We start from the raw sequence: 126,682 nt of genomic DNA, 5'->3' as shown, positions 1-126,682 counted from the left end.
GAATTCATTATTAGTGAACTATATATCCCACAATGCTGAATAAATCTAAAAAAATGTGATTGCTAAACCATTAATCAGTGATTTTTTTTTAGATCATAAGGAATGAAAATTTTGACATAGTACTCAATATATTAAGTCAAAGATAACTCACTATTTGACAAAACTGAGAAAATATCATTAGTAGTTTGACAGAAATTAGATTTAGAGCAATCTTCATACATCACAATAAATATATTAAGTGACCTAGATATTTTAAAATGTAATGTAAATATAATTTTAAATTTTAATTTTAAAATTTAATTTTAAAAAATTAGAGGAACTTTGAAGGAAGTCTCTTTCATAATTGTAAATAGAAAAGAGTTCTTAATCAAGGGACATTGATGATCACAGTAGATAAAAAGTACAAGTTTGATTGCATTAAATTTAATTTTTACACAAAATGCACATAAAATAGAAAAAGAAATGGTTGTCTTTGCTGCAAAATTCTCTGATAAAAGATCTGATATCTAAGATTTACAGGGAACTGATTCAAATATATAAGAACAAAAGTTATTAGATCTAATAGGTAGTTCTCAAAAGAAAAATAGCAATCAATAACCGTATGAAACAATGCTATATAGATCACTAAAAGAGAAATGCAAAGTTAAAAAATGCCGAGATTTTAACTCATATATATTAAATTAACAAAGATGACTAAGAAGAAAATAACAGATGGTAGAGCTATGAACTGGTCCAACTATTCCAGAAAGTAATTTTGAACTTAATGCCAAAAGTTGCTAAACCATACATAACTTTTAGCTTTGTAATACTACTACAAGACTACATCAATTTTTTTTTTTTTTTTTTTTTTTGTGATAGCCAGAGAAAGGCTAATTAACTGGGGAATAGTTGAACAAGTTAAGGCATATAAATGTAATGTAGTAGTATAGTACTACTACATGAGAGAGTACTGTGAAGACTTATATGAACTGATGCAGACTGAAGTGATCAGAACCAGAACAATTTATATAGTAACTACAAATAATTCCAAAGTCTCAGGAATTCTGATGAAAGAAATGACCAACCCTAATTCCAAAGAATTCATGATGAAACACTGCCCACATTTTACAAGGAAAGGGGAGGAGGGTAACAAAAGAAGGGAGATTTGGGAGTGCTAATTTGTGTTAGGGATAACAGCAATGCTAACAACAAAAGAATGGGAAGGGGAAAAAAATCAATGGGCATTTCAAGAAAATGCCCAGAAGAAATCACAAAGAGGGTTCAGAGGGTGACAGATAAATGACATGGCTTTGAAATTAACATGCTGAATGATTATATTCCTTTAAAAAATTTGAATAAAATTTTTGTTCTTATGTAATCCTTTTTTTTGCCTTATCTCTACATGGAAGTATTCATGTTTTGGTTTGTCAGGTATGCATTTATAAAACCTTATTTATGTTCAAGGCCCTGGAATTCAAAGGAAAAAAATAAAACAATCTCTGCTGTCTCTCATGGGGAGAAACAACAGGTATGTAAAGAAATATATGCAAAATAAATGCAATGGAAATTTGGGAGGTGGGAAAAACAGCATAAATATCTGGAGAGCCCAGGAAAGGCTTCATATAGAAAGTAATACTTGAGATGCCCCTGGTCGATGTAGCAGATTCTTTGTGAAAGAATTCGCAAACCCAAAATTTGTGGCAAAAGTGGGTTTTTAATACACTAATAAGACAGCTTTCTTAGTCGGCAAAATCCTGTTAGGAATATTTTTGCAAAAGTCTGGGCACATAGTGTTTGATTTTATGGGATTTCTTTGGTCCAAGGCAGGGGCCAATCTCCAGATGAATGAGGGACTAACCTTCAACTCAAAAGAGGACCTTGGCTATGCCTCAGGCTGAGATTTCCAATTGAATGAGATTACTTACCTGGGAGTTTCCCTATTAATGGGTGGGGTTCCTCCCAGAGGCCAGAAGGGTTTGAGATTCAAAGGAATACTCTTCTTCCAAAGATTAAAGGGGACACAGTTTACATCAAAACAATTTATGAAGCATGGCTTTGCTGCTGCCTTCCTTTGGGTCAGCCCACCATGGCACTCTTCCTTGTTAATCCCACCCCTACCCCCACATTTTGTTGTATCTCCTGTAACTCCATCCTGCTTTAACCCCACTTCTCTTCACAGCTAACTTTTAGGGTGCCAAGTTTCTTTTAAGATCTAGCCTTCCAGCTAAGGGCATTCCCCAGTCTCATAGAAGGCTCCTTATGCGATAATTGTGAATTCCATTGAGGAACTTATCTTTCATATGCTCTCCCATTCTATTTCACATACTAGAGACAGGCAGGTAAGGACCTGAAGAGATCTTTTCAAAAGGAGTTTTAGATTAGAAGTCTCTTATTGGTAACCCTCCACCCAATATCTATGGACTAATACTATGATAGGTTCAAATAGAAAGTGGCTTCCCAGACTTGACCCTACCAAAGTAGCCCCACTCTGGCAAATAGTTCTACCAAAGACCATCACAAACAGCCAATAAGATAAAATACATTTATCTGAGCAAAACAGCATGTGTAAATTGCAAATTCTACAGATTATAGTATAATGGAAAATAGACAAGAGTAAAGGGGCTCTTCAGCTGAAATTTTTAAAAAGATTTCAGCTCAAATCAGGAAATAGAATAATCTCACAGAGCGAAAGCCCAGGAGTTGGAGTCCAGTGTTCTAAGACTTTCTGGATTGCTTTCCTAGAGTTCTGTAGAATCTCCATAACCAACTAATTTGAGTCCTTTAAGCCAGTGTGAAGCACCTGGCTCTTTGCTCACCTAAAAAAGTCTCAGGCTAAAGTGCCCCAGGCTTGGGTGGAATCTGAGGTATACTGATCCAACACATGTTCTTAAATGTTATCCCCCATCTGTGGACTTGAACTAATCACTCTAAGTCATCCCGGGTTCAGCTCATCCATCAACTCTTCCTTTTTCCCATTCTCTCCTTACCAAATTGCTAGTAGTCTCTTCATCTTCAAAGAGTCTTGTTTATTCTTCCAAAAGAACATTCTTGCTTTTATTTTGTATCAATGAATCTAGAATAATGCCATTGTACCCAGTGGACATTTAATTAATGTCTGTTTAATTGAAGGGTATGAGGAAGACACTTCTACATTCTGTCCTAAAAAAGGGTATATTTATAGTAGGAAAGCTACAAAGGTAATCTTTGTGGTTCCCTAAAAGGATTCTACATTCACTTAGAGTAGATCTGATTCTGGGAGTCTTTCAATGGCTGATTTCCCTTCTTTTGATTTGTTATAACCACTGACTGATAATTTATGAAACTATAAAGTTATAAAATGGAGGTAGGCACATTTACTTTTTTGGGAACTTGCCAAGAAAGATCACAACTGGAAAAATGGGACAGCAAATATACTTAATAAGGCACAGAGATAAGGAGTGAAAAGTAGGAAGAGATACAGAAGGAATGGATGCTGAAGAGAGGCAGAATTGGGAAGAGGATAGGAAAGAAGGAAGGTAGAAAATAGCACTCACGATACCATAGATTAAAAACTGGGAGTACTGGACAATATGGATCAGATGGAAATGGAAGAGGATTGGGGAGAGGGGGAAAGAGGAATTTAAAGTCTCATTTTTTTATAAGGTTTTGAGAGAAAGATTAATTCTTGAGGTTCTTTTTAATATAGTCAAAGTTATCTGTAAAACTTCAAAGTCAACATGTCCATGTCATCTCAAAATTATCACCATCTTTTTGATGTTCTGCTGGTTTGGAGCTGTAGAGGTCTGGATTTTGTGTGTAATTTACATATCATAGAATCAGAATTCCTGATAGCAGTGCCTATATTGTTTTCCCTGATTTGGCACATATTACCAGACTTGGGGTAAATATATCTTAAAATTTGTAAATTATGCTCCTTTGATCTTTGAGTGGTTTGTGTGACTTCTGGGTTCCTCTTTTTTCTTTTTCTTTTGTTGTTAAAACTTTTTATTTTCAAAACAAATGCATAAATAATTTTCAACATTCACCCTTACAAAATCTTGTGTTCTAAATTTTTCCCTCCCTCCCCTAGGTAGCAAGTAATCCAATGTTTATTAAACATGTGCAATTCTTCTAGATATATTTCCACAATTAGCATGCTGCACAAGAAAAATCAGATCAAAAAGGAAAAAAATGAAAAAAAAAAGTGAAAAAACTATGTTGTGATCTACACTCGGTCCCCGCAGTTCTCTTTCTGGATGCAGATGGCTCTTTTCCTCAATACTGGGTTCCTCTTTTGTAACCTAATTTTCTGCTTAAATTTACTAGCTGATTAGGATAGTGGCTAGAGGAAGCAGAACAAGATGTAATTTTAATAGTCACCCAGATTAATCCAAGAAGCTTATCAAAAAACTTTAGGTACAAATTTGTCTCTAAAATATTCCACATGTTGGGGGCAGTGCCTTTCTGGCATTCAACATATAATCAATGGCCATAGCATTTGGCGTCCAAATGTGAGACAGACACGATCCTGATTTCAGTGGAAAAATCTCTCTGACCCAGAAATTGGGGTGAGTACATCAGAGCTAAAATAGAATTTCAGCTGAAATGAGACAGATGTTTAGAAAACAACCTTCTCTTCAAGGAAAATGTGTAGAGAGCATTGTCAAGGTTATGAAAAGCCAAGGTTTGATTATAATTTGGGAGCAGATCACTGAACTTTTAGAAACTATACAGTATATATCTCCTTGGTTCTCTATGGAAAAAGAACTGGATCTAGAGGAGTGGAAATTAGTAAGAAAGCAACTTTGTCAATCCTATAATGATAATGGACCTGACTCAATTTCCAAAGACACATTTAATACATATAATTTAATACAACTGGCTTTTAGAAATTATATAAGTACTAGAATAAGGAAAAAGAAGAAAGAACAAGAAGGGGATGTGCCAACTAAACTAGATGAAAAGGAGGAAGAATCAGATAAGAATTCACAGCAGGAGAAATTAGATCATTCCACATCTCATGACCCTCCCCCCTCAATTAACCCTTCATGGGTGGCGGGAGAAGGAGGAGGGGGAGAAGTAGAAACACATTCAGCACCACCTATGAAGCAGCCTGTGACAAGTTTAGAAAAGGCCTTGGTTAAGGCAAAAAATGAAGGACAGGATATATCTGATTTTATAAATACATACCCTGTGATTGAAGAGCTTGACTCTTCAGGTCAAAAAAAGAAGATACACTCCTTTTGATTTGGAAAAAATTAAGGATTTAAAAAAAGGTTGCACTCTTTATGGGGCTACATCATCTTATGTTAAGATGTTACTAGATAGTTTGGCTTATGACATCTTAACCCCAAGTGATTGGAAATCCATAGCAAGGACATGTTTATAACCTGGACAAAACTTGTTGTGGCTTTCAAAGTATCATGAATCATGTAGGATTCAAGCCAGATGCAATAGGCAAATAGGAGTTAATGTATAAATAACTTTTGACCAACTAGCAGGTAAAGGGCAGTATGGAGAGAATTCAGAACAAATTTATTATCCCATAGCAGTGTATGAGCAAATTTCTAAGGCTGCAATAACAGCTTGGAGTTCCCTCCTTGGACAGAAAGATGGAGACAAAAAGCCTTCACAAAAGTAGAGCAAGGTCCCAGTGAACCCTTTGCAGATTTTGTGGGATGTTTGTAAACAGCTGTCACAAGAACCACTGGAAAAAATACAGCTACAGAAATAATGACCAGACATCTGGCTAAGGAAAATGCCAATGAGGTTTGCAAAAGAATTATATGGGGACTATACAAAGATGCTCCTTTAGAGGAGATCATAAGATGCTGTGCCACAGTGGGCACAAGTGCTTATTATACCCAGACTATGATGAACATGGGAAGACAGGATCCCTCTTGGCAAGGGACTTCTAGAGAAACTCGTCAATGTTTTCAGTGTGGAAAAGTTGGACACTTGAGAGTCCATTGTAGATATGGAGATAGAGTGAAAAGAGAGGGTGAGAGAAAACCTAAAACTCCATGTCCAAAATGCCACAAGGGCTTCCACTGAGTTTCAGAATGTAGATTGACCCAGAGAAATGAGAGCCAGGGCCCAACTCCAAGATATCATACAAAAGACAAATGGGGCATAATGGCAGCTGAATTTATACCCAGAGATTCTGTAGAAGGTCAGGACTCTGATGTGATCAATCAGCCTAAAAGTAATCACAAGACAGAAAGGGATTCAATGATCAACCAACAGAAAAACAATCAGATGGCAGAAAGGGATTACAGTTGAGGAGAATACAGGCCTTTTAAACCAACAGGGCAGTATCCAGTGCAAACAGTTTCAATATAATTGCCAGGTAATTAGGAAACATCCCCAAAGTGTTAAACAGAAGGGAATTAGATAGTTAACTGCCTGGGAGAGAGGGTTTGCTTGAATTCCTACAGATGAAGAAGGAAACTGATGAGTGGCAAGGAACACCTGGAGAGTGACAGAAAAGGAGAAAAACCTCAAAACCAAGGATAAGATCTAAGAAACATATGACACTGAAAGAGCATGACTGATAATGAGACTGTTAAAGAACAAAAACTGCAGGAATCATTGGATTCCTAACATAAGATAAGACTGATGCAGGACTTGAAAAAAAGCAGGAATAACTGGATTCCCTGAGATGAAAAATTGTTGATAGAGACTGTTGCAGGACTTGAAAATCATCAGGAATCATTGGATTTCCTAACACAAGATGAGACTATTGAAGGACTTCAAAGCTTGCAGGAATTATTGGATTCCTGGCACATGAACTAATGGACAATGGATTCCTTTTGTACTATTTCTAGGACCTATGGACATGTATAATTCCTCACGTTGATTCATGTTATTTGTTACATCATTACTAGCCAGTGTTATGTCACTATGTGCTTATATAATTTATGTAATTATGTATAATACCTCTCATAATGATAGATTTATGTATAGCTGTTTCAAGTGAGCCCCTTCAGAAACCCACTAATCTGATTTGATTTCCCATTTCCTTTGGTGTTTTCATCTCCCTTCCTGAGAAGTCAGGGAGGGTGTGACTACCTCCTTTTTAATGGTGTTTTCACTCCTTTTGTGAGCAGTCAGGGAAGGCATGATCATCTTATTTTTTGGGGTTCTTACCTCCTTAAGAAGTCAGGGAGGTCATGACCACCTATGTTCTAAATCAAAAGAAAGCGGGAGATGTTAGGATTCTTACAAGGTGCTAAGTCACTGGAATTGATAGGCACTCTGGGAGATTCATAAGTCAGGATTCAGTCGGGAGATTCACAAGTCCGAGAGATTCATAAGTCCAGGAGATTCACAAGTTCAGTGGAGGAGATTCACAAGTCACAGCTCCCACAATCCCACTCTCAGAAGAGGAATCAACCTTTGAGTTCACACCTTTAAAAAATCATATATAAATGGCTCCCACAAGCCAACTAGAGACTTTTTGGGAGATTGAGAAGCCAGGATTCAGTTGGGCAGAACAAAGGATTCAGAGTTGAGCTAGAGGCTGAAGTTGGCAGAGGCAAAGGACAAGTGGCAAGAGCTCTTGGAACCAAAGAGAGAGGCCCCTAAGAAAGCTAATAGGGCTATTTTGGAAGAGACAATAAGGGACTGGACTTTAACTCCTGGCTGCATTTGAGGTGATTATAACTCTGAACTGAAACTAAGGCTGCCTCCAGAAGCTCCCCAAGAAACCTGCTCACAGAGAACAATATACTTTATTTTTTTTTAATTAATTAATTAATTTTTTATTTATTTAATAGCCTTTAATTAACAGGTTATATGCATGGGTAACTTTACAGCATTAACAATTGCCAAACCTCTTGGAGAACAATATACTTTAGAGAAGAGAACATTACAATGGCAAATCTCCTATTTCACTCCACACACACAAAAAGAAATCTCTTGTCTTTGCTAGAAAACTAGAATTCAGTATTTTGATGCCTAGGATATTTTAAAATCCTCCTCTAAGCAGAAAATTGAGAAATATTGTCCTTGAAGGCCTTGGGCTACATGCCCAAGTGATTCCTGTCCAAATGGCATGTTCACCTGCTGTGACACCTTTGCTGTTTTAGGTGTAGGGAATCATGAGGACGGAGTTGGGGAGAAGAGATTCTAGCCCCCAGTCCCTACCCTCACATATGTGGGAAGAGGGAAAAGGAAAGCAAATCCTCAAACTGAGGTATATTTTAAAGTATGGACTATCATGACATTTGTTTTTGATGTATCCATCACATATTTAACACATATCCATCACATATCCAACATATATTTAAGAAGGATTTTTTTTTGTTGTTTTTGTCCATTGTTGCTCAATGGGGGACAGTGAGGCAGAGTAAGAGGAAGAAATTATAAATATAAAAATGTTTTTTCCCAGTTGTAATCATCTACCTTTTCCTCTAAATCAATTTAAAATCTGGTTTCACAATCCTTTCCATTTGTTTCATCTCCCAACTTTTTCACTTACCTTTTTGTGGGTGAATAGCCAGCATATGTGTCTCAGATCTCTTCCTTTTCCCCACCTTGGCCCTGTTGATTAGATGCTAAATTCTGCCCCATGGTCTCAACCCCAGTTGGAAATAACCAAGCTGTCATTCCCAATCCTCAATTCTACTTCCTATTCCCCAGCAACCACTAGCTAAGGATATAGACATTGACACCAATTTGATGAGCTACAAACCTTTTGGTGGGATGGTGGAGCACAGGACCTTCCTTACTTTCTCTCCTGCCATTGCTCCCTAACATCTATCAGTACTTACCATCTGCCTGGCTAGCAGCCTATTGGGCACTGCCATCTGACCTGCGGCGGAATCCTTCCATTGATGAATTCAAGCTCTTTGACAGCCGGGCCTGCCTTTCAGTCCTAGTTGTACAATGAGCACTTAGCTATACTTGGTAAAGAGTAAGCACTTAATAAATGCTTTCCCATTTCACTTCTCTACAAATTTTATTGCTGAATCCTCTTTAATTATTTGAACCCACCCTTATCATTCAATCTTGTCTCAGAGAATCCAAAATTTTCACCTTCATATTGAGCTTGAATCCTTTCTCCTCTCTGACCCTTTCTCGCACAGTTCCCAACATAAGTTATTCTTCCTCCTGTGGTCACTGTCTTAGAAGAGAGTGGATTTTGGTAGGCATAGAAGGAGGAGTACATTCCCACTCCGCTGAGACAAATTTAAGAACTGAGTAAATGCCCTAAGCATCCAGGGTTTGGGACCATGAAGAGATCCCTTGGACTAGGCATTCTTTCTCATGGGCGACATTATCAGGCTGTCTGGAACAAGAGTGGCGGGCTTAAATTTGATCGCTAGGTTGTCCGACACCCTTTAACGGGGGCGACGGGATCTATGATGTGGGGCTCATCGCCAGATGAGGGTAGGCATCCAAAGTTGGGGTTCGCAAACTGAAAAGTTTTTGACCAAACAAAACTAATGCAGACAAGATTAGAAGGGAAGCAATAAACTGGGAAAATATTTTTACTGTCAAAGGTTCTGATAAAGGCCTCATTTCCAAAATATATAGAGAATTAACTCTAATTTATAAAAAATCAAGCCATTCTCCAATTGAAAAATGGTCAAAGGATATGAACAGACAATTCTCAGATGAAGAAATTGAAACTATTTCTAGTCATATGAAAAGATGCTCCAAGTCATTATTAATCAGAGAAATGCAAATTAAGACAACTCTAAGATACCACTACACACCTGTCAGATTGGCTAAGATGACAGGAAAAAATAATGATGATTGTTGGAGGGGATGTGGGAAAACTGGGACATTGATTCATTGTTGGTGGAGTTGTGAACGAATCCAACCATTTTGGAGAGTAGTTTGGAACTATGCTCAAAAAGTTATCAAACTGTGCATACCCTTTGATCCAGCAGTGTTACTACTGGGATTATATCCCAAAGAGATTATAAAGAAGGGAAAGGGACCTGTATGTGCACGAATGTTTGTGGCAGCCCTTTTTGTAGTGGCTAGAAACTGGAAACTGAATGGATGTCCATCAGTTGGAGAATGGCTGAATAAATTGTGGTATATGAAAATTATGGAATATTACTGTTCTGTAAGAAATGACCAACAGGATGATTTCAGAAAGGCCTGGAGAGACTTACACGAACTGATGCTGAGTGAAATGAGCAGGACCAGGAGATCATTATATACTTCAACAACAATACTATATGATGACCAGTTCTGATGGATCAGGCCATCCTCAGCAACGAGATCAACCAAATCATTTCTAATGGAGCAGTAATGAACTGAACTAGCTATACCCAGAAAAAGAACTCTGGGAGATGACTAAAAACCATTACATTGAATTCCCAATCCCTATATTTATGCACACCTGCATTTTTGATTTCCTTCACAAGCATTGTACAATAATTCAGAGTCTGATTCTTTTTGTACAGCAAAATAACGTTTTGGTCATGTGTACTTATTGTGTATCTAATTTATATTTTAATATATTTAACATCTACTGGTCATCCTGCCATCTAGGGGAAGGGGTGCAGGGGTAAGAGGTGAAAAATTGGAACAAGAGGTTTGGCAATTGTTAATGCTGTAAAGTTACCCATGTATATATCCTGTAAATAAAAGGCTATTAAATTAAAAAAAAAAAAACAAAGTTGGGGTTCGGTCAGTAAAGAATCCACGGTGGTGGACCGGGACATGGTTAACATGAATAGAGTTGGGGGAGCGCAGGAAGACAAGCTCCTCAGTGGAACTCACAATTACCCAGAAGAAAGCTGCCCTCCGCGAGGCTGGGCCACCCCCTTAGCTGGCAGGCTGACTCCGAAAGGCACTTAGCACCCTCAGAGAGCTGGCTGTCAGGAGTGGCGGTGGGAGGCGCGGGGGACGCCGCGGGGTGCTGGGGGAGGGGAAGGAGGAAGGCACCTGGCCAATAGCGCCCTGCTGGGTCGGCCCAGAGGCAGGCAGCGGCCGCGGGATGGCCCGTGATTAGATCGGACAGGGAAACTTTAACCTCAGGGACAAGCCTCGATTCCTGACAGGGCCTGGCAAGGCCGGATTCCTACGGAGGCGGTTCTCAGGGGTTTGGCGTAACTTGGGCCCCAAAGAGTGGGGCCGTGCGGTTAAACCGATTTCCATCAGGGCTTCGGCCAGCCCGGCCCAGGCCACTCATCACCCGTTAACACTGAGGACAATTGGACACCCGCTAATCACCGACTAAAGAAAATGCTAAGATCCCAAGCGGGAGAGGACCCGAGGGCCTCGCGGGGCATCCCCCACCGCGTGGGTGGGTCTCTGGGCCCCGGGCCCAGCGGGCTCCGGAGGTGCCGGGGCCCAAGACCAAGAGCGGCACCTTCGGCCCCAGCAGGGGGACTTGGGCTCGGGCCCGCCCACTATTACTCAGGATGTATCCCAGCGAGGAGGCTTCCTGCACTTCTCTCCCCAGCTCCCGCGAGGCCCCGGATGCCCGGGTGCCGTTCGGGCCGTCCCGGGCCTGGGTTCCCGCTGCCAGGGACTTTCTCTCCTCGGAAGGGAGAATGGTTGTTTTTAAACGGGACAGCCTTGGAATTCCATTTCCTCGTCTCTAAAATCCAACCGAACAAGCATTTAAGGGGCCGGTGGGGGCGGGAGCTGCAAGTGTATTCAATGTATTTATTTGGAAATCAGTACCTAGGAAAACACAGAGCGGAGAAGGGAGCGGAGCGGAGGAGGGGCTGGGACGGCGTGGCCCCGCCCTCAGGAGCAGGCTCACCTGCGGAACGCACCTCCCGGCCAGTCCCGGCGGAACTAACGCAGCCAGGAGGCGCCCTGAAGTGCCTGCCCGAACTCATCATGGCGGGCAAAACAGGAGTCGTTCCGCACAGAACTTCGGTCCCGGCAGATGAGCCAATGGAAAGGCCGGAGATGTGCCGCGGTCCCGCCCTCTTCCCGTACGATGTGTGGCGAGGAGGCTGGGCAGCCATCTTAGGTTCGGGCGGAAGTAGCCCTTGGAGTCCGAGGGCAGTGGAAGAGAGCCTCCGGAGATCCCTTTCCGGGCGAGGCCTGACTCAAAGTAATAGTCTCCGTTGGCCACAGTGGGGAGCAGAGAGAGACGGCGCCCGTCCTGAGCTGGGCGCCCCGTCCCAGGGCTACGGGGCGAGCACCGCTTTAGCGCGGTTCCGGGCGCAGCCGCCTCGCTGGGGGAGCCGGAGGCCGGCGTTCTGTCCCGTTTCCGGGGGCGTCTCTATGGTGTCGGCTGGACCGAACCCCAGTCAGTGGGCTCAGGGGCCGCAGCCTGGCGGGGCCGGCAGAAGGTCAGGGGTCATAGGTGTCTTCGGTGGCCAAGCGCGGACTGTCGGGAGCCGATACCCTCCGTCTCTCGGCGCTGTCGCCCCCGCAGGTGAGAGGGCCCGGTCTCCGCCGTCTGCCGAAGCCGGCGTCTGGGAGACCGCCCGGGCCGGAGTGGGAGCGGTGGGAGGGTCCCGCGGTCCGGGAGGGCGCGCGCGTCCCGGGGGCTCGAGGCTCACGTGACAAGCCGGAGGGGGTCGGGTTCGCGGCGCCCCCGCCCTCGCGGTAGGGAGCGCTGAGCGCGGACGCCCCCTCCCCAGGGCGGCCGCCGGCCGGGGGTCTCCGAGGCTTCTGGAAAGCCGCTGTGCCCGCCGCTTATCCCCAAGGAGACGCCGGGGGCGGCTGCGGCCCCACGCGCTTTGCGTGGCTTTCTGTCCGAACGCGGCTCATTTGGGAAGGAAAACGTGTCCCGGTCGGCCGGGGGCCGGGCCTGCGGACGCGGGGATGCAGGCCGACCTCGGGGCTCTGCGCCAGGCCCTGGCTCTCCCGGGGAAGGGAAGGGCCCGGAAGCCCGCGGGCGTCCGCGGGTCACCGAGCCTGACCCGGCCCCGCGGGCGCAGGAACCCGACAGTGCTGCGGGGCGCCCGCGGGCGGCGCCTGCCCGGCTTGTTTTGGAGACAGTCGGGGAAGCGGCTCCCCCTGAATCCCACTAAGTGGGAAGCCCCGGACCGAGCCCGCGCCGCTCGTGTGCGGACAACCGGCCCCGCGGAGCGTGTGCGTTCGGACCGGGCCTGTTTGCTTCCCCAGCCCGCACCATTGGAGCCCGCCTTTCTGGAGCGGGAGTCGGGAACTTGTGATTCAAGCGTTTGTGGGACACTGAGATTTTGCGCGGCGCTTCCCTGATGTCTCGCTTTGTCCTTACTCCGGAGGATCGTGGGACGTGGTTGTTATCCCCACCTTGTGGATGAGGACACTGAGGCCGGGGAAATAACAGACTCGGGATTCTGGTCTTTCCCACTCCTGGTCCGTCCTTAGGGTTCTAAGATTTTTCCCCTCGCGACTCCTTTATGCTTGAGGAAATTTTAGCGTGACCCGTTGGCATCCAGGCGTATGAAATAGGTGTACGCATCAAACAATTAATAGATCTTCATTCCACGAACCCCGCGCGGCGTCCGGAACCCCAGGTTAAGAAGCTGCGCGCGGTAGAACGCTAGAACTGTTGTCTGTTTTTGTTCTGAAGATAAATTTTCACTCGTTTTGGTTTTTTCATTGACTTTTTCTCTAGTATAACTAACTGCTTATCAGCTTTATAGCCATTTATTATTGAGGCCAAGAATGTAAATGAAAAAAGGGACATTTGAGGACCTAATTCTGTTTTCCTTTCTGGAGCAGTGAGAACTCTGTAGTTTCCATAGAAACTTCCATTGAAGTCCAAGTGGTTATGTCGACGTCATCTTGCCCTTTACCCTCTGACATGGTTAACCAAAATGCTGCACTTTCTCTCCACCGGGGTTATTAGTATGGAAAGCATGGCAATCGTTGTTTTTTGGGATTTGTGAATGACATCTTTTTTTTCAACTATGGTAACAGATATTTTTCTTTGACAATAGTAGAAGTGAAAGGTTCCTCAGCCAACAAGATCCATATGTGGTATTACATTTCTGCTTTCAAATAGGCAGTCCTAAGGGAGGGAATGTAGGTCGCTTAGTAGGGTCATTATTCTCCTCATCTAGATACTAGGAACAATCTGTCACAAAGTGTTTACTTTCTAATGGAGGATGGTGTGAGTGTAAAGAAAATAATAAAAAAGAAAAGGTTTGAGATACCGGGTATTAACAAATCAGGAAACCGAGAAGGTAGTGCTTGAGGTATTTGTTTAAGTAAGAGGAGAGATTCTTGGAAGCTGAGGTGGGGAGGGAGCTCATTCCAATTGGAGGATGACTTAAGTACAGAGGTCTGGGAAATGAGGAGGAGGAAAGGGCCAGTTTGACTGGATTACCAACTTGGAGAAGGAGTAGCATCCAACAAGGAGGAAAAGACCGGTTGGGTAAGGTTTGAAGGACTTTAAAAGGTGTTTATATGTGCTTCTAAAGGAAAGAGTTTATTGAGTGGGGCAGAGACACTGTCAGACCTGTACTTAAAAGAAAATCACCTGGGCAACATGTGGAGAGAATGGAAGCTAATAGTGAGGAGAGTCTGAACCCCTGAAGGGGCAGCATCACATTTAAGAGAGGAGAAAGAGACAGGTCTTACACATGATTGGAAAGGGGAGTTAGGGAGCTAGGATCATATGGAAACTGAGAGACTGAACAGTGACTGTACCTTTGACAGACTGGGAAGTTTGAAAAAGGGGTAGACTGGGGTAGAGATGTGGAGAAATTGGGTTTAGGATCTCTGGAGCACTGGGTGTGAAATGTTCAGTAGTTAGCTGATGGCATACTGCTGAAGTTCAGAGGAGTGCATTCATTTGCATGGACACAGAGAGGATAACTTTAAGGCCTCCTGAGGCCTCTCTTGATTTCTCTTCCCCTTCAGCTTTTCAGTGTATTAATCTTCCACACTGTTTTGCTTATAATGTATATTTATGTGTGAGCATGTTGTTTTCTCCAAGACAGTATCACATCTTGAGGGCAAGGATTGTTTGGTTTCTTTGTGTGCCCATGCTTCTATATATTAGATGTTTACAAATGTTAATGAGTATCAGGGGACTTGCCAGGATTTGAACTGAGGTTCTCAGATTTTAAATTCAGAATTCTTGACATGATAGTGAACTCAAAGTTTGTTTTTTACACAGAACTTTAGAAATGAGTTTAGTGGTAAGTTCCTGATGATTGTCTTTGGACAACCACTTTTTCCTGTGGTCACAGTACTTCCTCTATGCTTGTGTTCTTGAAAAGTCTGTTCTAAAATGTTTTTTTTTTTTTCTGTCACTTCAACTTAACTACCTCTTGACCCCTTAAACTTTTCCTTGACCCATGTTTATTTTAGGAAGGTACTCTTGTGTGCCTAAAAGGTATTCCCTTTTCCGGGAATGGAGGCAGCATATCTAAATGTATCAGGGCAGGAAGTAGTTTGACATTTATGAGGGGGGTGAAGTCAGTCCTGTCTTGGGACAGCAATCTGCCGCATCTTTTTAAGTCTGATGTGTTTTTCAGGTAAGCATAATTAAGCAGAAGTGTAATGAACTAATGCTGATCATGACACGGCAAGAGGAAAGTGTTGTTTATGAGGGTCTCACATAAGTTGTGGCAAAAAGAGAAGGGAAAATAGGTGATGCACATGACTAAAATATCAGGAGTCTTTTATAATAATTATTAAAATAAACTTTAGGTAAATTGCACACTCATTTTGCTGCATTACTAATTATACTTAGAACTAGGGGAATTTAAAATTTTTTAACATGTGATTAGCATATTTAGCACTTTGGTATGTAGTACTTACAAAATGCCAATTGATCTGCATATTTGTAGCATTTTAAATAAACGTGAATGGAAGAAAATGCTAAAATGATCCAAATAAATCTCATTCATAAAAACTTTTTAAATGCCATTCCATGCTTAGCACACATGGGGTCATTTAATAAATATTGAAGTTAGAGAATAATCTTTAATGATAAAAAATTTTTCTTGCCTGTGCTTTGGGAAATCAGGAAAGTTGGGTATATGATTTTAACTAGAAAAGCTTTATTTGAAATGTTTTAAGTACACTTGAGCTCAGCCTTTATTTTACTAGCATTCTTTTGCCCTCTTGTTTCTTATCTAGTGATTCTTACTTTGCATTGAAGGCTGCTGCGAATGTAAGCCACTTAATGAACTAATACTTAGTTCATTAGCCGGTTCTAAAAGTTCTCCAGGCAAAAAAATAAGTAAACAATTTAAGCGTTAGGTCCATTTGGGGAAATTATTGCATGTAATTTACTTGGGAATAAAGAATAATGAGAGCTTTTGTATAGTGCTTCAAGATTTACAAAGTACTTTCCATTTGATTTTCACAAATCTGGGAGATAGATGCACTTATTGTCCTTATTTCAAAGAGGAGAAAACTAGGCACATTGAGGTTAAATGGTCTTGTTCAAGGTCAAGCTAGTAAGTATCTGAGGTAATATTTGAACTCCAGATCCAGTGTTCTACCTAGTGTGCTTTTTGCCTGCATCACAAACCAATAGATGTAAAGTATTTTACCTTTCAAAAAAATCAGATATCAAATATTTTAAAACTACACTACTCTGCCTTTCAACTTTTGTTTATAAGTTAAAGTAACTTTTTACATTTCCCTCTCTCATATCTCATTAATTTGATTCTGAAATGTTTTTAATTCTGTCTTTGCCCCTATCATTTACATGAATCTCTTTCTGATCTATTTCTCACTCAGATAAAGACCCTCCTTGGTTCTTTATTTGGATGTAACAATAGCCTCCTAACAAGTTTGTCATTTCCATTCTCTCCCTTTTTGGATTGGCCTTCAATATTGCAGACATTACTGCCAAATAGTTCTTCCTCTTGGATACATATGGTCAGATCACTCTTCTCAAAAACCTAAAGTGAGACTCGCTATTGTCTACAAAAAAAGTTCATTCTTGTTTGGCATTCAGAAGCATTCTACAATCAGGTGCTACTCTGCCTTTTCAGTCTTATCTATTATAGCTCATTTTCACTTTACTTTTTACTCTGCCTGACTCAGTACCCTAACCCTTCAAACATACCCGGTACTTTCCTTTCTCTGAGTCTCTTCTCATGCTATTTTTTTATGTTTGGAATGCCTTGTTTATCTTTTTGTGTCTGTTAAATTCTAATCCATTCTTTTAAAAAGCACACTCAAATGCCCTACTTCTTTAGGAAATGATCTTTACTCTCAGTTCTTAATATCATATTAAAAAAAATATGTTACGACTCTATAATGCCCGTAAATCATTTATTATTTGGTATTGTGATTTTTATTACCTCATTTTGTTGCCTTTTGTTCTGTGGCTTTTTGTCATCAGGACATTTCTCAAGTTCCCATCCTTTTTGACCTTTGTACTATGGGACAGGTGACACTCTGTTTCTTTTGGTACTTTCTCCTCCCTGGGTCTTCATGATACATTAGTTCTGGTTCCGATTTGCAGAATCATAACTCACCTCTTGTCCCTGAAGTGGCTGTCCTGGCCCTCTATACTCGCCTCTCTCCTCCTCCTCTCCTAGCTTCCACGGGCTCACTTACCCCCAATGGGCGGGCAGGCAGGCCCAAGTGTTTCTCCTGAGTCCCTGTCCTGTGTCTCCATCTACTTGTCACCTAGATATTTTCACCATGACTACAACAGGACTTAGTAGTTTTCTTTCTGAACCATTTTCATTAATGGTACCTTTGGTTTACAAAATAGGAGTCGTTCTCAACTCTCCATTTTTATTATTCTGCCTGGCATTAAATCCTCTCAATTCTGCCTCCTCAAGGTTTCTTATAGCTATTTCCTTCTCTAAATCTTTATAATTTCTTGCCTGGATCTGTGCAGTAGATTCCTAATTAGTATTCCAGCATCCCGTCTCTCTTTCACAATCCATCGACAACACAGCAGCTAGATTGAAATTTCTGATTCATCTGCCTGACCACTTCCCTCCCTTGTTCCGGAAGCTTCAGTTCTTTGTTACTAGACTAATTGGTATTGAAAGCTCTTTTTACAATGTGGTTCCAGTCAGTCTTCCTATACATATTTTCTATTATTCCTTCTCAACTCTGTTCCACCAGACTAGCCCATTTGCTGTTCCCCATGTATGACAGTTCATTTCCTGCCCCTCTGCCTTTGCATAAGCTGCAAGTTTCTTGGGAATCTGTTACACCTCTTGGAGACCCCAGATCCCTTTTCAAGAATCCTTTCTGTATTCCCTTAGGTGTTCCCCTAGTTTGCCCCTTCACTGTATTTATTTTGTACATCTCCTATACATATCCATGAATATGTTATGTCCCCCCCAGGAGAATGTAAGGACTTTGAGGGTCTTATTTATAAATATCTCCAACACTTAGCATAGTGCTTGGCACATAGTAAGCACTTAATAAATGCTTTGTTGATGGATAAAATTATAAATCTGGAGGGTCTTGTGAAACTGGTGATCTTGTTTTAAAATTTGCTGAAATAAACGGGCTGGGAAGCACAAGCTCCCTTATTTCTCTGGGCCCTCCCACACAGGATTCCCTGGGGAGAGGTGCTGAAGATACTCCAAAGCCCTTAGTCTGGGATATTGGCTGATTGCTGAGCATTTATTCTTTAATGAGAACTGTCGGGAGGTTCAAAGGATTCTGAAAAGTCTAAGGGAGAGACTCTTTTTAAAAAGTTCAATTTTAGGAGTGAGTCTTCTGTTTTGTTGCTTAATGTATAGGTGGATTTAATGTTTTTGGAAATCTCTTTTAGGTCTGTGTTTCTGAGAAGAAACCCCACCTCAGCTTCACTGCTCACAAGGTATGGGATCTGAGAACAGTGCTTTAAAGAGCTACACCCTTCAAGAGCCGCCCTTCAGCCTCCCTGCTGGACTGGTTGTTTATCCAGCCGTGCTACAAGATGGCAAGCTTGCCTCGGTTTTTGTATACAAGAGAGAAAATGAAGACAAGGTTAATAAAGCTGCCAAGGTACTGTAGAGGAGATGACTTTACTTAATAATCAGCACCTGCTGCTATCTCCATTTATCATTTCCTATTAAAAAAAAAACAAAAAACAAACCCAAAACTTGAATCCAAGAAAGGACAGATTTCTTTCTGAAATAAATGAGATGAGAGGTTCCAGAGGTTTATTCATAGCTTCCTTTAAAAACTTAGCAGTTTTTGAGAATGTCTCCAACTGGTGGGACATTACCAAGTATAATCTCCAAATAAAACAGTTTTATAAAAATCAATGTGATTGATTTTGTCATTTACTTTTTTGAGGTTTTATATGAACTTTTTTTGTGAGGCTAATTTTACTATGCCCAGTTACAGTAACAGGTTGTTCTATCTTAGGGGAAATGTTAAAAGTATGTTTTGCAACTTAATTTATTGCTGCAAGTGTAAATGGAAACTATTTGCCCTGGGAACTTTGGGGCTTAAACTGCAAAGTGACGATTATCTATATTTTACTTTTGCTACTTCTGTTAAATTATTCAACAGTCTATCAGTATGTCATCCAAGGAACTTATCCTATATGGGGATGAAACTCCATAGTCAGTAAAATGGTTTTGAATGCCTTTGTATATTACAGTGAAGTTTTTCTAGAGAAAAACCAATCATCAACTCATATATCTCCAGATAGTTTTTAAAAATAAAGAACTGAGCCTCCCAAAAAATGATCCTCCCAAAAAAAGGTATTACTAAGCATTTAAAAAATGAGCAAGATTATTGTTACTAAATTTTTTTTTCTTTTTTTAAGCAAATATTGTTTTAGATAATTGCATTTTTAAATGTTACATATAATTTCAGATCTCTTGTATAATTATGTGTATTACATAGGACTTTGATTATAGTGCTATTGTTGATTTTAATAATTGAAGAAGTTTGTGGTTGTATCTTTGATTTTATTATTATATTTGTTCTATGATTCATTTGATGCTGAGTCTTTGATTAGGGACATAATCCCCTAATTAAAATATTTCTCTGGGAAATCACAGTCCAATTTATAACAATGCACTTTATGATATAGTTTCAAAGAAATAGTAAAATTGGGAAATACTTAATCTATATTAAAACTAAATAATTTTCTTTTTAGTGAAACCTTTACCTCTGTCCCACTCCAGATATTAATAATTTGGTAGAAATTGTGGAAAATGCATTGTCTATTGACAACCCTCCTCAGCGTAGGATGCCAGTATTTTCTGATAGAATACTTCTAGAGTGAAAACAAAAGACCATGGGTCTAGTCCTATCTAAGTCGCATTTGAACTTGATTCTATTTTCTTATCTTAAGTGAGAATAATATCTGTCCTGCCTCCCTCACAGGGTTGTTGTGAGGGCCAAATGAATATGTGAAAGTGCTTTGAGAAGTACTACACACCTATGACTTCAGAATTAATTAAATGAATAGGGCTCTTTTTGGACTAGGAATTATTTTATGTGTTATGACTTGTGTTTTTTAAAATCCATTCTAAAACTGTAATGTGTTTTTAAAGAATGCATCTGATTTAGAAATGTTCTTATTTTTTTCTAGACCACATGTGATTTGAGAGAAAGAGGAATGTGTCCTTGTTATGTGAAGTTTTTTTTTTAATACAGTAAATGTTTTTCTCTCTGAATTTGTACAAATGACTGTAGAAGAATTTGATATTTTTATCAAAGGTGGGAGCATTTTCCAAAATTAATGGTTTGCGACTTAATGAATACCTCTTGGACTAGACTACAGGGCAGTAAAAAAAAAAAAAAATTGGATGTTAAGTATTTTTATAATTTAGCTTTTATCTTATGTTATGGATGACCAAAATAATTGGCTTCAGTTTAAAGTCATTAGCAGAAATAACCATGAGATTTATAAAACTGCTTCCATATTGTCTAAGCATACAGAAAAGAACCAGAAATTCATATTTTCATGGTCCTTTCTTAGAAAGATATAATATGTAGCACAACTTGCCAAACTTTTGAATATGATGATTCCATTATCAGTAAAGACATTAAAAGTGAATGATGTGCTATTTATTGTATTATTGAAAGAAAGTGATTCCTTTTTATAATGTTACATATAAAACCTGTTTATGTGAAGAGGAATTATAAAGCTCTTTGGTTTGTTGCACGTAGTTAGAGCTGGAGTTTCCATATTACCATATATATTGCAACAAATGTAGAAGTGCTGTTTTAGGGAAGTGGAAACTTGAGGCCAATTTTTCATGAATAGTAACGTTTGGCCAAGCTTTTAAACATCAGCTGAGTTTTATATGCAAAGGCACTTATGGAAAACCCTAGTACAACACCAGTTCTGGCTTTCTTGAGTACCCAGTAGGGCTTGGTCTAACAATAAGTGCCAGGTATCTTTTGACAAGATTAGATCTATAATACCATCCAATGTTTATTATTACAGGTTTAGGCCAAAGTCTTTAGCAGCTGTGGCCAGAGTTAAATTCATGTGCAAAAGGAGAGGTTTGTTTTTAAAGCAACTCTTCAAATGCTTCCACACTGAACTATAGCAAAAGTATCAGATCTGAAACTTCAGTCTGAATAATCTGAAAAGGAACAATATGAAATTCTATCTAAATTATCTTTGGGCTAGTAATGAACACTTGAGAAATGTGGGATTTGGTGCATTTGGTTTCAGCGGTTTTACTGAGTCTGAACCACTGAACTACTTTTAGTTGAATTACTACTTTCTCTGAGAGTTTTGGTTTTTGATCTTGCTATCATTGATTTAAGCAGGATTGTTGTGAGGATCAAGTACAATAAAAGCTTGTCCTATGTGGTAGGCCCTACATCAGTATTCTATCGGCGACAGCATCTGCCTCTCTGTGCCTTAGTTTCTTATGTATAAAAATGAAAGGATTGGACTAGAAAACCTCCAAGGTTCCTTTTTTTTTTTTTAATACCTTTTTATTTACAAGATATATACATAGGTAATTTTTCAGCATTAACAGTTGCAAATCCTTTTGTTCCAACTTTTTCCTTCCTTCCTCCCACCCCTTCCCCCAGACGGCAGGTTGACCAGTACATGTTAAATATGTTAAAGTATAAGTTAAATACAATATATGTATACATGTCCATACAGTTATTTTGCTGTATAAAAAGAGTTGGACTTTGAAATAGTGTACAATTGGCCTGTGAAGGAAATCAGAAATGCAGGTGGACAAAAATAGAGAGATTGGTAATTCTGTGTAGTGGCAAGGTTCCTTCTAATCACAAAACATTGATCTTGTGATGTTACTTATACTTTAGTTTTTGCTTAGTATCTTCTGTGTTGATCCCTTGTTTTCCCTAGCCTAGCAGGTATTGTTGTTAGTAGTACTTTGTTCTGTGTTTGTTAGGAGTTGGGGGGAGTGTAGCTATCACAGCAGCTATTATTAGATATCTGAAATAATGGGCTGTGCTCTCTGATTATAGAACAATTGGGGATCTGCATCAATTATAGAACATCATTATAGAACAATTGGGGATCTTGGCAGTTTCAGGTAAGTAGTGAGATCAGAAGGCAGATTGAAGTGAGAGAAATTGGGGTAAAAGAGATTTGTTCTGGGACTTTGGTTGTGAAATGGAAAAGTGGAGGGAAATGGTTTCACAGGTCATAGTCAAGTGAAGGAATAGGGAAGACCTGGGTATGGACAGTGAGAAAAAAGCAGTAGATAGGGAGAGTGCAAAGAAAAGAGATCTTCATCATTGTATTTATAGGTTGAAAGGGCTTTTTACCATGTCATTCTACAAGACATTTAGAGTCAAGAGGGTCTTTGTCTCCCCTATGTGCTAAGTAAGAACTGTGCACATTTCCACCTGGGGATACAAAGAAAAGGGAAAAATAGTTCCTTTTCTTAAATATCTCACATCTATTGGGGGAGAGAACATGCACTACAGACAAGATAAATTGAGTATAATTGACAAGAGATTAGCAAGATGGGAGGCCAAGATATTCCTGCAAGAAAGATCTTTGTTTATCCTTTGTTCTCTAAGTGGACCTTGATGTCAGGTAGGTGATATCATGACTTGCAAATGAATTGGATTTCAGGGAGGGAGGGTTGCAAAAGTCATTTGAGGAGCTGGAGCTGGACTGGAGATGAAGGAGAGATGGGACTTGAAGGAAACCAGGACAATCAGGAAATGAGAAGGGAGAGAATTATGGGCATAAAGGGAAAGCCAGGGAAAATGCAGTGGTAAGAGATAGATTATCTTGTTTAAGGAGGAGCAAGTAGACAGACTGGTGTCCCTGGGTTGATATATGAGCAAAGATTAAGAAAACTCAAAAGGAGGGGAAGAGCTTTGAACACCAAACAAGTTTATACATTTGCCTGCAAGTAATAGAGAGCTGTTGGGATTTATTGAATAGGGAGATGATATGGTCAGATGGGGTGGACTGGAGTGAGGAAAGAAGATCCCTGAAGACTAAGGCTATGTTGTAATTTAGATGTGGGGCCATGAGGGCCTGTTCAGGGTAGTGAAGGTGTGAAGCTGGTAGGTAAGGAGAGTTTGAGTGATGCCCCCAAGGGCACGAGCCAGGGTACCTGGAGGATTGCAGTATCACAAGAGTAATAAGGTTTAGGGGGAAAGATAATGAGTTTAATTTTGGACATTCTGAGTTTTAAGGTGTCAGGCAGTTAGTAATGTGAGTGTGGAGGTTTGGAGAAAGGTTAGGGGTAGGTGAGAATCATCTACATAAAAATGAATCCGTGAGAGATCAAGCAACACAGTATAGAGGGAGGAAAGAGCCCCGAACAGAACCTTGGAGCTACTCACAGTTAGTGCGTATAACCTGGATAAAGGTTCAGCCAAAGAAACTGAGCAGTGCTCTAACAAATGGGAGGAGATTAGTGTCAGGAAAACCTAGTGGGAAGAGAGTGTCAGGGAGATGAGGTTGATCCATAGTGTCAGCATCTGCAGAAAGGCCAAGTACAGTTCAGAGATAAGACCGACTGAAATGAACAACAAATGGGCTTATCAAGAATGGTTAGATGTGTTGTATCAAGTCCAGACTGTTTACCATATTACCTCTAATAAATACATGTTACTACACTGCCATTTTGGAAGTTATTTCCTAAAATGCAAACATAAAGCTTGAAGAGACCAATTCTACTATATTGTCTTGGTCTATTCGGTTAATATGTATTAATATTTGTATTTTAAGAGGACAAAAATTAGAATGTGTGTGTATGTGTTTGGGCAGTTGCATGGGATGGGAATGGTCAAGGGGCTAGTTCTAAGGAAAGATGGGATTAAGGATATATGTAGAATGGTTGGCCTTGGTAAGGAAACACTTTTGCAGAAGCCAAAAAAAAAAAAACAAAAAACCAGAATGAAATTCTACCTTTGTTTGAAATAATTCTTAGGTGAGGGGGTAGAGGGAAGGCTGAAGGAAATTTAAATTAAAAATTTTTGAATTAAATTAAAATCCAGCTCATGGCCCACTTTCATGAAGCTTTCCTCTGGTTTATAAGAACAATTATTCTTCAACTTTCCAATATAATATCTTGCTGTCAGTTTTTTTAAAAAAAGTTACGTGTTTATAAAAGTAGCCGAGAAATGAAATTTACTAAGTTAATTGACATGCGTTAAAGAGGATATGATGTTTATTAATAATATAGTATTTTCTTTGGCCTATTTTGTTACTATAAAGCTGAACATCTGTGATTTGGATAATTTTAGCCCTTCCCCCCCAAAAAGAAAGTACAAGTCATTGACCTTGACTTCATTAGTAGCAAAAATCTTAAGAGTATATTATTGAAAGGATGGTGAATGAATATAAAAAAATGAAATGTCAGAGACAGCTTTGAACAAGCTTAGGTAATCCCAAACTAATCATTTTTCCTTTATTGACTGGTATAGCAAATGTATTAGTCTAATCAAAAGAATGCTATAGCTAATTTCCCTGGATTTCAGGAGAGCACTTGACAGAGTCTCATGATAATCTTGTGGAAAAGGTGCATTTAGAACTTAATGACTAACCCAGAGTAGTCATCCTTTGATAACTGGTTTCAAAGGAAGTTTCTAGTAGATTGTCTTAGAGATATATTCTTGGCTCAGTGCTAGTTAAACAGATGTTGAATTAGACAAAGAAGGCATGATTATCAAATTTGCAGATGACTCAAAACTAGGAAGAATGATGGTCAAGATTCAAAAAGATCTATAGCTTCGACTGGGTTGAGTGTAAGAAGATGAAATTTAACAGGGGAAAATGAAAGTCTTACACTTTGAAAAAACAGCCTACGAACAAATACAAAAAGGGAAGCATGGCTAGACATTAGTTTGAAAAAATAAGTTTTTATGTATGTATGTGTAAAATAAGGCCTTTCTATAGAATGACAGCTTGCCATGTGTCAGAAGTGATACGGCAGCCCAGAAAGCTAACGTGATCTGAGGGAAGCCTAGGGGGTGTCCAGGCCTAGGCAAGGTGATGATGGTCCTACTGTCCTCTACCCTGGTCAGATTGTACTTGATGCACTTCATTCAGTTCTGGGTACCACATTTTGGGAAATAAGTTGATAAACTTCTAGAGGAAGCAAGCTAGCAAGGCAAAGGTCTTCAAGAAAATGGTCTATGAGCTTTGGTTGAAACATTCCCAGATGCTTATCCTGGAGAAGAAAGAAGCTATTTATGCAAAATGAAATGCTTTGCCTTAAGTGGGTCCCATCTACTATACTTCTGGGCATGTTGTTGAAAGAGGATCCCTTTTCTTGGTATGGATTAGAATAGGTGTTCTTTAAGGTCTCTCCAGCTCTGAGATTCTGTGACATTATGATCACAGAAAAGTAGTGTTTTGGACAGATGCGTCTCTTAAATGTATGATTCCCAAACACAGTCCTGTTGTGATCTAGTTTTTAAATGGGAGAGAGGGGAGAAATTCATTGACCACTTGCTTCATGCTCATTGAAAACCAAGTAGTATACAGGAATAGATGGTGCACATGGTATTCCTTAAATGGTAAAACATATATCAGGTGACTTTCCTAGGTCACAAAGCAAGTAAGATAGAGCTAGGAATCAAATGAACCCCAAAACATGTGTTAAGTGTCTGTTGTATGCAAGGGGAGGAATTGTAATATATAATAGAAAGCTGGTCTCCAGCCAAGAATTGGATTTACACCCTAACTTTTGTACTTAGCTGGCTCTCTGCCTTGGAAAAGTGGCTTTGTTTTAGTATTTCAGGCAATTTCTAAGACTGTTTTGCAAATCAAATTCAGATCTACAGTGATGGAGAGAATTTCCTTACCAAGAGTTCGCTGTACCCATGAAATAACAGGCCTGGTATCTCCCTCCTCCATGTCTTCTCCTCATTCCCTCCACTCAGCTGTGAAAGTGCAGGGGATTTCAGAGATCAGTCCTCAGCCTCCCTGCCCTTAACGAGCTTCCATTCTAAGTGGCCTGAATTTTAATAGCAATAGAAGGAAAAGCACCACAAAAAATCAGATGAAATGTCAGACTGCCCCTGACATTACAAACCTAAAAGTACAATATAAATGTTCTGGAGTCAGCTCAGTGCCATGTAAAGAATGGTGAATTTGGAATCAAGGAGACCTGGGACTGAATCCCTTTTCAGGCCCTCTGACCTGGGTGGCCCTCAGACCCGACTTCTTGGGTTTCGGGTCCTCCGTGGGTATAATCTGTTTCGGAACTGCTGGGAGGATCATAGTGTGAAGTGCTTCCCAGAATTCCATATGATAGAAAGAGTGAACTGTTGTTCCTATAGCTACTTTTAAGCCAGTGCCAGCACCATGTGAAATAGAGTAACCCACCACCAATAGGGGCAGGACGCTGTGGGGTCCCCAATGAGAACTAGGGATTGCGAGTCAGTAGTCCTGACTAAATCCTGGCTTCTGACCTGTGACCCTCTCACCTCTTTGGGTCTCAGTTTCTTTAAATGTAAAATGACCTAGACTAGATGACCTCTTAGAACCTTTCCAGGCCTGCAAACTTATTGTGTAGGGCACATACATTTTTTGAACAATGCCTCATATCTATGTTGATTTCATGCTGTAATATAAAAAAGTAAACTTTTGGGGCAGAGAGATTTTTTTTAATGCTATGTATTTCCTTAAACAGTTTGTGAAGTCCCCTCTCTTAAAGATTTAAACAGTAATTAGCAACTGATAACTAGTCTATACCATAAATTTAACAAAAGTGCATGCTGCCTGGGTTAGCACACACTGGACAAAGAACAAGGGTAATAATAAAGTGAATTAGGGTATTGTGTTTGCTCCCATGCTTTTTAGCCTGATAATTTCAGCATGATGCCTTCAACAAGGATCAAAATTATCATTGAAGTCAGCTACTATATTGACAGTAAGTTATTTAACTTGAAAAGACTCTGAGCCAAAGTGAACGGACACTTGGTGTGTGACTTTTTGTTTGTAGATGATTATGCACTTGGTGCAGACTCAGTTCTCTGCTGCTTGTGCTAATTTTGGCCTACCGATTAACAGGAAAAGAGATACAGAGGAAAACAGAGCAGCGATATATGGAACTGTCTGTTACAGCAAGTGGAGAATTTTGAATGCTGTGGATGAGTTCATTTACCTTGGCAATTTTCAGGATGATGAGGTTGATGTACGCATTGCCAGAACTTAAGTGTTTGGAAGACTCCAAAGGAAATTGTGGGAGAAAGAAAGGCATGAGGCTGCTTGCCAAATTGAAGGTTTACAGAGCCTCTGTGCTGACCTTATTGTTATATGGCTGTGAAACCTGGACAGTATACCAGCCCCACGCCAGGAAAGTGAATTGTTTCCATTTGAATTGTCTTAGGAAGATTCTGAAGATCACCTGGCTGGATAAGATACCAGACACTGAGGTCCTCTCCCTTGAGCTGCACTGGGAAGCATGCAAACGCCATTGATGAGCTAGCCATGTTGTTTGAATGATATACTTGCCTAAAAAAGACTTTTATGGAAAAATCACCCAAGACAAGTGCTCACATCAAGTTCAGAAGTAATATAAGGACACTCTCAAAGTCTCTCTGAAGACCTCTGAAATCAGTTATGGGACATGGAAGATGCTGGCAGAGGACCATGCAGCATGGCATTCTTGCCTCAAAGAAGGTGAAAAACCAGAATTGTGGTAGCTCAAAAGAAATATGAGATCCACCAGATTTAGAGACATCTCAATCCCAATTGTTTGTGTGAACTATTTGTGCCTAACTGTGGTAGAGCCTTCTTAACTTGTATTGGTCTGATGGGCAACATTGTATCTTGACTCCAACATAGTGATTTCATTTTGGTCCTCTTCAAAGAACAAGGGACAACATCTGATCCAGCACTGCTACTTGTCATGAAATTAAATAGTGAATTGAAATAGTGAACATCAAACTAGAATTGAGAAAAGTAAATATCGTAGGATTGTAGATCTGGACTGGAAGGGACCTCAGAGAACATCTAGTACAACCCCTTTTAACAGGTAAGAAAACTGAGGCTGAGAGAAGTTGTGACTTGCTCAGGATCACACAGATAGTAAGCATTGGAGCAGGATTTAAACCCAGGCCTTTTGACTTTAGAGCCATGCTTTTTCCCTTGTCTCATTTCTTGAGGCTATGCAGCAGCACTATGATGGAGACCTATTATGGTTTGTTGTTCAGTTGAATCAGACCCTTTGTGACCTCCTTTGGGGATTTCTTGGCCATTTTCTTCTCTAGTTCATTTTATAGATGAGGAAACTGAGGCATATAGGGTGAAGGGGCTTGCCCAGTGCCACATAGCTAGTGAGTGAGGCCAGACTTAACCTCAGAAAGATGAGTCTTTGACTCCCGGCTCAGTGCTCTAAGTGCCCAATATGGACTAAAACTGTATATGGACTGTTAGAATCCAAGACTCTTGATTGATCGTTCTTAATTCCCCTGATCCCCTCTCTATCATCTGTGATGACATCTGTTAATAAGTTGAGTTTAAAGTTTATAATTATTTCTCTGCTGTCTTTCTCTGCCTCTTTCTCTTTTGTTTCTTAAAGCACTTGAAGACCCTGCGCCATCCCTGCTTGCTGCGGTTCCTGTCTTGCACTGTGGACACCAGTGGCATCCACCTGGTCACTGAAAGAGTGCAGCCCCTTGCTGTGGCTCTGGAAACACTGTCTGCCGCGGAGCTCTGTGCTGGCATCTATGATATATTACTGGCTCTCATTTTCCTTCATGACAGAGTGAGTATCAAAGCCCAAGCCTTTGGGGAATAAATGGTCCTATGGGTGGTATATGACATGCTATGATTAGAGCTCTCAGGATGCTATCTGGGTCAATGTTTTAGAATGACATTGTGCACTCTACAGAGAGAGAAGCTTTTATTTAAAACTACTTATAAGTGGGCATTATTGTCCAGATCGTGGACTTTTAAACATGGTAATCCTCAGAATGTTGAAGAGTGGAATGGCTCGCTATCAGGTATAGCTGGCAGAACTGGGTATTAGTCTCACCAAGCTGGTCGGAGTCCATAAGTCACAGTCTTGAGGGATGATCCCTTTAGAGTTGGAAAAGACTTTTAAGTCCTTTAATTGAATTCTGATTTTACAGATAAGAAAGGTGGCTCACTCCAAGCCCACACAGGTAGGTAGGGACTCAAACCTAGGCCCTTGAGCTCCAGCTCCAGAGCTCTTTGCAAGCCTCAGGATGCCTGGTTTTTATTTTCAGATGACTTAATGTTATACTTTTTTCACTGATGATCACCACTTAAAGGGACTCTGTAAAACTGCTTCTACTGTCGTTGAATGTATTGTTGGTTTTGGTTTGTTCTTAGGAGTCTTGGAACACAAGGTTCTTGACAATTCCTTGCAGTTTTAAACATTAGAGGAATTGTTTTGTTTAGAACTAGAACTAGGTCTTCGACACCATCTCATTTAGTTCCTTTGTTCTAGTTGCCATTGTGAAAACAGACCAAAGACCTTGGGTACCATGCGAGCAGTGTCCCAGGTCACAAAGGGCAGAAAGTAAATGAAGTAGACCTGCTTACATCAGACTCTTTGACACAAGCTCTAACTGGTTTTCCCAGCGGTCCTTGCTTTGCAGTAACACCATTGATGCATGCGTGGCCAGGTCCTTAGCTCAGTGGTAACATCCAGCTGAAATCAGCAGAAATGCATCCGGGCTGAGAGTGCTTCCCTCAGATAGTCTCTTTGGCCTTGAACCTTGCCCCAGGTAATTGGCCCCAAGCCAGCTGTCCCTGGTCCAGCTTTCTCTGCCACGTGTTGGAGCCAGGGCTTTCCTTATAATGTCACTTCAGGCTTGTGGCGCACAAGCGAATGTTCACTATGTGTTTTAAGAGTTTATGTAACAACTGGGGTTGTTAATGGTCCAGTGGGTGGAATATTTAAAGGGCTGTCATATCCACTTGAAAGCCACTAGATGGCACCGTAGTGTGCAGAGCACTGAGACTAGTCTGGGAACATCTTCTCTCTAAGGTCATGCCCTGGATTCAGGGTCTTCCTAGCTGAGCAGGTCCCTTCACACTGTGCCTCGGTTTCCTCATTTGTAAAGTAAGCTGGAGAAGGAAATGACCAACCATTTTAGTATCTTTGACAAGAAAACCATCAGTAGGGTCATGAGTTAGATACAACTGAAAACAATGGAATAACAACAAAAATGTGTCTCTTGGAGTAATTCTAGGTTTTAAAAATGAATCTGTCCTTGCAATAATATTCTTATGTCCCTTATCAGTCCGTTTGAGTTTGTTCTAACCCCAGCCCTTTAATCCAGTCTTTGTTAAACCCTTCTAGTAACTGTCATCTTTCCCGATGCTTTTGCTCTTTTTCCCCTCTCTGTTGGCCAGCTTCTGTGTTTAGGTGAGAAGGCACAAAAAAGAGAAAAAATCATGAAATGAAAAGTGTAACAGAATAACAAAAATTTTCTTTGAAAGCATTTAATAATATTGTCTGTGGTGGCATATAGATAAGCAATAAACCTACTCTTGGCTTTCCTGACAGTTATGTAAATTGGTACATGATAACTGACCATTTTTCCTTTTCTTCTTTACTTGGGCTATGCAGAGTTTTAGTTTTAACTTTCTTCAGACCACATCCTCATTGTAGATTAAGGGAAACTTAACTGCTTTTGAAAGTAATTTTTTTTTTTAGTGCAACTTTATTTTTGATTGGGTTCAGTATCATCACTAGTATAACCTTTATTAAATACAGTCATATGATTGACTTCTACCCATATACTAAGTTAAATGAAGAACAGGCTCATTTCAGAACTTATCAGCCTGCCAAAGTTCCTTTTGTGATTGGTTTTTCTTTACCATTTGGGTCACTCATTGTGAAATAGATGTTTCAGTCTTCCATCCTCATGTGCTTTCTTTTAGGGAAACCTAACGCACAACAATGTCTGTTTGTCATCTGTGTTTGTAAGTGAGGATGGGCACTGGAAGCTAGGAGGAATGGAAACAGTCTGTAAGGTCTCTGAAGCCACGCCAGAGGTAAGAGCCAAAGAAGAGACTGTGTTGTGTTGGACTGAGAAGAGTCGGCTTCTGGTTGTTGAAGGGCTGAGTACAATCTTGTTCTTAGTCACTCTGATGAGCTTTCGTGGTCCAGTTTCCATCCATTGTCTTTCCTTCGGAATCACCATACCTGTACCTTTAAGAGGCAGATTTTTTTTCTGACTTAGAAAAAAAGATTTTAAAGATTATTTGGTCCACTAGAGAGCCTGAGGGGGCTGTCCAATGACCTGCCCAAGGTCATGGAATTGAAACCCAGTTTTTGAGCTAGCATGCTTCCAGTAGAACATGTTATTTCATCTATGAAGAGCAACAGCTTTATTCTGGTTCCTGTAGCTATTTTAGTTCTGTGCCTTCAGTCTCTTCCCTTCTCATTCATTCTGCAGTGTTGCCAGACTAATTTTCCTAAAGCAGATTTCTCATGCCAGTTAGCTAATGGATTCTACTCTAGGATCTTTTAGAGTATCCATTCTAATTCCTGTGGAGCTTTCAGGCCCCTTATAAACAAGCTCCATTCCCCTGCCCAACCTCGTCACTATCTGACATTCATCCTGGCTTGTGCACAGTTCTGTTCATTTTCCCTGAATGGTCTCTGCATATTACTGTCTCTTCACTCTCTGCCATGCTCTCTTGTCCTTGTGCTTGCCTAACCTCACTCTCCAGAACTCCTTACAAACTGCTTCCTCCAGGACGGTGTGAGCCTGCACTGCACCCATCTTGTTCTTTTCAGAGCGCTCTTGCACTCCCATTACAACTGCATAGTCTCATGCTAAATCATTATGTAATTGTTTCATGTGTATAGTTGTTGCTCCCCAGGCAGTGAGTTTCAGGCGAGTATGCAGCCATGCCTTAAACTGATTAATACACTCTTACTGCACCTAGCTTGGTACTAGGAAATCTCAGGTACAGAGGAAATGATTAATTTATTAATGAAAGCTTATTGATAGCTTAGCTCTTATGCCATAATTTATCCTTTTACTGCCATGAGGTTGTAGGGTAAGGGGAGAGTGAAATGCAGAGAGGCTTCAGTAGCAAAAAAAGTTTCATCTGTGTCTTTGTCTTCCTAGCACCCGAAGTATCTGGCACAGGATAGACACCTAATAAATGCTTATCGAGTCATCTCTCAGTCTTGTTTTCTTTGATTTCAGAATTGCTATGTTTGATCACCTGTATGATACCAAAGGATAAGCAGCATAAGCACTTACTTTCTGTTGTGTCTTTAGTCAGTTTTAATTTGAGTAGCTATGGAAGTTGTTGAAGACCACTGGTCACCGTATCTAGTTTTTTAATTGCTTTACCTGTATTTCTTAGAAGCATGAGAAGCAGCTCACCTAGTGTATGTCCTTGAGGGATTAAAGTATTGACCCTGATCTTTTGGGTTTTTTTCCTCTCAGTTTCTGAGAAGCATTCAGTCATTAAGAGACCAAACATCTATCCCTCCTGAAGAAAAGGTATGTTGACTTATGTTAGAATTAATGGAGATCTATTTAGGTAAAAAGAACAATAGCAGCCAATAACTCTTCATACTTCTCACTTCACTCTAATTGGGTTGTTGCTGCCTTTTTTTCTCTTGCCCTAAAGTAGTTTCTGGGGCCAATTCTTAGGACTATAGATGTAGAGAAGGGAAAAAGGATTTCTTTCCTGGAGCCTATATTACATCTAAATGTAAAAGACTTTGGAGTAGACGGATTATTGGACCTAGTCTCACTGACAATATCTTACAAAAAAAGTCACAAATTAGGGAAATTTTCCAGATCACTTACTACTTAGCTTTCCCCAATCACTTTAGATAGCTAAAAGAGCTATTGCTTTCTCAGGGATCAATTGTAGATTTTTATATAAGTAACAATTGTCATGTTCCTCTATGGGAAACATTTACCTGTAAACTTTTTGCCAAACTCCTGGGTATAAGCTCCTTCATTGTGTTTGCCCAGTACTTAGGGCAGTCCTTGGCATAGTGTAGAGAAGTTTAATGAATACTTGCTGATTGATAGTAAGTTTAAAGCAAATGTAGTTTTTGTTCTGAATTCTTATAAAAATTTCTCTATGTAATGCCTATAGAACCTGTCAAGAACATATTCAAGAACATAATGTATAGGCAGCATAAACTCATCTCTAATTGAGTCTAGCTAGCTTTGAAATACATCATTTGGTTCTAACATAGAATTTAAATCAGTTTTCTTTTATAAGCAATAGTGAAGGTATAACATCAAAAATTTTGTGTTCTGATTCATACAAGCAGATATCCTGGTTTGAGAATCTCTAATACTTTTCAGTCTGCAGAATTTAGAACTTTGCAAAAGACAAATGGACACGCTCGGGATGCCTATTCATTTGGAATAATGGTGGAAAGTTTGCTCACAATCTTAAGTGAACAAGGTAAGTTGTAATTATACTATAGGTTCCATGAGATAAGTGGTGGCAATGTTGAGGTTTGGAAGTGTTGGACACCAAAAGCACATTAAGGTTGTGGGCCTGTGTCGTTAGGTGTCTCAAAAGAATTTGTAATCTTCAATCTTTTCCAAATCAAGATTTTATTGTACCTCAGCACGCTAAATCCATGGTTTTGTTTTTGTTTTGTTTTTTAGCAAGGATAAGAATAGGGTTTTTGTTTTTTTAATAAGGGAAAAATAACCTTGGCTTTCTGGTTGGATACAGTTCTTTGGGTATTAGGATGTTTTATCTAGAAAGAATTCAGCTGGGGTGGTGCTGTAATTAAGGTCCACTTAAAGAACAAAAGGTTTAGGTAATTGGTGCTCCTGGGCTGCGAAATCCTGGCAAAAATACCTAGCAAAAAAGTCGGGACTTTGGGTTTTTATCACCTGTTAGCCTTCATCTGTGGTAGGATTGCTCTATCAGCATAGGTCAGGGAGAAGGGAATGGAAACTAATTATGGCTTTGAATTTCAGTTTCAGCAGATAGTCTGTCAGGCTTTCAGCAGACCTTGAGTTCAATGCTCTTGAACCCTGATCCAGAGGGTCGGCCAGCACTCTGTACCTTACTGTCTCATGACTTCTTTAGGTGAGGAAACCTAATTCTATTTGTTGATTGCCTCCTTCCTTTAATAGTTTGTGATTGGCTTGGAGATTATTAAATGAACAAGACCAAAATATAATCCTCTCATTAGGAAGCAATAAAAGGGAAAATAGAGCTCCTAACCTAGTTCATTATATTAAATTAAGGGTATGGAGATTTTAGCTTTCTTTATCTTAACAGGTAATACTATACTGAGGGCTTAAACTTAAAAAAAACTACAGGCTGTTTCTCTGGGGTCTCAAATTATGAAGGTGCTTGGTTAGTCAATAGAATAAGTTAAAAAGGAGGGTCTGAAAAAAAGTTGCAAATGAAAAGAAATTAATGGATAAAACCTTGCATTTTTAAAGTGCCTTTCACATGTTTATCTATTCCTTTGTAACAACTCTGAGATAAGCAGAGCAGATGTTATGTTCATTACATTTTCCAAATAATAAAAGAGGTTCAGAGAAATTAAAGTCATTAACCTAAGGTCACAGTGGTAAAGAAGAGTTGGAACTTGAATCCAGAACGAAAGTCTGGCTTTTCAGTTTTCTTTGTGTTCTTTGGTAAGAATTTTCTTTAATTTCCTAAATCCTGAAGGCCTCCCAATCAATCTGTGCTGTGATATTACCTGAGAGGCAGATATTAAAACAGATCTTTGGTAGTTTCTTTTTGGTGTCCCCCTCCTCCAATATAACCTTTCGCTTTCTGCTATATAGAAATGATTTCCTAGAAGTTGTGAATTTCCTGAAGAGTTTAACATTAAAGAGTGAAGAAGAAAAAACTGAATTTTTCAAGTAAGTAGAAGGACTTAAAGATGTCAAAGTCCTTGAGTCACATAAAAATGTAATGCCGGAGAAACTGAGGCAAAATAGAGATTAGGGAGTTATAATATTTTATATTTAAGGGATAGATTGTGCTGGGGGGCATGATGCCCCCAGGGCTGATATCCAAAGCATCCAGCAATTAATGTGTGTTTCCCATGAAGTATATATACACACGTGGCTCCAAGTTGTCAGGGTTACAACAGACCAAGGCAGGGGCAGAATCAGAGCACTGAGAGCAGACTATCAATCTGCTTCTGACAGGATGAGGGGAGGCACTGAACATTTTGATAAGTAGGGAGTGTGAAGACCGAGTTAGCACCCTGGATGCCCTTAGAATCAGCTAGAGTTAGGATAAGCAAAAGTCTTTGGTCTTTATTTTTGGTCTTTAGGGGTAGAAGTGAAGGGGATGGATGCAGGATCTCCACGATCTCCCTCCTCCTCCTCTACTGCCAAAAGTGACCCTGGCTTGTTACTCCACTCCTTAATCCCTCCTACAATCCTCTGTATACACCAATTATTGAGCCAGCACAGAATAGTGGGAAGGGCCATTTTCCAAGCATATGCCCATAGAATATTTTCCAATCGGTAATTAGCCTTAAGTGCTCAGTTGTCTGATTCCAGTGCATCAGTTTCAGCCTTTTACAAGGGAGGGTCAGGGGTCATGTTGTCTAAGATAAAAAGATCTTTCTCCTTATCAAACATCCTGATGATTAAGAGGGAAGGGGGTGGTATTGCAGCCTGGGGATTGGGGCAGAATAACTGAGGTAGGACAATTCAAGGAGACTGTGGCATGACAAAACAAGGGATGAGATGTTCTGAAATTTGGGTTATGAACCAGCACATTAATTTTACTGTTTTCATATTGGACTTGTAAAAAAAAAAAAAAAAAAAGGTTATGTCCTAATTGGCCAATTAGGAACAAAACCCAATTATTTTTCTAGTTTCATTTCTGGACTTGAAGTGTTTACAGATGTTAATCTCATGTTTTGCCTCAAGCAGGCGCATATATATATATATATATATATATATATATACACATATATGTATGTATATATGTATATATATATATATTTTTTTTTTTTTTTTTGCATGAAGTCCTTGGGGACCCAACTGTTGATCTTCATAGATAAGTTTCACAGATGGCATCAGGTGGGATTAGGACATTTTTAGGTGAAAGCTTAAATGAGTAGATCAAATTCACCAACTATTTTATTTCTCAAGTATCTTTTTTTGGTTTGTAGATTTCTGCTTGATAGAGTGAGTGGTTTGTCCGAGGAACTGATAGCTTCCAGGTTGGTCCCTCTACTGCTTAACCAACTGGTATTTGCAGAACCAGTAGCTGTCAAGAGTTTTCTTCCTCACTTACTTGGCCCAAAGAAAGGTGAATATTTTAAGCATTCTTGAAAGCAACTAATTTGAGTGATTATAAATGTGTAGTTTGAGATTTTTACATGCCAGACAGTCTGGAATCACAAGTTGGAAATTGAATGTAATTAGTCCCAGTTCTTATGTTACATTTATTTAACGTCTCCTCTAAGTGCCTTAGTTTTCCCTGCCAGTGAAGATACTTGCTATAAATACTTTTTAATGTAGAGCATAATTTGGCACAAGACAATATTCTTTTTTTCTTTTAAGTAACTACATAAGTACCAAACAATTGTAGTCTAAGCCCCATTGATGATTGTTACTAAAAGTGGGATGCTTCTGATATTTCTACAAATTTTCCCCTCCTTCAGTATTCTGTCTTTATAGTACTCTATAACTTATTTATGTAAAACAAAAAGTCTCCTTGTAGATATAGCCTGTTTTGTTCAAATCCAAGTTAAAAATATTCCCGGAATATATCTTTTCTACATATACATCCATACCTCTAAAACACAAAATTTATCTCCTGTGTAATGCAATAGTAATATAATGAAAGATTTTAATCTGGAATTTTAATGCTTTTAATTTGGGGCTTAAACTCAACTACTTGTGTAATTTCTTAATAGATAAGGAATCTTGTCTGAAACCAAATTTCACTCTACATTAAAAATATTAGAAGTAAGTATGGAAGCATTAGCTTTTATATTGTTCACAAAAAAAAACTAAGGCATTAGAAGTGGTAATTTTTTCATCAATAATGGAAAAACTGGAACTAATTACCATGAATTTTCAATTTATAAGTTCAAGATAGTTCAATGTCATGCAATGTTCGGAGACCAGAACTACCATTGTAATTGGCAAACAGCAAAGAAATTTCAAAAATAAAAACTGGCAACATTTTAAAGCTGATTTCATAAGGTGCTAATGATAAAATTGTATTATCAGGATATTTTGACAATAGCTAAGACCATTCTCATTTTTTATGCAGTCTGGTAAAGGTAGACTCCAGTATATGGCAATTTTAGAATCCCAATTTTGTTTTCCCCATGTTATTCTCTGAAAATTGGATACTTGTGAAAATTACCAACAAGAAGGTGAAAGGGTTGGCCTTGCTAAAGAGAAAGGCCATCTTGCATCTTCATCAGAGATAAAAGGTAAATGGAGGATAACATCATAGGATTTTGAGAGAGGAAAGAAAAGGGTACTCATAGAAAACATTCATTGTATTGAGAGCTTTTCCCTTCTGGGGCATTCTGTGACAATCTAGACGTGAGTTATAGTATGAGAATTCCAGGGGAAACTCTTAAGTAGAGGCAAAAAATAAGTCACAGCATATGACTTGGGAAGCAGTTTCCAAAGCTGGAGAAGTCCAGAGCTTCGTGGTATAGCTTGTAAGCTATGTTTGTCCTGACTGTTGAAAACTGCTCTTGATCCTACTAGCAGCACACTGACCCTTCCTTCTCAAGAAACAAACCTTTGATGTCATCTTTCATTATCTTTTTATCTAAATTGATGAAGAATGATCCAACAAGAAGACCTTAGAGCAAATGCCCTGATTTGCTTTACCTTCAAATTCTGCTTGAGTGGGGGAGAAGTGGGAGCAGAGCTGCCAGGTATTAACAGCCATCATTTATTTCATAGTTAGAAAGAGCATGGACAGGCCAGCCTTAAAGGAAGATGGGGAGAAGCCTGCTAGTCCAACAGGGCCCACTGTTATGTGTATTCCAGGAAAGCCACTGTCCTCTTTAGTTTACTTTATTTGTATAGTTATACCAAGCTCAGTGGCTTTTTATTAAAATGAAATTTCGTTTCATTTTCCCATTTGTATCATTCACCATTTCTTAAAATAGATAAGCAGGGAGAAAAGCGGACAGGCTGTTTGCTTTCACCAGCTCTATTTCAAACCCGAGTGATCCCTGTGCTTCTAAAGCTGTTTGAAGTTCATGAAGAACATGTCCGGATGGTGCTTCTGTCTCACATAGATGCCTATGCAAAGTACTTCACTCAGGAGCAGCTGAAAAAAGTTATCTTGCCACAGGTCAGAATAAAATCTGTAAGACTAGTAGCAGTAGAAAATCTATGAATGCCATGGACTATTGTTTGAATTAAAGGGTAAATAAACATAGTTTGGAGTATCTTTAGATAAAGGAAAATAAACTGAGACTGGGCAGCAGAAGGTCTAAACCTCTGGTATCTAAACAAATTTAAGACAAATTTAAAAATCAGCAACTCAAAATTTTTATCTAAGAGAAATTGCAATTAAGTCCATACAAAGTTTTGTTTTTTTTTTTATTTAGATTAAACTAGAATTCTAGTAATTATACCTTTATAGTCATTCAGTTGGAAAAATTCTATTTTAACATTTTTAATAGAGTATTTTACAACCATTATTAGTATAGTAATCAACAGTATATAGGAGTATTTTTTTTAAATCAGTTTTTAATTTATTATATCACCATCTTATGACCATATTGTGACATATACAAAGGTATAATTGCTGTATTCTCCTAAGAAGGTTTTTTATCAAATCTGCTGCATAAGTTATGTAAAATGCAAAGTAGTTCAAGATATTAGTGTCAAGAACACTTTGCAAAACTATACAATTGGGGGCCTCTTGTACATTTAAGTTTTATCATGCAATACACTGTGGGCCAAGAAGTTGGCTTGAAATGCACTAAGGCAAAAGATAATGAAGTTTATTGGAGAATTTAGGTTGTAATTAAACCAAGACTCTTAAAGAGAAAAGGAAGTTCTTAGAAATAAATTCTGATGGTACAATTAGGAATGATACAGATGAAAGGGGGGTTGTGATTTAGTAGCCAAGGAGTTAATGATATTGGAATACAAGCATAAAGGATAGCTTTTTCTAGGAGTAGAGAGAAGGTAGTCCCTTTATTCTAGTTTTGTTTTCTTTCATGAAATACTATGTTCAATTCTGGGAATCACAAGAACTCCAAGCCCTGTGTATTGTCACAATTTTATAAGAGGATTGGTTTAAGGAACTGAGATGTTTACCCCAGAGAAAAGATTCAGGATTCAGTTAGCTGAAGGACCAACTGGTTTTCTAGGTTAAGACTTGTTTGGCCTCAGAGGGCAAAAAGAACTAAGCAAAAAGTGAAAACCTCAGGGAACAAATGTAGGCTTTAAAATAAAGATTGGGTAGCTTCATGAGATCAGAGGTTCTGTTTCTTTTATAGTTCTAGGGAAAAGCTAATATGAATAAAACTAGATTACTAATGTCCTTTGCGATTCTGTGATTCTTTGAAGAGGGAGGCATCAGAAGAAAGATCAGTGTAAATTCACCTATTTTCCAGATGGACTGGAAACAGTGGAATATAAGGACCAAAAATGAAAGGAGAAAACCACTGCAATCTTTTTCCTTCTTTGCTTACAAAAACACTTTTTACACACATTAACATTTGGATTCTGCCCTAGGTTTTGCTGGGCCTGCGTGATACCAATGATTCCATTGTAGCCATAACCCTTCACAGCCTGGCTGTGCTGGTTTCCCTACTAGGACCAGAGGTTGTTGTGGGAGGAGAAAGAACCAAGATATTCAAACGCACAGCACCAAGTTTCACCAAAACAGTTGATGTTTCTCCAGAAGGTAAATAAATACAAAAGGTCCATCCTACCCAAGTCTCTTTATGCTAAATGCTCTCCAAGAAAGATGCACTCTTGGTCTGGCTACCTTTGGCTTCTGGCAGAAAGGAGAAGAAATTTCTTTAGACCCATTCTAACACCTTGGTGATAAGTGAATACCCAATACTTTAAAGAACAACCCTTTCTTCTGCAGACAGGTTTTGGGATGGTGAGAAATATATGAACTGTCCCCTCCTACAGAGGGGAAAACATACCATTCTTTTCTGAATGTGGAAGTACATAGTTGTGGGGTGAGAACAGGGGGCAGCTCTGACCATTCCTGGTGACTGACCTTGGACAAATTATTTAACTTTTTGATGAACTCAGTTTTTCTCACCTGTAAAAGGGAAGTAAGATTGCTTGTGGATGTATTTCATTAGATTTGAGATTGTAGAAATGAGCAGAAAAGAAGTCTTAAACCCGATGATAAATGCCAGCTCTCATTTTCCTAGGATTCATTCCTTACTGAAGGAGCAAAGGAAAACACAGTTCTTTAGTTGATCAGAATTGCTTTTAGAGTCACATGTAAAAGATTTGTATATGTATAAACATTGGTATATAGATTTTGATTTCTGTTTGCTGTTATGATTTTATAAATCATACTGTTCCCTTAGAGAAGAAGCGCCAAAGGAGTTTTACTGAAAGACCTTGGTGTGTGGCTCACTGACTTCCCCCCCAGCATTCTGTGACTGGTGATAGGAAACTTCCAAGCTGGTTTGTAGGTTAAATTTTTTTTTTAATAGCTAAATAGCATCTAGAAGAGGAAAGGAGGAGATCCCAATTGCTGTTTTTCCCAAAAGTACTAAAAACCATTTCTTAGAACTTACAAGGAGACTAGTTCTGTATTACTTTGATAGGACACTCTTAGATTCGGTATTTTAATTTTGTGCTGTTTCACTAGAACACAGAATTTAGAACTGGAAGAGACCTTGGCAACTCTTTGCAATTATATTTAATGCTGTCTTTTCTTTTTTAAGCAGACTAACCTAAACAACTTCTAGCATTAGATATAAATTACTGGTACCTTCTTTTCCTTGTAAAGAAACCCTTGACACAATCTCATTTAAGCTCAAATCTGGGTTCCCTTTATATTTGTATTTCTCCCACAGGTGATGAGGCTCCTCAACCTATTCAGCTCTCCATGAATGGAGTTCCACCAATGAGAAGTGCTTCAGGAGATGGTACAAATTTTGCTTCAAATTCTAAAAAATCAGGAGAAGAATGGCCAGACTGGAGTGAGCCTGAGGAACCCAATGAGAACCAGATGGTCAGCATACAGGTATGGCCTGTAGAGTCATGTGACAATCCAAGGCCTCAATTTACCAATTTGACTGAAGAGGAAACTTGGGATGATTTTGAGCCTACTGATCCTAAAGCATCTCCAGGGAATGGTCTCAGTACTGCAAAAGAACAGAAGCAAGATCCTATTGTACTCCTTCCAGACAAAGAGACTGAGACTCTAAAAGTGAACCTACCCCTAAAAGCTGATCCCCCAGGAAGCTGGGATAATTTAAAACAAATGAAATTGCCACAAGAGAGGGCTCTTAAAGCTCCATCTGGGTTTGGTTTAGGAGAAGAATATACTATTCAAGTGAAAAAAAAACCAATGCAAGATCCTGAGTTGGACTGGTTTGCTGATATGATCCCAGAAATTAAGCCTTCAGAAGCTTTCCTAATTTTACCTGAACTGAGAACAGAGAGGAGAGTTCCCCAAGATGATGTCTTGCCTACTCTGCAGTTTTCATCAAAATTTGCTGCAACTGAAGCTACTGAGGTGAGGACTGTTTATTCTTAAACCACAGGACGCTGGAAGACAATTGATCTTGATATCATTTTAGTAAAACAAACTGTACTTGTTTTATTGGTCCAGGATTCTCATGCCAGATGTCCATAATGAAACCACTTTTGCTATTAGACAAAATCAGATTTGAGCCAAGTGGGTGGAAGTTTATTTTTTATATTAATTGAGAAAACAAATTGAACTTAGAAGATTGAGGCCTTAAAATGTGGATATTACAATCCAGCTATCAACCACAATGCCTGAAATTTCATTATGCACAATTTTTTAAAGGGTTTCTATAACTTTTTTCATTCATCACCTATATAGCAACTCAAACCAGTCTGCTTTGGTAATTATTTCCATGAAAAGATATTCATTTAATAGTAGGTTAAAAAGTTAACAGTTCAATTTTGATTTATCCTAGCCCAGGAACGTACTAAATAGATATGCTTTTGTCATCAGTGAATTTATAACTAGTGTTCATTCATCGTTGTGCGTGCGCTTTACATACCTTCTTAATGTTTCAGGTTATTTTTAACTTTGGAAAGTGGTTCAGAATTCCTGTTCTAGTTGTTAAGGGTTATCTGGTCCAAGTTATATTTTGGCTCCAAAAATAAAAGTGTGGCCCATTCAGTTCTTCTTAAAATACTTTTATTTCATGTGTTCTTGTTGCAGGGAGAAGCTGAAGGCTGGGGAGAAGAAGAGGAATTAAATTGGGAAGAAGATGATAGTAGCTGGTGATAACTAACATAATGTGGACTCTAGAAATATTTTCTATGTTGGTTTTACAAATTATTACCTCAACAGCAGGCACCTAACAGAGAGGTCACGATGACCCAAACAGAGCCTATTTTTCCTGTACCAGGAAGCTTCCGCCTCCCCCCCTCCCCCCAGTTTGTGCCATCTGCTGTGAGTAACTGAGACCTATGCTAAAAGCCATAGGTTGGAAATAAAGTTCACACCACTGGATTCTAGGAGAAAAGGACCTTTTGGATCTGAGGCCAGATTCCATGAAGAATATAAGTGGCTGTGGAAAGTAAAGGTTGTATTTTTTATTTTTCCAGGACAATTCTAAAAAACTGAAGATAATAAATACAAAAATTTTAGTTTCTAACTTAATTTTGTGCCATTTTTTTTTTTTTCAAAAGCCAGAAGAATAAGCCCCACTTTTAATGGCTCATTTAGAGCGTGGATGAATTATTTTAGATAATTGGGCAGCTTATTTATTTATTTATATGTAAGCCTGTATGATGAGGTCCTATGTGAACCTGGCCCTTGTGTGGACTGTTCTAAAAGACACCAAAGTTCTTAATGAGAACATTACTTCTAATCTCTAATCATGACCAATAAAAATTATTTTCAAGTCTATTCTCAACTGCTTGTTATGAAGAGACATGACCATATCCACATTTTCATATATACAATAAAAACACAATCAAGATGATAATATTTATTTTACATGATTTTAATGGTAAAGTCCTACCTGTGTACAACTTTTTAGTGTATCTATCTTTGTTTGTAGCTCCTCTAGTTTCATTGTTAGCCAACCAGGGGCAGGAGATCTTTGCAGCAATAGCCGGACTGCTTCTAAGGCCCCTTCTGTTGTTTGCAGTGCTGACCTGTACTCCTCTTCCAGGGAAAACTCCTGCCGTATTCTCTTGGCAGAGGGCTGTGAATGAGAATCTCTGTCTGTTCACTTTAGAATTCAGCTTTGTTGTAAAGAGGAGAGAGAACATTTTCTTTTGACAAAATATTGGCTAAGTGATCCAAGGCAAGTAAGTTACAGAGAATGTAACAGTCTACTTTAGCAGAAGGAATTCTCTAATACCAGTGAATCATAGATCCAGTCCTTACCTCTATCCTCAATACTTTTACCTTTACAACAAAAATTCCATATTCAAACTTCAGTCAATGATCCATTTCTTTCAAGCCACAAGTAGTATAAAATCAAGCAATGTTGTTGCCCTCAAGGGGTTCATATTCTAATGGGGGAAATAAGCAAGTTGTATACAGCAAAAGGTATTGGGGTGAGGAGTATCTGAGGAACATGTAGTGCAGTATTACCAAGTGTGTGAAGAGCTTTAAAAATTTAACAAGTGTATTTCATTCTGAAAAAAGTAGGGAATCCTTACTGAGTAGGACAGGAAGATGGTCAGTCATACATATTAAGAAAATCATTTTGGCAGCTGAACAGTAGGTTAGACAACCAGAAGAAATAAGAGTGTCATTAAAATGAAGTTCCAAGAAATGGGGATTAATAGCATATATGGTTGTAGCTGAGTTCAAGAATGATAAAGACTTAAGAAAAAGGCATTAGAATTGGCAATTTCTCAGTGCTTTATAATGGTAGTTTAATCAATAGGAACAGCAACCAACTAACTGGATAATCAAATTTTCAGTAATAAAATATTAAAAGTTAGTTCACAGAACCTTGATCTGGGACATTGAAACATGAGAAGCAATTATAGCTTCCATATACTATATATATATTTGTATATATATACTACATAGTATATATAAAAACATAAGCAACATTGATATATAAAATGTTATTTTGAAAGCCAAATAAGCTATCCTCGATTTTTCTTATAAAAGATTATTTTCCCAAAGAACTGTATAAAATTTTAATTAGATCAATTACATTAGACTGATAATGTAAAAAGTTATTTGCTTCAATGAGTGTGGGGAAATTTCATATTCCATCCAATATAAGCATAAGAGTGTTTTATAACTCTCATTAAAAAAAAAAAATAGACTAAGGAATCTAAACAGCCAATTTCTTTTTTAAACATGGTAAAAGTGTGTAAATCCAATATAGGCATATATATTTATACAATTATCTTGCTGCACAAGAAAAATCAGATCAAAAAGGAGAAAGAAAATAAATACAAGCAAACAACAAAAGTGAAAATGCTAAGTTGTATTCCACACTCAGTTTCCATAGTCCTCTCTCTAGGTGTAGATGACTTTGATCATTGTATAATCTTTTTGCCATGTACAATGATCTAGTTCTGCTCACTTCACTTAACATCAATTCAAAGTCCAGGCTTCTCTGAAATCATCCTGCTGATTGTTTCTTACCAAACAATAAATAATATTTCATTAACATCCATATATCATAATTTATTCAGCCATTCTTCAACTGATGGGCATCCATTCAGTTTCTAGTTTATTGCCACTACAAAAAGGGCTGCCACAAACAATTTTGTACATGTGGTTCTTTCCCCTCCTTTAAGATATCTCTGGGATATAAGCCCAGTAATAACACTGCTGGATAAAAGGCTATGCACAGTTTGACAACTTTTTGAGCACAGTTCCAAATTGCTCTCCAGAATGGCTGGATCCGTTCACAATTCCACCAACAATGTATCCCAGTTTTCCTATATCCCCTCCAACATTTCGTCATCTTTTCCTATCATCTTAGCCAATCTCAGAGATATGTAGTGGTACCTTGGAGTTGTCTTAATTTACATTTCTCTGATCAGTAGTGATTTAGAACACCTTTTCATATGATTAGAAATGGTTTCAATTTCTTCATCTGAATGTTGTTCGTTATCCTTTGATCATTATCAATTGGAGAATGGCTTCTTATAAATGTGAGTCAATTCTCTATATTTTAGAAATGAGGCCTTTGTTAGAACCCTTGAATTTAAAATTTATTGCTTCCCTTCTAATCTTGTCTGCCTTGGTTTTGTTTGTACAAAAACTTTTTAACATAATATAATCAAAATTACCTATTTTGCATTCAATAATGAGCTCCAGTTCTTTGGTCCCCAATTCCTTCCTTCTCCACAGAGAGGTAAATTATCCCCTGTTCTTCTAATTTGTTTATAACATCACTCTTCATGTCTAATTCATGAACCTTCTCTTAGTATATAGTGTTAGGTGTGGGTAGCCAAGTTCTTAAGAAACTCTTCTTTGCCTCTGAGCTTTATAAAAATGCTCTGTAGGAAGAGTAGTTGAGTGCCAAGCTTGTTTAGCACCATTAGTGGTACTTAATGCTCACTGTTCATCATGCTTACATTTCTGATCAATGAAAAGTTTGAATGAAGAAGCACATACCTGTAAAGTTGATAAACTTCTTTCTCTTTCAACCCTTACTTTAACAAAGTGTCCATTTAAGACTCCCTTTTCCTCTTTAATCCGATCAACTCTGGCACAAGCTGTTTCATCTAACAGCCTATTCTGTGAAGAGTCAAACAATAAAGATTAGGTTTCAATATCCATACACATGTTTAGTTTTAACTATGCTGAATGAAATGACAAAGGATTCAAGAAAAGTACACTATCACTGATGCCTGGTGTGATACATTGCACATAGCTAGTATTTCATGTTACCAACTGTCAGGGATGTAGGAGTGATTCAAATTTGAAGAAAATGGTGTTGAACTAGATGACCTAAAGTCTCTTCCAACCTTGAAATACTATGATTGTGTAAGACTTCGTGAGATGGGATCAAACTAAAGAAACAAATCAATTTAAGAAAATCCGAGACAGCAGAAGAATGCTCTATGTCACATCTGTGACTGCAAAAGAAGCCCCCATTTCCACTACCAAGGCTGCCTCCTACATCAGATCCTCATTAATGACTTAAGAATATCTACTTAATCTTTCATGCTTATCTACATTATGGTATCACACAACTTAAGAGTATGTTTTCAACCAGAAGACAAACCAAGTACAAATTATATGAAATCCATTCTTTCATAGTCCTTAGCTTCAAAATTTAATTGGTCTCTCGTTTTCACAAGTAATTCAATGAATAATATTAAGTATCTACTATGGACAAGACAAGCTAAGATTAGGGGATACAGACAAAAAAAAAAAAGCAAAACTAACCTTGACTTTAAGAGACTTGCATCTTCCTAAGAAGAAAAAAACCGCTATATGGAAAATTATTATTACAAGGGAATAGAAGGGGAAGATTAACAGCTGAATGGAGGAAACCTGAGCAGATCAAGGAATGCTTCACTGAGAAAACAGTATTTTCCTGAGTTTACCTGAGCCTAAAAATAAGAAAAAGGAACACCATCTTGAATGTGAAACACATGCAAGAGAATTTGAAATAATTCTATAAAAATGGTATGGAAGAGGATTGTCAAGAGGTACTGGACTTTTTTTTTTAGCAAGCATACTTTTTTGATCAGACCTTTGTCTTATAAAGACTACTGAAAGCTGAGTGGAGAACTGACTGGAAAGAGGAAAAACTTGCAGAGCAGAGACTGAAAGAAGTGGAAAGAACAAGGAATGTTATGGAAGCAGAACTGACAAAGCCTGAGAGCTGATTGGATATGAGGGTGAGGGAGAGAGAAGTCATAAATCATGACATGTAATTATGATTATTAACTGGGACAAAACAAATGTGGAGGAGGGAAGATTTTACTGAGCAAACTAAGGAATTCCATTTGAAATATTCATAATAAATACAGAGAACGTTCATTAGGCAAATGCAAGAAGAGAGTTCAAGAAAGGGATTAGGCCTGGACATATAGGGATGAGAGCATCCCGACTTGCATTAAGATAATTGAAGCCCATTCTACAGGCACCCAATTTTGGGACTTTGGGGTTCCTTCCTGACTTTTCTATCCCTCATTCCTTACAATCAATGAACTGCCATATCTTGTTGAAAGAAAGAACAAATGACACTGGAGAAAAAGTAAAATGATTACGAACACATGAAAACGGAAAGAATACAAAAAGGGAAATTAGAACAAAGAAGAGTCTAATAATATTTTGAGATTTCAAAGAAAAATAATTTGTTTTTTGTTTTTTCAAATTGTCCTAAAAAACAGAATACAAATAATGTATTTATACCCCCAAAAATTGAAATAAAAGGAAACATTCAAGCTATTGCATTTGTATTATTTCACAGGAAGGTTATATAAAAGTAAACACAAAATAGGCCTGTATTTTGGGTCCATAGATAAAATACCTTCTCTAGAAAGCATATAACCTTGTTCTTAGTTTCTTCAGAATTCAGACATTGTGGAACTATATCTTCATGGTTTGTTTCCTGTTGGTAAATATTTTAAACATGTGATCAGTACTCTTTTCATTAGATTATAACCAATCATAAGAAAGTGGAGAGTAACAGATAAAAAGGGAATTGGGAAGACCTGGCTTCAAATCCTGTCTCTATTAGCTACAAGTTGTGTGACCATATTGTATAGGAATACCTGTCTGACAGCATTAATGGTATGAGGAGTTCTTAGTTCTTTAAAAGTGCTACAAAGTAAGCATACTGACACACCGGACAATTAACACTGTGGGAGTTCAAGCATTAGCCTTCAATTTGTGATTAGGTAATTATTCAAATAATGTCACAGTAAGGATTTATACGCAGTTTTATGATGGCTTTGGTTATGAAAATGTTTTAATGATACAATGAAATGACTCTTGCTGAGGGGACATTATGTATGAAAAGGCCTTGTAAAAATACAGTAACCTTTTTCCACTAAATATCTTCCCTTTCCCTTTTTATTTGCATACAGCATATGACTTTATGCAAGCTGTCTGATATCAGAAACTCTGCTGTCTTTGTATTCTTGGTATCTGGCAAGGTCCCTCATACACAGGAAGTAAATAAATGCTAACTGAATGATGCCTTTCTCACTCTTCAATTTCTCTTCATTCTTTCAAACACTTATTAAGGTCTTCTTGTATGCAACATTGATGCTATAAGATTTACAAAGATACTAATATTAAAGTACCATCCTTGCTTTCAAGTAATTTTACCTCCTTTTTGTGAAATAATGTATTATTTGATGCATAAATTGAATAATTATAGAGTCTATGATCTTTCAACTAAATGACATTTCGTCAATTAAGCTGCTGTTTATTTGCATGTGGCCTTTAATGTTTGTCAGTAGCTCTTTAAGATCTAGGTTTTCTATTCCTGCATTGGGCTGCTAGATGGTGCAGTAGATAGAGTATTGGGCTTGGATTCAGGATAACTCTTCTTGAATTTAAATCCAGCCTCAGATTCTTACTAATTGTGTGACCGTAGACAAGTCACTTAACACCATTTGCATCAGTTTCCTCATATGTAAAAAGAGCTGGAAAAAGAAATGGCAAACTAGTATCTTTGCTAACCAAGTCCCAAATGGGATCACAAAGAATTGGACACAACTGAAAGAATTCAACATCTCTGCATTAAATGAAGAATGGATGGCTTTAAAACCCAGCAAAATTTGAAGCAGAATATGGGAACTTTCAATGTTTCCATTTGAAAAACAATCTATTCCAAGATAATATAATTTTTACTAGTCAATCATTATTGGAACCCACTCTTTTTTAATGTGTAATAATATCTGATATTTATATAGTGCTTAAAAAAATTAATTTCAATTCCAACTTTTCTTCTTTCCTCCAGTTACTTTCCCCACTTATTGAAAAGGCAAGCAATATATAGACATAGCAAGTTATACAGCCCAGAACTGGATAATGGCCAACTGGGTTGCCAAAGGCAGCAAGGCCTGAACCCACCTTGTGATCAAGTGTACAATCTCCTCACCATGTCTGGACACTGAGCCCACCTAGTGCTGCCACTGCAACCCCCAAGACCCACTGTTGGTGTGACTTCATTTCTCTCCGGCTCCCACTCAGTGCCACAGACCTCTCTTTCCATCCTTCTATGTTGTTCTGGGTTGAAAAAATGGCTTCCTCTGACTTTTGTTCATTATGCTGCTTAGAATTCGATCTGACATGCTTTTTAAAGTTTTTTGGAGGGGAATGTAAAGAGAATTTGGGAAGTGTTCTTCATTACTCAACTATATTGGCTCTGCCCCTCCAAACACATTCTTTAAATTGGTTTTCTACTCAAAGGGATGAAGTTACTACTGCCTAATCCTACTTGCACCTCTGGTAGCCTTTATGGCCAAAGGAGTTTATAGGTAAGAAGTCTTGCAATCTGTGACTGTGGAACAACATTTATCTTAGGAAATAAATTAGACCTAACATGACACTGGTCTAAATGGTGCTATGCTCTAAATAAATAAAAGATCAGAAACTGGAACTGCAAACGTTTATACACAATCCAAACAATTACTGAAGACAGAAAGTTCTCATACAATACAATAATTATTTATTGGCTTATTTAAAAACTATCAGTGAACTCACTCAATTAGACCAGTCTCATACTTACCTCTGCAAACTTGGTAAATGCCTCCAAAGAATGCTGTTCTATCAGCCAGCTCTTATCAGTTAGCAGTAAGGTAAAAATGCAAGGCAAACTAGGTAAAACTTTTTCCTGCAAGAAGAGAAGAGCTTATTACACGAAGGGTAAAAAAAGATTTCATTCATTATAAGCTCAACAATGAACTGTGTTTTTTTCATTTTTATTTTTCAAAATGGATGGAGGGCTAGTGTAAGCTGCAACATTTTCACACGAGATTCTCAAGGAACAGAAATAAAGGCTGTCATCAAAGAAATGCATGAGGGAAAAACAAACTGGTTATATGATAAAGATAACCTGTGGAAAGACTGGTATTCTTGTAAAGGCTAGAGAATCAAGGAAGAAGCTCATCTGGTCGAATCCCAATGACAAACTCACAAGTGGGCAAGGTCAAAAGGTACACACGAAGGCTAAGCATTGAAGCCCTGTGAGCTGAATCTCTGAATCTCTGAAAGGGTGTGTGTGTGTATGGGGCAGAAGGTGGGTCAAATGACTCCATTATTCATTTGTTTCCATATATAAATTACATTACTATTCTTTCTTACTTTATTATTTGATTTTGATTTGTCACTTTTACACACTTTGTGAATCTGTGCTGGAATGTGTGTGTGTATATATATATATATATATATATATTTTTTTTTTTTTGCTGAGGCAACTGGGTTTAAGTGACTTGCCCAGATCACACAGCTACAAAGTAGCTCTCTGCTGATGCCATCAGTCCCAGGATGAAGACCCTCACCATCTGCCAAGACAGTTCTCACTGCCTTCTGATTGGCCTCCTGTCCCAGATATCTCTCTCCCCAATAATCCATCTTTCACTCAGCTGTCAATTTGCTTTTTTGAAAGCCCAGATTACTTTTCTGTTTAATCACCCCCAGTGGCTCCCTATTACCTCCAGGATTAAATAAATCTTTGGCTCCCAAAGCTTTCAAAATTGGATGTTTTCCTACTTTCCATTCTCCTTGTGTCTTACATAAATCCAAGCACTCACTGATCTAGGGACACTGGCTTTCCTTCTATTTTTTTCCACAAGACACTCCATCTCCTAAATGGCATCTTTACAGGCTTTCCCCCCCAAACCTGGAATTCTCTCTCATCTCTACCTCCTGGCTTCTTTTAAGTCTCAGGTAAAATCCAACTTTTTACAAGAAGGCTTTCTCAATCCCCTTTAATTCTAGCATCTTCTCTTTCTGCTGACCTCCAATTTATCCTACACATATCTTGATTTGTACACAGTCGTTGGCATTAGATTGTAAGCTCTTTGAAGGTGGAAACTATTGTCTTGGCCTGTCTTTGTAGCTTCAGTGACTGGTACACACCAAGGTATTTAATAAATGCTTGTTGATTTCATGTACTTTATTCTTTAGAAAAAAGGATTTTATTCTATAATTTTATTACCCAAAGTTACAAAGGTTCTTGGAAGGTAATTGTTAAATTATTCATACTTTTCAATAAATTCTGTACTAAGAAAATAACTATTAACCCTTCAGTTCTTTCCTAGTCCATCATCATTGCACTTACTGTACACTCTTCTCTTCCCCATCTTGACCCTTTGATGAATTAATTCAACTTTATCACCATTCATTTTTCTTTCTTCTTTGTTCCCTTAACCTATCATGCTGAGCCTCAGCCACAACCTGTTGCTTTCTTTCCTACTTACTCTACTGAATACTAGAAAAAAAAAAGTTACAAAACTATACTGACTAGGTTCATTCCAAATTCATGTTACACAACCTCTAATTGGGACCTCACTAGTATAAGGTAATCCTTGAATACCTCCCCAATTAACTTACTATTCCACTAACTACAATGTCTTTTTCAAGCCGCCTCATCCATTCTCAAGTCTTATGTGACTTTCTCTACACCCACCCTCTAATTTGACTGAAACAATCAGGCCATTCACTGAGGACTTCCTCTTCTTTCCTCTCCATTTCACAGCTCTCATCTCTTTTGTGCCACATCTCATCCTTTACCTATGTATGATGTGAGAAGCCCTTCTTGTCAAGGAAACTCCTCCACAGGTCCAAGGGATCTCATGCCCTCTTCTCCAACCATCTGCCCCCACTATCAATCCCACTCTCCCAACAATCTTTCACCTCTCCCTGTCCACATCTCCACTGCCTACAAAGAGCCAGGAGGCAGCTGGTGGTGCAGTAGACAAACTGCTGGAGCTGGAGTCAGATCTGAGTTCAAAACAGCCCTAAACACTTATGGTTTATAGAACTCTGGGAAAATCATTTAACGCGTGAATGCCTCAGCTTTCTCAACTATGAAACAGAAACAGCATTTGTGCTGCCAGATTTGTGGTGAGGATCAAATAAGATAATTTTTAAAAAAAGCTTTTCAAATTAAAATAACACAAAAATATTAGCTATAATTATCTTTAAGAAGCCCATGTCTCCTCTATCCTCAAAAAATCTCTCATTTGATCTACACATCTCCACTAGCTATTATGTTTCTCATCAGTTTTGTGGTTAAATGTGTGAATTGATATTTCTAATTCCTTGTCTTCTCACTCTCTTCTTAACTGAGCATTCTGGTGTCTGATCTCATTCAACTATAACTGCTCTCTCTAAAGGCACCAATGACATCTTATAATTGATAAATCACTGGCCTTTTCTTAATCCTTGTCCTTTTTCACTTTTCTTCAGATTCTGACACAGACAATCATCCTTTTCTCCTTGATACTCTCTTCTCTCAATCTTCCTGACATGCTGTCTCCTGGTTCTCCTCCTCTCATTGCTCCTTTTTAATTTCCTTTCTGGATCTTCTTTCAGATCATGCCTCTAATAATCAAGGCTATATCCTCAAGACTCTGTCCCAGATCCTCTTCTCTTCTCCCTCGATACTATGTCATTTGGTGATCTCATCAGCTCCCATAGATGGTTAAAATTGTCATCTCTATGTAAATGATTCTCAGATCTATTTATTAGACCTTCCTTTGTATCCCTTTCATTTGGGACAGTGTTCAGCATACAGCAAGCTCTTACTAATTCTTACTGATTTGACTTAAGTTTTAATATCTCCTTTAAAAACATATTCCTTTCTCTGAAAGACTTAAGAACACTAATTAATGCAATGACAAACTATAAATTCAGAGAATTGAAGATGAAGTATGCTTTCCAACTTTTTCTGGAGAAGTTAAGAAAATCTATTGCATGATTATATTTATTTATTGTAAGAATTTTCTTTTTCTTTTTTGTTCTGAGGTTGTAGGGAGTGGGAAAAAAAGAAAATAAATGCTCGTTAATATTGTAAAAATAAGAAAATACTTTTAGTTTCTCCAACATATTCAATAAATCCATGGAATATTAATAATATAAAGTAAAAAACTACTATTTATTATATAAGCATCATTCCTTCAAGAAACAAGAAATTTAAGGTTGGATAACACAGAAACAATAGACTTGTAGAATATTACCTGGATAGCTTGTGGAATAAAAATTCTCCCTAACGAAGACACAAAATCCAGAATTGCCAAAAGGACATAGTCAGGAGGATCCAATTTAAGTAGAGAAGCCTGCAGAATTACCACCTAAAAAAAAAAAAAAATCTAAGAATACTTACATACAGAAACCTTAGCTGATCACAGATCACTTAAGACTTGAAACAATCAATTCTAAATTTAATATCAATTTTATCATGTCTGATAAAATTATAGAACAAGTATTTTTTTAGAATCACACATCTTTATACACACACACACATATAATATATGACATGTATACATATGCCAATTATATATAGTTTCTTAGATATTTACAATTGGATTGTTTAAAATCAAATATGTTAATATACTAGGGGAATATGGTATCTAAATAAATTCTCTTAAAAATAAAAAAAATCCCATTGTGATAGAAATACTTCTAATATATGGATTTCATATTGTGTTTTAAGTAGCAGTACTCTATAAAACCATGTCCTTAACCATATAATTTTAAAATGTTTATGTAACTATACTGTATATTTTTCAATATATTCAACATAAAAAGAACCTACTATTTATTCCTGTAACTAGCTTTATTTCACACATGTATATTTGGTTAGTATAATGATTTTTACTTTTTCCAGGGCATTTTTAAGTCAATGTTCTTGAAGACAACGTCTAGAGATAATTTCAGGATCATAGATTATCTCAGAAGAACATTCAACCTAGAAATATTCCTATCATAAAAAAGATAAATAAGTAACAGGAAAAGGAAACTAAAGAAAAAGAAAAAATTGACATATAGAGTTAAAAAAAAAACCCAGGAAATTTAAATTATTTTCTTTTAAAGCATACAAGGGGACAAAATTTAAAGAAATAGGAGAAAGGACCAAAACATAAAACATCTAAACCAAAGACTAAACTCCACAATCTCCCCTGATCCCTTTTTTTGGACAAGATTATTAACTTGTAGACGAGAGGAATGCTGTAGTTACAGTTTAACATGTATTTCAGAAAAGTGCTCTAAAGTATTCCATATTTTCTTGTAGAAGAAGATAGAGAGAGGTATCCTTAATGAGATAGCAATTAGATGGATTCAGAACTGGCTGAATGACCAGAATCAAAGATATGCCTTTAATGTTTCGACGTTAACATGATAGGTGACCAGCGGAATGCTGCCCCAAACTGCTGGGTCTAGACCAGGGCATTTTTGTTAATAACTGACAAAGGCACAGATGATATGCTTAGCCAAGCCTGAGAGGGGTAGCTAATACACTGGATGATGGAACCAGGAACTAAGAAGATTCTAATATACTAGAATGTTGGGCTGGATCTAATAAGATGAACTACAATAGGAATAAAGTGTTCAAAAAACTAACTTCCCAAGCCTAAGAGAGTTATGGTTCAGTGATAGCTTCCATAGGGTTTAGTGGACAAGTGAGACATGAATCTGTGGTTGACGTGATAGCCGGGAAGTCTGAAGCAATCTTGGACTGCAGTGAGAGGCATTCTTTTCAGAAACAGCCAGTCCTTCGGGGTTGTGGCTGCTCAGTCATATCCAATTCTTTGGGACCCTGTTTAGGGTTTTCTTGACAAAGATGATGGAGTGCTTTGCAGCTCCTTTTTATAGATGAGGAAATTAAGGCAAACAGGGTGAAGTAACTGGCCCAGGGTTCCACAGCTAGTTCTTTCCCAGTCCAGGCCCCATACTCTATCCACTGCCCACTCTGTGCTCTGCCTTAATAAGATCAAGAATAATGTGTTCAATTCTAGCTGCCCTAATTACAGAAGATTGCTGAAAAGCCAGAGAAATGTTGTTGTTCTTGTTTGCCCTTCCTTCTCAAAGAGAATAAATGACCTCAGGGAGGGGATGCCATGACATGCAAATGAGGGAGGGTTGGGCAAGGTCCCCACCTCATTTTCCCCTCCAGAGCCCTTTGGGTCCAGGGGCCAGATGAAGATCAAGACAATTGGAGATGGTCTGGATGCAGGGGGAGCTTTAACAGGTCTCAGTTTGACTGAGGCTGTATCCATTCAATGATTAAGGTTGGGTAGCAACTGAGACAAAGGATGGAATAGATAGGGGATGATAACCAGGATGGTGAGGGCCATGTCATGGAAGGGGGCCATGAAGGAACCCTGAAGAAGAGAAGATTAAGGAGGAGCCATACCGTTATCTTATTGTAAATCAAAGCATGCTGCAGAGGGATTGATCTCACTCTATTCTGGTTCAAGAAAAGACAAGCAGGAATTATAGGTAAAAGATATAGAGGAAAATGTAGCCTTGATGCTGGGAAAAACTAACAATTAAAGTTGTCCAAAAAATGGAATGGGTTGTCTTGGGACATAGTGGGTTCCCATTCATGGGAGGTCTTTTAAGTAGATCCTAAAAGATGACTTTGGGGCATATTATGGTAGGAACTCCTTTCAGATATGAATTAGATTAGATAGATGGCAGCTGAGGTCCCTTGTAACTCTTAAAATTCTATGATTCTGTGAACTTTCCTGGTTGTTTCCTCATTCCCAAACAGGGATAATATCTATAGTATTTATAGGAATGCTGTGAAGATCAAATAAGATATGGTACTTCATAACATATGTAATTTCATATATAATTATCAGCTATTACCTTTTCAATTAAAGCTAACAGGTAAATTTCCTATTGTAACTTGGTCATTAGTTTCAACTGCATGTAAAAAAAAACCTTTAACCAAATCTATAAGCAACAAAATCACTTGTCTTCACCTCTTTCTTTCCCAATGTGTCAGAAAGCAATAATTGCCCTCTCCAGAAGATGTCTTGTGTTTTCACCATTTTATGAAATATTAAGATACAGTCCTTTAACACAGAGCTTACTTTAAAGATTCTTCTAAAGTAGTGGAAGATTTCATTTTGGGCTTTGGCCAAATCCCTTCTGGGTTCAAACCTGATCCTGACTTAGTGGGATGGATTTTCATGTATGTGTCAATTGGTTTTAATGCCCTTCTGTACTTTCTAAAGCATACCTGAAAATTTTATACAATCTGGGCCCTCTAATAACCTCCTCTTTAATCTCCCACTGTTTAAAATCACCAGACAGAATAGAACATATCTGGTTCTACAAGGATACCCCAGGAGACATAGTCATTTAAGCCCAGAAACTTCCCTACCCTTTTTGTATCCTATGAGAAGACAAGTCATTTAGGTCCAACTTGTTCTTACTCTACACCATAGCACAGAATTTTCCCCAGATTATAGGTTAATGACCCACAGCCTCTGATTGCTAGATGGTGAGGAATAGTGACATCTGACTTGGGACTGCTTTTGGGAGATGGGACATTCATGGGTACTATGTAGAAAACAGTTTTATGTGGAAAGTTGCTGTAAGATTTGCAGAAGAGAGAAGTAAAGAGAGTTAATTAGCCTCTGAATAAGCAAGGCAAACATAATTTGAGGAATAAGTTTTTCATGAAGTTTATGCAGAGTTCAATATGTAACCAAATAAAGTGAAAATCATATCATTCGAAATAATACTTGTTAAATCAGAAATAGCCAAAATAACTCCCTAGAAATATCCTAGGTATGAGAAATTCAATTTATTCAGGAACAATTTTCTTACCTGACTTATCAGCTGAGGTTCTATAGCTTGTATAAAAAATCCCAAGAGAGGAAGTAAAAGGCTGAGAGTCCACTGAAGATAAGGCTGATTTGAGACCTTAGCAAATAACAGAATGCAACAGTACTGATTATAGCATTTCCACTTAGCTGAGAAGAAAAGTTATTCATACTTCATTGCACATTTAATCTGGTAGAACCAGGAAAAAGCCAAAAAAAAAAAAAAAAAAAAATACTAAAATGTAGGAAGAAAGAAAGCAGACCAGTCAAGTAAACTTCCTTTTTAAAGCATTACTTTCTTGAAGTTAAAAGATCTTAAAAAAAAAAAAAAATTCTCCAATTAGATCAGGTTAAAATCTATCATTAATTTTTTCTGTCAGCTTCAACTCTCTACTGCAACTCAACACAGAATTACAGTATCTTAATTAGATATCACCACAACTGAACTCTATGAATAAAAAAAGAAAAAAAACTCAAAGGCTTATTTTTTCCAAGTAAGAAACCACATAAAAACAAATTCACAATAGAAAAGAGAGCAAAACTGTGAGGTAAGTAGGTTCTTACATCTAAAAGGAGACAACTGTCTGTCTCTCACTCTGCAATATTATCTTTTCTCTTTAAAATTTTTCATCTCTTTAAGTATTGTATTGATTCCATGAAGAATAGAGGCATAGGAGCCTTCCTTTTGGACCCTTTTGAATAGTTTGGTGACACCTATGGACTTCTCAGAATAATATTTTTAAACGCATAAAATAAAACACAGAATTACAAATGAAAACAATTATATTAAAGTTATTATTGTATTTTTGAAAATTAAGTTCATGATCTCAGGTTAGGAACACAGGTGAAATGTACCAAGGGACCAAAAAATGCTAATGAAAAAATAGTGAAATACTGGAAATCTAAAAATACTAATGCAAGAATAAATGTTATAAGAGCAGCCTATTCAGCAGCATCACAAAATGTGGCTATACCCCTTCAGGATCCACTTGTTTGAAAAGCCAGGTCTCTCAAGTTTATTTTAAATCACAAAGGTTTTCTCAATAAAAACAAATCCCCAAATACAATTCTCAAGTCTACAAATAAGTAAAGTAAGTTGGCTCTGTTCTCTGTAAGTGCAGGTGGTGGGCAGTCTTTTGGATCTGCAGGGAAGAAAGGAGGAGGGAAAATAAACTATCCTTTCCCTTCTTTCCACCAAGTCTGGTTAGAACCTGACAAATGCTATGGTCTTAGAAAGAAGCCTCATGGCACTAAAATAGAGACAATCTAACCTATCAAAAACACTAAGGGAACAAAAATCCAACACCATTGTTTTTTTCAGGACCGAAGTTTGTTTAATTATTCAAGAAAATGCTGAGTTATTTCCTTACTTGTTTAACATTTAGGATTGTCCAGAGTGAACTCATGGTTTCCAGGACTCCTGCTTGTTGGCCCATTTCCAAAGCTTCACTTACAGAATTACACACAGTAAGCAAAGCAGAGAGTGCAACATTCTAAGAAAGGAAAGAAACAGCATTAGATTTATAAGTCAAAGCTTTACATGATTACCTCGACATCATCCCAAACAACACTTTAAAAAAAAAAAAAAACTATTTTGATATTTCATAATTCTATGAATTTATTTTAATTTATGCACTTAAAAAATCATTTTTCTGAAAAGGATTCACCAGAAGACCAAGGGGGCCCATGGCACACAAAAAAGTGAAGAATCCTTGATTTAGAGGCAGTAAAAACAACCAAGCATCTTTTTCAGTCACTTCTTTGTTAAAAAGATCTATTACTGAAAACATGAAACACTTGCTTCATACTTCTAAACAAAAAACATATTTCCTTCTATTAATATGAAATTAAGAAGAGAAATAGAAATGGCACTTCATTTAAAGAGGGTTCATAAGCATAAAAAACAAGCACAAGAAATTACAAGCAGCTTCTAACTTAGAATATGCATTACAAAAGTTCATATGTAATTGAGCTATTTGGAACTCAGGAGTAATTTTCTCACATAACCAATGATATATAGATGTGGGAGTTGTTTTTAAGGCTAGTGTGTAAGTATGCCTACTTAATACATAATGCATACATAGTACAATTCTCATCGGAACTGCATTTAGGCAGCCCACTGGGTAAGATTAGCAAGCCAGGTACTTCTGGATGGAAAAATGATATAAAAACAAAAAATTAAGGGAAGAGAATGGATTCTTTTTTTGGGAAATTAATTACATTTTCAATGAGATCCCAAGTTGTTCCTTGACACAAATGTCCATATTTTGAAAACCAATATTGTCAGTGATGTGTTATGCCTGCAATTATGGAGCTTTTAGAGCTCCATAGAATCAAAATTATAGGTAACCCAAAAGGGCAACAGAGAGAGATGATCAATGGGTCATACATTACCAACAATGACTTATGCTCAAGAAGTGAGCATTATCATTTGTTAAAAAACAACATTAACAACAAAGGAGGAGAGGGAAGAAGAAACAGATGAATAATCAAAAATTTTCCCATTATAAAAATAACAAATTAAATACTGTGTTAAATTGATCTTTTTTAGATTTATCAAGAAAAAAGCAGATATTTACATGAATTCCTTAAATCTAAATCTAAAATCTGAATCTAAAATACTGAAGAGTCATTTCAATCATTTGCTAGCTCTTTTCTTACCACAGATTCAAGTTCTCCCAAAGTATGACTACTGTTTAGCCATTTCTTACACTGTGCAATTCCCACCAAAGTAACGTCATTTGCTATTTGGCTTTTAAATTCAGGAGAAAAAGCCTTGAAGGAAATATACCGCCACAAAGACAGATTCTCTGCTTCTTTAGGGGAAAATCTCTGGATAAATTCCATCTGAAAGAAAATTTATAAGGATGAATAACAACCTGGTCAATAAATTCTTTTTTGCTACATATAAGCACTTATTGTTTAGCATTTCTAAAATTCCTTTTAATTAACTGCACAAAAATTTTTAATAAAGACTTATTTTTTTCATAAAACTTTTTGAAGCAATAAGACAAATATTGTTCTCTTTTCAGCATATACTGCCTCCAAAAAAAAAAAAAGTTCAAAAAAGCAGTTGAAGGAAAATTTGTTGTAAATCTATTATGAAACTTTAAATACAAGTATTAAACTATTTGTCATGTGAGGTCTTAAAGGGAACAGAATGTCCCCATATATATAACAAAACTCACAGAATGTTTCTGAACTCTTTTTTCTGGTATGATTGATAAACATAATATTAAATTATGTTAATAGGAAATGGATATTTAGCTAAACATGATAGCTGGTTTGGCCCAAGTATTTAATGAAAACTAGGTCACAAAGTTTGATACTGAAATAGTTCAATTAACTTTTTTCTGTTGTCTATGAAATTACAGATTATATCCACAAATACTTCCTCATATGAGAAAATGTGGATGGCAAATCTATTCCACTACTGAGTAAACTACCCAATGTGTATTTTCTATTAACAATAGTGGTAAAACACCATGTTCACATACACATTTAATAGACCCAAAGAACTTACAAACAGAAAGCAAAATATTGAAATAAAAATGGGATTTTTTTCTTTATTATAATATAAACAGCAGACTTGTAACACTCAATTATAAAATAATCTATATCAGATCCATCTTTACGGTAACTTCCATTTTTCAAAACTAGTGAAAACACATCCAAGATCTTAGGTTGCTTTAAACAAATAATTAATCCTTTTAAAAAAATATGGTAACCAGGTGATAAAAAGCTGGTAAATGATCACAAGGCAAAAAAGTATGTGTTCTGATCTTAAAATAAGTTTTGTCTTTGATAGATATTTATTAGAAAGTCCCTCCTTTTGTTTCAAAGATTTTACTAATAAAATAGGAGACACTGTGAAAATTCCTCCAGTAGGCAACATTACACTTATTAGTAACAACCATTCCCTACAGAAAATTATTACTGTTGTGTAATCCTATCACTATCCTCCCAGTTACCACCATCTCACAAGCTGGACTCAGTTCCTTACTGGTACTCACACTATATATCCAATCTGAGGCCAATCTGCTTCTGTTGAAACATCTCTTGCATATATCCTTTTTTCCTTCCAGCATGGTGCAAGTCTTATCACTCACAGCTCCATTTCAGTAACAATCTGCTCATTGGCTTCCCTGCCCTGTTTCTCTGCAGGCTATCTTTTTGACTCCTCTGTCAAACTGATTCTTTTAAAGCATAGGTCTAACCAAATCACTCCTCCATTCAATAAATTCACTGTTATTCCTAGAATTGAATATAAAATCCTTTGTTTGTCTTTAAAAGCCTTTCACAACCCGGTTCTTGCTATCTTTCCAGTCATCTTACATTTTGTTGCCTTCAATGCATGATCAATCTCCTAGCTCCTTGCCTGTTTCATCAGCCATTTTCTATGACTGGAATACTTTTTACTCCTCAACTCCATCTCTTAGTTTCCCTGGCCCCCAATTCTACCAAACCCATCCATCCAAGCCAGTGCCTTTTAAAGAATCATCCCTTTTATTTGTATAGTCATTTGCATATTGTCTCTCTCATTAGAATCTGAGCTCTTTTGAAGGTAGAACCTGAATGCCTTTTTTTCTATTCTCAGTTTATTAAAAAAATTTTTTTTTTCCTATCCTCAGTTTAATACACTGACATACAGCAGAAACTTATTAAATGCTTGGTGACTGAGTAACATTTTTCATTAAAGACCCTGAAGGCTTTCCATTTTTACTTCACACAAAACTAAAAAGTTCTGATCTCTGATTTGCCAGCTCACAGAAGATCTGAAGGTACAAATTAAAACCGAATTCAGGATGGCACACAGACAACACTGAGAAATGAAAAATGACAGAATGACAATGGAGGATACAGAAAAAAATAATTAAATATTTAAAAAATCTCCCATAGAACAAAAATCTGAATCCATTTAATATTAATAATACAAACTTACAAAAAAGGCAAAGGACAACAACTATATTGCAGTACACAGCAATGCCCTTACCATCAAGAAAAGGTTAATGATATTAAATTACTGTTTAAATAAACATATGTTTCAAATGTACTTTCATAAAAGATGCTTTATGCACCTTGGAAATTTAGGAATTGAGAATCTTCAAAAATCGTGGATAAATGAGGTATTAATATATTTGTAAGTTTTAACCTAAAGCTCAATTCAAGCAGTGGAAAAACTTGAGATGCCATCATATGCATAAGTACAACTTAATCTAATATTTTCTTCTAAAGTGCAAAAAGTTACTTACATGTATATAAAAAGAAGGCAAGGATTTTAAGTGGTCAATTTTTAAAAAGTCATGATAAAAATAACAATTTAGAATTAACAAACCAATATTCACACATTTTCTTTAAATGCATCAATATACTTAAAATTTGTAGCCAAGACTGAATTTATATTTAAATTTAAAAAAGAATCATTCAAATGAAATTTAGTTTCAATTCAAAGTAGTGTATTAGAAGACAAAAGGGTACTGGCATTCTTACCTGATGGTGTGTATCCATGAGGAATAATAATCGTCTTAGTAGAATTGACAAATTAGTGAGCTGGTAACATTCTCCAGGGCAAGACTTAATCTGCAAAAGGAAAAAAAATGAAACCTGTTTTTACCACTATTAAATTTCTATATGGCATATGAGGCCCCAGATGAGTTGTAAATTAACTATTAACCTTCATATAAGTCAACTAAAATACCATTTTTTGCAAGGCTTTCTCAACCTCCTTTCCTCTGATTATCTCTCATTTACTGTGTGTGTGTGTGTGTGTGTGTGTGTGTGTGTGTGTGTGTGTGTGTGTGTGTGGAGATAGATTCTTATAAATCTATCCATGAATCCATCCATCCATCTATCTATATGTATTCTCAGGAGTGAGTAGTGAGCTTACAGGGATAGCGAGTGAAAAAGGCAAGGAGCTGGTAGACATTTTCTTCTGCAAGAAATTTCAAGGATGCCAGGTGTGCATAATATACCTAATATAAAATATATATCTTGCTTGTCCACATTTCCTTTCATGCTGTCTTCCCCATTAGACTGGGAGCTCTTTGAAAGCAGGGCTAATTTTTTTCCATTTTCTTTGTATTCTAAGCACTTAAATGCTTAGCAAGTAGTGGATGTTTAATAAATGCTTGTTGGCTTGCTGACTTATTGATTAACAGGTAAGGTTCAAAGGCAAATAAGTATAAAATTATTCTCACTCAGAACCATATTCCAAGCGAATTAAAAGAATTCCTTATTTAAAAGATCCTTTAAGATCTTTTTGTTAAGCCCTTAAGATACACAGAGAATGAAGCTATGTACTGGGAGAGATAGTACTTAGAACAGAGTCTCTGCCCTAAAGGAACAATAATAATCTTCCATATTTTGATGGATTGCAATCTTATTTTAAAAATTTTAGCCCCACACTCCATCTCTGAAAGGATCCTATCATTAAAAAGACAATAATTTATTTAATGGAGAAGTTTTGGGATCCCAAAGAAAATTCAGACCATTGTCCTATTCAATTCTGGACATAGTTCACTATATGCAGTGTCTACCTAAGATACATGTACTAATGTACCAAATTTAAGGGTTATTCATTCAAATGCACATTCTAGTATTGGATAACAAGCATTGTTCATTTTTCCTTGCTTTTTTTTTTCTTCCCCCTTGGATGTACAGTTAGGCCATAGTTCTTTTGAATAATTAAGACTCTCCTGGAGAAGATTTTTCAGCTTTCCAGTGCTTGGTGTAATTAGTACAACATGATCTGAAAATAAGAGCATCTTAAGAATCACACAATCAATAATCCCTGTTCCATTTGGACTCAGTAACAGGTATCTTTGCAATAGTGGCTTTTATGTCCCACTTAATATTTAAGATCAGTGATAAACAAAATCATCCAGTTATGTTTCAAAGATTTACATAACTTTGACCTATGTGTGGGAGACAGCTCCAACAAATCAAATGCCTATTTTTTTCCTTCTAGCAATTAATAAACAACAAGCACAGTGGGATCTTGTATTCTCTTTATGTCAGCCAACTGCTTAACAGTAGATATAGAGTCTGTATGATATTCCTTGTGAAAATCTGTCTGCTGCTTTTTTTTTTACAACTTCATCAAGGATGTATTTGATTCCTGTGTAGATTATTCTCTTATAAATTTTGTACAGGGGGCAGCTAGTTGATGCAGTGATTAGGTGCAGTCCCTAAGTCAGGAGGATCTGAGTTCAAATCTGACTTCAGACACTTAACACTTCCTAGCTGTGTGACCCTGGGTAAATCACTTAACCCCAATTGTTTCAGGGAAAAAAAAATTTTTTTGTACAGATGGCATTAATTGCTTCCTTTGGAAAAAGCACTAAAATAACAGTTCTAGAATTTTTTTTTAAATCTCTCATAACTTCCTTTCTTTCAAATACACTAAGGATTGATTCCTCAGCACCTTCAAAATTGTGTCTTCTGAAGCAGAGCCCTCCTCTGGATATATCTGGTCTAGTCTAGCTGATCATATCCTTGTTTTCTTTAATGCTTTCAATTCTTTATGCAAAATATTAGAAACTGATGTAATATGACTATGATGGTTCTATTGTTTGGATGGAGAAAAGAGTATGATAAAAATATATTTACATAGCTTTTACAAACTTCATACTTTGGTTATCTTTCTTCAAGCTTCATCCTTAAATGTCCTCAGAATGACTATTTTAAATGGGTCTGTTACCAAGTTTTTTGCAAAATAGTTTTTCCCACACTACTTCTGTTTTATGAACAGAAAGTTCTTGTAACTTTATCCTACCTTCTCTACTATACTATCTTTTTTTTTTTTTTTTTTTTAAATTTAATAGCCTTTTATTTACAGGATATATACATGGGTAACTTTACAGCATTAACAATTGCCAAACCTCTTGTTCCAATTTTTCACCTCTTACCCCCCCCCACCCCCTCCCCTAGATGGCAGGATGACCAGTCTACTATACTATCTTGCAAATTAATTAATATCATAAACTGTTGCTGTCTTTGGAATATCTCTTGTTTGGCAAGGATCAAGGATTTATTGAAGAATTTTCTAGGTTCTACTGGTTTCCTTATCATGAAAATTTTTTAACCAGGTAAATTTCCTTTCAAAATGTTAAAAGCCTATGTCATATGTCAGTACATTTGTAAACATCAAACACCTAAGGTCAGATCAGAATTGCACAACATATCTTCTCATTTGAATTCTTTCTTCAAATTAGATACTAATGTTTACTTGACCAGCCAGTAATATAACTTGTAACAAGTGTAACAAAAAATATCTAATCAACAATATGGCTTCAAAAGCAGTCAAATATTGAAGAAAAAAAAAGTTATACATTAATTAAGCCTAAAAATCTAATTGATTTTTTCAGGTAGTTTTGAAATTTTTTTCACATAGGTTCCCAAAAAGATAAACACAGGTTTTCAACATCACAGAAATAAAAATATTTAAACCATAAATTAAATAAATAACTAGCAACGTCTAAAATTCTGTCTAGGCCCCAATTAAACTCTAGTAAAAGAGAAAGCCACATTTAAAAAAATATATTTCAACTGGTAACATGGTAGACAGCATGATGAGTTGGGAGCCAGGATCACTTGAATTCAAATTTGCCTCCAACACATACTGGCTATGGGATTTGATTTGGGGGGGAGGGAGAGAAGTCATTTGCCTCAGTTTCCTCAACTATAAAATGAGAATAACAATACATACCTCTCAGGTTGTTACAAAGATTAAATGAGATCATAATTATAAAGCACTACATAAATGCTAATTACAGTATTATTACTGTTATCTTCACTTAGGATAAGAATATCTACTTGTTCCTATTCCTGTTCAGGAAACAAAAACTAAAACATAAAGCTATGAAGATAAATCTTAATTTCGTGGAGAAAACAACCCCTGCCTTGCAAATAAACTATTTGAGGGGGGACCATTTTTATTTTCTTTAGATTATTAAATGCTATAAATGCTCTTGTTTTGAAACATTGTATTCAAAGCAAATACAATTAATTTACACTTCTAGTGATCTATGTCATTCAACATCGCATCTGTCTTTTTTACAACGAATTATTTTAAAATTTAACCAAATGCACTGAGCTGAGAATTCACCCTGTACAAATAAAACTGGTAAACTTCTGGATTCCTCCCCCCCCAATAGTATTTGAAGGCTACCAGATTTTGGATTTTGAGTTGAAATAGACTTCAGAAGCCACCTAATCCAATCCCTTCATTTTATGAATTAGTAAACAGAGGCTGAGAAGTCAGCTGACTTATCCAGTATCACATAGGTAGTAACAGGCAGAATTTGAACCCAGGTTCTTTGACTCATATGGATTTGAGAAGGAATGCTTGGTCGAATATCTGTGAAACTATTGTAATACTCTTCAGACAACAAATCCCTCATTTAAACTATTTGGACTTGGTCACCAAGTCTTAGCTGAATCCTCAGTCAGACGCTTCAGGCCTCTTTCTCATTGGTGTATTCTTCTCTTAGCTTCCATTTGGGGCAAGGATCCTGATATGCCATTCCTAATTTTCTGCTCTTAGTTCCCTCGTGCTATCCCTCCATTCCCTTACTTCTCAGTTTCCTCTTTTTATAGTTGTCTTGTCCAACTAGAACATAAGTTCCTTAAGGGGGGGAGGGGAGCTGTCTTTTTGCTTCTATTTCTATCCACAGCACTTAGCAAGTACCTAGCAAACAGTAAAGCACTTAACAAATGCTTGCTGACTGTTTATTTTTTTTAAATTGATAAACAGATTGCTCTTATAATTTTCTCAGGTTATCGAAAATGGCTTCTGACAAAACCTCCAGAGAAATTTCTCACTTGCTGTCTTATTTTTATGAGCATTAATTCAAATTCCCTTTGCCTTCTAAATTTCTTGGCAGTTTTCATATTTCCATTATCTTTCATTCTACACTGATACATGGTACCGAGTATCAGCATTTAGAACACTGTCATATTCTTGAAGAAAATCATTTGGAAAATAAATTGAATACTTTTTCTTTAAATTTCAGCTTATTTCCTATTTTCTGAATTTGAGTAATATGATATTCGATATATTTTCTCACAATTTCCTACTGAGCTGCAAGTTTCCTAGACAAGGAATTGGGAGGTTTGGGATAATATACCTTCCCAGACAGTTTCTAGAGACATAGTAACTTGCCTCTCTGAGACAGAAAAGGACAAATGATTTGAATGATACTTTGTACTTTCTCTTAAAAAGAGAGTGAAGGAGAATTAGGAACTTAGGCAGAAACAGTAGAATATACTCAAATGGCTCATTCTAACCACCTGTTCTTTGGGACCCTTGAAGTCACTAACCATTAAAGTATATGCTGTTTGAGGAGTCTTGGAAAATTCTTCAATTTTCTCTACATCTTGATCCCCTGTAACAGGTGTTGTGCATAAGCTGATATTATCACAGATGGTTTCCTTGGAAATACTTCTCATGGGCACTATTACATGAGTTGATTAATGTCCCATTAAATAGTATTTGTGGTTAGACTTATAACCAACATTACCAACTTCTTCATTTACCTCTTCCAAAGAGAACATATGAGACATCCTTCCATCTAGTGGCCATTTCTTTTTGCCTTTGGGTTTCTTTTACAATAAGAATGTCTAGTTCAAAAGATTCAGTTATTCCATCTATATGAAATCAGTCACTGGACAAGTATCTCAAATCCAGATTATCAGAAGTTTCTATTTAGGCAGTCTAAAAGTTATGTGACTCTTAAAACTGTGTTATTATTATTTTTTTTAACCAATTTGCTACCATCACTGCTGGGTGAGTGATGACTCAGAAATATTTTGCACCTTTCTTGGTTTTAGACATGGTGAAAGAATTCATCAAGAAGGAACAAGCATAGTGGTGATAAGTTTCTTCATACTCAGCTAAACTGGTCTTCACAAAGCAAACACATTCTGCTGCAGATCCCATATTCAAGGCCTTTCCAGTCAGAGAACCTAAAGTCTGTGCTCTTCTAGCAAAGCCTTGAACCTAAGGTCACCTCCATCCTATTTTAGAGTAAGAATTTGTGGAGAACCATATCGTCTAGTAGGAGAAAATGTTTTTATAATACAAAAACTATCCTTTAATCGATCAGTCCTGTCAAAATTTCCAAATAAGGTACAGAGAGCAAAAGAAACTTGTCTATTTTTGAAAAGCTACACAGGGTACCCAAAGCTTCTCAGGATTTAAAATGGACTTCACTCCCTCAATCTATTTAAAGCAAACACCAGCATAACTTTTATTTTTCCTTTTTTTTTTTTTTGAACTTTTGTTTTTTTCAAATAAGTAAAGTTAAAAACTTAGATCACTTTTAAGTTCATTTCCATTTGGTTCAGTCATTTTGAGTTGTGCCCATCTAGTTATGATTCTATTTGGCAAAGATATTGGAGTGGCCTACCATTTCCTTCTCCAGTTCATTTTATAGATGAGGAAATTGAGGCAGACAGAGTTAAGGGGCAAACTCAGGGTTACAGTTCAGTGCCTGAGGCCAAATTTGAACTCAAGAGTCATCATCCTGACTCTAGGCCTGGTACTCTAAGCACTCTGGCACCAACAAGTGGCTGTTTCCATAAGGAGACCTAATTCAGATGTTACTCTGAAAGGTTAAATCTTATTTGAATCAGATGAAAAAAAGATGTCGTTTTGTTTTGTTTTTTGGCATAATAATTTCTGGTTTCTATTTTACATTCAATTTTAAGTTCCTTTTCATTTTAAAAATTCATTTTATCCATGTTCAATTCATTCTGATCACTGTGGAAGTAAGAGAATTTGCATACCTAAATACAAATGGACTTATCCTACTCACCAAATGTGCTATTATGAACACATGATGGGCACAGAGTTCAGCAGTCCCATACCTGAGATACAAAAGAGAAATAATTCAGGCTCATATACTTATTAAGACAAGCAAGGAAATAAGCGTTAGTAAAGCAACAAATATTTTTAAAAAGAAAAAATATTTTAAAATATTTTAAAACTTCAATCATTTCTAAGATGACAGAAAATAAGCTAAGACATTTAATCTGGATTCTGAAAGATGACCTAAAATGGTTCTTTAATCTGCAACACTACTGCTTTTTCTATACAAAAGATTAAACCTGAAACCAAAGTATCTTTGAACTGACAATTAATTATTGCTACTTATTCCTAGAAATTAATATAAATACATGTCACACAGCAACTTTAGGTTATATCTTACCGGGCCAAGAAGCACCATGTATCCATAGCTAATAAGGTGGTAATCATTCCAGAATTAAGTACAGCATTCAATAATATGGTATCCTAAATTAAAACAAATTTACATTTTAAAATGTTATACATTATATTTATATATCTAAATGTATATGTGTACACATCCACAGTCACACATGCCCTAATAGAATGTAAGCTCCTTGATGGCAAGGATTGTTTCACTTCTGTCCTTTCCACCCTACCACCTAGCATAGTGCCTGGCATAACAAATACAAGTCTGTTGACTGAAAGCTGAAGTCATTTTGTTAAGGGTTACAAATGCTGAAATACAGAAATGTATATTTTATTATGGAGGATAGAGGGAGTTGCTAATGCTTCTTGAGCAGGGGAGTGACATGGTCAGAACTGGTACTCTAAGATGATCAGTTTAGTAGCTTCATGGAGAATGAAATGGAGAAGGAAAACTATGGATAGAGGGAGACATATCTGGATGGGCCTGAACAAAGATGCTTCTGGTATGAATGGAGAAAAGGGACCCAACTCAACAGATGTTATGAACATATAACTGGTCCAAGTTGGCAAATGACTGAAAATGGGAAGAAAATGGGAAAAACTTGAAGATGGGTCTTGTTATAGTCAAAATAAAGTAAACTGAGGCACAAAGTTCTAAGTATGATTGATTTATTAGCAAAGTGTGAATTCACCAATAAATAGGATCTCCTCAAGCAACTATGACCCTGCATGACAGGAACAACTCTCTTCCAAGAGTACAGAACAGTGTGGGAGTTTGGGGAGTACAGAATTGTGGGGAACAAGTTATGACTGGTTAAAAGAACCTACCCTCGATGTGAGGAACAATATGATTGGTTGGAAATTGGGAACGAGGAGCTAGTAGCTACTCCTATCTTTCCTCCTGTGATTAAGAAATTTTCATGGTTTGAGTCTACCTGCAAGATTAGAGATAGTGGACTAGACTTTGGACAATACAACAGACATCTTTATGTTATCCATATTATCCATATATGGATATATGAGGAAACAAAATCAGTTCTGTTTTAGACATAATGATTTTGAGGTGCTGAGTGATAATAGGACTATTTACATAGAGATGAATGTAAACTGATATGATCACCAATAGAATTTACAGAGAGAAGAGGGTCCAGGACAGAGTCTGAGATTACACAAAAGTAAGATAAACCTTTTCACCTTCACTGTAAGAATAATAATTAATTCATAATGAAAAGTGTGTCAGCATCTGAAACCTGCCCCTGTTGTCTGATGTTTTCTGAATGCTAATCCAGTGATTCAAATATGGTTTCTATATTACACATTTTCTCTACAGATTCTACAGGCACTACTTTAATTTAAAACAGACTTCCTTTCACTAGTATATTGTCAAAAACAATTGTTTTTCCCATAAATTATAGTGATAATTTTTTTTTTTTGGATGGGGAGAGTGAAAAGAGGGACTATGTGGAATAATAGGTAATAATTTTTTTTTTAATAAGCATGATCTTTCATTTCAAAATTAGGTTTATAAAGGCCAAATGTTATATATGATTAATTTTTAAACCAACCAATAGAGGACAAAATTTTAAGTATCTTGTTCCTTCTCTCCTCATATAGGCATATATTAAAATTTTCTATCCATTATGCCCCCCTCTCTTCATCCTTATATCTAGAAAGATATTAATCAAATAAATATACCTAGATATGATTAGCATAAACATCTATTTTGTAGGCTGAATATTAAATAAAGATGAAGGAAAAATAAAGTATTAAAGAAGAATATCTATTAAAAAGACTATATAGAAACGTCCTTTTTTATCTGTTCCACAACTTTTCTCTCCAATTTTCATGTTCCATAATTTCAGTGTAAAAATAGTAGGAGTTATATCTATTGATAAATTTTTCCTAGAATTTTACCATAGCTTACCAGTTCAGGGAACAGTGATGGGTGAAAAGAAGCAATGAAGGTGCACAAGTGAACACAGACATATTGATATAAAGTGACAGCCATTTCAGCTTGTCCTTTACTTGTAACTTCTGGCAAATTAGCAGGCAAAGAGAGCTCCCCCGAACACTGCTCAAAACTGTAAAAAATGGCTTCAAGCAAAGACATCCTAGAAAAAGCAAGAACATTGAAGCCAATGTGGTTAGCATTTAATTCTTAAACATAGAATTATAACAATAACACGTACAGGGCTTATATAGGCCAAGAAAAATATCTTAAAAAGATAGAACCAAGATAGCTGACTCAAAAGGGTAATTTCTGAGAAACCTGGGAAAACTTGCAAGAAGTTATGCTGAGTAAAGTGAGCAGAAGCTGAGAAACTATTTATACAATGACAAAAATAATGTAAAACAAAAACAACTTTGCAAGACTCTTAAGAACTCTGATAAATGTAGTAATTCCACCACTCCGGCTCCCCTCAAGTCTCAGTTAAAGCCCCAACTTCTGCAAGAAGTCTTTCCTGCTCCTCCTCCATCTGAGCAGCCTCTCTCTACAATGGTCATCCCTGTTTATCTAGTCTTTGTTTTAATATAGTTGTCTACAAACTTTCTTCTCTGTTGGACTTTGAGCTCCTTGAAAGCAGAGACTATTTTTGCCTTTTTTGATATCCCAAGATCTTAGTACCTGACACATTGTAGACATTCAAGAGATGCTTGTTGACTCGACCACAGGACATAGGAAGGAAAGCAATGTCAGATTGTAAAGGTTTTTTTAAAGCTAAACAGAGGAATTTACATTTGTTTCTAAGGGGAATAGGTAGCCAGTCAAGTTTATCAAATAGTGATAACGACGTGGTCAGATTTATGCTTTAAGAGAACTATTTTAGCAAACTGTGGAGGAAAGATGATGTAGACAGACCAGAGGGAAGGATACTGCAAGGGTAGGAAGATATGAGAGAGAAGCAAGCTATCCACCTTCTAAAGAGGTTGCTAAGAAACTCAAATGATCTCTAAAACATATTTTTTTTGTGACAATTTAAAATTTTTTTCAATAGTGTTCCATTTCCCAAACATATGTAAACAACATTCATTTTTGTAAGATTTTGTGTTTCCAATTTTTCTCTCTCTTTCCCTTTTCTTCCCCCTTGCTCCAAGATAGCAAGCAATCTTTTTAGACACAGACAAAACAGGAATTTGTTTTGCTTGACTATGCTTATTTGTTATAAGAGTTTTCTTCTTTTTATTAATGAGGAGAGGTGAGGGAGAGGGAAGAAAAATCAATTTTTGATAACTACAAAAAAATTAATTAAAAAAAACCCGAGGTTATAAAAAACTTGAATTAGAATGGTGAGAAAGAGAGGGCAGATTTAAGATTGGGGAACTAAAAATTATAAGATCTGACAAGATTTATGTAAAGTGAGAATGAGGACAATGTTGAAGATTCAAACTTGGGGAGATTAGCAGCACAGTAGAGCCTGCCCATTTGGAAGAGAGAAAACAATGATTTGTTCTGAATTTCTAATATTGAATTTGAGATGCTCAGAAAATACACAATTCAAAACATTCAAAAGACAATTGGAGAAGTGCAATTGGAACTCAAAGAAAAGTAGGGATGAATACAAATCTCAGAGTTATCCCCATAGGGATGATAATTAAACCCATGGGAGCTCTTGAGGTCACCAAGCGACAGAATGTCAAGAGAAAAAAGGAGAGGATCATGCAGATTCTTGAAGTCCAGTTAACAGTTAGGAGGCACAATGAGATATTAAAAAAGAAAGCAATAGTACATGATATTTTCCCTCCAAAGAGGAAAAGAATCAAGGCAGGTTGGAATTCTCAAATGAAGTTTCATGGAGGATTTTACTTGAGCATCTGAGCTTTCTTTTACACAGTGATATATATAATTATAAGTCCAGAAAGACGTCATATAAACAAAAGCCCTGAGAGAACTGTCTATATTCAAGGACAATCAGGAAACCTCACTGTGAATTAAATGCCAAGTTGAATTTTTTGGATTAAGTCCTTTAGAAAAAAGATAACAATTAAATAAATGTCTTTGAGAGGAGAATAAAAAAATAGTACGTCAGGAAGATTAATCTCGTAACTGTGGTAGAAAGTTAGAGGAAGGCCAACTAAGAGACTGAAATAACATAAGTATAAAGTGATAAAGGCATACACTATTAAGTATTATTGGAAGAATAGAAAGGCTGAACAATTTGAGCTATATGCAATATAATGTAATATTATTACTATATGAGGAAATGAATATTAAAACTTTTAGAGAAATATGAAAAGGACTATGTGAACCATGCAGAATGAAGAAAACAAAGTATACAATGACAATGACTCAAATAAAAAGATTAAAACAAAGTCCAAACTGTGTAACTGAAATGACACAAATTCTGGCACTGAGAAAAGACGAAGAAATGCACCTCTCTCTTTTTCTATAGGCTATCATATATATGGTCATTCTGTCAACTGATTTTGCTGATTTGTATTTCTTTGTTATAATGGAAAAGTTCACTAGGTGGGGATAAATTATAAGGAAGCTAATCGTAATATAAAAGCAAAAAGCATCAACAAAATTTTTAAAAGAAATTTATTTAGAGATGTGACATTTAAGATTTTATATGTAATGAAAAACATCCGCATTAAATGATCAAATGTGAGATGTATTTTTAAAAAGAGAAAATATCCAATTAATTTCTGAATTACAAAGATGAAGTCATATTGACAATAGTTTTAGTGTTAAATTGTCATCATTCTAATTCTCTGAAAATTAGCAACTCATTACTGATCAGAAAATTTGATTAGAGAGAGTATTGTATCAAATAACAGAGTTTACAAGTAGTTCATCTATAATATGTTTTGTATTTAATAAAAACATTTTTTATTACCTAGATTTATGTTCAGAAAATTGGCTTCTCTTACACCACAGATGCTGTACATTTTCAGGCTGAGAAGGTAGCTTGTCCATTACATTAACTAGAAGGAGACACTGTGGAAGCTGTAGCTCAGAAGATAGATCTTAAAGGTGAAAAACAAATGAGAGAATAATATGATATTTACACAAAAATTTTTAAACATACAAAGTGTAAAAATACAAATAAAATTTCACTTAAAATTAAATTCTGGTGACAAGACATATGTAACTTTGAACTTTAGAGCACTGGGAAGTGTGTGTGTGTGTCTGTGTGCGTGTGTATTTCAAATTAAATCAGTTGTAAATGCAAGGGGAAAGAGAATCAGGAGTTACAGAAATGGGAAATAATGGATTACCTATACAAAAAATATCATTCTGTACACAATGAGATATAATAAGAGAAATATTTATGAAGTAGTCACTATATATGCAGGCACTAATGATGAGACAAACGGCTCCTTTCAAAGAGCTTATAATTTAATGGAGGAGTGACAGGGAAGACATTTACATAAAAAACTATGATAAAAAAAAAATAAATGCATTAGAAGTCTAGGAAAAGTACTTTGAGAAATTTGAGGAGAACGAGAGATCATTCTCACCTAGACAAAGGAGCTTAAGGAAAGTCTTCATAAAAGAATAAATATCTTCCTCCTTGAACAAGAGGAAAATGAGAAAGCAGGAGTTGGGGAAAAGGGAGTGAGAAGGGGTAATCCTTTCCAGTAATGAGGACTGGAAAAGGCATAAAGAGAACAAGATATAGGGAATCACCCATTTTTAAATGGAATGCTGAATACATGAAGAATATTAAGATGTAAGGATGAGAAAGTATATTGGAGTCAAATTATGGAGGGAACACTAAATAGTGCAGAGGAATTTTATGTTTTATTTGAAAGAGAAGTGGAATTTACCTAATTTGTCTCCTAATACAGTCTCCACAAAAGGGCTGAATGATAAAAATTGACTGATGAGTGGATCCAGAGCCACTAGAAATACACTTAATATTTCCTTCTCTTGTGCCTTGGGAATCATCGTAGCATACAGACTTGGAGGAAACTTACTATAAAATGGAAAAAAAAAAAAAGCTTGTTAGTAATTTGTAAGCAGTACCAAATTCTATACCAGTAGACATCAGAATAGGTCAAATCAATATGGAAAATCCTAATGACTAAAATTATTTAAAAATTTTATCCAAAAGTAATGTGGTGATGTGAATAGAGAGCTGGTATCAGAACTGAAAAGGCCTGAGCTTAGATCTTGTCTCTTCTATATCCTGGCAGTAGCACTTTTTGCAAGTCACTCTCAGTTATCTGGTTAACTCCCCACGATTATAATTTGTGACTTGTACCAGCAGAGTGAGATTTTTTATATTCCAATGAAATTACAGGTCTAGATCAAAAAGTACAGTAAAATAAAACTCTAAATTCTAACCTATATATCAAAGCCAACATTTTGAATATTTTTTAATTCCTGAGATAAATATCTGGTACAATATTGTTCTACTTCATAACAATGATAAACATATTGACAACACAGAAAACATCAACCTTGAATTCAACAGCCTTGAACAACATAAGAAAATTATTTCTTTTAAGTTTTTCAGTAATAACAGAATGCTGAAACTATAGTTAATGGAATGGTCAGTCTGAGAATTTCAAAGCTTTGCAAAGTATGCTATAGTACTAGAAATAAACTAGGAAGTAAAAGTTAGGCATCAATTATTAAATGCCTACCATGGAGCAGACACTGGAATGCACTGGAGATAAAAACACAAAAAGGAATCAATTCTTGCCTCGAGAAGCTTACATTGTAAGGAAGGGTAGAAGATACAATAAATACACAGAAAAGCAAATGTAGAATATATACAGAATAAATTAATAGCGACTGGGACAGTCTGTGATGCAAAGATCTTGCACTGGCAATGCCAGAGAAAACAGGTTCTGAACTGCAGGTGCTGAGCCACAGAATTGAAGAAAAAAGGAAGCAGGACTAGTCACCAGGACAAGACACCATGTGCGTATGTATGTGTGTGTTAAAGGGAGGAGGGGGAAAGGAAGACTGTGAACCCTTTACCTAATCTGAAGAAAGAGCAGCCAGCTGAGGCCAGTTCTGACCCCTAGAGAGCTAGGCTGTGAAATGTAAATTGCTCACTGTGGGAAGAGGTGACATGCTTTGAAATCCAGACCCCAATGAAATCAATCAGGGTGAAAGATCGGGAAATAAGTGATGAGGAAAAGGTAGGGAGGTGGGTATGTGTGTGGGGAAGGGAAAGACATGGAAAGAGAGAAAAACATGACAGAAAAGTACCAAAGGAGTACTTAAAGGAGAATGAGGAAAAGAGGGAGCACACCTTAGGCCTGGGAATCAGCAGCAGAGAAACATGGGGACAGGGGTAGATGTAGCAGGAGAGTAATAAAGAGAAAGGAGTCCAACTTAGCTGAACTGCCAAGTGCGGGAGTGGGGAACAACAGGAAAGCTAGAAATAGTGGTTGGAGTGAGATCGTAAGGCTCTTTAAACAAAAGTATATTTTATTCTGACACCATTAACTAATGTCACTGAGATTATTGAGTTGAAGTAGAACAGGGAAAATGGGGTGGGGGAAGCAGAGTCAGATATATGCTTAAATAAAATTACTTAGGAGTCTAGCAGTAATCTGGCAAAAAGTGATAAGATCCTGAAATATATTTTTATGAGTAAAGACAGGGGTTAGAAGTATGAGAAACTGTAAAGGAAGAAATGGCAAGATTTGGCAATTGACTACATATGTGATATGGGAGAATGAGCAGTCCAGGATAAAGTGCAAGCTACAAATGTTGGGCAGCTAAGTGATCCAGTGAATAGAGTGCCAGACCTGGAGTTAGGAAGACTCATGCTCCTGAGTTCAAATCCTGCCTCAGATACTTATTAGCTGTGTGACCCTGGGCAAGTCATTTAGCCCAATTTTCCTCAGTTCCTCATCAATGAAATGAGCAAGAGATGGAAATGGCAAGCCACTCCAGTACCTTTGATAAGAAAACTTAAAATGGGGTCATGAAGAATCAGACAAGACTTAAATGAATGAACAACAAAAATACCTCTGGAGAATGGAAAGATAATGGTGCCCTTGATATAAATAGTTAAATCTGGAAAAGATAAGTTTTGGGAGAAAGATTATGTGTTGTTTTGACCATGCTAGATTTGAAATGGATCTACATATTCAATACCAATAGAAATTTGGTGATGCAGGATTAAGATTCAGAAGAGATATATTCAGAAGAGTTATCAATCAGTATGAGGATAATTAAGCTCATAGGAAGAGATGAAGTCACCGAAGGAGAGTATAGAGAAAATTAGAGCAGGCTTTGGAAAGAGCTTTGTGTAATCATCAGTTAGGAAGCAGGACACAAATAATGAGCCAGAAAAGGAATATCAATTTGGCAGCTGTGTGGAGAATGAAAAAGAGAAAGACCAAACATATGAAAGACAATTAGAAGGCTATTGCAATTGTCCAAATAAGAGATGATAATATTAATATGACTAGGGTATGAGTTTAAAGAAAAGGACAAATCAAAGATATTGATGAGGTGGGATCACAAAACTTGGCAACTGCCTCTGACATGGAGGAGATGAAGGTGAGTAAAAAGTGGAGGATGATTCCAAGGTTGCAAATCTGGGTATTGGGAAGAATGATGTTGTCCTTGATAGAATTAGGAAAGTCAGAAGAACACTTGAAATGAATGCGAATACAATTAAATTTTTTTGAGGAAAAAAATGTTCCTGGAACCAGGAATAGCAGAGTGAGATTAAGGTGAAAGTGAATTTATCCACCAATATTCCAGTTAGAATAATCCAGGGACAAGTGATGGGATCTAATATAAGAGGTGGAATTCTGAATATAAATAGATAAGAATCTCCATTTTGCCCCTATTTCTCAAGATATAAGGACAAAACTTGGAAGGAAAATGAGAGGAAATGGTGGAATTAAAGCTAAGTAGGGAGAAAAGGAAAATAAAAGATACTAAATATATTCTGCTACAATATAAATGGAATTTACTTTTGGTTACTAGAATTACAAATTGCATTTTAGTTAAATCCACGTGAAATCAGATTTTTTACTTAATCACCTCTTTTTAAAAAAGTTTCTTTGTGATGTTCCTGACGGTACTGAAGAGAGGTTAGTCTGTTGTATGCCAGTAACAGCAAAGACACACTTGAGATTAATAAAGTTGTCAATGTCTAATTTTAGATAATATAGCTCAACTAGTCTGGACTTTGATTGCCCAACAAAAATTAAAACAAACTGTTTTGAATTTTTTTTTCTAGTTAATTGACTCATTGTTTTCATGAGCTGGTTATTTTGGTTATCCAATGGATAGAATATCAAAACACTGTAGTACTCTATTCATCAGATGTTAGTAGGCAAACAACTTTATGTCTCTATAATCTACTCATCTACTGACTGGGACTACAATAACACTTGACAACATTGACAACTGCTTATATCCTATTACATGATATTTCTGATTCTGGTCATAACATCATTGTATTATTTATCAAGGACCATCACATGCTTATCATTGAACTCACCACAACAGATTTAGTAAAAACCAGCAGAGAACCATCACAAATCCCATTATTTTAAGCAAATAAAATTTACTGAAAAGATGACAGTATAAAAAAAAAATTACAGTGGCTAATTTTGAATGATGCATAATACATAATGTATAATGAAGACAAACATAAGTTTAACTAGTTCTTAGGCTAATGGCACCCTAGATTTAAAGACCAAAAAGACCTCTCTCCTACTTTCATTCTACAAATAAGGAAACTAAGGCTCACTATTCAAATGGTCTACTGTAGTAACTTTAGTAATCAAATGATTTTCTATGCCTTACCTGTGTATCTGAAGATAAAGCTGATGTAGTGTACAGCAAGAATCAGAGAGAAAAGGAAGAAATTCCTAAAATATAAAAAAATAACATTTTCTATTTACATATTTAATACATATGAATAGTAACATACTCATTAAAATAAAAATACAAAATAAAATTGTCATAGATTTGTTTCATGAAAAAAAAAAAAAAGAGCCAGAAAAAAAGAGATTAAGAAACAAGAATTCTTAATCAAATACAAAATGGGAATAGCCTTTTCATTTCAGCACAGAGTAAAAAATTTATGTCTCAAATTAAAAAAAAAAGATTAACAAAAAACAGAATAAAAACAATCATGGGCAGACAGACAGAGATAAATAGGTAGGCAGACAAATTTAGATATATATTTTATGGAATTCACCTCCTCAGCATCTTTCTTTCTCTCTCAAATATGTGTTTCTATATATACACATATATCCATATCTATTTCTCGATAGAGGAATAGAAGTTCAGAAGATGGAGTCCACAAAACTTAGCAATTAATTACGTCGGAAGGGACAATGATGGCACAGTAGGGATTATTGGAAGTGAAAAGTTGAAGTTGACTCTAAGGTTGTATATGTAGGGGGTTGGGTATATATATATATTCAAAAATGAGATCTCTAAAAGAGAAAAGTGGACACTCACACATACTCATAACCCTAAAGATAAGAACTCAATGGGAGAGAAGAGGAAAGAAAGTGACTAATTCACACTATAAAAGTATATATGAGTATGTGTGTGTGTGTGTATGTGTGTATATAAAATATATATATATATATATATATATATATATATGCGCGCACGTGTGCGTGTGCACACACACAGACACATCCCTCTCTTAGAGATTTCATCTTTTCTTAAGGTGTTTATCAGTGGCCTTTTCTACTCTAATGTCTATTACCCCCTTCATTTTCACTGCTACCATTCTAAACTGGGAGCTCTTAATACCTCACAACTAGATTAATAAAACAGTTTCTGAACAGTTCTCTTTGGTTTTTAGTTCTCCTCATCCCATTTACCCTTCAGTATGGCACCCAGAAATCAGTGGTATTGCTAAAATATCACTCATGTCACTTCCCTGCTCAATAAAGCATTTTTCTTTCTATTTCCTATAGCATTATTGAAATTTCTGTATTTAGCTTTCATGCTCATTCAGAACATCTGATGAGATCTAACTTGTCATTGTTATTCAGTATTTTTCAGTCATGTCCAACTCTCTGTGCCCATTTGCACTTTTCTCGGGAAAAATACAAACATGGTTTGCCTTTTCCTTTTCCAGCTCATTTTACAGATGAGGAAACTGAGGCAAACAGGATTAAATGACTTGCCCAGGATCACACAGGCCAGATTTGAAATTTATCCTATCCTACTTTATTTCTACTACTCCCCCAGTACAGAGCTGTCCTTCTGTTTATGTCCCACAGTCATTTTGATATAGTCATTGCTTTCTAGTTATCATTTATCATTCCCCTTGCCTAGAATTCAATTGAATTCAAATTCTGCTCATTCTTTTCCTGACTATTCCAGTACTCATTTTTCCTTCTGAACTTTTACTGTATTTAGGATTATTACTATCCAAACAACTACAACTGCAGGTGTTTTATATTGCTTCTTCCACCTCGTCCTTTTCTCCTATCTCATTATAACTGAGGACCCTGGATTTTAAAAGGGATATGCCTGCACAGTGCAAACTCTGGTAGGTTCTATCATATTAGAAGTCTTTGAATATGGTCCTAGGAATAGACTATCCTAGCCTGGCTAAATACAAAGAAATTCACTATTAATAAATAATCTGGTTATTTGGTGATGAATGCTTTAACCATGCCAATCCACTGTACCAAAAAAAAAAACGTCCATCACCCCCATTTCATGTCGACCTTTGTGCTACTATAGTGCAAGGGATAAAGGGATTTAAAAAGGGGGTAAGAGAAGCTAAGAATCAATTTTTAAACCATCTTCTGTTTAACATAGCTTTTCCATGTATATTAAATTTTATCTCCCCAACTAGACTATAGATTCCATTAAGACAAAAATGTTTATTTCTTCTACATTCTTCAAAGAAATCTTTTATCAAACATAACACAGGATATAAAAACATGTGACAGTCATAGAATTAATAGATTTAGAACTGGAATTATAGATTTCTGAAAAGTATCTTAAGCCTATAGAATTTAGGTCTCTCATTTTACGGATAAGAAAGGTTAAGTATCTTGAACAGAAATCAGAAACCCATGAAGTATTTGAGGCAAAACTTAATTCATAATTCCAATTTTTATCCACTATGCCATTGCTAGTCTTCACACTGACAGTAAAATCAATTTAAAGAAAATGTTTTTAGGACAGAAATAAAAATATGATAATTTAGACTCCAAAATAAGTCTTACCTTAGTGTAGTGCAAAAGGGAATTGACAAAGAAACGACATAATTTAACTCTTTTATGGAATAATTTATTGTCAGCACTCTCCTGTTAAAAATTAAAATGAAAGAAAATATAAGAAAAATACTTATAAAGAGAAAACTATCTTTAAAATTAGACTTCAATTCTTAATAAAAACACTTAAAATTTAAATATTCCAAAGAAGAGTAATTTTCCACTAGTTATGTCGAAGTAACATGAGCAACAAAGAAGTACGTACATTTAAAAAATTATAAAGGGTATACTTGAAAATCATTGGCTCCTAAATAAAGTTTCATAATGAGCAGCAAAGGGTAATTAATAATAGTTAAATTTTCATATATAGTGTGAAGTCTGGCCTGGAAGACAGAAAATAAGAATTCAATCCGGTTATGCCACTAATTGCAAGGTTTCTATAAGTAACAAAATTTACTTGCTTTGGTTTCCTTTTCTAAAAATATTAAAAAAGATTGACTAAATTATCTTTAAGATCTCTTCTGGCTCAAAAATTCTATGATATATATATGCAGATAGACTTATACATAGCAGACTTGAACAATCTCCTTTTCCAGTCCTCTACCCTTTTTATTCTGCCTTAGTGTTGATTGGAGAATGGCTTAGAGTAGCAAAGTAAATAGGTGGTAGCAAGAGGCAAAACAACAAAGAACTCTACCTACTCCATTTTTCCCACATCCCATTCCCCCCCTTTCCTGAATCCAAAGATAACTATAGGCTAAATCCAATGCCAAGTGTCAGTGAGTCACAGCAAGAAGAGAAGAAAATCTTAATCCTGCTGCTGCATTCAGAGAATTCTTACTTTTGTTCCTCCTAAAAACTTTTAAAACTCTCACATATGTACAAAAGAAAGGGGGGAACATCCTATCCTGACACCACTGAAGGATTTCCCCATAGGGTATTTCTTTCCCAATCGCCAACAACACGAACTCGGCAAAGACAAGAGGCAAAAGAAAAGACAGGAAAAATAATAGGCAGGGTAAAAATGTTCTTTATTCATTTTTCTTTCCATTAGGCCTTCTTCCCTCTTACTCCTAATTTTTTTTTTTTTCTAGCTCCACCCCTGCCCTAAAGCCACCTTGATTCTTTTATCTACAGTCCTTCAAGCCTTGACTAACTGGATCCTCCAACAGAAGCCTGGAACTCGAAGTCTACTTCCACTACCCAACAGATGGGAGGAAAGGAGTGCCTCCTCCAAAGATAACAACCTAACAAAGTGTAGGGCTGGCATTCCAAATTGTATCTCTAAATGCATTTTCAAGTGGGAAATACTTAGACAATCAGCTAGCTGAAGAAAACTAAAATTTTAAATAACCTTCTCCAGTGAAAATGTGATTCATTTACTGCCAAAGAAAGTTTTTTCTCAGGGGCAGCTAAGTGGCACAATGGATAGAGCACTAACCCCGAAGTCAGGCGGAGCTGAGTTCAAATCCAGCCTCAGATACTTAACACTTTCTAGCAGTGTGACCCTGGATAAGTCACTTGACTCTAATTGCCTCAGCAAAAAAAAGAAAGAAAGAAAAAAGAAAGATATTTTTTCTTGTTTAAATTAAAATCTTTTATCAGAGTAGATTTTACCTGTGTCTCTGACTGTGTCATCTGTTCAGCTAACTGTAAACAAGAATGGAAGGCGAAGAGAATGTCTTCACATAAAGCAGCAATTATATCTTTGTGCTTCAACTGACTCTTTATCACAGACTGATGCTTAAGGCTCTGCCTAAGTGGAGAAAGAAATTCAGCAGGTGATTAACACACAAAAAGCTCACATGACTTTCTGTCACAAAAATATGTCTCTTCAAAGACCTAAAAGTGGAAATCAGGGTCACAGGTATGAGTCAGCACAAAGTTGCCTAAGCTTACCCACACCACCCAACAGGCACATGGGGCTACCCACCCAAATCTTAAGTCTCTTATTTTTCAAAGAATGTTTAGATTATTTTTCCTCTGCTGCTTCAAAGATGAGTTATCAAGGCTAATGAACATAGTGATGAGACACAAATTGGACCACCTTATTCCCCTACAGGACAAGCAAATGTATCTTTAATAGTTCTCCATTGCCTCTAGAATACAGTATAAATTCCATAGTCTGGCATTTAAAGTGCACCACGGTAGTCTATTGCCTACCTACATTTCCAGCCTTTTTTCCCCCCACTTGGATGGATTATTGGTTGGGAGGGAACAAGAAACCAGGATTATTTTTTCCTTGCTATGTTCCTTTATCCTAATTTTTTTTCAGTCAACTTGGACTGGTTCCTCAAATTTGGCATTTTATTTCCCAGGAACATGCATTTGTATGGGTTATTCCCCAAGCCTGGAATATACTATTTACCTCAGGTGCTTCTTCTACCACAAATTCTCCCAAGACTTTCCTGCATATATCCCAATGTTTAGTATTCTCTCCTTATTTTACCTGCATTATACTTACCTGTGCACATACTGTTAACAAAAGAATATAAAATCTTTGAGAACAAGCATCACTTCATTTCTGTCTTGGCATCTTACATAGGCATAGTACAGCATCTTACACATAGCAGTCATTGAGTAAGTGTTAAATTATTAAATTAAAGTTAATATACAATGGCTTGCACCTTAATAAATATTCCTTAAATACCTGATTCCCTAACACCTATAATTTTGAAAGATTACATTACGCTCTGACTTTTGCATTTAAGAGAAAAGTCAAAGAATTAACACTTGAAAGTTTCATCAATTTATTTTTGATAGGTGATATCTAAATATTATAAGAACAGTGACTAAATACTAATTTTTAAAATCACCTTTAAAACTTACTTGTTTTATTGTTTAAATTACATGGTGAGGCAACAAGAGCACATGCCCTGGAATCAAGAGGACTTGAGTTCTAATTTGACCTCAATCACTTGACATTTACTAGCTCTATGTCCCTGGGCAAGTCACTTAATCCTAATTGTCTCAAAAAACAAAAAAACAACTCAGGACAATTTAAAAATTACATTATATCTCAAAATTCTATCTGTTTCTGTAATTTGACTTAGGAATAGTAAATGAACTGTTATTTCACTGTCACAGAGGGAAAGTGGTCAATATTATCAAAACTGAATTGGAGGAAGGAAGAGAAGATAAAGACAATTAAGTTAAAATAAATGGATGATGCCAGAAAACATAATGTCCAAATTTAACTTGAATTCAACAAATATTTATTAAGCATTACGAAATATGAGCCACTAAGAATATAAAGTTGAAAAATGAGACAATCTCTACTCTCAAAGAGATTAAACTTTTCAAAAGGGTCTATGACTTAACAATGAATAAATTATAGTACAGGGTGGGGTACATGGCATGGATCTGGATGAAGAAAGCAAAATGAAAGCAAGACAGAGAGGTCTAGACAAAATGTTTTAGGAAAATGTGAATAAGGGAAAGGTCACTTTCAGTTGAGGTGATAAAGGCCCACTGAGTCTTGAAGGAAGAGAAACGTGGACAAGAAGTAGTGCCAAAGGCCTGGAGAGAGATTATATACATAGAATATAGCAGGTGTTGGAATGCTGAGTGTAGGGACTTCTCGAGAAGATGTTTTGTCTTGAACATTGGGGAAAAAACAACCCAAAAAAGCAATTTGGAAGAAGATTCTGAAGTCAGACTTAAATGCCAAGCTATGGAATTTGAATGCCATTTAATAGGTATCAAGCTACTAGTAGGAAACATGCTACTAGAGCTAAAAACTAGCAAGTAGATTGTGCCCTGAGCTTGGCATATCAACAATCCTTTGATGTCACCCTTTGGATAATCTCAGCCTCAGCAACATCCCAGAATTGTTTCATATAATTATTGTATTGCATTGACCAGCATCAGGAGTTCTCCGAGCTCAAACAAATCCCCATAATGAAGCCCTGCTATGAATCAAGCTTGTCTCATTGTTGCTATTACCCCTCATAGACAGGGCTACAACTCACTGTATATGTAACTCCTGGTTAAGTACTGAGATTTGATCACACTATAATGGGTTCCCCCAATGGGGGGAAAAGGGCACACATGTGTTTAATTTGCCTCCTTACTTAAATAAGAAGTTTCCCTCACTTTGAAATTAAACTTCTGATTTACTTAATTCCTGACTCCTGTCTCTAGCCTGTCTTGTTTGATTTCAGCCGTTATTAGATTAAATACCAGTCTAATTGGCATAGGTGATGGGAAGGCACTGAAGTTTCTTAAATAGGACAATGACATGGTAAGATCTGTGTTGTAGGAAAATCATATTGGTAGGCATCTGAAGGATGGATTGGAGAAAAAAGAGATCTCTAGTCCAGACAAGCTGTGATAAAGTGCCTAAATTAGAATGGTGTCAGTATCAGTGAAGAAGTGGGAGTAGATATGTGACCCCATAAAAGCAGAATAGGTAGGATTTAGGAACTGACTAGACATGGAAGTGAGGGAGAGAAGAATCAAAGTTGACTGAAAATCGAAACTTCAAAGGTGATGCATAGATTATTCTTTTTTAGAAATAGAGCAGTAAAAGGGAGTTGAAATAGAATACATTTACGGAAGAAATATTAGGATCAAAGGGAAACTTTTTAAAGATAGAAACTTGTTCATGTTTGCTGAAGAGGGAAAATTAATAGATAAGGGGGAAGGAAAGAATGACAACAAATGATTGATGCAGAAAGCATCTAAAGAAGACAGTAATTCTTCATAAACTATTACATTAATACAACTTAAAGATAACCAAAAACATGGTCTATACAAAGAACAAAATACATACTTAATTATAAACTTCCAAGTGTTGGCATGAAAAGCTTGGTCCATATCAGAAATAACAGAGCAGATACCCAAAACTGAATGAATAACTAAAAAAGGAAAAAGATAGTAGAATAATCATTAAATACAAGCTTACTTACTGGGTAAGTTTCTATTCTAGTAAAAAGATCTGACAAAATTTGAAAATTATTACATTAAAAATAGTTAAGACTATATAAAACAATTAGCTTATAATTTTATATTTAAAATTTTCAACTCTAGGAAACTAATTGTTAAGGAAAAGGAAGACAAAAACAGCTGTTTCATAGCTTTTCTGCTTTTTATAATTACCCTTTGATTCATAATATGCTAAAATAAAAAGTTCTTTCTCTTTCCCTGTCTCTTTTTGTTTGGAGTTATGATTTCATTGGCACAAGTAATTATCCTCTATGAGTCTTTACCAAGGCAGATCAATAACAAGAGTTGCCCAGTATACTGGGTGATTTGCCCAGGGTTACAGGGTAGATTTAAATCCATAGTGTTTTGGCTATAAGGCCAGCTTTCTATCCTCAGTTCCAAGTTGCCTTATTTTCACAGTATTCAATAAGGAATGGAATAACTCTGAGCAAAAAGGATCAAATAAGTAGATAAAGGAAAAAAAAAACAAAAAACTAATGTCTGTACCATTCACACAATGCTCCTATTCTTCCAAGCACTAACATGTTCTTTACTCCTCTTAGCTATTCACTCTATATCATTTTCCTTAGCTCTTGGGGCATGGACTAGTAGGGGAATGGCTAGTTCCAATTGCCAGTGCCACACAATTATATTCATACTTCTGTAATTACAAGGTCATTCTCTGACAATGTTGGGTCTTCTCAAAATAATACCTAGCAGGAATTCTTAACCTTTTTTGTTTGATATGGACTTCTCTGGAAGTCTGGAAAAGCCTATGGATTGTTCTAAGAATAACATCTATCACCTACATTCATAATTGAAAGATATTCTAAATTTCAGTTAGAGATTATTCATAGTAAAGATCTATATATATATTTTTTCACTATCCAAGTTCATAGACCTTATGGGAATGGAGGCAAGGAAGAGATGCTGAACAACAGGCTAAGAATGCTTGCTGTAACCTCAAACTGTGTCACACAGATTTTTCACTAGCTATTGCCCTAAAATTCCTCTTGAGGTCTTCACAGTGAGGTCTAGACTGGCCAGCCTTCATTCCTTATGGTATCTATCCCTGACTTCTGCATTTCAAAACCATACACTACTTCTCCAGGTAATTTCATTTCAACCTGCTCGTGCTTTCTGTTCAGTTCCCTTCTAAAATTTAAGTTTCTTGATGTTGAAGCCCAGCTCCTGTGAAATATCTAGTGTGAATGAATATCTGAGGCTAGGCTGAAGATATGATCTGCAATCTCTCTTATTAATCTGAGTGCCAGCGTTTACATATCTTTTAGATTAGCGTTACAAAATTACTAGCTATCTTTATCACATTTCTTCCAGGGCATTTTAATAACAAGATATTTATCAACATAGAATTGTAAACAGCCTAGGTTGTGATGCTCATCAACATCAATAGAATTGTAAATAGTTGTGATATTTATCAATAGAGAGCAGAAATCATCACATTAATATATTTACTTCAAGTACATCTTTGTAACAATTGTAAATAGTTGTGATATTTATCAATAGAGAACAGAAATTATCATACTAATATATTTACTTCAAGTACGTAAAAATGCCTTATTTCTGTCAAGATTATCCTAATTTTACCAAGTATCTTTGATTCATTGTATAGTTAAAAAGCATTGTTCCTCTCACATGCATTCTCCATCAATATTATCCTGAATTTACCAAGTATATCTTTACAATTGTTATAAAGATGGTGAGCTGATATAGTTGAATAGTTCACCCTAACAGAATAGGTCTCAAATAATCCCTGGACCAGACTCTTGCTGTTCAAGGACTTATTCAATACTGGCCCTCTACAACCTTGAGGGTTGGAACTTTCATTTTGGCTTATATTTGCATCCCTGGTGCTTAGCTTGGCATGTAGTAGGCACTTAATGAATGCTTGTTGCCTCTTTTCCCCCCCACATCCCCTCTCTCAAATATTTCAATTTCTCCTTTATTGGCTCTCTTATTCTTTTGATTAACTGACCCATTCTGCCACTATCTCATCGCTCTCCTCAGTGAAAAACATCTTGAAAGAGTTATCTACACATGATGCTCATTTTGTTCATATTGTTTTTACACCCAAAATTTCCTCTTGTCCTGTTAAATTCTTACTAATTCTTTAAAGTTCAACTCAGATGCAGATCACATCTCCTCTGTGAGTTATTTCCTGACTAATCCTTCCCAGCCTCTACAGTCAGCAATTCCCTTCCTTCTCCAGACTTCAAGTAGCATTTTTTTTGCAGTACCCTAATATAATTATCATACTATTTGCATTTGAATGATCTATAAAAATGCCCTATTCCTTTTCTATGGGGGCAGAGACTGTGTCTTATCTAAACTTTGCAATGCTCTATACACAGCAATTGAATGAAAAGAAGTACATAGATTATAACATTGCCAAGAATTTAAAATGTTATCCAATGTTATTTAACTATTCCATACTACTCTTACATTAAGTATCTAAAAAAACAATCACTTTTATTAGAGTAGTGAGCATGGGTATCATATAAAATTTAACTTTATATTGTTAACACAAATGGACAAATTTTGTCTACACACCTGATACCATATCTGAAATATCTTCTTCTCCCACTGAAGCATTCATACAGACCATATCAAGTAATTCCATTAAGTGCTTCTGAAGGGAATAAGCTTCCTTGAAAAGGGCCTGAAGAAGATCTGAAACCAGGTGCAATCGTCCAGAGTACACAGAGTCACTATTCTATTACAAGTAAACAAGAGAAAAACAAATGAGAGAAAGTACCAACTTCATTTTGCCAGCTCGAATGATAGTGCAGTAAATAAAGGGCTGGCTTTAGAAGCTAAAGACCTAGATTAGGATCTAGTCACATATACACACTGGCAGATGAAACTGATAAGTTGCTTTTGGCAAATAACTTATAGAGAAGGGGCTGACCGGCACTGGTAAAAGAAATGGCATCCCTACCATGCTGCCAGGGATTAAAAGCACTAGTATTGTTGTTGTTGTTGTTTTTATTATTAGAATGCTCTTTTCCAATGATATAATCTGTTATATGTTTCACAGATTAATTATAATAATTAATAAAAGGTATTTATTTTGCAGTGCTTTCAAAGAAGTCAAGTTTTTCTATGAGCACAAAAGTCCAGTTTTTTAACACCAGCTTTCCCCCAGTGAGGATAAATGGCTGTAAATTGTAGAATATTCTGATTTCAGAATAAACCAAATTTGAATCTGATGCAAGAAGCAATGAAAATATATATGTGAGCATAAATGAAAGTGGAATACATCAATAGAAAGGGAGATAGGCTACTTACATAGAAAGTGAAAGGGATAACAAATAGTGAAATCATTGTATTGTTATTTTTGACATGCAGAGAATTAGATAGAATGAAAACTGTCAGGCTGGTAGATTTTTCTTGTGTCATATTCCTCCAGGTTTCTGTTAGTTCTAGGACTACTGAAACTATCTGGAATATAGGCATATATCAAAAAAGGACCAACTATTTCCTTTTGAGCAGGAGTTCTTAGCCGGTTTTTTTAGTACCATGGCTTCATTTGGTAGTCTAATGAAACCTATAGGCCCCTTCTCAGAATGTTTTTAAATATTACCTCCCCTCCAAAATAAGCCTCCCCTGCCAATACACAGGATTACAAAGGAAACCAATAGAGTATGTTGAAATAAAGATGTAATTTTTTTTCCCACCCAAGACCATGGATCCCACTTGCTTTAGAAATAAGTATTCTTAATCCATTTTCTCCTACTAACCAAATATATCTATAGTTAAACATAAATTCCTATCATTTTTTCATAACAAGATTTTCAATGAAATAACTTTTTAAATCAATATAAATGCAACCTTTCTCCATGTTCCCCCTCCAATAACAATAACTTATTGTGAAACAAAAGGGCATAAAGGTATCACCTGAGCTCTGTGTCTAATTCAGCCCAGGTGGGATAAAATGACAAATCCTTATTTTCCAGGAGATCAGGCTCAGCAGATGACCTTATGTAAGTCCCTAACTTCCAAGATCTCTCATTTGTAAAATAGGGGTGTTGGACCAATTGATATTAATAGTCACTTTCAGCTGTAAAATCCTCCTCTACCAAATTCAGAATTCTAGTTGTTACCCACCTTGCAATGTACAAACGTGCTCTTGATCACATGAAGGGCTGAAGAGGGGAGGCTATGTATATTCTCTAAAACTATGGATTCCTGAAGAGAACAAACATGTTGTGCACATCCTTTAAGCGCTCCTAAGAGTTGCACCATTGACTAGAAATAAGGAAAAAGAGCAAATGATAAATGCTCTAAATATATTCATGTGGATTTCAAATTGGTCTTGTTACATTATACCATATCATTCTTTTGTCCAGATAAGGTAGGACAAATTGAATCCAGTTCAACAAACATTATTGAATCTCTCCTATTTTTAAGAGGCTATGCTAGGGGCTGGGGACATGAAGAAAAAGTTAAATTGTTAAATTGGGGGAAGGGAGTAGCGAATAGAAAATGTGAGGGAAACTCCAGGAGATACAGAAAGAGAAAGGAGAATATAAAACTACTACTATGAATTCTTGATGTCAAGTATTTCTGTATCAATATTTACAATGTCTAGGAACTAAATTTCAAACTTTGTATTCATACTATTGGTTATTAGTAATACATAAAGAATATGCAACAAAACAGTCACAGTCCTGAAAAGCATTTTTAATTGAAAGCTTTCTCTGTAGTCTTCTTATTCTGGAAGATCTCCTGTGAGTTCTTCCTTCAAAATCTCCATTTTGAGGAAAGGACCTGGCTAGCCCTATGCTCACTATTCTCAGCTCTGCTATTTCCTCTCAAGATTCCTCTTCCAAACTCCACTCAAGTATCTCTGCTCCCTACTTGCCTTGCCTTGATTTTCAATTCTCTTTTATATGTTGTCTTCCTTTATTAGGATGTGAGCTCTCTGAAGTCAGGCAGTGTCTTTTTTTTTTTTTTTTTTTGCTTATATTTTATTCGCTGGTGGTCACCACAATGTCTAGCATAAAATAAATGCTGACTAAGTGCTTACTGACTTATTGACTTATCGATATATTCTTTTAAACTCTTCTCCCTTTAACTAAAAGGATTTTACTTACTTGTAAAATATTCCTTAGTGTAACTTGGAGTTCAAAATTTTGGCTTGATAATTCTCTTGCCTGGCTAGATAAATCATACATCATATCATCAAATAATTTTACAGTCTGTGAAGGCAAAGAAATTTATACTGAATAACAAATCTCTAGACAATAAGTTTTAAAAGAACACAAAACAGTACACTTTGATTTTGAATATTTACTTAATAATGACTTCTAAGATAAAATTCAGGGAAATAGTAATGCTTTTATAATTCCTATCTAATAAAAACAGAATCTGAAATTGCCCTACCAAAAGATAAAATTTTCTATATAATCCTTAAAGCCAATTTCTAAAATCCAATTTTTATGGTGAACAAATTAAAAATGCAGCTTTTCCCACTGGTTACCATAATAAAGATATGCATTCAAAGATGGTTTTTTTTTTCCCTAGTAATGGTGGGTAGGTATGTGTGAAGCTATTTATACAATTTATTAAATATTCAATTACCTATTTTATATACATACATCCTTTTCTCTGTCTCTTGCTCTCTCTCAAAACATCTGGTCATCACTAGATGCTCCGACTGGGCCATGCAATAATTTCTCATGGAATATTATGAGTAGGCTTAAGATCATAGCCTTACATTAGCACAATGATTTCTCTAAAGGAACCAATGGGATTTGACTATAGAACAAAAATCAAGTTAAAGGGTAACTTAAAAAATTTATAAATCATGGTAGTACGATAGTCTACTTTGAACCTTACAGGTATGTTACAGAAAATCACATATAAGTCTTTTTTAGCTACAAATTTACTACAACATTTTTCAGAACAAAGATAATTTCTGAAAACTTAAATCAACCAACTGGTGATGTTTTCCTAATTTCACAGTTTTTTCTTTTTTTTTCTTTTGTTCATAAGGCTTTATTTTAAAGACTTTGATTTCTTTTCTCCCCATGCAATGGAATTTCACAATTGTCATTATAATACATGAGAGATGAACAAAACTAATGATTTTAATTACATTATCAATCCTGAATTCTGAATTTTCACTTGGTTATTTTAAACAAGAGGTATCAAAATTTATCCAAATAAAAGTAACATGGACTGATAAAAGTAATTTTGCCACTGAGTAGCTAACAATTTTTTTTAACCCATTGGGGTTAAGTGATTTACCCAGGTAACATAATTAATGAGTCATAGAATATGAACTCAGATCTTCCTGACTCCAAGACTGTCTCTCTAATAGTTGATGTTCTAAATACAAATATGTTCTTGGATTAGAGTTCCTTTTTTTGAAACTTGATTTATAAACATACAATACTATCCAAAATGTCATACCTTTGGTAATACTTGTGAAAAAAATGATTGTTCCAATGCTAAGTAGTTGATATGAGGTAGAAACATTTCTGTAAGAATCTTGAGAACTCCTATAAAGTGAAAGATTTTCATGCTTTTATGAAAAGATTAATCAGTCAGTAAAATTATGGTAAAGCTACAGTATATTTATATATTAAAGAAAAATTCAAGCATAGATCATATATATTTTTTCAAAATCACTGTTCTTGATATCTTTTGTTTTTATATCACTTGCATTACACAAGATATCAACTCCCTTCCAATACTTTCCCAAGAGCTACTTCTTATGAGAAAAAGGATTAAAAAAAAATCCAAAAAACCTAAACAATATATCAAAAAATTATGACATTATAAGCAGTATTCAATATCCATAGTCCCACATTTAAATAAAGCATAAGGGGAAGTGCTTTCTCATCCTTCTTTGCAGTCAAAGTTGGTCATCATAATTTCACAGCATTCAATTTCAATTGTTGGTTGTTCTTTCCATTTACATTGTTGTAGTCATTATGTATATTGTTCTTACTTCATTTTGCATTAGTTTAAACAAGTACATAATAAACATTTATTAGGACCTACTATATGGCAGGCCCTGTGCTAAGCTCCACCAAAAAGACAATCCTTGTTCTCAAGGAGCTTATAATCTAAAAGGGAAAGACAATAGACAACAGGAAGTTAAATGGGGAGATCAGGCAGGGGATGATGATGATGAGAGAGTCAAAGTGAATCAGGCAAACTGTCATGAAATGAAGAGTTGGCTGGGAATTGAGTCTTCTATAAAGGGAGGCAATGGACAGTCATATTACTCTACCCTTCCAGCCATCCACTCAAGAGAAACAGAGGCAAACAAGGATACAAATGAATATGAGTAGGAAAACTAAAGAAATCTTCGTAATGATAAACTTCCTGGTGATGAGCTCATTAGAAGGGTATGTGTGTGTGTGTGCATTAGGGAGATAACGATGACAGAATAGAAACCAAGCAGAAATCAAACTTTCCCTGTGATTTTCTGTATTCATCATTTCTTATAGCACAGTAATATTCCTACATTAAACTTATATATCACAATTTATTTTATCATTCCCCAGAAGATGGACATCCACTTTTAAGTATTATCTAAAAAATATTTTCAGTTTAAAAATGTCAGGAATAGCCATTTACTCATTCAAGTAACTGAAGCCAAAAAATGATGTACTCTAGAGAAAATGTTTCCTTCACATCAAATGGAATTATGCTAGTAGAGAGACTAAACTGTTCATAATGTTTAACCCAGCAATTCCACTACTGGAGATAGACTTCAATCAATCAACAAATAGTTATTAAGCACCTACTATCTGCCAGTCAAGCATGGTGCTAGATACTGTGAATACAAGAACAAAGAATGAAAGTATCCCAAAATGGAGGAAGCTGACATTATAATGGGGTCAACAAATAAATAAAGTATAAATACAAAATAAATAAATACAAATATGCAAAGCAGTGGAATTCAAGGTAGTTTGGGAGAGAGGGCATTAGTATTTGGAGGATCAAGAAAAGCTTCTTAAAGAAAATGGAATTTCATCTACGTCTTAAAGAAAGAAAGACTCTACAAGGCTGAAGTGAGAAGGAAGTGTGTTCCAGGCATGGCTGTCCAAGAGTGCTGAGCCAAAGAGGAAATATAGTGAGTGAGGAATAGAAACAAATCCAATTTGGCTGAATTACAGAGGCCAAGGAGGGGAGTAAAATCCAGGGAGGCTAGAAAGACAGGTTGAGTCCAAGCACTGGAGAGTTTTTGTTTGTTTTTTTCCTGAGGCAATTGAGGCCCAGGGTCACACAGCTAGGAAGTAGTAAGTGTCAGAGATCAAATTTGAAATTGGGTCCTCCCAACTTCAGGGCTGTGCCACCTAGCTGTGCCACCTAGCTGCGCCACTGGAGTTTTAAAAGCTAGACAGAGAAGTTTTAATTTTATCCTTGACACAACAGAAGCCAATGGAGTTTTTTTTTTCTTTTTTTTTTTTTCCTTTGGAGGCATTAAGAGACTTGCCTAGGGTCATACAGCTGGTCAATTGTCAAGTGTCTGAAGCTAGATTTGAACTCAAGTCTCCTGATTCCAGGGCCAATGATATATGCACTGCATCACTTGGCTGTCTCTATCACAGGAGTTTTTTTTGAGTTCCAATATATACCAAATATTCATAATAGCTCTCTTCATATTAGCAAAGAACTGGAAAGAAAATATACTGAGAGGTCAAGGAGAACAAAGACTTATCCTTTGTAAACCCAGAATCCTTAGTAATACTTCGGAAAAGAATTAAAAAAAAATTAGTTTATTAAGGATTGGAGAATGAAAAGGTTGTGAGCTAAGAAATACAGACCCTCAAGTTACCTATCTTAGAGCTTTCTATCTTGCAAAGCTAGTACCCTTTATCCTATTCCTTCCCACTTTCCAGACTTTATCAATTATCTCTATTAATGCTTCACTTTCAATTAGATTTAGCTCAATATCTTGTACCATATAATTATAATATGCTTAAATGGTTATATAATTTGAATACTAAATGTCATATCATAAAAAAATTAGAAGAAAAGATCAGGATACAGCTATGGCAATAGCAGTCGGAGATAGAATTCTTAACCAGTCATTAGATACAGGTAATCAGAAAAAATAAAACAGATATAAACATATGCAATTCTTCTAACCATATTTCCATATTCATCATGATGCAAAAAAAAAAAAAAAAAAATCAGATCAAAAGGAAAAAAAATGAGAAAAAATGAGCAAACAACCAAAAAAGTGTGGGGGAAACAGTGAAAATATTACACTCTGATCCGTATTATTCAGATGGTTCTTTCCATCACAAGTCTATTGGAATTGCCTTGAATCACCTCATTGTTGAAAAGAGCCAAGTCCATCACAGTTGATAATCACATAATCTTGTTATTGCTATATACAATGTTCTCTTGGTTCTGTTCACTTCATTTACCATTAGTTTTTGCAAGCCATTCCATATTTTGGTGAAATTACCTGCTCATCATTTCTTATTGAATAATAGCATTTCACTATATTCATATACCATAACTTTTTCAGCCATTCCCCAACTGATAGGCATCCACTCAATTTCCAATTTCTCGCCACTTGAAAAAGGGCTGCTACAAACATTTTTGCACAATCAATAACATATTATAGAGGCAAGTAAATAAAAAAATTAGGCCAAAAGTCATTCTCTAGTGAAGAGTGATCAGAGGATATAAACAGTTGTCAAAATAATTGCACTCTTAACCATATGAAAAATTAGTCCATATGACTATTTAAGAAATGAAAATCAAAATGATTTTGAGGTTATTTTACATACCCAGAAAATTGGCAAAAATGACAAAAGATGGCAATATTCAATGTTGGATGAATTATGTGTGGAAACACTAGGGAGAGCTGTGAATTCACTAAAGAATTCTGGAAAGTAAAGTAAAATTATTCACTTACTAAAATGTTTATAACCTTTACTCAGAGATCCAACAGCTAGGTATACCTTAAGGAACTAAGTGATAAAAAAAGTCAATTTATACACCGAGATATTTATCAGCATTATTTGTAAAAGCAAAAAACTGGAAACAAAATCAGTGATCACTGACTGGGGAATGGTTAAGCAAATTTGTGGTATTTTAATATAATGGAATATAAGAAATTGTTATAAAAAACAATGAATATAAAGCAAAAAAAAATTTCATGAGGAAGACTACATGAACTGATACAAAAAGAAGCAAGCAGTATCAGGAAAATAATTTGCACACTGACAACAAAATTACAAATAGAAAGGGCAACAACAAAAAACCAAATCACTATTTTGTGAAATTATAATAATCAAACTTGAGCCCCTGTCCCTCCAAAAAAGAAAACACTTTCCTACCTTCTCTAAAAGGTAATGACCTAGGGGTGTGAGACACTTAATTTACAGCAACACTTGTTTTAGGTGTTAATTCTACTCAACTGGTTTTCCAGTAAAAGTTTTTGATCCTTTTTCCCCCTAGTCATGTTTGCTCTCTTGGAGTATAAGGTAAAGAGCTTTGTAAACCTTAGTTCACTGTATAAATGCTAACTGTTATTCTTATTTTGATAAAACTGTCTTCATAGCTTTATTGTGGATTTTACCTTATACGCCATGATAGTTATTTTCAAAATCTGAAGAATTGTCATGTAGAAAAGAAATTAGTCTTGTTCTGCCTGGTACTAAACTAGAAAAATGGGAATTACTTACAGAAGTAGACTTATACTTGATAAAATAAAACACTAACCAATTAAGAGCTGTCCAAGAGTGAAATGGACTATTTCACTCAGAAAGTAATGCATTCTCCTTCACTAGAAAGACCTTTAAGCAAAAATGGAATGACCAAATGTATGACTATAGATAAGTAAGATTTTTGGAAAGATTTGATTTGAATGAGATGGCCTTTGAAGATCTACCAACTGCAGCAGGAATAGGGCCTGTATCTGTGACTTACTCTCTAAATGAAGAAATCCTTTCTACTAATGAAAAGCAGCATTTTATCTGCAACATGTAGCATTCCTGAGTTGCCTAGATACCAGCTTCTTAAACTGTGGGTTGCACAGGATCCCATATGGGGGATCCTGAAATTATAATTATTATTAGTATACCTATTTTATATACCTATATATCAGGATCACATAAATTTCTCAGGCTAAAGGTGAAAAAGGTTTAGAAGCCCTAGCTTAGATCACCTAGAGGTTAAGTGTCCTGCTCTAGGTCATCCAGCTAGAATATGTCAAAATTGATACCTGGTTCTTCTGGTTATGAATGCAGCACTCTTTATCATCATGTGTTCTCTCCTTCCAACTTTGAATCCCATAATTTATATATACAAATTTATGCACATAGCACATTAACTACAAATATAAAAAGGACACAGAATCTGACATTTTTTTAAAAATGTGATTAAATTTTCCTTTTTAAATAGGGAAAGCACTATAGCTTAAGAACTGGGTCAAATACTTTATGTTCACTTAAAGTAATAGTACTTCTAAGAACCCAAAAAAGAAGAATTGATTTATTTTCCAATGAATAAGCACAATAGAAAAAAAGGCAATTTCATTGAGATGTAGAATCTAGACATCACTGACATCAAAATTAAGAACCACAAAATCAAGATATTCTTACTCACGTATGTCATCCTGCCAGTTATTGCAACACTGATACATCGAGTTAGTTAATTAAGGAATACCCACTAAAATTTGAAATATCCACCACTTCAAAAATGGGCTTTCCAACAATCTGGAAATATTATAATAATTTCATTAAGAACCTTTCTTGAAATGCAGTGTAATATATGTATATATTATGAATATATATATAAATATGAATAAAAACACATTTATTGAATTGGAAACTGGAAATTTTCTTAGTACAGACATCAACAAAAATCCTTTTTATAAACCCAGCCTGAACACAATCAAGCCAATTCAGCATGAAGTTATTGGTTATTGTACATGTATCATTGGCTAGTGTAAAAATTGTTTATTACCTTTCTTACTTAAGATTTAAAATAAACTCCTAAATCAGAAAAATATTTAGAACTGGAAAAAACTTTAGAGATTATCTAGTTCAACCCCTTCACTTAACAGATGAGCAAACTGAGGCCTAAAGAGATTAAATAATTTGACCAAAGTCACAAAAGCAGTGATAAATTGACCAAAGTAACAAAAGTAGTGACAAAGTCAGGATCCAAACTCAGCTCCTTTAACATTAAATTAAAAGCTTGAGAAAATGTCGAGATGGTTTTATACAACATAATTCAGCTCAAATACCACAATTATAACATTTCGCCTCTTTTAAAATATCTACAAACATTAATGGTGAGCCCCAAATAAAAGTTACATTATATAGTCTTCCCTGAATGAAGAGATTATAGAAAAAAATTCTTTTAAGGAACAGGTCTTAACCTTTTTTGATTTATGGATGAACCCTTTAATAGTCTGATGAAGCCTTATGTTTTTAAATGCATAAGATGACAAAACCAACTATATCAAAATATATAATTTTTTTAAAAAAATTCATGGATCACAAAATAAGAAGACCTCTCTGGGTTTTTCTTTCCTCACCTGCAAAATAAGGAGTTTGGAAAGAGTTATACCGCAAGTCTTTTCTATCTCTAGTGGTCTATGAGATTTTCATATTAATATTTAAGGGCTAAATTACAGGGCTTTCCCTGACTCAAAAACCAAGAATCTGGAAATAGGCGTCAAATGACGTCAGTTCAAGTTCCAGCTGCAACACTTGGAACAAAATGACCTCAGGCCAATTAGAACCTCCCAAACTCTACTCTTTCAGCTACAGAGTTGCAATATTTTACAAGGCTGCTGTCAATTACAAAGTAGCATATGTTTGTAAATTTCACTGAATTCTTAGGCACCGCGGATCATAAATTCAAGCCCGTGGCGAGCAGAGACCGCTCCTCCCGGACTCTCCAAGAGGGCAACCTGGCACTGGGGCGCCAACGACGGACCACACAAGAAGCTACTAATCTCCTCAAGACTCCAATGTTCTAGCGCTTAAGTACCGCGCATGCGCACCACACCAAAGCGCGGGGAGGGACTGGGACCCTCCCCCCCACCGCCCCCGCGTGCCCCCGACCCAGAGGACATTGAAGGATATGAGAAGCCGGGGCAGGACAGAAGGCAACTCCTGACGGCATAGGTCCTCGGACCAGCTTGCCAGTTCTTCCAGGACCAAGGTGTCCGACGGCTCCGCGCGGTCCTGAGACATCGTCTCTGAGGAGAAAACAAAAATTCGCCGCTTCAAATCCGTCCCGCCCTTTCCGAGCACCGGAAGTAATCCTCCAGCGTCCAAGCACCGGAAGTGATCCTCCAGCGAACTCCCCCCGAGATCGCCTCTGACACCGTCCTCGGATTGGAGCGGAGCGGAACAGGGTTACTGCGCATGAGCCGCACGCGGGAGTTCCCGGAAATGGGACACTTTCCTAAGCCCGGGAGCGGAAGTTCAGAACCGGCATCTCGGACGCGGCCCAGATGGGGTGAGGAGGGGTCTGCGGGGAGCGCGCCGGGTCCGACCTCCCCCTTCTCGAATCCCCCGACTTTGGGGTCGGCCCGTGGCCTTAGGGTTTGAGCTCCGCGGGCAGGAGAGGGCTGATTCTGTTGGGGATGAAACCCCCCAAACCCTGGGTCTGGCCTTAGAAGGGGAGCCCCGGACTGGCTGTAAATAACTGAACGGTGCAGGAACGTTCTGAACCGCTGGGCCCGGGATCGGGAAAGCCCGAGTTCACATATAGCCTCAGCTGAGCGGCCGTGAGATCTTGAGCAAGATACGTCCCTCCTGCCTCAGTTCCCTTTTCTGCGAAATGGGTATAATGATGGCTCCCAGGATTGTTCGATTCGAGCAACATTAAGGGCCTACTGCAGGGGGCACCAAAAGAGGCGAGAGACAGTTCCTGCCCTCCAGGAGTTTACAGTCTCACGAACTGCAACCTGCGAACAGATAGCCACAAAGCGAGCTAAGATGTAAGATAAATAGGAAATGATTGAGGGTCCCAGGGGTCCTCAAACTACGGCCCTGCAGGGCAGATGCGGCAGCTGAGGACGATTATCCCCCTCACCCAGGGCTATGAAGTTTCTTTATTTAAAGGCCCACAAAGCAAAGTTTTTGTTTTTACTATAGTCCGGCCCTCCAACAGTCTGAGGGACAGTGAACTGGCCCCCTATTTAAAAAGTTTGAGGTCCCTTGTAGAGGATCCCATGAGAGAACATTTGTAAAGTGCTTTCTATCATTGGACAAGTTCTGAAAGAACTGGTCTGAATCTTCTGTGCTTTGCAAATAAATCTTAATGCTATTAATTAATTAATGCTAATTAACATTAGACTCGGGATCAGAAAGAGGTGTTCTAAATCTTGCTTCCAATCTTTTGAGGAAGATAGCATTCAGTTACCTAAACCTGGTTTTCTTATCTGTAAGGGGGAGGTTAATAATGCACATTCTTGTACATAATCTCCATGTATGCAAAGAACTTGACAAAAGTTTTAAAATTACTATATAAATGTCAGTTATTATAATCTTCTTAGTCATCGCTATGAAAACAAATTAGAGCCCTGCTGAAGGTGAACCAGCCACGGAAACAGTCTGTTGTTACCTTTCTTTGCTCCCTATGTCTTGATGCCTAACATGGGTGAAGACCTGGAAGCTTATGTATTCTTCACCTAATGTAAAATGAGTAATTTTTTACTATATAGCGTCTAAGGTTCCTTTCAGCTATATATCTGTTGTCTAATTTATCCCCTTATTTGACAGAAAAGGAAATTGAGTCCCACAGAAGATAAGTAATGACTCTTAATTCATAACATATACATCTGACTATGTCAGTTCCCTGCTCAAACACCTTCAGCGGTTTTCATTACTTTGGCTCCTGCTCTTGCATCTGTATTTCACATTACTACCATTCATATAGTCTGTAGTCCAAATTAGTTGCCATACAAGGTATTCCCTAATTCTTTATTCTATAAACCTTGCACATATCTGTCATCCTTATCTCTTCTTAGGATCTTTTTTCCCCTTCAATGCTGAGTTTTAGGTATCTATCAGTTCTTATTTAAAACTTCTCAGAACTCTCCAAGTGTTAACCTTCTCAAATTAATTTTCCCCCTAGCTTTCTAAGCTTGTGGAAAGTAAATTCTTAGCTATATGTAGAATAGAAAGTAAATTCTTTTAGAGGGCAGAGTTTTTTTTATCTTTATATATTCCTCTAATAACTCTCATTTAATCTTTTAAAATATATATTTGAGTTGCCCTAAGTCATAAAGCGTCATTCAAACTCTGTTCTTCTGACTCCAAATCCAAGTTTCTTTACATTTTCTTTTGCTGCCATCTTTATGGTCATGGGAAATGGGACATCTTCTATCTAACCTGCATTTCTTATAAATCAGCTGTTCCATTTACATAAAGTTACTGTTCCAAAAAAATTTTTTGTAGGTCTTTTGTTTAGGGCTTATTTATTTTTCTATAGAACCTATATTTCAGTGATTGTGCATGTACACATATGTAATAGAATTGTAACATTTACAATTTACAAGTATCCTTTTCTTAGGAGCAAGATCCTTGTTCAAGGAAAAGAAAGAAGTATCTTCTGGGGTATAGATCCTGCCCTTGGCATTCTTTCACCTCCCTTTTTACATTTCCTTTCTCATGTCTTTATGCCTGACTTCTCAGGCATCTAGCTTCTTGAAACATAGGATCATGCCTTTATGCTATACTCTTTTCTTTCCCATTCCTGACATCTTTGTTAGACCTGTTGTTACTGTCAGAATTGTCAGGGTTTCTCTCTCTCCACAGCCTCCTCTAGTGTAGTCAATTTTGAGAGGGAAACAGTCTGATTGATTCAGTTTAAAATAATGTGAATGAAAGCCATTCAACCTAATTTTATCTTTCTAACTCCAAAATTTAATAAAAGTTTGTTGATTTGGAACCTACCAGAAGTATTTGAGTTTGTTAAATAGATCCTTTGTTAGACCAAATTTACTTATAATTGGTGAAGCTTCAACTAGCCTTGACAATTGTTTTTAATTCCTCAATTTAAGAATTTTTTTAGACAAGGAGACCCAAGATAGCCATCTTAATCTGTTTCTGCTTTTCATAGCCTTTTCCTTTGGTAAGGTTCTTAGGAGTAACAGTCAAGAAAGTGGTCTTTTATGTCCTCTGTGTATAGGTGTTTGTATCATATGTCAGCAAATTGTGACATTCTGTTTGATAAATTTAATTTTGTTTCTTTTTTTCCTACAGCAGTATTGAGAGATTATAAAAATATGCAAGGCAACGGTGAACTCAAGAACATTGCACTTGTGGCTACCATTAAAGATAGAAAGATTTTTTTCATTGCAGCAAGTCACTAAAGGCATTTTCAGGAAGAATTTCTTTTAATAGATTCGTTGGATGCATGTTGAGATTTCCAAAAATTAATAGTGACTTTCACCACCACTTCCTATTTTGCTTATAGTTACAAAAACATTTTGCATACTAGAATTCTGTCCATTTAATGAGAAAATGGCATTCCAGTTTAATTTTACTATAGATAAACACCTAGAAGATGAATTACCAGCCCTTGAAGATGAGGCCTTAAACCCAGAATCTTCAGGAAAGACATCAGTCTTAGACAGTCAAAAAGAAAAACTGAATGATGGAAAACGGTCCTCAAAAGAAGGTGATTTATTTGAGAAACCTCTGTGGGGATGCAAATCATCAGAAGTTAAGGCATTTCCACCCTGTGACAACTCACTGGCTAAGTCAGATGAAATCACAAGGAATTTGGAACCAAAAGAAAAGCAGCTTTGTTTAAAAGTGGCCAAAGAACATGATGTTCCTAAAGATTTAAAGAAAATGGTAGAAAATAAAGTGGTAGAAGTTATACCATATCTCCAAGATGTAAATTTGTCAGTTGTGAAAATGTCCTTTTTGAAAGATAATTCTTGCGGAGAAGACATAGTATCCAAAAGCCTTTCTTCTCACTCTGATCTCATCACAGGTATTTATGAAGGAGGTTTGAAAATCTGGGAATGTACTTTTGACCTTCTAGCTTATCTAGCTGATGAAGAAGTACAATTTGCTGGGAAAAGAGTGTTGGACCTTGGCTGTGGAGCAGGGCTTCTGGGTATAATTGCCCTCAAGGGAAAAGCTAAAGAAACTCACTTTCAAGATTATAATAGCACTGTAATTGATGAAGTAACTATTCCAAATGTAATAATAAACTCCACTTTTGAATTTGAAGATGAAATAAGTGAGCCAGATTTGAAAAAGCGGAGGAACTCAAACCCAACACAACAACATTTAACCAAATGTCGATTCTTTTCTGGGGAATGGTATGAGTTTTCCAAATTTGTGCTAAACAGCAAAAAAGCTTTTGCAAAGTATGACATCATTCTTACCTCTGAGACTATTTATAATCCAAGCTATTACAATGCTTTCCATCAAACTTTAGCCAATTTGTTGGATGAAAGTGGACAGGTATTTTTGGCAAGTAAAGCACACTATTTTGGTGTTGGAGGTGGTATCCATCTCTTTCAGAAATTTATAGAAGAAAAGAATGTATTTGAAACTAGGACACTCAAAATAATTGATGAAGGACTAAAGAGAATCTTAATTAAAATAACTTTTAAGCATACCCATTGAAGTTCAAACCCAGTACCTTCTTTTTTAATGTGTTAAACTGTTAATTAAAAGATTGTGGCTCCAAGAATAAATTTTCTGTTTCATTAGTCTCTTTATAAAATTCTTCCAATATTACCTTTCTTGTTTTTCTTTTTCTACAAAATAAGAAATCATCTACCCCAACATGATAAGAAACAGGAACAATGAGAAAGTACTACACCTAAATATCCTTTATTGATTGATAATGGGGGGACTAAGTCCCCTGTTCTCCATTCTTATTTGATGTTAATTGAAATTATTCTCCAAAATATTTATTGTTATCTGAAACTTGCAAGCTTTCTTCCCAGTCTTTTAGACCTTAATTCAAAGGTAGTATCTAGTCAGATGTGTTTGGCTTATTTTGTGATTAAGATAAGCATCAGCAAAAAGGTTCCAAACATGAAGCATAACATATCCCCAAAGTCTTAGTGCAGTTTTAAATTTTAATAAATGCTTCAACCTTAGAAAAAACTTTTAAAATGTTAATAACTTATCATTTTTAAATGCGGATATGTTTAGTCAGTTTTCAAACTTTATAGATACTTTATAGTGGTTCTTTAGTCAATTTTCAAATTTTTTGACTACTGGGACACTGCTAAGTGACATTACATTTGTAATCTTAACCTTAAGATCACCCCAATTAAAAGGTTTTTATGCATGCAAAACAGTTTTGTTGTGACCTCATGAGAAGTATCATTCAAAAACTGTCAGGCAATGTGTTATGACCAGGTGCTCTATCTTATTAAAATGTATTCAGAAAACTATATTTGGTATAAAGGAAAATTTTTTAAACTTTTAAGTCATGTTTTTTGTAAATTTGGAGCATTTATATTTCTGAAGTTAAAGTTCACACTTTCCCCTAGATTTTGAGGATACTTTACATAGAAAGTAATCAAATTCTAGGAATTTTTAAAATAAGTTTTATCAATTGCATTGATTATTAATTGAATCAGTGCTAGAGCTTGTGAAGGAAAGGGGGAATAAAAAGTTAGGCAACTTTTGAATAATCTGATGGAATTTAGGATTTCTAAAGGTGTTGATCAACAAACATTAAGTATTATGTTCTGGTGCAAAGGAAATGTACAAAGAATGAAACAATCTCAGCTTACAGGGAAGAGAAAAGATAATAAACTTCTCTAGGGAGCCTATTATGTACTAAGTACTTTACAAATACAATTTGTATTTACAAATACAAATACAAAAGTCTTTACTGGGCGTACTTAGAAGCTGTTACTTTCCTAGGATCACTTAGCCAGTAAGTCTCAAAAATGGGACTTGAAACAAGGTGTTCTGTATTCCGAAGTCTGTTCTTTGTTCACTATACCAGGTTTCTTCTCTACATGTACAAAGACAAAAAACTGAACAATTCTTTTCCTCAAGAAGCTTACATCCTACTGAGGAAGATGGAGTGGCTAGTGTACATGTACACATTGGGTGGTAAAGGACCAGTACTTCTGGCATGAGGGCTTGCCGAGCTTAGGGTTTGTCCACCTTTGATGACCAGCCGTTTACCCAACTCTCACCTGTGGTTCCAAGAAGGTGTAGCATGCACAGCAGCTATGCCAGGGGAAAACCATATTTGAGCAGAACTAAACCAGGTAGAGGGTAACTGACAAGCCTCAAACCTATCAATGGGATGTTTACCCCCAGCACATATGAAGACTCCCCAGGGGAATAGGCAAGTGAAAATATAACTTGGAGCTTGCCCATTTGTGCCATGGCCAGTCCTGATTTTTCTCCTGCCATTGCATTTTGATGACTGGAGAAGAGAATGAGGTTGATGGATAGATGTTTTAACCTAACAAATCCAATTCAAGTACAACTCAAAACTGATGTAAAATGAAAGACAAATCATGACACAAAGTAAATGCAAAGCACAGAGCAAATATAGAACAGATAGAAAGTTAATAATAAATAAAAAGAATGCGGAGATATATAGGAAGACTTTTATGAACTGATGCAGTTTTTAGTTAACAGAATCAGGATAAAATTATTTGATTTGATTCATATCCCTAGAAGTATTTCAGAAAATAGCTGTACAAAACCTCTGAAGTTCAGGAAAGTGCCACCTTTGATCCTGGAAGCAGAAGCTTACTTTATTTTTTTTTATTTTTTATTTTTTTTTATTATAACTTTTTATTGACAGAGCCCATGTCTGGGTAGTTTGTTTTTTGTTTTTTTTTTACAACATTATCCCTTGCACTCACTTCATACAGTAGGCTTTTAACAAGAGGTTACTATATGTGTTGATGACTACTCCACAAAAAACAGCAGTGTATTCATACTTTTTTGTATACAAGATTAGGAATCAAAGTACATCATTATAAGTCCTATCTCTGATACTAGATTTCTGACCCCTAACAAATCATTTAATTTCTAAGTTCTTTTTTTTTAATTTTTTTTATCTTATTTAATAGCCTTTTATTTACAGGTTATATGTATGGGTAACTTTACAGCATTAACAATTGCCAAACCTCTTGTTCCAATTTTTCACCTCTTACTCTCCCCCTTTCACTTAAACTTGATGCTGAATTTTTAGGGCCTGTGTCTTTTTGACTTTTCTCTGCTACAATTCTATTTTTCTTCTTCTGTTAATCTAGGCAATTTATATTTTTATAAATATTTTTCCATTTCATTTAAATTGTTAAATGTTTTGGCATAAATTGTGCAAATTAATTGCTTATAATTGCTTTAATTTTATCTTTGTTGGTGATATATTCATCCTTTTCATTTTTGATAGCTGGCACCTGGAGGAGTAGGAGAGCATGGACACAGGGAGTTTCTGGGCAACTGTAGGGGGGAAGTCAATAAGAAAACATAGAGATCAGTAGAGGAATGCATGATCAGGGATGTGGTGGAGGAGAGGCCCTACTATAGAGCAGTGATCTTTCTGACACATAATAATTGCCATTGTTGTGGAAATGAAGCAGAAAGGGAAAAATGAATACATGGGGCAAACCCTATAAGGCAATGGCAGAAAGTACCTCGAAAGGGAGAACCCAGAAGTGATACTTTGAAAATTTGATTACATAAAAAATGCAGGGGAAAAAAAGAGAGAATCATAGGGATCACAAATCAGAGAAAGAGGATGTAAACAGAAAAATAAAAAGGGTAATGAAGGAAATGAGAGAAATCCACAAAAAAATCGTAAAATCTAAGGAACAATGGGCAACTAGATGGCAAAATAGTTAGAGTCAGTAAAACCTAAGTTCAAATCCTGATTCAGACACTTATTGGTGGTGTGATCCTGAGGAAGACACTTATGGTTTTTGGTTTTCCCACTTGTAAAATGGGGATAATAATACCTACCTCCATTATTGTGAGAATTAAATGAGAAAATATCTGAAAAGTATTTTGCAAACCTTAAGGAACTGTGCAAATTCTAGTTAAGAGGAGGAAAAAAATAGGAAGAGGAGTGTTGCTAATATAGTGCAATACTTTAGTTCATACCTGATTTCATTGAAATAGTTGTTTCCTCTGCCAGGAGAGATTACAAATCTTTTGTTGCTTTTATCCTATACAACTCTTGTCTTTTTTATAACTCTTCCATTGAAAATCTATTCCCATACACTAGAGGACTTCCTTTGGGCTTTTTATAATTTTACTTCTAATAGTACAACATTTGGGTTATCCATTTATTATTCTTTACTCTTATTACATGACCAACTCCTCTGTAATTCAATTCAACAAATTACTTTTAAATAGTGCAAGGCACTGAGCTAGGCAGTAGAAATCCAAAGATTAAAAAACTAGTTCCTACTTTTAAAGTGTTTATGTGCTATAACATATACACAGCATTAAAATTAATTTGTAGAAGCAGCTTTAACCCCTGAAGGAAATCACGAAAGGCTTCATAGTTATACTTGTGCAGTATAACTATGTGCCTTGAAGTGAAGAGAGAGTACTTCTCTAACAGCAGGGAACCTGTGTAAAAATAGAGAAGTGGGAGGAAATAGTTCTCCCTCCAGCCTACCTAGAATGGACACAATACTTTGCTTTTCTCCTCCGTCACCTATGATTGTGTCTTGTTTCCTTGTTTTTGATATTTTTGATATTTTGATATTGTTGTTTATGCCACATTTTTTGCAGAAATTTTTTCATCACTTATAAAATATTGCAGCTTACTTATTACCACCTTGCATCTTCTCAATATCCTTCATATCATTCACCATTTTGATTCTTTGAAATCTATGTTATTCCAGGATTTGCTGCCATATAAAGGCACTAGGAGAATCTTGATGTTAAAAAGATAGTCTGTATTGTCAAGGAGCAAGCAGCTTGGCGGCATTGAAAGTTCTTCTTGCTGTATCTCAAGAATTTCCTGTGTTAATCAGGAGCTTGGTAAGTGTTAGTTCATGATGAGTTAGATATCACCTGATAGGAAACAGAATGGTTGACATAGTTTTGGACTCCAGACTCTCCTGGGGGAAAGCAATCGTGAGAAAACAAAATCAGAAAAAAGTCAAAGAAATGATCCAGAGACCTAGAACAAAATTAGTTAATTCTAAAATAAGGGAGACACAGCTGGGGAAATTAAGGTAGGCTGAATGCCTATAAAAGTCATTCAGAGACACTTGTAGCCTTAGAACCCAGGTCAAAGAACTGCCACCTTAGGCTATTACATTGCTACCTGTGGTTCCAGTTTAGTTTGAACCAGGCCTTGATACCTACTGAACCATTGGAAAAGGCTTTAGTTTCTCAAGGACCAGGGTAATTGAGAGAAATAACTCACACTAGCCTATAATTCAATTTAATCCAGTTAAACAAACTTTGATTAAGCAATTATTATATGCAAATGTTGAATGGGATTCAAATGTTGAATGGAGTCATAAAAAAAAAAACAAATACTTAAAAAGTGTAAGATGGGAAGAACCAGAATGTTAGGGAGAGTTGGAAGAGTTAGCTAACTAGCATAGGAAGAAGTGGATTTTTGAGTATCTATTAGGTATCAAATACATATATATATATATATGTACATTTATACATATATGTGTATATATATATATATATATATATATATATATACACACACATACATATACACCCACACACAGACATATACACAATTTTGAACCAATATTCCTCATACTGTACTAAAATGACAGGAAAAGATGATGATAAATGTTGGAGGGGATGTGGGAAAACTTGGGCATTAATACATTGTTAATGGAGTTGTGAAATGAAACAAATATTCTGGAGAGCAAGATGGAACTATGCCCAAAGGGCTATAAAACTGTGCATACCCTTTGACCCAGTAGTGTCTCTACTGGGCTATATTCCAAGGAAATCATAAAGGAGGGAAAAGGACCCACATGTGCAAAAATATTTGTAGCAGTCCTTTTGAGGTAACAAAGAATTGTAAAATGAATAGATGCCCATCAGATGAGTAATAACTGAATAAGTTGTGGTATAGGAAGATAATGGAATATTATTGTTCTATAAAAATAATGAACAAGCTAATTATAGAAAGGCCCGTAAAGATTTTCACAAATTGATGCTGAGTGAAATAAGCAGAACCAGGAATACAGTATATGCTATGACAGTAAGAATTTGTGATGATCCATTATGAAAGATTTGGTTCTTCTCAATGGTTCAGTGAACCAAAGCAATCCCTTTAGGCTTTAGACAGAAAATACCATCTGCATCCAGAAAAAGAACAATGAAGATTGAATGTAAATCAACACATGCTATGATCACTTCTTTTTTCTGTTTTTTTTCTCTCTCAACCATGGTTTTTCCCTTTTGTTCTGATTTTTCTCTCCCAACATGAATCATAAAACAATATATATTAAAATAAATAAATTAAAAACACAAAAATAAAAAATACTGTAAAATTATTGTATTATGCATTTTAAAATTTGTCTATTTTTCAGTATTTTTGATTTTTAAAAAATTTAATAGTATTTTTTCATATAATATTTTTGTTGTTGTTCACTTGTTTCAGTCATGTCTGATACTTTATGATCCAATTTGGGGTTTTCTCGGCCAAGATATTGGAGTGAGTTGCCATTCCCTTTTCCAGATTATTTTACAGATGAGGAAACTAAGTTAAACATGATTAAGCAACTTGCCCAGAGTCCCACAGTTAACGAGTGTCTGAGGTCAAATTTGAATTCAGGAAGATAAGTTTTCCTGACCCTAGGTCCAGCATTGTATTTACTATGTCATATAACTGCCTGCTGCATGATCTATAGGTGTGTGTATATATATTAAATATATATATATATACATATATTTGTGTGTGCATATACATACATATATATAATATATACACACACACACGTGTGTATACACATACAGTCCTCCTCTTCCCCTTCCTAAAGAGCTATCTTTTGCAGCTAAAATTAACAAAGAGAAAGAAGGTCGGGGTGAGGGGAGGCTCAACAAAACTAAGTAGATAATATATTGTTTACAAACATAGTCTTTGATCACTTCACAGAAGTAGGAAGAAGATACATTTCCTTTGCTATTTTTTAGTGTCAAGCTTGGTCATAATTTTATAGCACTCATTTTTTTGCACTTTCCATTTACAATGTTACAGTCATTGTACATATTTTATCCTGATTCTGTTAACTAAAAACTGCATCAGTTCATAAAAGTCTTCCTATATATCTCCGCATTCTTTTTATTTATCACTTCTTACGTACAACAATATTTTCCTACATAACATACCATAATTTGCTTAATCATTCTGTAATTGGTGATTATTGACCTGCTTTTTTTTGGTCATTGCATTTTAAAATAGCTGGTTCTGGAAAGTTTCCTTTTTTCCTTTGTCTCTGATAAAGACCTGTTGCATTCTCAATCATTTTTTCCTCTCTTGAATCTTTCACCTTTCCTAAACTGGGGAGAACCTTTTGAAAGGAGAAGAAAACTATAATCCAATATAGCTAATAAATACTGATCAAATTTTTAAAATAAAATGTTAACAAAGACAATATAACAATATATTGCTAAATATCTACTAAATTAGATTTATATTAGGACTTCCTAATGTTGATTCAACATCAGTATGTTAGAACATATTAATAACAAGAACAAAAATTATATGATCACATCAACAGATGTAGGAAAAGCAACAAGGTAAAGCAATGATTCCTGGGAGGGGTAATCTCATAGGAATAAATATGGTTAAGTAGTATAATTTAAATGTGGTAATTAATGTAAATTATTCAGTATGGTAAGTAGTATAATTCTGAGCTAGGATTATATGTAATAGAGATTAATTAGAGGCATTCTCAATAAGATCAAGGCTAAACCAATGGTGTATATATCACTGCCATGACTTTTAATATCATATTCAAAATGCTAGTCATAGCAATAAGACAAGAAAAAAATTGAGGATAAAGTTATTACTTTTTGCAGATAATAGGATGTCTTTTTACAAGAACCCTAGAGATTCAACAAAAATTAATTGAAACAATAACTACAGCAAAATTACAGGATAAAAAATAAATACATAAATCACCAGGATTTTTGTATATTAGTAACAATACCCAGCAGGAAAAGATAGAAAGAAAAATTTCATTGAATATGACCACAATTATAAAATATTTGATAACTGATCTGCCAAGATCCACAGAGAGACAAAGTATATATATATATATGTATATATATATATATATACATATATATATATATATATATATAAAACTATGAAACACTCTTTATACAAACATAGATCTAAATCATTGGAGAAATATAAATTACTTTGATTAGACAAAACCAACATGATAAAAGTAACAATATTGGCTAAATTAGTTTACTTATTTAGTACTATGCCAAACTATCAAAAGTTTACTTTTTTAAAACTAGAGAAATCACAAAATTGATCTGAAGGAATGAGAAGTTGACTCTCAAGGGAAATAATAAAAATAAAATGGAAATGAAAGGGGCCTTTTGGGTTAAATTTCAAACTATATTACAAAGCAGTAATCATCAAAATGATTTGGTATTAGTTTAATGGGAAATCAATCAGTGGAATAGATTTAAAATGTAACAAAGAAGAAAATGAATACTATAGTCCAGGGTTTGGCTAATCCACATATTGGAGTAAGAATTTACTATTTGATAAAAAAAAACTATTGGGAAAACTAGAAAAAAGTGTGGTAAAAACTAGATGTAGGCTGACATTTCACATCATATATATATATATATTTATGTATGTATATATATAAACTAGATCTAGGCCAACATTTCACATCTTATAGATATGTATATGTGTGTATATATATATATATATACACAAACTAGATATAGGTCAACATTTTACATCACATATATATATATACACATACATACATATATATATGTATAGATATATACACCACATGTACCAAATGAGCATATGACAGACACAAAAGATGCCATTACAAATGAATTAGATTTATGGATAGAGGATAGAGGATATGGGTAGATTTATGGATAAAGGAAGAAAAGATCATGACAAAACAAAGCGATGATCACAAAAGGTGAAATGCACAAATTTGGAGAAAATTTAAGAACAAAAAGACTTGTCCTTCTGACCTTGTCATCTCCTATGTACTTAGGGGAGAGTGTGTCATAGACTTAATAATAAATATTCCTGCTCTATCACTTTAGTAAATATCCATTTCCAGAAGCTACTTAAGATGGATTGAGTAAAATCAATCTCAATTGATAATTTTAGGGAGGGGGAAGATAACTAGAAACACACAATCAATCAGTAAACATTTATCAACCACCTACTATGTGCCGGCACTATGCTAAATGTTAGGATATATATACAGAGTAGATGGAAGACAATCTCAGAAGGAAAGAGCCAGTATGACTGGCACAGGTCTCTTGTAAAAAACCACTGTCATATAAATAGATCTGTTAATCATCTCCATAGAGATATAACTGAACCCATGGGAGCTGATGGTATCACTCAGTAAATCAATGTAGAATGAAAAAAAAAAAATGAGGGCTTTGGGGGTCATCTATAATGAGTGGACAGAGATCTAGCAAAGGAGATTGAGAGAGATCATTAGATAAAAGGAGGAGCAGAGAGCTATATCACAAAATGCTAAAGATCAGAGTAAGAGGAAAAGGTGATCCACAACGTCCAGTGCTGCAGAGGTCAAGAAATATAATGACTAGGAAATAATTTTGGATTCATCAACTGATAATTAATAACTTTGCATAAGGCAGTTTTAATTAAATGATGAATCTGAAATCCAAATCGCAGAGGGTTTAGAAGAGAATGAGAGAAAAGAAAACAGAAGCAATTAGTGAAGATGATTTTCCTGAGAAGCTTAATCAGAAAAAGGAAGGGGAGATTATTGGATGAGAACTAATGACAAGAATAAGATCAAGTGAGGGGTTTTAAGGACAGGGGAGATATGGACATATTTGTAGGCAGTAAGCAAGGAGCCAATAGATTGGAAGACATTGCAAGAAGTCATTGCTTTTAATACATAAAACAAAATAGATACTTTTGAATAAATGACTATTAATTCTAAATATCTGATTATACACGAGACTTAAACCAAGACTGAGCCTTACCAATGTGCAGCTTATATCATATTCATATTCTCTCTGTTTCTCTCAGTTTTGAGAAAACTCCTTTCAACTTCCACATCCTGTTGGGCTCTTATCCTTCCCAGAACTGAGACTTTAAAAAATTATCTTGGAGTGGCAGTGACCAAAGAGCTGTTTCCCTGTCTAAAAAATCTCAGGTTTCATAATTCTAGGAAGCTCTTAATTCTACGCTTAAAAGTAACCTCTCTCCTGTGAGACCTTTTATGTTAAAAATATTTTTTATCCAAACCCCTTCTTAGAAAATGAATGTTTTGAGTGTATTTGGGAAATGTTCCTGATTAAAATAATTTTGTCAGAGAAAATTATGTGCAATGAGAATTTGGTTTCAATGTTAAAAAAATAGCCAATTTTATTTAATTACTTTTGCAGTTGGAATTAAATAAATGAACTTTAATATCTACATTACTTATTTAAATTTGATTTAACTCAACAAATGCCTATGTGCCTAGTAGGTAAAGGGCCATAAATAGATATAATAGTCTTTGAGATTAATTAATAAAACAAGTTTATAAATATAGTCTTTAAATTTATAAGAATAGTATTGCCCTCTCCAGAGAGAAAAATCCCTGACCATTACTTCTAGTCACTCATTTAATACATTGGCCAATTGTGCTGGAAAAAAATGGTATGATAAAAACAAGACAGTGATTGCTAATCAGGGATTGGAGCTCAACTTTCCCATTTGATTCTGTACAACTGGAGTGAGTCAAGAATTTACAGAAATATAGGCTAGAAGTGTTGGGAACCATGAGAAGTGCATTGGACTCAAAATCAAGATGCCTAGGGTCATAGTCAATCCCTGCATTTACTAAACTATTGTGACCATGGTCAGGTCTTTTAATCTTTCTAAGCCTCAATTTCCCTTTCTGTACAACACAGAAAACAATAGTTGCATTTATCCACCTTACAAAGTTGATGTCAGAAAAGTAATTTATAAACCTCAAAACTATAGAAATATGAATTATTATTATATTGTGTCTGAAAGGTTTTTTTTCTTCCTTCTGGCTATTTTTTGTCCCCTGGCTATTCCACAAGAATCTTGTGGCTTTTTATTAATTTTCTCTCAGCTGTATTGAGGAGACATGAATTTTCACCTCTGCTCATTATCAAATAAGATAACTTTTGTAAAACACTATATGATTTTAAAGTAATATAAAATGCTATTATTATCATTATCATAATACTAATTATTATTATATATGAAGAGAAACCAGTATTATTGACTTTTTAAAAAATTTATTTATCTTGAAATTTTAAAAAATGAGCATTTTCATAACATAGTGGAATAGAAAAAAGATGATTTTGTGTGAAATGCAAATCTATTATGTACTATTTGCCATTCCTTTAAAATATATAATATTAAAGTTATCAAGTAATTTTTCCTTTTTTTCTCTCCCAATCCCCACCTTAGATACCAATATATATATATATATATATATATATATATATATATGTGCATGTGATTTTGTGTGTGTGTGTGTATAAACCATTCTATACATAATTCTATTTACCATTTCTCTCTCTGGATGCAGATAGCAGCTTCCTTCATATGTCTTTTATAGTTAATTTGGGTATTGTTCTTTTTTTGTACTATCAGTAGACTGAAAATGCTCATTACATATTCTTCTGCCTTTGCTAAAGCTGTCATTAGAGATGTCTTAAAGTGCCAGGATTTGGTCTATTACATAAGAAGCTTCTTTACCTCCAGCCTCTACCCTCTTCAATTTATCCTATATACAACTCGATCTAAAATCTTCAATGGTTTTGTGCTTATCTGAAGAATAAAATTCAATCTCTTTCTATGTTATTCAGAGAACTCTTTAACCTGATTTTAACTTTCCTTTGCAAGTTTCTGATCTTCCTATACTTTTACCAGGATCACTCATCCCAGCAAGACTAGTAGTGTTTCCTTAATACTTTCTGAATCCTTTTCCTCTAATACCAGAAGGCTATGCTCCTCATCAAAAATGTTCCTTCCTCTTTGTATGCATAAATGCTATCTATTTTTTAAGGCTTAGTTCAGATTCTGTCTCCTGAAGGAAAATTTTCCAATTCATCTGTGACTCCTCTCAATGTTACCACGGCCCATAGTTATCTTTTCCTCTTCTGAATTTCTGTTTTCATTTTATATTTATCATACACCACATTTATCAATGCTTTTTTATGTGCATTATTATGTGTGTTATTTGATCATATGAACACTGATCATAACAACTTTGCAGTTTTTTATATCTTAAAAATTGCCTAACACAATGTAGAACAAATGAAAATTCCTTTCACTCACATCTGAGTTCTACTATATAAGCTAACTTAAGTTCAAAGTACTCTCTGCATCCATAGTTAGAGAACTGTAACTTACAGACCTGTACTAATGTGTTTATTTTCATTGTGCCATTAATTTAAAGCAAAAATTAATGAAATACAATAATTTTAAAAGTATCCATGATTGTTTTGGGTTAAAAAAGGCATATGTATCCAATTCAAACCATGCTTATTATATATTATTTATAGTTAATAAACAATGCTGTCAATACTATCTTGCTCAAATATAGCAATCCTCCTTAGGCAACAACACAGCTAGTACTACTGTATATTCCTATTTCCTTCCCATTCAAGCAATTTAAGGTCAGTAGCAGCAGCAACTTTTTCATCAGATAGAGAGCTCTTTGAGGACAGAGACTGTGTTTTGCCTCTTTTTTATCCCAGAATTTGGCAAAGTGCTTAGCATATAGTGGGCATTTAAAAAATGCTTATTAACCGATTCTGTACTCATAATGGGTTGATTTGAGGTGCTCAGTCATGTGATCTTTTCAGCATTGTTGTGATACATTTAGTAAATATTACATTGACTCAAGCCCTTTGCCCAGTCTGTTCTGAGATTTTTTTTTCTGCTTACCTACTGCTTACTCACTCTGTTATTAGTCTTATTATTTACTGGTTATGGTTCTAGGGTTCTATCGGATTTTGTTCTTAGTCAAGACAGGATCTTTTATAACAATAGTTCTCAAAGTTTTTTAAGATGTGACATTAGCTTTATGTCTTCAAATATCCTCTTGAAACTTAATACATTTATAACAAATTAATAAATTCATTATTCTCATTGATCTCTAGCATCAATTCACTTCCCTTGAAGTTTGCAATTATTAGTATGAATCATCATAGCTGAATCAAAATAAAAGATCTCAATAACAGTCTGATCCTTGAAGGAAAAAAAGTACCAGGTTGTTTGCCACTTTTAGGGAAGTAAAGAAAGAAAGTGAGAGAGTGGGGAATAAAAGAAAATGTGGAGAAATCTGCTAACTTAAACTTCAGCACACCACAATTAATTGCAAAGAATAATGAACTGTAAGGAAAATGAAAAGAAAAGAGGGAAAGAAGCAAGAAAGGAAGGAAGAAAAAAGGACAGAAAAAGGAAGGACAGAGAGGATAGAAAGAATGAAGGAAAAAAGAGAAAGAAAGAAAAGAAGGAAGGAAGATTGAGGGGCAGAAGAAAAGGAATAGGAAGAGAAAGAGAGAGAGAAAAGGGGAGGGAAGGAAGTAGGAAGGGAGGGAGAATCACTGTTTTGAATGGTTTGTGCAAAGAGTAAAAAGAAGCAGTGGATTGTAGAAATGGTCAGATCACAATGGGAATATGATATGATGAAAACTGGCCTCCAATCTCACTAATGTAGTGGACATGGAGTCCTAAGACATGGGTTGTGAGTCTTACTGAATTGCTCACTAATTGTATTATTTAAGGTAAATCACTTCCTTTCTGTGAGCATCATTTTTTTTTTTCAAAAGTTAAATGGATTTTTTATGGAACTCACAGAACTTTTATTCAGAAAGCACTTTATAAACCTCACAGAACTCTGTAAAGGTGAGAGTTAATTGGGCACATTTCTGGTAATGCTTTTAATGGTCCTCCTATTTCTTCTCTGGAAGAGCTATGCCTACAGGACTATGCTGTCTGTCATGTGTATTTTACCTTCCCAATTAAACTGCAAAGTGTTTGAAGGCATAGGCACTATAATTTTATGTAACATTCTATAACTACAGTACTTAGCATAGAACAATGAACATACTTGAGGCTTGGTAAATAGCTGTTGAATTACTGACTTGTACAAAGGTACAGAGCAAGGCAAGATGAAGATATCAAGTCATCACCTACACGTGAGAACTGAGAAAATTAAAGATACTATTACAGGAAAGAGCACAACATTTAAACCTGGCATGGAAAATTCCCCCAAGCTGGAGCCAACTTACTCTCACATCTTGTTCCAAGTTGGCAATACTGAAAGATAGGAAGAACTGATACATGGAAATTTCAGCAGAAGGTTTTCCGATATGGAGCTATCTTGATCTGACCATATTTCCAAGAGGTCTTAGGGTCATGACATTTCTGTAGTCACTCTATGCCCAAATCTCATACTAACAAAAATAAAACTAGGATATACTCTCTTAAGTCCTGGTAACAATGAATCTTCCAACAATAATTCGATGTAAGAGAATTACAGATCTTCAGCGTTAGAAGAGACCTCAAAAGCTTTAACCTCTATTGACTCTACAACATACCCAGAAAGTGGTCGGTGAAATGACCGAATTCAAAATTTGTTCCAAAGAGAAACCCACCTTATAAGGCAGTTCATTTTACTCTTGATTAAATGTTCACTAATGTTTCTAAATATTCTAAAATATTGCTCTATTGATTGAAAGTTTACTTTGAGGCTAAATCTTCTATTCCACTTCATTGTATTGCACCCAGAAATCTTCCCTCTGGAGCTAGGCAGAACATCTAATATTTTGATTTCATAATATCCCTTCACATACTTCAAGGCAGTAATCATATCCCTCTAATTCTTCTAGTTTGTAGGACAGATGCCCATAGTTACTTTAATCAATGCTCATGTCACGGCATTTAGTTCCTAAACTGGTTTTCTTTGGGATATTTTCTACCTAGCTCTCTCCCCTTTGTTCTCTTCTTTCCCTCTTTTTCTTTTCTCATTCTTATGTATACTCAATTCCATTCTTCATTTTTTGACTCTATTGTTTTACTTCACTGGTGTCCTGATCTGTCCTGATCTTATCCCCCTGAGATGCAGGAGATGTTAATTCTAGGTATTAGTCATAGATGAATAACAAAGAAAGAAATGATAAACCTAGAGGAAAGAGGTGTGATCTCCATACGATGCCTTATGACAAAGATCCAGGAGAGTAAACAGGAAACAGCCCTAAGGTCGGTGGCAACAGAACTAAACATCCAGGATCAACAATAGAAAAGGTCAAGAAAATACCACAGAATGGGAAGAGCATGATGATATTTGTTTCGTGCAAAGAACTTGAAGAAGAAAGGACAAAGGGAAAGTAAGAGACATAAGAATTTGTGGTCAGAGAGATTGGATTAAAGTTCCAGCTCTACTATGTATAAGCTAATTCACCTCTCTGGATCTTAGTTTTCTCATTTATAAAATGAGAGGGTTGGATTTAACTGATCTCAGAAGTTCCTTTTAGCTCTAAATCTTATGGTAACAGGACCTCCTTAATTCTCAGTTCCAGATTAGGCTGCTATGTAATCAGATAACTCAAGAAGAGTGAGACTGTTGATGCTATAAGAAAGCTATGAAACCTCTCCCTTTTTTGAAGTTCTTTCAATAAATGATCTATGATCACAGATTGGAGTCACCCTTTTATACTAGAGCTAGAAAAAAATGCTGTAAATTTAAAGTTAGAAGTAAATTTAGATGTAGTGTGAGTTCAATCTCTTATTTTCCATGTGAGAAAAATGAGGATGAGACAGACTTAAATGACTTGCCTGAGATCATGCAAATAATAAATGAGAAGTCGGATTTGAATTAGGTCCTCTGAGTTCCAAATGAGTGCTCTTTCCACTGAACCACCTTTTCATACTTGGCCTTTTTGGCTCCTTTTGGTGGTGGTGGGGGGGAGAGATCCAGAAATCGGGTCCTGCAATAGCAGAGGACCACACTTGCACTCTGATAAGAAGGCAAAAGATGCTGATCATATGATGAGGATAGGAAATAACATTTGCATAGCCAAAGTACCTCACTGGTGCTCATATGGTATCTCAAGAAATTGAGGAAGGTGTAAAGCACTTCGTGTAGTCTTCCTGTGTTAAATTCATGGGAGGATATGAAAAAGTTACACAAAATGAGTAGTTATGGATGGGTTGCAAACTACATGGTCTGAGGGAACACCTAAATAAATGAATTTACAAACCTATTTGAGTAGCTAAACACTATAGTTCCATGTATATTGTAGAGGCGGTAGAGATGACAATAAAGAGAAGAAAAATAGGAAAAATCACACAGGTTAGATGTTGTTTGTGTGGACCATTTTCTTTGCCTTGTGCCTTCATCTGGAGTTTAGCCAAGAGGAAAGAGTGGGAATTTCTCTTTATTATCTTCTCAATTTGTCCTGTCCCTCTTCCCTCAATTAAGGAGCATTTGTGACATCATGACATTAAGACACATGTTTACATGAAGCTTGAGAATACAGATACTAAAATAGGCTTAATAGGTTGATTGCAAACAAGATATGGAGAAGTATCCTATAAAAGCACTTAGTGGAGGAAGACATATGCATGTCTACTCATTCAAGGGTACCAGGGGAATCCTGGCTCTGGAGCTTGTCTTGTGGAAATTTTAAGCGAAGGGGTCCTGAGTGCAAGGTTTTGGACACCAGCCTTCTAGAGAAGGGGTTCTTAACTTGGGGTTCATAGATTCTCAAGAGAGCTATGAGCAAAAAAAATGCATTTTTATTTTCACTAACCTCTACTAGAAATTTAGAATTTCCCTTAATTTTGAATTTGGGCAACAAACCATACATTAGGCTTCATCAGACTGCCAAAGAGGTCTGTGACCAAAAAAGTCTAAAAACTTCCATTCTAGGGGGAGATGTTCTGATGTAACATTTTATCCTCTTATCCCTCTAGGTAACTCCAGACAGCATGTGCAATATAAGCACATTGAACAGTGCATTAGATATTGCATATGTAAGATAGGGATATTATACTCTATATTAGACAGTTCACATTGCATTACTATTACATTACAATGTCTAAGTTTGTCTCCTATCACAATGGAAAAGTCAGTGATGTATTAAATGCATGTCTGACAGAAAGGGGATCGCTTGTTCTTCAGCTTTCAGTATATACTTACTTTCTAGGGACAATCTAGATCACAGGACAGCACCATGATTCTGCAGGAGGGAAATTTTGTTAGACCATCAATGTTTCCCCACTGAAAATGCTAGGTTGAGCTTTGTTTAATAACTGATGGACTGTTTGAACAATCTATATTTCTTTATCTGTCAACCAGCTTCTGTTGTTCTATTTGCATCTTTTGTATTTTATGTAGGATAAAATAGAGATTTATTACTTTTGGTGTCTATATAGCTGGGAACTCTTTAACTTGTATTTAAGGAAACCAAGACGTGAATCTGAAATTTTCCAGGAGCAACTAATTCCAGGTGGAATCAATGAGCCAGAGGGAGAAAATGGTCCTCTTGAGGCTATTATTTAGCATTAGAGATGGTCCATGAGTCCTTGGTAGAGCTCTGGGCCATGTATTGCAATGTTTTGTATATCATAGGCATTTAATCAAGGTTTGTTGAACTTATTTTTTTGCCTAGATCTGGAATATGCCTGAGAGAGCTAGTAGATTTTCTGACAGTAGTCATTGGAAAGACACGTAGACCTATGTGGATTTGGATTCCATTTCAATTTTTCTTCCAACCTGTATCATTCTTGCTAGCTCTGACAGAACTCAGAAGTAGAGAATCATAGCTAGAAAGAGTAGGAAAAATACTGAAATTTGTATTGGATACTCAGGTTGTGAGTATCTTTGATCTAAAGGAACAGGCTATAATTTCATTGTAATAGGGAAGGCTTATGTCTCTGCCATGAGAATTTTATTATGCAGATCATTTTGATTGTCCTATTGTGAAATTATTTGTATAAAGAGCCATGAAACATGTAATAGCAAAGCCAAGATATTCCTCCACTATTCCCCTTTTAAATTTAGGACAATATTTGAAGAGGATGGGATGGAATCTCCTTTCTTTAAACAAAGGAACTAATCACTCCACATCTTAAGTGGCTTCTACCTATCAGCATGAACACCAAAAGAGGAAACCCCACTTATCAAACAGTAATATAGTTTGGAAAGCATTGTGTCTCTCTTTGTGACTTCTTGGTATCATATTTATGTTTGAGGGTTTCAAAAAGTGAAGGCTGGAGATTTCTAAGGGGACTATTTCTTTGGAATGTACAATTTTGGAATTTTAATAATAATGCACATTTATGCAATTGGCGTATTGTAGCAGTGAGGAGAACTTGGTTTCAAGTCTTATCTCTGACACATACTGACACATGTTCCCTACATATGTCTCTACACATATATTCTCTGGATACATGCACTCTTCCCACTGGAGTATATTTTTATAGAGGAGGAAGGAGTGTGCCCTCCCTCTCCATTTATAAGGAAAATATTTTGTTTCTACCTTTCTTACTATATCAGCTCATTAATTACCTTTCCTTTGATATAACCAGATGTCTGGCTGACTGTTAAAGGTAAATACATTAATGGAAGATTCTAAGCTATAGTTTTAGGGAATTCAGAGCCATATATAACCTGAGATAGCTGGTCCCTGAAGGATCACCCCAGTAAATGGGGTTTGTGTGAATAAAATCTTACAGCTGGGCTACAAACAAAAACTGGAGACATAGAAGATAGGTAAGAACATAATTCACATGACAAATATTTGAAGGTTTGAGTAGAAGGTTATTTTTTGTTTGTTTGATTTGCTAGGCAATTGAGGTTAAGTTGCTTGCCCAAGGTCACATAGCTAATAAATATCAAGTGACTGAGGCAGATAGGGACTTTCTGCTTCCAGGGTCAGTGCTCTATCCATTGAGTCCTAGAACTATAGTCTCATTCACGTTAACAGTGTGGCCTGGCAGCCAATAATAATTTATACAATTTTAATCTGCTTTAACAGACCTATAGGGCCCAGGATAACTGAGATGATCCTATGTTGCATATAGTCAAATATAAGGCAAAAATGCTGGTTGGGGAAGAGCAAAGGAAGGACTTGTACAAAATACTCTTGGAAATTCTGAGGTGGGAACACTTAACTGTGGAGGATCAAGAGGCTTCAACCCCCCAAAAATTGTGGTATCTGGACTGAGACTCTTTCCCCAGTACACAAACCTTCAAAGATGAAAGGCAGAGGGGATAAGAAGTGGTAAGTGTCTTGTACCAAAAATGCACATGGAGGCTGAAGAGCACATTGAGTTCAGGGGAATGGTTAGCAATCCAATGTGGCTGTAACATAGGAGAAAGAAGAGGAGTAATGTGAAATGTGACTGGAAAGGTGGGTTGGAGTCAGGTTTGGAAAGCTTTATAAGTAAGATTAAGCAATTTAGATTTTATTTTATAAGTATTAAGGTGTCAGTGGAAGTCACTGAACAAGAGAATGATATGATTAAACCAGTTTTTAAAGGAGATTGTCATGGCAATTGTCTGAAGGATAGACTGGAGATTGACTGGAGGCAGGGAGACAAATGAGAAAGCTATAATAGTCAAGTAGAGATGAAAGTCTGAAGTAGGGTGGGAGTCATGTGGATGGAAGAATGGCAAATGAAAGACATCTTGGGGAAAAACACTGACAAAACTTGCCAATTGTGTGTTCCCTTTTATACAGAAGTTTTCTCCCATTAGATTGTAAGCTCCTTGAAGGAGAGACTGCTTTTTAAAATTTGGATTTGGCACAGTGCTGGCCCATTTAAAATGTCCATAGATGCTTGAGATGATTGAGGAAAAGTAACACTAGGTTTGGAGTCAGAGACTCTGGGTTCAAGTCTAATCTGCCCCAACTTCCTTGAATTTATTTTGTGTATAATCACATACATGTTGCTTCAATCTTCATTTTTGTGTCTTTAGCACCTGGCACAGTGCTTGGTGCATAATAGGGTCTTGAAAAATACTTGCTAAAAGCTGAGTGGCAGCAGAGAGAAGGACCTGGAGTTAGGAAGATTCAACTTTTTGAGTTCAAACTTGCCTAAAATACTTCCTAGCTGTGTGACCTCAGGCAAGTCGTTTCAATCTTTTTGCCTCACTTTCCCCATCCTGTAAAGTGAGCCAGAGAAGAGATTGGCAAATCATTTTTGCTAAGAAAACCCCAGATAAGGTCACAGAGAGACAGATATGGCTGAACTGACTGAACAACAGCAAAAAACAGCTTCGAGTCCAGCCTCTGTTCCTAGCTACTACAGTGTGACCTTAGGCAAGTTGATGAATCTTTCTGGCCTTTTTTTCTTTCTATATAAAATGAGGGGGTTGTATGAGAGACCTCTATGTAATCTTAAATCCATGAAATTATGAAACTATTCTTGTGAAAAGTTTCAAAACTGGCCAGAAATAAAGATTAATTCAATGCACTTGGAATAAAGCCTCTCCATTTAGTGACCAAAGAGAGAAATATTTTCTTCAATGAGGTTTTTATAATTCTATGTTCCTAGAGAATATGACCATCATTTTTGTGGTCATAAGATAAAACAAATCCATATTGAATAAGGTTCCTCCATGTGGTACCTTGGAGTTTGTCACAAAAGGTGTTCCAGGCTAAGCATGGGAGTGTCCTCCACAAGTGGGAAATGCTATTATTCTTTGTTCTCCAAGAGGACCATAATATCAGGGTGGTACAGCCAAGATATGCTAGTGAATTGGATTTAAATAAGGGTGGGCTATGCAAGGTCACCAGTCTTACTTTGTCCTCCAGAGTCATCTGGGTCCAGTGGCAAAATCTAGATCAGAAAGACTGGAGATGGCCAGTATGTGGTACTGTGGGAAATAAGGGCTTATGAAACTTTGATTATCTATAGATGAGAACCATAGGTCAGAATAGTATTACAGGAAACACAAACCTATGCCTTATTTCATTTACAAGTCAAGGAGCAGAAATGGAAAGCACCGTATCCATGTGGCATTTGCCTGGAAAGCTTTTGCTGAGCCCCACCCACATTTTGCCTAGTCCACTGATGAGTGTTGTCTGGTTACGATGGCAATTAAAATATAGGAAAAAAATGCCAGTGTTATTTCTGTAAAATTCACCAACCATCTCACTGTTATTGACAGATCCTTGGAAACAGTCTGGACTTAGCTAATTCCAAGAATCCAAGTGGACCTTTGAACTTTCAAAATGAGGATTTAGAGATTATTGACACACACAGGAAGCAGCTTAACTACAGCCACTGGCACCCTAATTATTTTTCATTAGAAATGTGTCAGGAAATACAGAACACATTTGCAAGCTAATAACTAGACCCAATTTTCCTAGTATTCTTCCAGTATCCTTTTTTTATGTTTCACTGACATGAACTTTTGAAGAAGACGCCCTACCCTTAATGGTGTGTTCTTTAAGTCACTTAACCTGTTTGCCTGGTTCAAGTATAAAATGGGGATAATAATATCTATATTAGGGGTATTGATAGGATTACATGAGATCATATTTTCATAGTATAAAATTTAGCATAGTATCTGGTACATAGTAGGCATAAAATAAATGCGTATTTCCTTCTTTTTTTCCTTTGAATTTGCAAAATATTCTGCCTGAGCAAATCATTCACAGATGTAGTCAACAAATAGTTTAACACATTCATCAGTGATTTAGATCTAGGCATAGATGACACAGAACTGGAAAAGTTATCTAGCACACAATGTAATAGAATTTTGTATTCAATAAGTTCATCAATAAACTAAAGTATAGGACTGAGTTTAATAAGATGAATTTTAATAGAGGTAAGCAGTCTTACACTTGGGTATAACACAAACACTCAATTTCAGAAGTACCAGATGGGAGAGAAATGATCAAACAATGATTCATATGAGGATCTATAAATTTAAAAGATTGCAATCTCAGTGTGAGTCGTTTTGTGGTAGTCAAGAAGGTCTATGGCAATCAGGAAGGCCAATGGGATTTGGGGCTTTATCAAGAGAAGCCTGGAATCTAGGAATTAGATTATTGTACTCTGCAAGAGTCAGACTACATCAGAAGTTTTCTGTTTAATTCTGTGCACTGTCTTTTAGAATGGGTGCTAGTAACCTGGAGAATAGACAAATATGGCAAAAGGTCTTGATTTCATATTATATGAGGATCAATTGAAGGAATTAGGAATGTTTACCCTGGAGAAGAGAGGATTCTGGAAGAAAAAGATGTCCCTGATTTCATGGACTTATATTTTACCAGGAAATATGCTGGTGTTCCAGAAACCTGGAAAAGTTAAACATCAATGCAAAGACAGTAGTTCCAAAGATCTAAAACAGTATATAATTAAACACTAAATGCATAGTATAGGAATAGTACCATGGTGAGCTCTTCATCCTCAAAAATGTTCCTGTAGAATCTGGATGATCAGCTATCAAGGATGTCATACTGCTATAATGGGCTGTAGATTGGAATAGGTAACTGCTCCTCCACCCCAGCCCAGGCAAGATCCCTTCTATGTTTCTTTGTTCCTTTGAAATCAGAAGATAGATCAGAAAAGATTTCCCAGAGGAGGTAGACATTTAAAGCATGGATCAATGACAATGATAATAATCAATAACAATGATAACAAAATAATACCTAGCTTATATTTAGTGTTTTCTGGGTTACATGAGTGTAAGCCATACTTTAACAACTTTATCTTAATGGATTTTCATAGCAAACATGTGAGATTTTAGTGTAACTATCATGATTCCCATTTTATTAATGAGAAAATATGTTCATAGAAGTTAAAAAATCTAATATAAGATTACACAGCTAAAAAACGGCAGATTCAGTACCAAAAACCTAGGTCTTCAGATTCCAATCCAATTCTTTCCATTCTATCACACTCTAAAAGAATGAAGGAATTTTAGACCAGGAGTGAGGGTGGGAAGAGAGTATGAACAAAGATGTTTAGGGAGCAGCAAACCAATTGGCATTGTTGGAATGAAATTTTGTGTGGTGCTACTATGTGGGGCAATGTTGGAAAAATAACTTGAGGCCTGATTTTGAAATCTTAAATGGCTGGATTAAATGATTCAGATTCCTTCTCCCCCATCTCCATGACTTTCTCCCTCCCTCCATTTCCTTCTCCTTTCCTATCTCCCCTCCTGCCTCTTCTGTTTCTTCTTTCCTCCCCTTCCTTCCTTTT

General features: G+C 36.1%; 3 protein-coding genes across 12 annotated transcripts; 2 read left to right on the top strand and 1 right to left on the bottom strand.

Moving 5' to 3' along the window:
* Positions 1–11,952: 11,952 nt before the first annotated feature.
* On the top strand, positions 11,953–43,225 carry SCYL3 (SCY1 like pseudokinase 3). 4 transcript variants are annotated; one of them, XM_031936857.1, is made up of 13 exons: positions 11,953–12,319; positions 18,590–18,804; positions 28,755–28,940; positions 31,091–31,204; positions 32,617–32,673; positions 33,499–33,601; positions 34,132–34,243; positions 34,957–35,034; positions 36,306–36,445; positions 38,280–38,467; positions 39,865–40,036; positions 41,181–41,845; positions 42,527–43,225. In XM_031936857.1, the coding sequence occupies exons 2-13, from the start codon at positions 18,640–18,642 to the stop codon at positions 42,590–42,592; spliced, it is 2,046 nt and encodes a 681-aa protein (XP_031792717.1). In that variant the 5' UTR covers positions 11,953–12,319; positions 18,590–18,639; the 3' UTR covers positions 42,593–43,225. The 4 variants fall into 4 exon arrangements, with proteins under 4 accessions (XP_031792717.1, XP_031792719.1, XP_031792718.1 ...); XM_031936859.1 differs by lacking the exon at positions 11,953–12,319 and adding an exon at positions 13,319–13,391; XM_031936858.1 differs by lacking the exon at positions 11,953–12,319 and adding an exon at positions 13,452–13,790.
* Positions 42,171–99,606, bottom strand: C4H1orf112 (chromosome 4 C1orf112 homolog). Of its 4 annotated transcripts, none has more exons than XM_023501776.2 (25): positions 99,412–99,602; positions 97,922–97,961; positions 92,753–92,841; positions 91,432–91,536; positions 90,443–90,583; positions 88,886–89,048; positions 86,163–86,247; positions 83,006–83,144; positions 81,401–81,481; positions 78,999–79,063; positions 75,035–75,183; positions 74,101–74,230; positions 71,187–71,373; positions 69,258–69,340; positions 68,865–68,916; positions 62,539–62,628; positions 59,710–59,895; positions 58,419–58,541; positions 57,053–57,148; positions 53,449–53,562; positions 49,995–50,099; positions 47,784–47,864; positions 45,914–46,036; positions 43,335–43,560; positions 42,171–42,540 (listed from the first exon to the last, which is right to left on the bottom strand). In XM_023501776.2, exons 1-25 carry the CDS (start codon positions 99,520–99,522, stop codon positions 42,503–42,505), a joined length of 2,802 nt encoding a protein of 933 aa, XP_023357544.1. In that variant the 5' UTR covers positions 99,523–99,602; the 3' UTR covers positions 42,171–42,502. The 4 variants fall into 4 exon arrangements, with proteins under 4 accessions (XP_023357544.1, XP_012403113.2, XP_031792716.1 ...); XM_012547659.3 differs by having other exon boundaries at positions 43,335–43,520; XM_031936856.1 differs by lacking the exons at positions 42,171–42,540; positions 43,335–43,560; positions 45,914–46,036; ... (2 more) ...; positions 53,449–53,562; positions 57,053–57,148 and having other exon boundaries at positions 58,466–58,541; positions 59,760–59,895.
* Positions 99,607–99,695: 89 nt separating this feature from the next.
* Positions 99,696–104,392, top strand: METTL18 (methyltransferase like 18). 4 transcript variants are annotated; one of them, XM_012547650.3, is made up of 2 exons: positions 99,696–99,790; positions 102,544–104,392. In XM_012547650.3, the coding sequence occupies exon 2, from the start codon at positions 102,805–102,807 to the stop codon at positions 103,924–103,926; it is 1,122 nt and encodes a 373-aa protein (XP_012403104.1). In that variant the 5' UTR covers positions 99,696–99,790; positions 102,544–102,804; the 3' UTR covers positions 103,927–104,392. The 4 variants fall into 4 exon arrangements, with proteins under 4 accessions (XP_012403104.1, XP_003767458.1, XP_023357547.1 ...); XM_003767410.4 differs by having other exon boundaries at positions 99,728–99,790; positions 102,547–104,392; XM_023501779.2 differs by lacking the exon at positions 99,696–99,790 and adding an exon at positions 99,799–100,274 and having other exon boundaries at positions 102,547–104,392.
* The last annotated feature ends 22,290 nt before the right edge of the window (positions 104,393–126,682 follow it).

This window comes from Sarcophilus harrisii, chromosome 4 (genome assembly GCF_902635505.1).
Source record: "Sarcophilus harrisii chromosome 4, mSarHar1.11, whole genome shotgun sequence".
In the NCBI taxonomy this organism is placed as follows: domain Eukaryota; kingdom Metazoa; phylum Chordata; class Mammalia; order Dasyuromorphia; family Dasyuridae; genus Sarcophilus; species Sarcophilus harrisii.
Note: the sequence above shows the minus strand (reverse complement) of the source record. Positions and strands in the feature narration are given on the sequence as shown.

Excerpts from the sequence above, each read along its gene's own strand:
- SCYL3 (XM_031936857.1), top strand. The coding sequence starts at position 18,640 with ATGGGATCTGAGAACAGTGCTTTAAAGAGCTACACCCTTCAAGAGCCG. Across the intron at positions 28,941-31,090 it reads TCATTTTCCTTCATGACAGA|GGAAACCTAACGCACAACAA; the intron begins GTGAGTATCAAA and ends GCTTTCTTTTAG. Across the intron at positions 31,205-32,616 it reads TCTCTGAAGCCACGCCAGAG|TTTCTGAGAAGCATTCAGTC; the intron begins GTAAGAGCCAAA and ends TTTTCCTCTCAG.
- METTL18 (XM_012547650.3), top strand. The coding sequence starts at position 102,805 with ATGGCATTCCAGTTTAATTTTACTATAGATAAACACCTAGAAGATGAA.
- C4H1orf112 (XM_023501776.2), bottom strand. The coding sequence starts at position 99,522 with ATGTCTCAGGACCGCGCGGAGCCGTCGGACACCTTGGTCCTGGAAGAA. Across the intron at positions 47,865-49,994 it reads CATTTACCAAGTTTGCAGAG|GAAACAAACCATGAAGATAT; the intron begins GTAAGTATGAGA and ends ATTTACCAACAG. Across the intron at positions 42,541-43,334 it reads CACTAAAAAGTTGTACACAG|CCTTCAGCTTCTCCCTGCAA; the intron begins GTAGGACTTTAC and ends TCTTCTCCCCAG.